We start from the raw sequence: 142,195 nt of genomic DNA, 5'->3' as shown, positions 1-142,195 counted from the left end.
CTTGCTCTTTGTTTCTGTTTCTCTGTGCATCTTCCAACACTACTGAATCAGCTAGCCCCTGTTCTTTCTTCCTAATTACACTCTGCTTGCTGTTGAGGTCCATCATGTGACTTGAACCTACATACTCTGAGTATACTGTTTTGGAGCCCTGTAAAGATTTTTGAACATCATTCTAGAAGATTTGGAAGAATTCTCATTTTCCCTACATGTCTCACAAACCAGAATAAAAGGGACTAGTGGTTTCTAATTACTGTGAAAGTCTCTATCCAACCAATCAAGCTGGAAGTAACATTGGCCCATACAAGAGGCAAGAAACAATGACTAAGGTAAGACACACTCCACTCTATTCTTTAGTAACTTAAAGGTTTACAGCACTACTTCCAGCATCAACACTGATAAAGCCCAACCTCTGAAGTTCCCAAACAGTTTTTTTTTCCAACTACCAACACTCTTGCATTTTCCCCACAATCTACAGCATACATTGATGACTCCAGAGCATGCTGAATTGAAAATTCTCTTCTGCTGATAAGTTTTGGGGCCACGATTTTTGGGCATTGGTTTAGATTTTTAATTATAAGTTAGAAATGACATTGAGAATAGTATAAGCAAGAGACAGCCTTTCAATCTGGAGTGTTAATTTCTTGATACATATAGCATATGTGTCTTACATCTCTCAGTACTACCTAGTGATACAAGATCTGAAATACTAAAAAGCCTTGATTAATAATACTGATTACAGGATAATAATGGCCATAAAAAGTTCTGATGTTCATTTTCTCTTTCTTATTTTTGTACTTGCCCTCTTTTTCTTTGTCTCAGTAACTATTAGAATCTAATAATCTCTCTTTTTTCAACCACGTTAACCATCTTCTGAGATTTTCTTGAGTTTCTTTCCATCTCTCACTCCTTAATTTTTTACCCTTTCATCTCTTCCCTCGTGTACACTCCACTTACCTGGTCACATCTCTTGAGCTTCTTTCCATAGCAGAGATTTAAACAGTTCCCAAGAAGGGGACTATATAGAGTCTCATAGAGTCACCAGGTAACAGTAATCTTGATTATTGAAGTACACTAAATAAAACAAGAGTGATGAGATCAATATGAAATGTTTCCCCAAAGCAGCTCAGACTCAATACAATGCTTTTAGGCTCAAACAAGCTCCATCTATCAAAGCCGGGAGTGAAGGTCTGGCCTGGAGGCTGCTGTAATAGTTGTCTACAAAAACAACCTGCCTGTGTCAGATAACTACATCCATTTCTCTTCACCCAGCCTTGGGCAACAGATTCTTAGCCAAATCAGCTCCCTTAAATTAATTAGGACAGAATAGAAAAAAATAATTCTTCTCTATTACTATGGCAATGTATCTTTTGTCTGATAGGTTCTAGTACTCACTAAAAATCCCCTGTTATACAGGAACTCTTTCTGAGAGCCCATACTAGTTGAGTCATGCATGCTTTTAATGTAGCTCCTAAATATAAACATTTTAAAATAAGTTAAGTACAGAAACTATGCTATACCTTTAAAATATATTGTTATATCCACCATAATCAACCTGGTGAATTGAGGGGTAGTCTCCATTTTTTTTACACAGCTGAGGGAATTAACAGCTGAAGGAGGTTTTGAGTAACTGTCTAAAATCTAACACATTATAGAGTTGGAATTTAAATGCATGCCTTATGGCAACGTTCTGGAATTCACTCAATCTGCTACAACACACTTTCCAATAAACTGTTTTATCCACATTATTGGTAAATATGATTTCAATCTTTTATTCTCAGTTAGCCATTGTGTAGATCTGATTCCAACATATTTTGACTAGAATTCATCTTTCTGTAGCTGGTACTAAAACAATAATCTTTACAACAGATAATTTTCCCTGGATTTTGCCTCTTTTAAATTTTTCATACTCATATTTTTATAATCTTTGTGTAATGAGTACACAATAAAAGGGTTTATCACAGTACATAGAGATTAATACTTTCATATATTACAAATTAAGAAATGTTTCTATTTGTATGCAAATGCATTTCTCAGGGATAGTAAAGTTTCAAATGAGACTTATAATGTTACTTGAGTTCAGAAAAGAAAGAAAACATTTTTTTTAAAAAAAGTGTCTTAATAAAGTAGTAGCTTTCCTATATACAAACTACTAAGAGACTGAAGGAAATCAGTGAAACAACACCTTTCATACTATCCTCAATAATACATAAAGATCTTGGGTAATTCTACCCAAGTAAGTGAAAGACTTGTATGATAAAGCCTTTAGACATTAAAGAAAGAAACTAAAGACCATATAAGAGCATGGGACGATCTCCCATCCTCATGGATCAGTAAGATTAACATAGTAAAAATACCCATATTACCTACCTAAAGCAATCTATGGATTCCATGCAGATCCCATCAAAATTTCAACACAATTCTTTACAGATCTTGACAGGACAATTCTCACCTTCATACAGAAATGCAGAAAACTGATGATAGCAAAACAATCCTAAATAATGAAAGAATTCCTGGAGGTATAACTATGCTCGACTTAAAATTGCACTATGGAGCTCTATAGTAAGGACAACAGCATGGTATTGTCACAAAACAGTCACATTGATCAACTGAATAGAATTGAAGACCCAGACATAAAGGCACACACAACTATGAACATCTGATTTCTGATAAAGAAAACATAATACATACAAGAAAAAAAAAGTATCTTCAACAAATGCTGCTGAACATCCTGTATGTCTGCATATCTAACAATCCAAGTAGCTGAGCCTTGCTCAGCTGTCATCAGAGAAGCTTCTTTTTGCATCAGATGGGAACAAATACAAAGACTCAGAGCCAAACAGAGAATTCTGAGAATGAGAGACCTTTGGACACTCAATCCTAAAGAGGATGTCTCCATCAAATCCCTCTCCTCAGGACTCAAAGAACCCTGCAGAAGAAGAGGCAGACAGAGTTGAGAGTCAGAGGGAATGGACAACACTAAGAAAACAAGGTCTTCTTGATCAACAGGATCAATACACATATGAACTCAGAGACAGAGGTATCATACACAGAGACTACAGAGATCTTCAATAGACAAGATACTAGAGCTGAAAGGATATGTTTCCTCATACATAACCCAGAAACTTTCTCCAGATAATAACTACTTACAAATGAAAGTTTAGTTTTACCAAGAGGATTTCACCGGGGAAAACAAATTACTCTTAAGTGTCAGCTTCAAGCCCAGAACTAGATGATCAACAAAAAGTGAACTCAACAGCAGCATTGGGGATTCCTTGTTTCATAATGTTGTATTGGATTTTAAAAAAATTTTAACTTATTTTTCTTCATTATTTTTTATTATATCATATTTTATTTATATTTTTTCTTTTTCACCCTATAGGTTCTTTTCATGCATATTATGGTATTTTTGAGTATGGGAAATGAGTGTATCTCTGCATCTGTAACTGTTTCTTATGCTTTTTCTTGGGCTCTTTTCCTTTTGTTTGCATTATCCTATTCCAATTTACTAATTTTGGTTACATCATGTTATATTATACTTTATTATTATTCCTTAGAAACTTATTTGTTTTCTAATAAGTGAATACATGAGGAGGATATGGATTAAAGTGAAAGTGGAAAGGCACTGGGAGGGGTACAGGAAGGAGAACTGTAATGAAGACATATTTTATGAGGAAAAAAAGGCTATTTTCAAAAAAGTTAGAAAAGTAGAGTTATCGTTGGTTATTAAATTAAATTTCAAAAGATGTAATAGGTTTATCCCATAGACACTAAGGTACACTAAGCACTTGAAGTACACTGAGCTAGAAAAGCTTTGGTTATTGTGTAGTTTATAGGATAGTTAAAAAAAAAAAAAAGAACACACACTGCATACTGTTAGGTCAGCATAGTTCATTGCAAGTTTCCAACATAATAAAATGAAGATAACAGAGCACCATTGGACATAAAGTTGAAATTGAGATCCAATTCAACTGTGTAGAAGAAATGTGTATTCTTCTAGCTTAATGCATGTGCCATTCTTTGCACATGCAATTTCTTTTTGAACATTTTGTCTCTTGTTTATAACTCTTTACATACCACTTTATAGTGTCTATGGAAACAGATAAATACAGATGACACAGGAAAACATATAGCCATATTAAACACTGAATGCAGCATGGGTATAATAGAGCAATGCTAATTTAAATGTGAAGTAGGTATAACTACAAGCAAGAAAAGGCAAGGAGGTGGAAAACTACATTTTAATGTTTCATAGCACAGCAACTTGAAATAACATTTTGTCTGTTTTGTGAAAATCTAGAAGAAAGGTGCTCAAAGCCTTTGAGGATGCTACTTAGAGCCCTCATCTGATCAACATATGCTATGGCATGTATTGAAATATCATATTAAGCTTCATTATTGTACCAATGAATACATATTAAGCAGAGTTTGAAAACTCTTATAAAGAAAGAATAGCTGAAAAGGAGATATTAATATGTTATTTTGACTTGCTTCATGAGAGTGTGTGAAGCCTCCTGGGAACATCTAATTTCCATTCTTAGTTTACTATCCCAAGGGTACTTAGTGGCACTGTTATTTGTGCTTTGAGTTCCTTATAGATAAGCTGGTCCATGAGCTGTGTACACACATACTTAGATGAACAGTGAATGGACAGAGAATCTCCACTTCTGGTAAGAGCCAGGTAGGATGCTAGAACCAGGTAGAGCAAGCACATTAAACAGAGATGATTGACAGCTGAGATGGAAAGAACAGAACAGAGCAGGAAACAGAGAAAGAAGTATATGACTGGTACCTGCAGGTAAAGGACTGAAAATCAAAGAGCAGAAATATTGAGAAGATAAGTTTGGAATATGATACACAAACTGAGGATTGTGGAAACTGAATGAGAAATGTGCAAGAAACTTGCAAGTATCACTTTTTTTCCAGATGAAAACATCAAAGCCAGTTATGAACTATACATGGGGTAGAATACCTAATGTAGGCAACAATATGACAGGTGGACTTTATTTCCTTACACAGATTTTAATTTTAGCTGATATCTGAACTTCTCTGAGTTTTTAATAGACTTTTCAAGCTTTTATTATCACCGTAGCTCTACCTTTTTATAGCGTTTCCATGTTCTGAACTTCCCACTCTCTCACTACTCTTGTATTGCAACATATAAAATTAATCATAATATATAGCCATCACAGAAACAACCTTAAATAGGTAGAACAGAGATATTTTTCTTAATTATGAGGTTAACAAGATGTGTTACCATAGACAGAAATGAGTGACCATGTTCTTACAGCTACCCTGTTATCATGCTGGGCTCTATTTTCTTAGTTATGAGGTTAACAGGTGATGTTACCATAGACAGAAATGAGTAACCAGGTTACTAAAGCTACCCTGCTATCATGTCAGGCTTTATTTTCTTCTGTTTTCTTCAATCATCTATTTTCTTCATGACCAAAACTTCCAAGCACAGAAATCTATATTCAGTATTGTTTCTCCCTGTTTCTAATTCTTTCAATATCAAGAAAACCACAACACATTACCAAAAGAAAAAGAAGTATCAATGTAGATTAACCAGAGGCATGAGCACTGTCCCTAAATGATTAGATTGTTTGACATGTCAGGGGAGATTTAGCTTTTCTACTTTAATAGCTGCCCTTATGTAGATGTCATTCACAAACACTAATTCAGAATACTAATTATATGCTTTTAAAACCAAAGATTATGATTGCTATACATCTAGTTCATTAATAGCCTATGTAATGTCCTCTGTATTTTCTTGCTTTCTTACTTCTGATTTTGATTTTTTTTTTCATTAACCATTTACTGTAGTGTATGGATTTTTTATAGATATTTTATACAGAAGTTTTAAGTTACGTGTATGTTTTATTTACTATTGTAGTATTATTAAAAGATTTATTTGCCTCCAATATGTCAGCCCAGATGTAAAGCTATATGATCCACTCATCCTATGTTTTCCTTCAAAAAAGAACAGGCCTTTAAAAACTGTCAGTGAGGCTCAGATATAGGTCAGTAGTATAACATGTACGTATGATGCACAATGCCTTACATTTGATGGCCAGGTGAAGGAAATGGAGAAGGAAGGAAACAAAAAAATGAAGGTAAGTAGGTAGGTTGGAAGAAAGGAAGGCAGGAAGACAGGAAGGCAGGAAGGCAGGAAGGCAGGAAGGCAGGAAGGCAGGAAGGCAGGAAGGCAGGAAGGCAGGAAGGCAGGCAGGCAGGCAGGCAGGCAGGCAGGCAGGCAGGAAGGAAGGAAGGAAGGAAGGAAGGAAGGAAGGAAGAAAAACAAGAAGATAGGGAGAGAAGAATGTAAAAGTAAGTCAATTGATATACATTCATTTGTTATAGATAGGTTCCGTTTTCAACTGATATACTACTAGTATAAGACATTATTTTTTCTCTGTATTTTGAAATCTCTCATGTCTGGCAATATATATTTTTATACATTGTCAATATTATGCTTTGTTAATTGAGATAAATTTATACTGCAAAGTGAAACAGCAGAGTAGAGAGATTTGAGTTCTCTAATGTGTAAACATGGAATGTTTAGTGTAATTTTTATTTTTCAGGTGAACAAATAAATAAAAAAAAACCCACTACATATGAACTGCTGGGTAAAGATAAGGACAACATAATATAAAAGACGTGCAGAAATTTGGTTTTAAACTTATTTTTCCTATGTTGTTTTATTTTGCAATTATAAAGCCATTTACTTCTCTCGTATGAGACTATATTTCAATTTGCGAGTTTTGAACTACTGAAAAGTAAACTTACTTAGTGGAGAGAACACCATGATAAACTTGAATGGATCACATACCAGTCACCCAGTTTTTAGTCTAACAGGCATCCCAGGGATGCCAGACAAGAACCCATGGATGGCCTTTCCTCTGGGATTTCTCTACACACTAACCCTCCTGGGAAATGGCACCATCCTAGCAGTTGTCAAGGTAGAGCAGAGCCTCCATGAGCCTATGTACTACTTCCTCTGCATCTTGGCTCTAACTGATGTTTCTCTCTCCATGTCACTTTGCCCTCTATGCTCAGTATCTTTTGGTTCAATGTTCCTGAAATTCCCTTCGATGCATGTGTGACACAGATGTTCTTCATCCATGTGTTTGGGTTAGTAGATTCTGAAGTCTTATTATCCATGGCCTTTGACAGATTTGTGGCTATCCGGAATCCACTGCATTATGCTTCCATCCTCACTCATGGTGTTATTGGAAAGATTGGACTAGTTGTCTTTGCTTGGGCACTCTGTGTGGTCTTCCAAGTACCCTTTCTTATAAAGCAGCTGCCCTTCTGTCATCCCAATATCTTATCTCATTCATACTGTCTTCACCAAGATATGATGCGCCTAGCCTGTGCCAGCACCCACATCAACAGCCTCTATGGCCTCATTGTTGTCATCCTCACATTAGGACTTGATGCTCTCATCATTCTCTTCTCTTACATACTCATCCTGAAGACAGTGCTGGGCATTGCCTCCAGAGCGGAGAGGCTGAAAGCCCTCAACACCTGCCTCTCACACATCTGCGCTGTGCTTCTCTTTTACATTCCTTTCATTGGTGCCACCATGATCCACAGATTTGGAAAACATCTATCACCAGTTGTGCACATGCTCATGGCCAACATCTACCTTCTCCTCCCCCCTGTGTTAAACCCTATTGTCTACAGTGTAAAGAACAAACAAATAAGAGGTCGAGTCATGCGAATGTTCCAGGGGAGAAAGAGCAGAGCCTAGTCAAAGGAAATTCACATGTAAAATAAAAATCAAGTTGATAATGGAGTGATCCATATTTCCATTTTCAACAGCTATGACACAATCAAATTTTGAAATCTGATTTAAATGCAGTGTATGAGTCAGCAAGGAAATGAGCAAAGATAAACCATATCATTTGTTATGTTTGTATTTAATTTTTAAAAGCATGTATTTTGACATATCCTATCATAAATCACTTTTAATTTGATGATGTTCTACTTTTTGTCTACAAAATAGGCATGAGCACTAGTAATAATGTGTTATGTTTACAGACAAGATAATCCTTATGAGCATTTCTTTATCCTTTCTATTAGTTTTTTGAGAATTTATTCTCATAATGTTAAGTAATATTTGATGTGTCGGTTAAGCAGTGGTTACATCAAGAATGATTCAATAAGTCCCACAATGCCGCTGATTATGGCTGTAAAAATATTATATTTAAACACAAATATATTGTATATATCATATATAAATATATTTAAATATAAACATAATAAATTTTAAATAGAGAAAAAGAATTGCTATATGTAAGCCTCTTTCATTCACCAGATGTAATTGTTGTCTCAGAGGCTTAAACTCACCATTTCTACCTTTTTGAACTCTGGCTGGCTGGTTCAACTCAGCTGTTATGGCCCAAACTCCTCTCCAAGCTAACTGATGAAAATTGTCTTCTCCCTGCTTCTGACTGAATTATTCTGCTTGAAAAATTGCCTCTGAACTCCATAAACTGATCTGCACCAACTGCATGAACTAAATGGACCTAAACTCTACTGCATGCCTGAAGTCAACTGACTGTGCTCACTGAACTGCCCTTCACTTGAATGCCATTGCTTGGGATTAAAGGTGTGTACCAAATTTGTGTCTGTATTCCAGCTGGATAACACAGACCTAAAAGGTCTTTCAGTGTGATGCCTTGCTAGAGCAGTCATGTTGTTGGATTAAAATTTTTCTATAGTTATAATACAATATAACAATTAGTTACCTTTCTGTCTAGGTATATATGTATTTAAAGAATTCTGTTATAAAATATATTATTTATGTTCTTTCTAATACATATCTTTAAAAATGATATAACTTTAGTTTTCCTTCACACATTTAATACAATAATGCAGAATTATTTTGACTTAGAAAAATAGTTTCCAATTTTAATGTATATTAGAAGTTTTGATAAAAGTTGACATAATAAAGCCACTTCCAAGGTTTGTGTAAGCTGAGTAGAAATTCTGAGTATAAGTGAAAGATTTGAAATGCAATGTACACATGTTAGATGAATATGTTATATGTTCATACTATTTATACTAATATCTGTTTTAATAATTATGTTAACTATCAGACAATTAATTTGTTAGGTCATTTATCCCTCAATTTATATATATTTAATAATAAGAAATCCCAGTAATTATATTAGACCACATGGATACAAAGAAACATGTAGTATTTTCTGTTCAATCCTGCAATGTTTCTCTGTAAATAAGCACACTCAGATGATTACAATGTAGGCAAGACAATATTAGATTTCTGCATTTAATGTGTAGGGGCTAAGTAATAGCACTAGATCATTTACCTGTTATTTCACTGAATTCTTCAACAATCTTTGAAATAGGTATGATAAGCTTTTTCATACAGAAGAAAAATGAGATGCAGACTAGTAACTTGCCAAAGGTAATACTACTTCTAAGTGGCATAGCTGGATTCAAACTGTAAGCTACTTATCTTAAACCTGTGGACTGAGACTTGGCTCAGGCCTCAGGGGTCCCAAAACTCAAAAGCCAATTGCATAGAGAAAAAGGACCTTTTAGCCCTATGATAGATGATGGACAAACAAGAGCAATCAATACTGTTAAAACTCTAAATAAGAACTTGAACTTGACAAGCCATTTTAAGAAATCTTAGTCATTTTAAGAAATGAACTAGTCAGAGTCATTTTAAGAAATCCTGATGCTTCAACCCTATCTAGAAGGGGAATTCAAAATAATCACAGGAGGTAGAGGGAGGGAAGGAAATAGAAGGGAGAGGGAAAAAAGAGGGTGGGAACAGGTATTGGAAGGAAAAGGAGAGAAGTGCAGAGGGTCATGAATAGAAAGATGTGGCAGAGGGGATGGAGAACTGGGGATAGCCACTAGAAAGAGCCAGGCTTCAGGGAAGCAAGAGGTTCCCAGGACCCAATGGAGATGACTTTGGATGAAATCTCCAACAAAGGGGAGATACAACCTGTAGAGACCACCTCCAGTAAATAGGCATAGCCCCCCAGTTGTGGGATATAGCCACATCTCAAAATTTTTAATCTTGAAATGTTCCTGTACAAAGGAAAGATTGGGAAAAAACTAGAACAGAGATTGAATGAAAGGCCAGCCAGAGACCACCCCACCTAGGAATCCATCCCATCTGCAGACACCAAACTCCCACACTATTGGTGATGCCAAGAAGTGCTTGCTGGCAGTAGCCTGTTATGGCTGTGTCCTGAGAGGTTCTACAAGCACCTGACCAATACAGATGCAGATACTCACAGCCAACTATCGGACTGAGCCCAAAGAGCCCAGTGCAAGAGCTAGGGGAAGGACTGAAGGAGCTAAAGTTGATTTTCTTTGATATTAGAATGGCTACTCCAGCTTGTTTCTTGGGACCATTTGCTTGGAAGATTGTTTTTCATCCTTTTACTCTGAGGTAGTGTCTGTCTTTTTCACTGAGGTGTGTTTCCTGTATGCAACAAAATTCTAGATCCTGTTTATGTATCCAGTCTGATAGTCTACATCTTTTTATTAGGAAGTTGAGTCCATTGATGCTCAGAGATTATTAAGGAAAAATGATTGTTGCTTCCTGTTATTTTTGTTATTAGAGGTGGAATTATGTTTGTGTAGCTATCTTCTTTTGGGGTTGTTTGAAGATTACTTTCTTACTTTTTCTAGGTTGTGGTTTCCCTCCTTGTGTTGGAGTTTTTCATCAATTATCCTTTGAAGTGCTGGATTTCTGGGAAGAGATATTGTGTAAATTTGGTTTCTCCATCTATGATAATTGAGATTTTTGCTGGGTATAGTAGTCTGGACTGGCATTTGTGTTCTCTTAGGATCTGTATGCTATCTGCCTAGGATCTTCTGGCTTTTAAGGTCTCTGGTGAGAAGTCTGGTATAATTCTTATAGGTCTGCCTTTATATGTTACTTTATCTTTTTTCCCTTACTGCTTTTAGTATTTTTCTTTGTTTTGTACATTTGATGGTTTGATTATTATGTTACAGGAAGAATTTCTTTTCTGGTCTAGTCTTTTGGGGTTCTGTAGGCTTCTTGTATATTCATGGACATCTCTTTTTTTTAGGTTAGGGAAGTTTTCCTCTATAATTTTGTTGAAGATGTTTACTGGCCCTTTAAGTTGGGAATCTTCACTCTCATGTATACCTATTATCCTTAGGTTTGGTCTTCTCATTGTGTCTTGTATTTCTTGGATGTTTTGGGTTAGGAGCTTTTTTCATTTTGCATTTTCTTTGACAGTTGTGTCAATGTTTTTCATTGTATGTTCTGCACATGAGATTCTCTCTTCTATCTCTTGTATTCTGTTGGTGATGCTTACATCTATGACTCCTGATTTCTTTCCTAGGTTTTCTATTTCCAGGGTAGTCTCCCTTTGAGATTTCTTTATTTTTTCTACTTCCATTTTTAGATCCTGGATGGTTTTGTTTAATCCCTTCACCAGTTTGGTTGTGTTTTCTTGCAGTTCTTTAAGGGATTTTTGTGTTTCCTCTTTAAGGGCTTCTACCTGTTTACCTGTGTTCTCCTGTACTTCTTTAAGGGAGTAATTTATGTCCTTCTTAAAGTCCTCTATCATCATCATGAGAAGTGATTTTAATTTTGAATCCTGCTTTTCCGGGGTGATGGGGTGTCCAGGGCTTGCTCTGATGGGAGAACTGGGCTCTGATGATGCCAAGTAACCTTAGTTTCTGTTGCTTATGTTCTTGTGCTTGCCTTTTGCCATCTGGTTAACTCTAGCTACCTGCACTCACTGTCTCTGACTAGAGCCTGTCTTTCCAGTTACCTTGCTTGTGTCAGAAGTCCTCAGAGTCCAGATGTCTCTGTGATCCTGTGATCCTGTGATCCTGTGATCCTGTGATCCTGTGATCCTGTGATCCTGTGATCCTGTGATCCTGAGCTTATGGGTGGAAGAACTGCTGTGACTCAGGCCGCCTCTGGGATCCAGAAATCCTGCTGCTCTGAGTGCAGTGGTTCCTTCTCTGCTCTGAGTGCACTGGTTCCTATAGAATGGCTCAGGATATGGTGTCGTCACAGTAGCAGACCAGGCGGGTCTCTGCCCCAGCCAAAAGGACCAAGCGAGGGACTGAAGGGGAGTGGTATTTCAGAGTGATGAGGTTTGGGTGGCTGATGGGTCCTGAGCACCCCTGGCTCCTAGTTGTAGCACTGGGGCATAAGGTAGTGGGAGAGGGTTCTTACCTTCTGCTCTGAGTACAGTGGTTTCTCTAGGATGGCTCAGGATATGGTGTCTTCAAAGGAGCAGACCAGCTAGGTGTCTGACCCAGTCACAAGCTTCTTTAGTCTTCTTACAAAGAAAAATGACATTTTGTTTCAGAATCTTGAAGGTGGCTGAAACACAAAGAGAAAGTTTTCTTAGCAAATAGAAAGCTGGGAAAGCCAAGAAACAAGGGTCAAAATACATTTAATTATAATTTTAAAAAGATATCTTAAAGAAAACTAATCTTGAGTTTATCATCAGACTTATTTGTTAATAAAATAGATACTTCAAATGAAAGAAACTAGGAAAGGACCATAGAGGGATTTCAAGTAAAGGCAGATAGACAGTAAGTGATGTAAATAGAAAAAGGGATAATAATGGAATAGGCAAGGTTTGATTGAATAGAAGATAGAGGACAGAGTTAGAGGGAGTCTTGGTGAGAATAACTAACACTAAGGACCTTTGAAAAAGTCATATAAAATTCAACTACTGTAAAAATTTACACACACACATACACACATATACATACACACACATATATACATATAAACATACATATATACATATACATATACATATAAACATACAAACATACATACACAAGGGTTTAAATAGACTTAATCTGGTATAATGCTTTCCTTAGACACTATAGGGTATCAACTCAAATAAAAATCTCAGTGCCAGGTAAGAGTTACATGTGGAATCCCATAAACCTTGTAATATTACACACTTTTTACATTTCTTTTGGCATCTCTCCAGAACTTGACAGTAAGTAGCACACACATAAGTCATAGGATATGGAGCAACCGATTTGTTACTTATCTGTAAACTTCATTCATTTTGACTAGCTTTGTATGCACACTACTAAGCAAGAAAAATAATCAACAATCATTTTCAGTTGTGAACTCTATGAGCTACTAAAATGACTAGGCTGACAAGATGTGTCTACTAGGACCACAGTAGCATGAATGTTATGAGAGTAACCTATTTTGTTGGATTTAAAGTCTATTCCACAAGCCAGAACTTCTACTGGTACTAAAAGCCCAAGGCTGTTTGGCCATAGACTCTAGGAAAGAGCTTGGTAATATTATTCTACTAAATGGTCATAGTACTAAAGTGTGACCTAATTTCTTGTCTTTATACCATAGGTTAGTTACCCAACCCTCACCAAAGAAACGTCTTTGTGATAATTAATATAGGTTCCTGACTCTAAAAAGACAAACAAGCTAACTGTAGATCTTCACTTCTCTCTCAGCTTCTCCAAATCCAGTCCCCTAGTCTTATCCCCAGTTCTGCAGAAGACAACCAATTACAGCCACCTTCTCTCCCTTCCCCTATCTCCAGTGGATACCACAGAGCTCTCCTATTTCCTTTATTCCAGCTTCCATCTCTAGCTGGTATTCCCTGTGATCCCACAGGCTACTCCAGACTAGGAAACATGTAGGCAAACAGAAGATTTTCACCTCTCCCTCCATTCCTGTAATTTCAATCTCTCAGTATCTTTGTAGAAGATATTATAGAAGATAGTCTTCTGTAGCCTCCCCTTTCTCTTTGTCCCAGTACCATGGCAATATTTAGATCCTGGTGGAACACCCTGCTTTGCTTCCTCCTGTGGACACACTCAACAACCTACCAGTCCAACCCCAATCCTAATTTCAGCTCCTAATACCCAGAATTTTTTTTTTTACCAGAAATCTCTAGTGGCCACACCAATCAAGACCTCAGAAGAATTTCCTACCAGTAGCACACAGCCACAACACTGTTAAGAACCAGAAAGAAAACAGAAACCAAGGAATGAAATACCCACGCAATATAGACACAATAAAGACAAGACTATATATCAGCACCTAGAACCTTTTCAACCCAGATGCTTAGACAATTACATAAAACCACAGCTGGGACAATATGCACAGCAACCTTATCACAGCAAGCCCTGAGTAGTCCAGCATAACTAAATTATAAACAAAAAGAAAACCCAGACTGTGGGAAATCTGGAAATGAAAGTTTTGGAACCACAAAAGCAAGTCTCATCAACAGAATAATAGAAGCAGAAGAAGAACTTGAGACATAGAAAACACAATAGAAAAAATAGACACATTAGTCAAAGTAAATATTAAATCTAAAAACTTCCTGGCACAAAACATTCAAGAAATGTATGACACTACACAAACAAGCAAACAAACAAAAAACAAATACAAATACAAGAATAACAGTAATAAAATACGGAGAAAAAAGCAAGGTCAAGGGACAGAACATTTATTTATTTATTTGTTTATTCATTCATTCATTCATTCATTTATTCATTTAATTTTAGGTCTTTTTGAGACAGTGTTTCTCGATATAGCCTTAGATGTCCTGGAACTTGCTCTGTAGATGATATTTGAACTTAGTTATCCACCTGCCTCTGCCTCCTGAGTGCTGGAATTAAAAACATGTGCCACCATCACACAACTGAAATTAAAGACATGTGCCACCATCACTAAACAAGAAACAATTTTCAATGACTCATAAACTAAAATTTTCCTAAACTAAAAAAAGAGATCCCTATTAAAGTACAAGAAGCATACAGAACACCAAATATATTGAACCAGAAATGAAAGCCTTCTCACCATATAATAACAAAAACACGTAATACACAGAACAAAGAAAAATGTTAAAAAGATACAAGGAAAATAGCTAAACAACATATAACGGGAGACCTATTAGAATTACTCCTGACTTTTCGATGGAGACTCTGAAAGCTGAAGGGCCTAGACAAATAGGCTGCAAACTTTGAGACCAAAGATGCCAATCCAGAATACTATACTCAACAAAATCAAAATAGATGGAGAACATAAGACCCTCCATGATAAAATCAAATTTAAGCAATATCTATCTACAAATTTACCCCTACAGAAGATATTAGAAAGAAAACTCCAACCAATTGGAGATTAACACCTCTCAATTAGAGATTAACTAATCCAAGACCAGCAAATCAAAACAGAGAAATATCTCTCTCTCTCTCTCTCTCTCTCTCTCTCTCTCTCTCTCTCTCTCTCTCACACACACACACACACACACACACACACACTCACACACACACAAACACACACATTAACCAAATAACAAGAATCAACAACTATTATTCATTGATATTTCTCTATATCAATCAACTCAATTCCCCAATAAAAAGACACAGACTAACAGAACGGATTCAAGATCTATCCTTCTGCTGAAAATAAAAAACATACCTTAATATCAATGATAGACATCATCTCAGGGTAAAAGGATGGAAAAATATTCCAAGAAAATGGAACTGAGAAGCATGCTCTGATAACCACTTTAATAGCTATCAAAATAGACTTCAAACAAAAACTAATCACAAAAAATAAAGATACTACATATTTATCAAAGAAAAAATATACCAGGAAGACATTTCAATTCATAGTGTCTATGTCCAAAACACAAGGGTAAAAATGTCTGGAATAAACACTACTACAGCTTTTGCCATATATTGAAACTTATAGTGATATATTCTACTCTTAAATACCCCATTCTTGCCAATAGACAGATCATCTAGACAAAAATCTACCGGAGAAATTTTGTCACTAACTGATGTTATAAACCAAATGGACCTACCAAACAGATACTTGCAAAGCATTTCACCCAAGCACAAAAGAATATACCTTCTCTGCACCTCATGGAACTTTCTCCAATACTGATGATATACTCCCACACAACTTCATAGTACTAAATGCCTATATAAAAAAAATTAGGGTAATCTGATACTAACAACATAAAAACACACCTCAAAGTTAAGAAGACTAAATAATACCCAAAAGGAATACATGGTAAGAAATAATCAAGCCCAAAGCTGAAAACAATAAAATAGAAACAAAAATATTGCAAAGTCAATGAAACAAAAAGTTAGTTCTTTAAGAAAATCAATAATATTGACAAACCCTTATTTAAGTTAACAGAAAGGCAATGAGAATATCTAATGAACAAAATTAAAAATTGAAAAGGGGTATATAAAAACAGACAAGTTGAGGAAATCCAGAGAATCATAAGGACATACTTTTAAAATCTGTATTGTAACATATTGAAAAATCTAAAAAGAAATGGATAATTTTCTTGATACGTACCACTTATCAAAGTTAAATTAAGATTAGAAAATCAATTAAAACAAGCCTAAGTCTATCAAACAAACAAAAACTTCCCAGGGCTAGATGGTTTTAGTACAGAATTCTAGCAGACTTCTAAAGAGAGTTAATGTCAATATTAACCAAATTAGTCTAAAAAAATAGAAACTGAAGGAACATTGCCCAATTCTTTTTATGAGACTATCTTTACCCTGATACCAAAACCACATAAAAACACAACAAAGAAAAATTATTACAGTTGATTTTCCTTATGAACATAGATATAAAAATTCTAAATGTAATACTTGCAAACCAAATCCAAGAACATATCAAATGGATCATCCACCATGGTCAAATAAGCTTTATCCCAGAAATACAGAGATGGTTCAACATATAAAAATCAATAAATGTAATCTAACATATAAACAAACTAAAAGACAAAAAGTACATCATAATTTCATTAGATGGAAAAAAACTATGACAAAATAACCTTCATGATAAAAGTCTTTGGGAGACTAAAAACACAAAGAACATACCTCAACATTATAAAGGCAGTTTATAGCAAGTCTACTACAAATTAAATAAAGAGAACCTCAAAGCAATTCCACTGAAATCATGAACAAAGTAAGGTTGTCCACTTTCTCCTTACCTATTAAATGCAGTACTTGAAGTCTTAGCTAGATCAATAAGACAACTGAAGGATATCAGGAGCATATAAATAGAAAAGAAAGAAGTCGGTGTATCTTTATTTCCAGGTGACATGACAATATATATGAGTGACCCTAAAAATTCCACTAGGGAACTCCTACAGCTGATAAACACTTTCGTAAAGTAGCCAGATTTAAAAGAAGAAGAAGAAGAAGAAGAAGAAGAAGAAGAAGAAGAAGAAGAAGAAGAAGAAGAAGAAGAATTATTCACAAAATTAGCCCTCTATATACAAAAGACAAAGGGACCAAGTATGAAGCCAAGGAAACAGCACTTTTTATAGTAGCCTCAAATAATATAAACATCTTGAGGTAACTCCAACCAATAAAGTAAAAGACTTGTATAATAAAAATTTGAAGACATTGAAGAAATTGAAGAAGATATCAGAAGATGAAAAGATCTTCCATTCTCATGAACCAGTAGAATTAATTTAGTTAAAATATCCATCTTACCTAAAGCAATCTTCAGATTCAATGTAATCCCCATCAAAAATTGAACACTATTCTTCACAGATCTTGAAAGATTAATTATCAGCTTCATAAGGAAAAGAACAAACCTAGATGGCCAAAACAATCTTGAATAGTAAAAGAACTGCTGGGGGTCTCACTCTTCCTGATTTCAAGTTATACCACAAGGCAATAATAATAAAAGCAGCATGGTATTGGCACAAAAAACAGACACTTTGATCAATGAAATTGAATGAAAGACAAAGACACAAATGAAAATTCACACAATGTGAACACCTAATTTTTTATAAAGAAGCCAGAAATACATATGCTACCCTTCTGAAGCACCAACCAAAGAACATACACAGGCTAGACATAGGCCTCTCTGTTCATAGGTAGTAGATGCACAGCTTGACATTCATGTCAGTCCTGAACAGCTGGAAAGGGGGATATCTCAAAAAGCTGTTACCTATATGGAGGATATGTTCTACTAGCTGGGCTGCCTTGTCTGGCCTCAATGGGAGAAGTGTCTAGAGACTTGAAGTGCCAGGGTTGGAGGATACCTGGGGTCCCACACCCACTCAGAAGAGAAGAGGATGGGGTTAGGGGAAGGATTGTGAAAGGGCTGGCTGGGAGGGGGCAATGAGAAGGATGTAAAATGAATAAGTAAAAACATTAATTAATTTTTAAAAAAGAAAATTTGGCACAGATAAAATGAAGTATCTATTTTTCAAAAAGAAAAATATGTCTTTTTACAATTCAACTCACACAGAAAACTTAAAAAATAAATATTTTTTTTTTATTTTCATAGTCACAGTTAAGTGTTTACAGAACCGTTTCTTGCTCTCTCAAAACAAGTTTTAACCCTCTATAGAAATCTTGGATCTAATAAATATCTGGACAATCTTCTTTCGTATTTCCTTGGTCTTCACAGTATAAACAATGGGGTTTAGCACAGGGGGAACAAGAAGATAGGCATTCGCCATGAGGGCATGAGTCAGTGGTGACAGGTGCTTTCCAAAGCGATGAATGACTGACACCCCAATCAATGGTACATAGAAGATAAGTACAGCACAGATGTGTGAAACACAGGTATTAAGAGCCTTCAGCCGGCCCTCCCCAGAGGCAATAGCCGTCACCGTGCGAAGTATGAACACATAAGAGAAGAGAATAGAAAGGGAATCAGAACCCTTGGTAAAGATGACAGCTATTAGGCCATAGAGACTGTTGACACGGGTACTGGCACAGGCAAGGCGCATGACATCTTGATGGAGGCAGAAGGAGTGGGAAAGGATGTTGGAGCGATAAAAAGGGAGCCTCTTGATGAGGAAAGGCACAGGGAAGACCACACAGACTGCTCTCGACAAGATGAGCATCCCTATTTTACAGACCACACCATTGGTTAAAATGGTGCCATATCTAAGTGGATTCCAGATTGCTATAACTCGATCAATAGCCATTGCAACTAGCACTCCTGACTCAATGGCTGAGAAGGTGTGAATGAAGTACATCTGAACAAGACAACCATCAAAAGTAATGAATTTGTAGTTAAACCAGAATATGCCTAGCATAGAGGGCAGAGTACAAAGGGTGAGCCCCATATCTGCAAATGCTAACATACACAGAAAGTAGTACATAGGAATATGCAGAGAAGATTCAGACTTGATTGTAGAGATGATGATACCATTTCCAAAGAGAGCAATGACATATATAGCACCCAATGGGAATGCCATCCAATAATACTTCTGCTCAAGTCCAGGGATTCCAGTTAAGACAAAATACAGGTGCTGGAATTGAGAATGGTTATGATCTGCCATGAAGCCAATATGATACAGGCATGAAGAGGAGTCTTTGTAAATCCTGATAAGTGTCTTCCTGAAAAGACAATGGCAGCGTTTATTGCTATGTTACAATCTGACCTCTCTGGGAGTGAAGCCATTTTATTCATTCATACTCATTTCTCATGAGTATGTGCTGAAATTACCATTCTAAAGAAGATCTTGTTGAAGAAGTGCCTAAATGTTCCAGGGGAAAATGACACACTCAGATACACATCAGCCACAGTTAGCTTAAAGAACACAGTATAGTACCAATATAAAATACAGAATAAAGAAAAAACTTCCCCTTTCTATTCGTTCTTCCTCATTAAAGTCCTATATGATTAATCAGCAGCTGAGTGCGCAGAACATCTTCCTTGAAAGTCAACCTTCAGACACAGTTTTCTTTATTATTTGATTGGATTCAAATTTACTAAGCTGAGAAACACACATCTGACATTCAGATCCCAGCTCTCCCTTGTACAACCTCTATATGAGTCATACCTAAGGTGAAACAGTGCCAGTGACTGACTGAGGATAAACTACACAGTACAATTTCAATAATAATAATATAAAATATAAATTTCTTGTTTGCTATAATGATTATCTCTCCCTCCAATTTCACTCCTTGGGCTCAGGGCTCTTAAATGCCTAGTTCACGTTTGTATACTTCTACTCAAAGCATAACCTTTCTTCATCCATTAAGGCTGGATGCAATCTCAGATTTGACCTGAATCCAAATACTGCAGCCACATCAATCATTAAAACGAAAGTATTTGTCTCTTCTAAATTGATGAGATATTAGCAGAAGGCAGAATAAAGAATGCTTGTGTAAGCAACAGTTAAAATCTTTTCCAGAGTAAGCTACTTATTTTGTTAATTTAGGATATACTGGAACTCACCTAAAGATCATATCATGTTGCACATTTATCATGTCACAACCCTGATTAAGGAAAAGGCATGGTAACCTTAATGGAAATCTGTAGTATATGCTAATATTACCAGAACCAGTATTTATGATTTTTCCAAAGACCTCCTTGAGAAGCCATCACATGATTCACAACCAGAAGTAGAGCATACTCTTTGAAAACCTCTCAGCATTAACACATGCAGTTGTTTCATTTATCATTTGATTGGAATCAAGTTTCTTGTCAGTCAATGAAATATTAATAATATGTACTCTATATCTACATATTATAAATTCAAATCACAGTTCTCCATTCAGCCAGGTAAAATATGGGACAATGACAGTATTTACCCAAAAGGTTCACTGTGAAGAAAAATGATAATATGAGCTGGGATCACAATAATTTAGAATAAACATTTTTAATATTGATATATTTTCTGTGCTTCTTAATTTTGTTGCTGTTGTTTCTGTGGGTTTTATTTACTTTCTGAGGTGAAGCAGAGCTCTTTTCAGACAGTGGAAGTTGAAGCTGATAGATTTTCACACAACATAAAGAATCATACTTAATTAATATCCTTTGTAATTAAAAACATTTTCACCCTCTGCTCTGCCATTGTTAAGCAGCTCAGCCTGTACTTGTCCATCCATTCCTGGCTGATGCTCTGACATGATGAAAAAATATATACTAATTGCTTGTAATTGTGTTTTAACTCTTCCAGAAGTAACTCTCTAAAGATTTCTCACCAAGAATTCCAGGTGAGACAGTTACTAATTCAGTGCAATACTCCTTTCTTTCCTTTGGGCTTATGAAATACAGTTAACTATTCATTAAATGATTTCATCTTTTATATTAGGAGCTAATATTTTCTCTCTCACCAATAAAGTATTATATCACATATGTATGTCTTAGTGCTTTTTGAGAATGAAACCTCTTAAACAAAATGCCTGTAATACAGATTTTACATTTTAAAAGATGAGCAAATAAAAGAGGGGTAAAGTAGGGTGGAAGGAAAAAAAGAGGGGAGAAAACAGAAATCCAGAAGCAGTAGAGACAAAAAGTTGATGCATTTAATAATTTATTAACAAAACCCTGAAGCCTAGATAATAGGATTACCATTATTTGCTATTATTCTTTCATTCATTCACTTTAGGAGCAAAATTTCTGACATTAAGAGACGAAGAGCTACATAGCATTAAGAATTAAAACTAAGTGCCAAGGGAATTGTAGGCTCAAATATAAAAGGCAAAGTCACTGCAGTTCTTGACAGACACCCCTTTTCACATGAATCCTTACGTCTTCAATCTATGTAAAATGCCTAAGATCTAGAAAACAGATAGAATTCAACTCTATCTTCTGAAGAGTGTAGCCTTGGACCCAAAGCTCTGCCATTTGTGGTTTGATGGAGTTCGAGCCTTCTGCATCCTGCACTGTATCCCTCATGTTGATACATGAGGCCATATCTGCACCTTAGGTTCCTAGTGTCGTAGCTTCAACTGTACATCTTAGATTGAAGAAGCAGATGGAATTCTTTATTCCACCAAGAAACAAAAACAGATTTATATTTTCTGTAAAGCAATAAGTAACTTCTGGGATTATAGAGATCCCTAGGTATTGGTAGAAAATGAACTATGACCAGGATTGGAATTAAAGGAGAAATTTACTCTTCATTATTTCCGTATGTACAAAGGGCAGACAGGACTAAAGAAATAAGTATAAAATAAAAACTCTCCCAGCATAGACTAATTGTAGCCATCATTACTTAGTAAAACTATGAATGTCCACCACAAGAAAAGAAATTTACAAACTTGCTCAATATAGAAATAAGCACACTATAATCCATAGGTGACATGTATCTTCTGCCACATTAACTCCACGGCTGAAATCCATTGCTTTAAAGTCAATGTGTTCACTCTGGAACATGATCTCTATCCCTGTCCTACAGCTTAGATTGCAGAAGTTTACTGATTCATACCTTTCAGTAAATTATATCTAAGAAAAAATAGAACAACACACAAGCCACAGGCTGTTTATATTGAGAAACCAAACAAAATAAAAGCCAAAGACAGAAACCAATCAAAGCCAAGAGTCAGAAATAAAGGAGGCATCAAGGATGTTTTTGTAGTGTTATCCTCAAATCTCCTTTCCCATGGCCAGCTTGATCTTCTTATTTTTCTCTCACACTTACCTGACTGTAGAGAGAACATATATGTTGTATATCTAAGGAAAGATATAAAACATCCTAGCCAGAGGTTCATCTGGCAAAACCGTTGCTGTGATACACTTAGGGCTTTTTTGTACTGATTAGGGCTTCTATTTCCTACTCTAAGAATCTCCCCTTTATTGTGCCATGGAGACTTTTGCAGATCCCTAGGGCTTCCAAAACAGAGATCTCTCCAGGGCAACTAAATGACCCCTAACCATTCAGGCTTTTGAAATGAGATAATGCTGAGAGCACTAACTCCTAAGACACTATGTAGGGGGAATTCCAGAAACTGGTTAGTACCTATAATACCTTCTCATGGCCAGTGTATGCATCTCACTGTTTCCATGCACTGAACAAATGATATTTATTTTTATTTATCTCAAAATGCATCCACATTTTTAAAAAATCAGAGAAAAGTACCTTCATTATTTTCCCATTTAAAACCATTCCAAATTGCAATGATTTTCTCATGACTTTTCTTATATTTTAATCTTAATTTTTCAGTCATCAATACCCATCTAGTAAATCTAATCATAAGTTATTACCTTTATAAAAGGCAAGTAAGAGGAAATTTGGAGAGTCATTAGTCAATGCCTCCATCAATGAAGGGAGAATGACTTCTACAATATCTAGTTATCACTTCAGTTAAAAAATAAAAGAATAATATATAACAACAATCATAATAAATAATATCTCCTATAATATTTTCTATTGCATTTACTCATAGTTTTTCATACACATGGTTCTTTATAAATATGTAGGTATATTGATCTCTTGTTCAGAAAAGACCATCTTAAGAATTGTCCCATACTCAGTAAGTTTGTAGAAATTAAATAGCAGAAATAACACAAGATAAAATAACAGAAATAACTCTGTCCTAATTGTGTTCTTGTGTTCTGAAATCTTCAAGGTGAAGTTGAAATGATGACAAGGAATGAAATTCATGTACTGATCTGCCCTAAGTGTGCTCCTGAGTTGTGGAATCTTAAAGGGGAGGACAAAGTGATGACAAAGAATGAAATTCCTGTACTAATCCCTGTTTCACATCTGTTGTTCATTTCCCTGCATGTTAGCCCGAGATCTGTTCAGCATTGGTGCAGACATTCTCATGTTCTCAGAGTCCCTCAAAATGTTATGTTTCCAGCTCAAGACTCATCTTTAAATCATATAACCACATTTTGGTATGATTAGCAAATTAATAACATGACGATTGTCTCTGCTTTCCTAACCTCTGTATTCCAGTGTTCATAGTAAATATGTCATCTTGCAGTATATCATGCTGCTATTCAGTTTTTCTCACTTCAAACACATAATTGTTTCTGCCATTGAATAATCATAATTTTAATTTAAATACCTAACAAATATTACTTTATTACTTATCTGAGTCAATCAAGTGTATATATCTCTATGAAATCTAATTTCTGTTGTTTTTCTGTCATACCATATCAGTTCAACTATAAATCTTTAACAAATGTTACCACAACATTTTTTATTTTAATACGATGATTGATGAAGAACACAACTTTCCAACTACCAATAACTTACTAAGCATTTCTTCAACTTTATAACTTTGTTGAAACTAAAATCTGTTATTGATAACACAATCTACTTTTAAATTTTTTCGTATTTATTCTTCTTTCATGTGCTGCATCCTGACTGGCTTCTCCTCCTTCTTCTCCTCCAAGTTTCTCTTCTCTGGCACCTCCCCTCTCCATTTAATCCACCCCATCTCCTCAGTTTCACCTCAGAAAAGTCCAGGCCTTCAGGGCATATCAACCAAATATGGCATGTTAAGTTGCAATAAGACTAGGCACATCCCCCCATAATAAGGCTGGACAAGGCAACCCAGTAGGAAGAAAAGGGTCCCAAAAGCAAGTAAAAGAGTCAGAGACAGTCCCCACTCCACTGTTTGATGTCCTTCAACAAAAGAATAGATAAAGGAAAAGTGGTACATTTGTCCAATGTAGTATTACTCAGCTGTTTAAAAACAGTCACAAAATTTATAGACAATTGGATGGAATTTAAAAAACAAATCAACCTGAGTGAGATGACCTAGATTCAGAAAAATAAACATGGTATGTAGTTATTTATAAGTAGATATTAGCTATAAAATAAAAGATAATTATGCTATAATCCATAGATCCAGAGAAGCTAAGTAACAAGAAGGGCTCAAGGGGGTATACATGATCTACTTTTATGAGGTATGTTGTCCACAAACCTAATCTTCTCTCTCTCTCTTTTTCTCAGAACCCAGTCCTTCAGTGTTGTCCTAAATGCTGTAATAGAGCTGCAAGCTTCAGCATCCATTCCCCTGTTCACATACCCTGTGGATCATACTGATCATTCTTTCCTAACCACTCTCACCCAACTCATTCCTGTATCCCAGCCCCACAACACCAAGAGGCATTCCCTGTGAACTCAACAATTGAGCAGGCTAGTAAAACAAGTAACACACAGCCATCTCACTCTCCAAAAATCCAGAAAGAAAACAGAAACCAAACAACAAAACATTAACCCAACAAAAACAAATTCAAAAATTAGTACCTAGACCTATAATCATCCCAAACCCAGGTGCCTAGATGCCATTGTAAAAACACAGTCAAGAGCCAGGGTAATGTGTTTCCACAAGATCCTAGCTATCCTACCATAGTAGTCCTTGAATATTCCAACACAACTGAAGCACAAGAAAAGAAAAAGAAAACCATAAACCTAACTCTATTGAAATGATAGAGTTCCTAAAGGAGAAAATGAATAAATACCTTAATAATTCAGGAAAACACAAATTTAAAAATGGAGGAAATTAACAAATTCCTTAAAGAGAGAAAAAAAAAAAACCAAAGAGTTGATGGAAATAACTCTCTTGATGGAATTGGTTTATGACGCCAAAAGGGAAATAAAACAATAAAGAAAACACAAACTAAGAAAGTTGTAAAAATGAAAAATTTAGGAATGCAAACAGAGGCAAGTTTCACCAATGGAATACAAGAGGTGGAAGAAAGAATCTCAGGCATTGAAGATATGATGTGAGAAATAAATGCATCAAAGAAAATATTAAATTTTGAAAAATTACCAACACAAAATATGCAAAAATCTGGGGCACTATATGAAAAGACCAAACCTAATAATAATAAAAGTTAAAGAAAGAAAAATCCCAGCTTAAGGAACCAGAAAATATTTTCAACAAAATTCATAGAGGAAAATTTTTCTAATATAAAAAGGAGATTACTTTAGAAGTACAAGAAGTATATAGAACACAAAATAGATTTAACCAGAAAAAACTCACCTTGCCACATACTAATCAAAACAATAAACATACAAAAAGAAAGAATATTAAAAGCTGTAAGAGATAAAGACCAAGTGAAATATAAATTCATATCTATTAAAATTACACCTGACTTCTCAAAAAGCCAGAAAGGCCTGGACAGATGTGCTGCAAACTCTAAGAGACCACAGATGCCAGTTCAGACTATACCCAGCAAAACTTTTAAACTTCTCAGATGGAGAAAACAAGATATTCAATAATAAAGTCAAATTTTAATAATATCTATTTACAAACCCAACCCCACAGAAATGCTAGAAGAAAAATTCCAGCCTATAAAGGTTAATTACAATTATGTAAACACAGAAATAAATAATCTCACATCAGCAAAATCAAAAGACGAAAAACACATAAATACCACCACCACCATCAGCAACAAGAAAACAACAGGAAATCAACAATCATTGGTCATTGGTATCCCTCAATATCAATGGTATTAATTTCCCCTCCCAAAGACACAGACTCAAAGAACATACACAAAACCAGCATCCCTCCTTCTACTGCATCCAAGAAATATACCTCAATATCAAAGATAAACATTAACTAAAGATAAAGGTTTGGAAAAAGATATACCAAACAAATGGACCTATGAAACAAACTTGTGCTTAATATCTAACAAAATAGACTTCAGACCAAAACTAAATGTCCCAAAGATTCAAAGACATTGGATAAGACCAAACACAGTTGTTCTAAAGGAGGAGGAAGCAGCAGCAGCAGCAGCAGCAGGAGGAGGAGGAGGAGGAGGAGGAGGAGGAGGAGGAGGAGGAGGAGGAGGAGGAGCAGAAAGGAAGGGTAGGAGAAAGAGGAGGAAAAGGAGGAAGAGGAGGAAGACAAGGAGGAGGAAGAAATAGGAGAAGAAAGAAATAGGAGAAGGAAGAAGAAATAGGAAGAGGAAGACAGACAGACAGACAGACAGACAGACAGACAGACCGACAGACAGGCAGACAGACAGACAGGCAGAGATGAAATGATTCCTAATGATATTCTTCTATACTCATAGATCACTACACTATCCAGTCATCAGAGAAATTTCCTTCAGCAGCCCACAGGAACAGATGCAAAGACCTATAGCCAGACATTATGTAGAAAGAGAGTCTAAATTTGGGATCTCCATCAAATCCCTCCCCTCAGAGCTCAGGGAATCCTGTGGAAAAGTGAGTGGAAAGATTATAAGAACCAGGGTATGGAGGACATCCAGGGAACATAGTCTTCTGAATCAACTAAGCATTGTGCACGTGAGCTCATAGACACTGAAGCAGCAAGCACAGAGACCACAGGGGTCTACACTAGCTCCTCTGTGTATATATTAAAGCTGTTAGCTGGGAGGAGGGACAGGAAGAGGGGACAGCAATTAGAATGTAAAATGGACTTTAAAAATCAGTCAAAACCCCACATTTTTGGGTTGGTTTGATTTGGTTTATTTTTATTTTTATGGGACTCCTGACTATGAGAATGGGTGGGTCTCTGACTCTATTGCCTGCTCTTGAGACTCTTAACCTCTTTGTTGGTTGTCTATATCCAACTTCAATATGAAAGTCTTTGTTTCATTTTATTATATTTAATTTGTCATATTTGGTTGTTATCCCATAGAGGTCTGGTTTTTTTTTTCTGAAAGAATGTGATTGGATCCAGTGGGTAGTGGATGTGGGAAGAACTGGGAGGGGTAGAGGGAGGGAAACTATAATCAGGATACATTATATGAGAAAATAATCTATTTTCAATTAAATAAAAAATTAACAATTAATGACACACTTTGATAATGTACTTCTTAAATGTTTCTAATATCTTCTCTTTCTAAGAATGCAAGTCTATTTTATGTCTTCTATATGAACTTGTTCAACACCTTTTTTTGTTTCAAAAGAATTTCTTTGCTTATTCCGTTTTCCCAATTCTTTATTTCTTTTAGTTTTAAGTGAGAAATGAAGTGTTTTCATATTATATGCTTATGAGGCTTTTTTGAAGTATTGCACCCTCGTGGAGGCAGTGGGAGGGGGGAACAGAATGGGGAGGAGATTTCAGAGGGAAAACCAAGAAGGAGGATAACATTTGAAATGTAAATAAGCAGGAAAAAAACAATAAAAAATTAATCTAAATTTTTTAAATGAAAAAAAAAAACAAATAACACTTGTCACTGATTAAAGTGATTAGATGGGGTTTTATTACAGGTAATTAAACAATTTCACCACTACATAAGTTAAACTTATGTGGAGCTCTTATGAAAAGGTATAGACAGAGCTAGTTTATACTGCAATAATTATTTACGAGTAATTTGTAGACCTATTTAATACTTCTATTTACACTTAAGTGATTTTTCATAATACCCATGGAAACCTGTCTTTTCCCGCAAAGACACTTTTTATTGAGACAGTAGCCCATGCTGGCCCCAATTTTGCTATATAGTTGTAGCTGACCTTAATCCTTTTTCATCCTGTCTCCACCTCCCTTCCAGCTTCTAGAATTACAAGAATGCACCACCACACCAACCTTTGCACCCAGCTATTTGTTTTATTATTGTTTTATTTTCTGAAATTATAATACAATTACATAATTTCCTCTTCTCCTTTCCTTTCCTCCCTCCAAACCCTCCCATGCACCCTCTTTGTTTTCTTCCAGATTCATGGTCTCTTTTTTTCAGCAAGTGTTGTTGCATGCACATAACATTATCCCTAAACAAATAAATACTCATTCAGTCTGTATAATGTTACAATTATGATTGTTTTCAGGGCTCACTTGAGATAATAATAAATTGATGTGCTCTTTCTTTCCCCCAAGGAAAACAAGTTCTACCCTTGGCATTCCTCAGCTGCCGGTAGTTGTGTGTATTTTAGCCCTCACGACTATCCCCCTTCTATGTTAGCTGTCTATTGGTGCCATCTCTGTTCAGCTCATGTTTAGGCAGTCATATTGGCGAGATCTTAAGGGTGTATCTTCTGACATCCTAGGAGACACAGTCTCACAACAAACTCCCTGATCCTCCGGCTCCTACAGTTTTCCCACTCCCTCTCCCAAAACATTCCTTGAGCCTTAGGTGGAGATGTGGTGTTGTAAATGCATCAGTGTGGACTAGGCTTCATAACTGCATTTTGATTGCTTGAGGTTTTCTGTAATTATGTTGTTATGTTACAGAGAAAGTTTCCTCTTCGCCCGGCCAGATGCTGCATGGCTTCTCCAGGATCTAGCAGTGTCCAGCTATTCTTAACCCTTTTGTTTCAAAAGGAGTTAGTAGAGCTTACCAGATTCAAGTGCTGGACTTCATAATCCCAAATCAATAAATATTGTATAATCATGGTCACCAAGAGAAATATGAAAAGGGAAAATGTAAGAGATGGATAGCTTCTGAGTACAAATTTTAGCATGAATATGATGTTTAATTTTGTCAACTTGATTGAATTAGTATCTAGGGCATTTATGAAGCACAGCTTTGGCATAACTGTGTAAGAGTTTGATAGAGGATTAACTGAGGAGGTGATCACTGCTGAGAATGGAGCAATCCCAAGGGATGAGTTCACACACATAATTTAAAAGAAGAGTAAGAGAAAGCCAGTTGAATGCCAGAATTTGTTTCGCTTCCTAATCCCTCCAGAGGAGAGCAATCAGTTTCATCCTCTCTTCCCTACATACAGAAATCATTCTCACCATGACAACTCTCCTGATGGACTATACCCACTAAATCCTGTGTGAAAATGACGCTTTTCCTTAAGTCATTATACCAGGTATCTTGTCACAGCAATAAGAAAAACAACCAATACATTGAAGCTGTCAAAAGTCCTTGTGAAAATGTCAACTTCATTGCTTTTCATATTTACATACATTGAAATTCACAATTTTTGCCATTTCATAAGTTTTAAGAAATGTATAGAGTCTTGTAAACTTCAACCTAATCATGATACAGAAGCATTCCATCATTCTAAACCATTCACAGAAGTTACTCCTTTGTAGCCAGCTCTTCCCTCTACCTGTTTGACACGAAGTAATCCATATCCATTCTTTAACTGTAATCTTTGTTCACTTAAATTATCAAATAAAGCAAATGATCCACTCATTAGCCCCTGTGATTATTTCCTCTTAACTATACCTTATCTTTCCATTTTTTAACTATGTCTGTCTTTCATTTTAACATTTTTTTTTCTGAGACGGAGTTTCTCTGTGTAACCCTGGCCATCCTAGAACTTGCTCTGTAGACCAGACTAGTCTTGAACTCAGAGATTTGCCTGCTTTTGACTCCTGAGTGCTGAAAATAAAGACTGTGTCACCACCACCTGGATTGTTTTTTAACAATTTTTAAATATTTTAGACATAACTTATGAAATCATATATATATGATTTTAGTTAAGAATGTTTGCACAATAAAATATATTATTTTTCTATAGTCTTCTCATCTAGATGTTTTACACTGTTAGGTTTCACATTTTAGTTTATAACCCTTTTAAGTCACTTTTTGTATAACTATTTTATATAAAATTATTACAGGATAATTTGCTGAAGAAGCTATGCTTCCTGCATTACTTTGCTGTTTTTCTCTTGTCAAAATATATTTTGTGGAATCTTCTGGATTCTCTGTATTGCATACTGATCTGTTTATTTCTTTCATGCACCCCTAATTACTATGCACTTACAGAATAGTAGGGGCCAATAGTTCAGTTCTTTCCAATTTTACTCAGTTTTCCAATTTTACTCACTTTTACCTACTTTTGTTCCATTGTTTTTTCTTATATGCTCTAGGTGCAACTATTGACATCTATAAAATATTGGGTATAGTTGACCCTAATTTCATTAAATTATAACAAATATTACAGAGAATTCATTTTTAACTATGTTAAGATTTATAAGATCTGAACTAATGCTGCTTTAAGCTTTTGTCAGAGAAGTTTCTTTATGTAGACTGTTCCGGTTAGTGCAAACACTCATAACAGCTAAAACGGCTAAGAACATATGACTGTGAACTGGTCAACCCCAGACAAAGTCCTGCAAAGCCTGGAGAACATCACAGAGAGAGAGCAAAAAGATTGTAAGAAGAAGGGCTATGAAGTAATATCTACTGAGTGTGACATGGTCATTACCATCAGAGACAATCAGCAGCTGTGGCTACATGTAGAAGACCTTCATCACACACATATATTACAAGTCCTGTACACCCACATGAACACATATGCATATACTACATGCATAGAAAATAACAGTATGAAGTTCAACATTTCCATGATCTCTCTAATCTCTAGTGTAAAGTTTAGCCTGCCTTTCCATGTGATCTATTGATGGTTTGTGTACAGAATGACTTATAGCAGGGCTTGGAGGTGGCTAAAATGAAAAGGTCCGCACTACCAGCATTGTAACTGTGGTACCACAAACGAACAGCAGGGGGCACATGAGACTGGTAAAAGGGTTGAGAGAGTCTAAGAAGCTCTAGACTGATGATTGATTGGTTACAAACAGCACTGAAGGGAACAGCCCAGGAGAAGGCCAACATGCAAACCCAGAAGAAAGAAGGCCATATATTATCAAAAAATATACAAGGGGTACAAAAAAGCATACAATATAAAATAAAAGTTTTTAAAACTCTATAAAAGGATCAACATAAAACTCCAGAAACCTTAAACACGAACATGATGCTGGAGGAGCCAAAAGAGAACAAACATAAAATCAGGATCATGATGCATCAAGTAAAAGAGAATATTAGAAGATCTGGGTGTAAATAATACAAAAACTGAATCTTCACTACAGGAGCCCAGGTGCACATAGATAAGACAGAGCAAACAGTTCTAAGACTTGAAAGTCTAGACATTAGGAGAGTTACAAAATTGGAAAGAAGTAAGTAAATAATTAAACAGATTCATAGACTACTACCAAATAAATAAATAAAATACACACAGTATTATAACTACAGAAGGAGAGAGAATGGGGAAAATATATAATCTGAATATAATCTTAGGGGGAAAGTAGACATATAAATTGAAGAGGTTCTAATACTTGAGTTAAGATGAACCAAAGAGAACCATGCTGGTCCCACTTATGATGAAACTGTCTAATTCAAGGAGAGAGCAGAACTGTGAAGATGCCTAGAAACAGCTGAATTCATTCAAGGGTGATTTCACATGAGCTACGGATCTGAGGATGTATTTTCAGAAGAAATCTTGCTTTCAATCAGTGTTGTAGATGCTGAACAGGAAAGGTCCAGAAAGAGCAAGCTAACCACAATGCTCCTGTGGACCAAGAGTAACGCACTCAGCAGCCATGTCTTCCAAAGTATGTGAGGTGGGATATTCTTAGAAAACAAAAACGGAAAACTTGCTTTGTAGAAAACCCCCAAAAGGAGTCCTTGAAGTTAAAATAAAAGACACCACAGAGCTAAACAAAAGTAGGCATTTTTGCAATAAGACAGATTTGGACAAATACAGTAAGCTGCATTACTGTAATTCTGCATATACAATTAAAACAATAAAAACATTTAAAAATTTAAAAAAATAAAAAGCATTTAAAACATTAAAAAATTAAATTAAAACAATAGAAACATTTAAAAACGCAAATCCAGACCAATGACTATATAATATATAAAAGGATCATTGGTGACATCAATCTCATAAAATGAGAATGTGTTGCATAATTGTTTATGCAATTAAAGATAGCTTACAATACAAAATGCTAAAACATTCATTATTTTGTATTTACATTATTAACCAAAATTAAAGATCTATAGATAACATAGACCTGAATATGAAACTTTTGCCAGTTTGAGAAACTAAGGCCAATTAATTAATTTGCCAAATATTTAAAGTGTAATTGGCAAATCTGAGAGAGCAGCTTCCAGGGCCTAAGGGTCACACCATTTAGAGTGTTAGATAAAGAGGAACTCTGATATGCTAAGATTTGGTTACTTGAGCCTGTAGAAAAAATTACTGGGTCAAAGGCACCCCTGGAAGGTCTGAGGAAGAAGAGCAGGGAGGGCACTGCACACAACAGGTGCCCGAGTTATTTAGAGGGATATAAACTGATTGTGTTAAGGGTGCAATGAGAAAGCCACACCTTGGGGTGGGAATGGGCATGCCTGGTGATATGCTACCACCTATTAAGAACTGGGAAGGAATCTATTGAGAAGAAGAAGGGCAATACTAGTGTGAAAAGTACAGAGAAGAGAAAGGAAAAAGAATTTAGCCACTGGCTCACAAGAGTCAGTGAATCTAGCTAATCTTGAGGTATATACACTTTAGGTAAACATGATTATAAACATACAATTACACGTATGTAGAATCGGAGAGCAAATCACAATGGAGATTAATAGCATGCTGTAGCACATTTGGGTTGATTCTGATGTAAGCTTGAAGAAGCAAAGCAAAGTGAATAAGCGTCCCTGAGGAGACTGGACCTGTGACCTGGGTCCTATTAGTACCATGTGGTGCCACACTGTGCTAATGGCAATTAGTCAAAACCAGAAGCAACAAAACCAAAAGGGGTCCCCAAGGATAACTCAGAGACACTCTCTGGGGCTCATTATCCACTGTCTGAAAACAAACGGCTAGGTAAATATTGTGATAATGGTCAAAGGCCAGACAGGTCAGGGGAAGGTGGGGCACCTAGACCTACTGGGTCTATGAATATCAGAGTAGTGTGGAGTGGAAAGAGGCCTGCGCCTCCCATTTTGAAATCAGGACTGAGTACTAGTGATGAGGAAATCCTTCGGTTCCTGCTGCTATTTAAAGGTCATCATGGTCTTTCTGCTGGGACAAACAGGTTCTTAACTAACCACAGTGTTTCCACTGAGGCTTCCCCATGGGGCTCAGGCAAAGACAGGCCTGGACACCTGTGTTCACCTTTCCTTCACCTCACAGCCTCCCCATTCCCCCAGACTCGGTGCGGCTGACAGACATAACATAAAGAATACAGCAGAGGCAGTCCACTAACGCACTAGAGTGTGTGAGGGTCGCTGAGAAGCCAGGTATGGTGAGTAAACGATTAAAGACAAAAGCAGATGTGGGAAAAAAATGACAAACGTCAGGCATGTGGATGACAGTGTAAAAGGGGAGAAGGAAGAAAGAACAGGAATGTGAAGTAAGAGAGACACGGGAGGAAGGGGGTGGGCCTGAAACTTTCCATTTCTGAGCCTGAAAGCTCAGGAAGGAGATCTGGAAAACACCCTAATTAGAATATTACTCCGATTCTTTTTAATATTAAAAGTGGGCTAAGGCTGTGAAGTTAAAATTGGTCAGGTAGGGGGATAAGAAAAGCACAATGCTCTCAGGGAGGATGCAGAGACATGGTGCCAGGAATCTGGGCAATGAAATATTTTTTGTACAAGCAAGTGCTTCAAAATGCAAGCTTATGAAGTTCAGCAGGCTGCGTCTGGCGCAATGGAGAGATGTTACAGAAATGGGAACCAGAAAAGATAAGCTTCGTGTTTAAATCAATCACAGAATAAAAGAAGTGATGGAAGGGGCTTGTAAAAGTGTGCTGGCTGCATGCAGGCAAGGACGTTGTGTGGGGATCACACATAGAGATAATATTTGAAGTGATGTCTGTGAAGGAGCACTGTATTCTCACAATGCCTGAAGGATCTGAGACCTCTAAGTCATAGGAAACTTAAACCGGTTCCTATGATGTACACTACTGAGGAGACAGATGCAGCTGTATGTACAAGGATGTGGAGCACATGGTATCAAACAGGGTGGGGGATGTTGGACAACTGAGGATAAAATGCTCTAAATTTGAATACCATTTATTTACATCAGACTTTGTTGACCAAACTTATCATTGATACATATCTTTAAAATGTGTAGTGTGGTTTAGTCAGATTACTGATAGCCAGACACCCTGGATGGTAAATTTAAGGAACTGATAATTGAATCTGGGCTGCTCTTCCAACTTCCTGCCCCCAGTGACATCTGCTAGGGTTGTGTTCTCCCAGTCCTTCAGGGAAAAACTGAATCCCACAGACAGCGTTAATGAAGAGACAGGATAAGAAAAATTGTAAAATAGTGTGACACAGACTGCTCTCTGAATTCATCCACCCACAGAGATTGGGCTAAAAATGTTGAGGGTTATTTACACCACAGGTTTAAAACCTGACTATATACTTAGCATCCCTTGGTTGGTCTCTTGCTTAACAATGGCTCGGCCCTCAGTTTTCATCTTGCTGTTTATATTCATGTGGGTATTTTCTCACATCCATACTTCAAATGTTACCTGATTTAATAACTTATTTTGTCTCTCTATGATATATACCACACATCTTCCAACAGTGCTCAGTACTGAGGAATCCTTTACTATATTATGAGTTAATTCTGAGACACATGGAAGTCTCTCAAGACAGGGAGTGTAATCACTACACTGAAAAGAAATCCACACTTTTAGCCATGCTTTCTAGCCTGGCATATTCTAGATTACACAATCCCCTGGATAGACCATGCTATAAATTCTATCATATTGTCCACACACTAAAGCCATTCTAAAATTTACAGATTTGAGAAAGAAGGGATCAATGTCTGCACTGCAGGAAAAGACACTGTCTAATCCAATGTTTGGTAAATGTCAAGAAAAAGTTTCCTGAAGCATTTAAATGTCAAGGCTAGGCCTGCCAAACAAATTGCTGTAAATTTTTCAGACTGTCTTTCACGTCAATGTGTCTGCAAGTTGTCTTCATTATACCAGTATCAATTCTCCAATATAACTAAATATCCTGTTCTAATCACTGAGTCATCTCGGTCATCTGAATCTCAGTAACAGGAAACTAATTTCATAAAGTACAAAGACTTTGTCTTCTAGAAAATCTTGTGTGGTATTTACAAATGTCTTTCAGCAATGATGTCCTTCCTTTCTATGTAGGCTAGTTAAAATTAAACTCTCAGAATTCAAGATTTCATGTGGCGATTCACTTGTATTTGTAGCAGTTTATTATATATGAAAACAAAATAAGAGTAACTCAATGGTTTGTGTGATATGAAAGACTCTCGTAAAAAATTGTTTATGAGAACATGCACCCATATGTTTAAACATATATATGAATAGGCATGTGTGTGCATACATGTATACACTCATGCTGCATGTGTGAGTTCTAAAAGATCGATGTTTATGAAGCTCCGGAAGTTATCAACTATTTGCATTAATGTGATTCATAGAGTCTTTGTGTTTTCCTGGCTGTGTGAAATGTTAAGAGATTAGTGGTCAGCAATTAATATTGAATGTTTAATTCCATGAGCACATGTGGCAACAATAAATATCTATGACCATTGCTTTTGTTTCCACATGATTTTTCCATATCAGTGCATGTTTAGACATCAATGTATTTTTGGAATTATTTGTCTAAGAGAATGAGCACATATTTGTTATTTCATTCTTTGAATGTGATATGTATAGGAACACACAAATTTGTTTTCATTTGCTCTACAGATACTTTAGTAACTTTTGCTAAAATATAAACTTATTTGTGTAAATGTGTGAGTGTACATGTTTCTAAGTATAAATATATGTGTGTGAAATGTGTGATGTTTGTGAGTATTGTGCATATCTGTTACATGTGGATATGCACACTACCTTCTGACTGTCAGTACATATTGGTGTGTGAATGGACATGCTACATGTGAACAGTGGCTGTAGAGGAAGACTTTTAATAAGATGAGACTGATTTATTTCTCAAGTCTAAATGGTATGTCGACTTAAATTGATTCACAAAATTCTTACAGGTTTTCACTGCGAGTACCAGTCTCTATCACCCACCCCCACCCCTTTGTTTTTTGTTCTACTAAGCACACACAGGATTTGACTCATTCTGAAAGCTTAGAAATGTTCTCTAAGGTGCATGCAGACCTCCTGGGTACAAGCCCATCCATTCAGAAGCACTTTCTAGAGTTTGTGTCATACAGAGACACCTCAACATCCACAAGAAGATAGTGGTAACTAGAAATTCATTGTGAAGAAAGGACTACAGTAACAGTAAGACTAATATTGTAAGGAAACAGCTGTGGGGTATGGGGGTGTGTGAAGTGGATGGGGATGCTTTAAGAAAGAAATGAGATGAAAACATTTCAGAGAAAAAAAACAGAACCCAGAAGAAATTTTAGGAGAAACGTGGTCTGGAAAATGCAACACAGCTGTGTAAAGGGTTTAGAAAATATTTTACTTGAAGTTGAATATATGGAAGGAATAATATTTATAACAATAAATAATAAACCTCTCAATAAGGTAAAATTCTAATTATATGAAAGATAAAAAATTAAGAAAATGAATAATGGAGATAGCAGAGACTAAAAATCACACTCTGTACCTACACAAGCATGATGTGAAGAAAGATGCCACAGAAAGTTGGAGAACAAGAGGACCAATGTCTACACAGAAATGCCATGACGCATTTAAGGTTGATGGTGCAGAGAAGAGCATTCTTTTATAAAGTGTAATATTTAAAGAGTATAAAAAGCAACAACACATCTTTATAGCTATGTTGGAAGGTTCCAATGCCTAAGTTGAAATATAGCAGAAGTGATTTTAAAAAGTACTTGTCTGAATCCTTACTGTGAAGGGGTTGATAACAGACAGAACAGTCTAGCAGTCATATATAACAACAAAGACCTGCAATAATCCCAGGTACTTAGAAAGCTGAGGTAGGAGGATTGCAGGAGCTCATTAGTCTGAGATCACCTGGGCAGCATAAGGGAACTATCTCAAAGAAGGACCAAGGATGTGGCTTTTTTTTAAGCCATACATAAACAAAGGGCTTCAGGCAAGAAGATAAAGCTATAGTGTCAGATTGCATGTGAGAAATAGGAAAATATATGAAAAGGGGACAGAAAGGCAGATAAAGTGACAGCAAAGCCCAGGGTGTGGCAGTAGGAGTCCCAGCAAAGAGCACTTTGTGGTCAGTGAGTAGAGAGGGTAGGATGTAGGAGCAGCAATGTGGCTTTCCCAGTGACTGGCATGAAAGTATGCCTCATACAGATGAAATGAAGCATTAGAACTGAGGCCACAGTCTTAGAATTCTAGACCGATCCTGGGTATTATTTTCTTGCTCTAAGTCATTTAATCACATCAGAATAAATCCTGGGCTACCCATGAAAGGTTTCTCTCTAGCATTTATGCACAATTGTAGCTGTGTGGAAGATACTGGTTACTTTTTGAGGTTTTAAAAACATGCATGGCACAATATTTCATAAATATTTTTAAAGTTTTTCTAAATTCTACAGTAATGGTTCAAACTTTCAGTTGAAGCATTGACACTATTAAGGTCCCTTGTTCATTATTTTCACCTTCATGAAAACTTCTACTTGTTTGCTCTAGAAAGTACAGTACTGTATGCCTCTTTATGTCTTAAGAGTCTTACCCTCAGATACTTAAACTTAACTGCAGACACTAATAATGACTTTATTATATCAGGGCCTGCCCAGTCGCTCCCAGTGGAACTATACAACTTCATAATAAAAAAAAATTCAATCTAAGGTAGTTTCTGACAACTGTTCCAGTAGAAATTTTTGTTCTTTAAAATAATATTTTTAATCTTATAGAATGTGTAAAAGAATGCTTTGTCTTTTAAAATATTTATTTTAAATATTTAAATACTGTATTCTGTCAGTGATATTGAAATTAATATTTCATGTGTTTACTTTCTACTTATATATATTTTATGATAATCATTAACAATGCACAGCCATCTTTTACATTATCTTTTCCACCTATTTATTGGTTACTTATAGTTCTTCAGAACTTTTCTCAGCAATGTAGGCTGAAATCTTTTTCCTGTGAATTAAATTATTGTCCCATTTACCTACACATATTGTATGCAGTTAATGTTACCCTTGCTTTATTTCATTTGGTTTTGTTTGGCTTGATTTCATCAAGATGGGGTATTTCTGAGTTGTTCAGTTGCTCATAAATTCACAATTTTCCATTCCATCTCCCAAGTACTGAAATCACATTTATGTAACATCACATACAGCCTAATTATTTAATTTAGCATTATTATGTTTGTTGATATTTTAATTTATGTGTTAAATATACTCTCATTACTGTCAGATAAGAGCTTTTATTATATTATAGTTTCATTGTGGTTTTAATCTAAATTTTAAGGTAATATCTTACAAATTGCAACAAAAAGATCTGCTGGTCTTTTAGTAATTTTCTGACCATTTATTCTGATATGATTAAATTAAATTTTTCTACTGAGTTTCTCAATCTATAAATCAGAAATATATCTGCATTCCTTTGGAGCTTTTCATTTCTTAACCTTTTTTTGTAAGTTTCAGAATATAAGGTTGATTTATTATATGCTTTTAAATGGAGTTATGAATACATTTACTTTCCTAATTTGATATCCAGTTTGTTCAGTGATGCCATATGAAAACATGATCAGTGTTTGCTAGTAAACTTCATATTCTGTGGCTTTGTTAAACTCATTATTTTAACCAGTATACTTTAGTTACCTCCTAGAATTTCTACATATGAGTGCATGACAGGTATGGATAAAGATTATTGCAATGACTCCTAGCCAAACAAAAACTGAAATGTTTCTCTTCAATGTGCAACTAAGACCCTAGAGCATAATTTTCAATGCAAGAAGGGTATATCTTTTCTTAAATCTATTTTTGTTTTTTAATTAATTTATTTATATCTAGAACCCAGCTTGCCATCCCTCCTCTCCACCCAGTCTCTTCCTCTCACCTCACCTCTCTCCATCCCCCTCCCTTTCTCCTCAGAGAAGGGGAGGCCTCCCACTGATACCAACTTTCCTTGGAATATCAAGTTGCAGTAGGACTAGGTGCATTTTCTCCTATTGACAAGATAGCCCATTTAAGGAAAAGAAGAGGGGATCATGAATCCAAGGCTAACTGAGAAATAAATGATTTAAGAAAATCTCTAATGTATCAATATGTCATTAAAAGTCATTTTTATCAGTTTTCTCCAGTGAAATGTCAATGGGTTTATCAACTACTCTCCAGGTCAGACCCCATGTATAGGAGTAGTTGGCCAACATACAATGAACTCAACAGTATTTTTTCTGGGCTTTTTGTATCATATTAGTTTATTATTATTATTTTCATCATCATCATCATTGGTTTTTTGTTTGTTCTCATTTTCATATTTTGTTTGTTTTGTTATTTGTTTTATTTTATGATACAGAAACAAATTTGTGTGGGTAAGGAGGTAAGAGGATCCGGGAAGAGTTGGGAGAGGGTAAAGAGTAAGATCAAAATATATTCTATGAAAAAATTCAACACAATATGAACAAGAACAACAAAACAATCTAGCTTATAAACAAAATAGTAATTGGTGCCTTTACTGAGAATTGGTAATGAAGACCAAATGCGATTGTTAAGGAGCACAGAAGACAGGCAGCTTCTAGTTAAGAAGAGAAGATAATCATGTTAACATAGATCTTCTCCTGTGTATCAAATAATGAAGAACATTAAATTAGAAATAAGTAGAGACCAAAACAGGGTAAAGGAATATACATAAGCCCGAAGAAGAGCTATGCAAAGCAAGCTACAGATAGGAGGGGATGTAGGGGTGGCGGTGGGGGTTCTATGTATTTATTTGAATAAGTCTGTGCCTGGAGGAGAGAGGCAGGTTGTGGTAGAAGTTATCTTCCAAAAAGAAATCAGGTCATGATCAAATAAACATAATTACTTTTCAGGTTTCAGAGTGATTCTGAACTATGTCACCATTGTCCACCCAAGAAATCTCAAACAGCAGCACATCAATGGCCCCCACTTTCCTGTTAGTGGGCCTGCCTGGCCTGGAAACAGCACCATCCTGGTGGTCAGTTCCTCTCATCACTATCTACCTTCTCTCTGCCCTGGGCAATGGTACAATCCTCTGGATCATTGCTCTGGAGCCTACACTGCATCGACCAATGTACTTCTTCCTCTTCTTGCTTAGTGTATCTGATGTTGGCTTGGCCACGGTGCTAATGCCCACCCTGCTAGGCCTGGCCTTTGCTGATGCTCACACTGTCCCTGCCTCAGCCTGTCTTCTGCAGATGTTCTTCGTCCATGTCTTTTCTGTTATGGAGTCCTCTGTCTTGCTCGCCATGGCCTTCGATCGGGCAGTAGCCATCTGCCGCCCTCTCCACTACCCAGTGCTCCTCACCAATGATGTCATCAGCAAGATTGCCGTAGCCATTGCTTTCCGATGCTTGAGTCTCCATCTGCCCCTGCCATTCCTGCTGGCTCGCATGCCATATTGCCGTCCACAGATCCTGACACATTCTTACTGCTTACACCCAGATATGGCTCGCCTAGCTTGCCCAGGAGCATGCGGTGCAGTCTACAGCCTGGTTGTGGTACTGTCAGTGATGGCACTAGATCCTCTGCTTATTTTCTTCTCATATGGCCTGATTGGCAGAGCATTGCAAGGTGTGGGGTCTGCTGAGGATCGCTGGAAAGCTGGCCAGACGTGTGCTGCTCACCTTTCTGCTGTGCTCCTCTTCTACATACCCATGATTCTCTTGGCACTCATTGACAGATTCAAGCTGTCACTCTCTCCGCCTGCCCATACTCTCCTCTCCTATGTCCACTTCCTGCTCCCTCCACTGATAAACCCAGTTCTCTACAGTGTCAAGATGAAGGAGATTAGAGAAAAAATTCTAAAGAGGTTACTACCCACAAAGGTGGGTTGTGCTTAGTGAAGAAAGAGTATCCTCCATGCTTGTGGTAAAGAGCTCCCAATGCAAAGGCTTCCATGACTGAAAACTTACTTCACCGTAGATGACGGCATTTTGGTCCATACTTATCTATACACAAAGTTACTCTTTTCTACAACTGTATATGAGCATTTTGAAGAAAACATAAAAGTCTCAGAGAATTGAAGTGAGCCACTTACTGTGGCACTACCAATGACATTAGACAGAGCTGGATTCTGTATCATACCACAGTCATCCTAGGAAGGACATGCTTGTTAATTCCATGGCTGTAAACCATGTATCTGAGAAGAGTGGAGAATTTAAGGCTATGTGAAAGAAAAGAGATAAGATAAGCCTCCTGCCCAGCTGGATGGAGGAGAGTTTTCACCTGAGTTGCCACTCATATGTAGTATTCTTAGTGATCATCAGAGGAACAAGATTCTCTTCTTCATTCTTTCACACCAAGAAATGGGCCTAGGGAGAAAAATAATTGTGTATTTTTCATTACTCATTTTTCAATTGTTTAATCAGAATTTTGATACATGTATATTTATGGTTAAAATCCCCTGCACTTGAGAAAAATAACAAGAAAAGATGGATTTACATCACTCAAAGTTAACCATAGTTGGGCTTTTAATTCATGTTAATAAATATAATGTCCTGAGCAGTGAATGATAATATACACCTCTAATTATTTAAGAGACTGAAATAGCAGGATTGTGAATTCTAGGCCAGCATGATCTATATAACAAAACTATATGAAATAAGTGTGTATGTGTGTTTGTGCATGCACATGTGCAAATATACACAATTTACACACTGTTCATGGGATGTCTTCATTCTCAGTTCTTTACTTCTTAACAAGACTATTATGTATCCTCACCCACACCAGCTATTTCCACTGTGACTTTGAGACTGGACACCTCATTTCCTTTGTCCTATGTATTTCTCTGCTTGCTAAATGGGGTGCTAATGAATGTGATGAGGAAAGGCATCTTCAACAAGATTCCACTCACTATGCTATGGAAAGTGCTTTTCAGGTAGTCTCTGCTCCTTCTACCTGGCCTCTAGAATGAGACACAGTCCAGACCTGAGAAAAACCTGTACCCTGAGGCAAATGACTGCCACTTGCACACCTGAGGCAAGCCACAAAGTTATAGTAGTCTAGATCAAGAGGATATTTGTCCATCTAGAGACTACAACATGTGCCATAACTACAAATGAAGCTTTATGGATGGTGCTCAACAAAAATGAACTAACACAATATAATCTCTGTTCCATTCTATAAGCATAGAATATTTTCTTAATTTTTCTTTATGTATCATGACTATTAATATGAGGAGTTTGCATTGTTTATAACATAATGATTTTAAAATATTCTACATGTATTTTAGGGGGTACAGAACTAATATTTTAATTTTATTTCCTTAGAGAACATACTAGGTAACAAACATACAAAAATGATGATTTCAGGTATGCATGGAATACTTGTGGAAGCTCTAAACTGAGCCTTGTTTTCTTTTTTTTTTAATTAAAGAAGATATTTTGCATGTAATATATTATGATCATTTTTCTTCCCTTTAATCTGCTTTTTTTTTCCTGATGGCTGAAATCCCTCCAAGATAATTAGTACAGACTTCATTGATTCAGATGACTATATAACATTTGATGGCATGAATGGATTATTGTTTAGTCAACTGCTTCCTATTAATGAGCATTAAGTATTAAAGATATCTTCAGGGAGCTCCATAGAGGCAGAGCAGGGGCAATCAAGAGCCCGCCCACCACTGGGCAATTCTGTGCCTTCTGGAGGAAAATCAACTAAAAATGAGCAAAGAAGATCCTAAGGATCCAAGAAACAAAATGTCCTCACATGCATTCCTTGTGCAAACCTGCTAAGAGGAGCACATGAAGAAACACCCAGATGCTTCTGTCAACTTCTCAGAGTTCTCCAAGAAGTGCTCAGAGATGTGGAAGACCATGTCTGTTAAAGAAAAGGAGGAAATTTGAAGACATGACAAAGGATGACAATGCTCATTATGAAAGAGAAATGAAAACCTACATCCCCACAAAGGAGAGACCAAAAAGAAGTTCAAGGACCCCAATGCACCCAAGAGGCCTTGCTAGGCCTTCTTGCTGTTCTGTTTATTACCCAAAACTCAAAGGCAAACATCCTGGCTTATCCATCAGTGATGTTGCAAAGAAATTAGAAGAGATGTGTAACAATACCTCTGCAGTGACAAGCAGCCCTGTTACAAGAAGGCTGTCAAGCTGAAGGAGAAATTTAAAATAGATATTGCTGCCTACTGAGCTAAAGAAAAAAGCTGATGCAGCAGAAAAGGGGGTAGTTAAGGATGAAAAGAGCAAGAAAACAAAATAATAGAAAGATGAGGAAGATGAAATGATGAGGAAGAAGAAAATGATCATGATGATGATGACTAAGTTGGTTCTAGTGCAGTTTTTCTTGTCTATAAAGCATTTAAGCCCCCCTACCCAACTCACTCCTTTTAAAGAAAAAATTGAAATGTAAGGCTGTGTAAATTTTTAATCTGTACAGTGTCTTTTTTGTATATTAACATACTACTGAATGTATCTTTAGATAGTCCTGTCTTGTGGTATTTTCAATACCCACTAACCTTACCTGCTACAGTCTGAGGCTGTGAAACTTGCATAGAAATTTAAAGCAGGTTCTTATTGGTGCATAGCGCAAATTAGTTATATATGGGGATGGCAGTTTGATTTTGTTTTTTGGGTGTTTTTTTTTTATCTTCAGTTGTTTCTGATGCAGCTTATATGAAGATAATTGTTCTGTTAACTGAATAAAATTTTGTAATTGCAAAAGAAAAGTGTAGCTGTTTTGTTGGCATTCTGAATGCTTCTAAGAAAATACATATTTTATTTTTTAAAAACAATGACCTCAAGATCTTTCATTCTTCCCATCTCTCTATTTCTCACTATCCCCTAAACCTTGGTGTAGAAGAGGAAGTACAACTATTTTATTTAAGGCTGAGCCTTCAGCTTTCACTTATTCTTAGCATATTCATTGTCCTTGGGTTTGTGAATTCATTGTCATTCACTGCAAAGAGAAGATTCTTTCCTTAAGTCTGGAAGTAGCTTTTTTCTACAGATATACACCGAAATTTGGAATGCAATTTGATGCTGTGTCAATTTATTTAAACAACAGTGATTTATTTCCCTCCTTTTACCTATACCCCCATAGTATGGATTATTGACCAGATTTATAATAACAACTATGTCTCTCCCTTTGTGGTATGAGCCTTAAATGCAACCAGAATGTGTTTGGTTACTCCCATGATGATTGTGCCACTATTGCACTAATGGACACATCTTGCCTGGTTGTGTAGTTTGTAGGATTCACAACTGAGTAAAACCATTTGTCATTTCTTCCTTAGATGCCTCTGTAGTACCTTTTGGAACATTAATACCCCACAGGGAGGAGGTTTCCAACTCTATATCTACTTGTTTATATCTTGCAACCCAGGTATGTTACATCTTCAACAATAGGGTCTTATAACCTAGTTTTGATGGGAAAAAAAAAAAAAAAAAAAAAAAAAAAAAAAAAAAAAAACACTGGCAAGATCTTGTATTGTTTGGGGGAGCCTATGGGATCTTCCTGTCCAATAACTCCTACAGAACTCCATTCCCTATATGGCAGTGAAGATTTTCTGTACTAACCATTGCTTCTGGGAACATCAGTATCTACCCATGCAATGAACCTCCCTTCAATGTATCTTTTATGCATTTTAATTGGATTCCAAGATAGTAAGTTTTTATATGGCTTTTTCATACACCCTTCTCCTTGGTTAACATTCCTACACTCACTCCTCATCCCCTCAGTCTCCCATACCCTACCGCATCAGAATATTCCCTTACGATATTTTTCCACTTTACTTTTAGTCCACCTATCTTCTACCAGCTCCTTCCCAAAAAATACTTCATCAATGTCACCTTCATCTTCCAGACTCCATGGATATTTCAAGTTAAACAAGCAAAAGAATCAGTCAGTGCCAGCATTCACATACAGAAAAGAACATGTGTCATTTGTCCTTTGGGTCCTGGGTTGGATTGACTCCCTCATAACTTTTTCCAGTTTCATCCATATTCAAAAAAATTTCATCATTTTCGTTTTCTTTACAATGGAATAGATTTAATGGAGGAATCCCTGTGTCCCACAAAATTCCCTATATTCCTACAGTATTAGTTTCTTCTACTGATATGTAGAGAGGAGAGAACCTTTACAGAGTCAAGGTAATGACACTGGCTTACTTCAGCAGAACAAAAGGAACATTGGCCTGGGTTTCATTACCTACCAAATACACTTTGCTAATCTGATTCAAGATTTTTCTTATCACAGAAACTTCATGATTTGACATTTGTTTTGTTTTGTTTTGTTAGTTCTTAATATCAAGTTTAAAGAATTTGGATTCACCAAGGAAGAAGAAACTTCAGATGGAGAATTGTCATGATCAGCTTGCCTGTGGCCATGTCTGTGAGAGATTGTCCTGATTGGTGATTGATGTGAGATGACCCAACTCACTGTAGGCAGTCTGGACTGTAGGAGATAGATAGCTGAGCTCAAGCCACTGAGTACACCAGAAAGCATCACTCTTCCATTGCTTCTGCTTCAGGCTCTTGCCTTGTGTTTCTGATCCTACCTCCCTCAGAGACAGAGTGTGACTTGGAAGTATAAGCTGAATAAATGCTTACTTCCCCCAAGTTACTCTTGTCAGGATATTATATCACAACAAAAGAAATCAAACTAGAGAGGCTTCCTGATTGTATTTCCCTTTGTGCTACATTTTCTTTTTACCAACATTCCTTCATTTACTTTCAAATTTCAGTGCAAATTGATACACATCCACAAAGCATATATTACAGAAAAGTTATATTACTGAAAGAGTTAAAAGTGAATAATCTATAGCTCTTTTCTGTGTGGGAATTTATCAAACATTTGCTATAAGAAACATATATATGTATAACTTGGTGTTGTAAAGTATCCTCCAACTCCTGCGATACATTTCTCTGTCCCCTAACTTTTACCATGATGCTAACAAATGCCAAGGCCCTTTTATAATTTATCCCTCTAGAGTTGATTTCACCATAAATCAGGATGGACAAACGATGGTTTGTACAGTTTCCTCTTTCATATCATCCTAGAAAGTATTGCTCAATCAGTAATTGGAATGTAAATTACCCAGGATGTCAGTAATATGAGTAATGACTCACAAGCTTGCAGCAGTGCTGATTCTGCAGTTTCACAGTGTCATAGTGTCAGTAACTCTCAGGGTGACACCTGTAATTACAACACTGAACAACAAAGAACAGATTAAGAGAAACTCAAGCATGAAGTAAAGGGTTTATTGCAACATAGAGGAGATCAAAATAAGAGACAAATACAAAGATGTTAAACAGTTCCAGAGTCTTTCAGGCTTCTCCCAGATACATCTCCTAGATTTTCTTCAGAAGATTATATAAATTCTTATTCTTCAATTTTGTCCCCAAGGATAGATGTCTTCAACCAAATAACAATGAAAGGACTCACAGAGGTTTTGTAAAATATGAAGTTTCTCCATCATTCAAAACAGAAAAGTGACAGTACTAATTAATTGAAACAAAGTATAGGACTATGCAATAAATGGAACAATCTTTTTGAGGATGAAAAAGTCATCTCTCTAAAGCAGCTTATTGTACAAAAAATGCAACTTCTAGGAACATCATTACTTAGAATGCAGACCTAGTTTCTCTAAAACTTTTACTCTAATCTGCCTAGTTTTAACACAATACACAATGGGATTCATCAAGGGTGGTACCAGCAAGAAAGCATCTGCTATCAGAATCATAACTAATGGGGATTTATGCTTTGCAAAGCGATGCATAGTAGCTAAGGTAATGATAGGGACATAGAAAATGAGCACAGCACAGATATGGGATACACAAGTATTGAGAGCTTTGAGCCGCTCCCCATGAGATGCGATACCCAACACTGTCTTCAAGATGAATACATAGGACACAGCAATGAACACACTGTCTGACATCATGCAGAGTGCAACAAAAAGCCCATAGTAAAAGTTAACCCTGTTGTCAGAGCAGGCTAGCTTCATGACATCCTGATGGAGACAATAAGAATGTGACAATAAGCGTTTATTGCAATATCTGAGTCTCTTTAAAGTAAATGGAAGGGGAAGCACCAGGAGAATGCTTTTAACAGCAAATGCTAGCCCAATTTGCACAACTCTGGAGCTTGTGAGGATGGCACTGTATCTCAGGGGGTGCCGGATGGCTACAAAGCGATCAAAGGACATAATGAGGAGCACTGAAGATTCCATATCTGTGAATCCATGGATGAAGAATTCCTGGGCAATACAGGCATCAGCAGAAATTCCCATGGCATTGAACAAGAATATTCTTAGCATAGTGGGGATGGAGGAGAAAGACAGGCCCAGATCAGAGAAGGCCAACATGGAGAGAAAATAGTACATGGGCTCATGCAGAGAAGGCTCTGTTCTGATGACACAGAGGATGGTGCAGTTTCCCAGGATAGCTGTAAGGTACATGAGGCAGATAGGGATGGAGACCCAAATGTGCATGTGTTCCAGGCCTGGGATCCCAATCAGTCGAAATGAAGAGATTTCAACCTCGGAAGTATTGAGAGTCATCACAAATATATGTCTTGGTCAGCTGCTGTAGGACCTACACTGCCATCAACAATCAAAAATATTATCTTTTAGTTGTAATTATAAAGAAACATGAGTTATTGTAGTCAAATTAGGAGATAAAAATATGTAACTTTTCTCTTTTCTTCTCCTCCTCTTCTTTCTCCTCCTCCTCTTCCTTTATCACCCCTTCATCCTTTTTTCTTTTCCATTCTCCCCCAGTAAAACTCACCCATGGAATATATATATATATGTATATATATATATATATATATATATATATATATATATATATATATATATATTTATATAGTTTTATATAGTTTTATATAGTTTTATATAGTTTTATATAGTTTTATATAGTTATATAGTTATATAGTTAGTTATATAGTTATATAGTTATATAGTTATATAGTTATATAGTTATATAGTTATATAGTTATATAGTTATATAGTTATATAGTTATATAGTTAGTTATATAGTTATATAGTTAGTTATATAGTTATATAGTTAGTTATATAGTTATATAGTTATAACTTTTTAAAAATATGTAATGGATTTAAACAGTTTCTTCATAGTATTTAAGACTTTTACAATGTTTAAATATAGATATTTATTTTATTTTTATATATTTCTAAGTAACTGTAAAACTAGAAAGTACAAATGTGTTTGATACCTTTATTAACAACAAAAACCTACATCTTTCTGTATGCATATGTATTTGTACACACGTGCATGCCTGCATGCGTGGGTGGGGAGCTCAGGTTCCCATACATCTGTGCATGCATATAGAGACCAGAAGTCAACATCAGATGTATTCCATTATCTCTTTCATCTTACCTTTACAGATAAAATTTCCCACTGTTTCTGGAGCTCTCTACTTCAGCTAGACTAGCTGACAAGTGGACCTCAGAAGTCTTCTTTTCTTCCTCCTCAGTGCTGGGATTCTAGACACATGCCTCCATGCCAAGCTTTGTATACATGCTGACTACAGAATTGAATCGAGATCCTCACATTTTCACAGAAAACACATTAGCGACAGAACCTTCTTTCTAGCACCTCAAACTACATGTTTTAAGATACAGATTAAGTAAATTAAATATAAGAGCTCGCAACATGGAGGAGCTCCCTGAAGTGTTCATATATTGTCATTATGGCACAGGTTATATGACTGTTAAGGGGTTTACCCCAAAGGTTTGAAAGCAAACTCAGCTCTTTGACTGTTGTACACATTAGGAGCCTTTGATATTTATAAAGAAAGAAAGGGAAGCAAGAAGTGAAGAATTGGGACAGAATCCATAAGGTTATATTTACCTAGAAATTATAAATCAATTAAATTCTGATCTTTTGTAGAAATATTTGATGACCCTTAGGATATAAAACTTTGCATTTTAACAATATATACTCACAGGTATGACATTGTAAATCAACACAGTGAGGGTGAAAATTGATCCAAAGGGAATTTAATATTCAAGAGTGAGATTCTTTTTCTTTCTTTCAAATGAACAAAATAAAAACCACATGGACCAAATATGCAAATCTTTACAATTATCCACCTGAATCATGAACATAAAGATGCTATGTACTATATACTTACACTCTTAAGGTTCTTACAGAGCATCTTACAGATCCATAGACTTACAACATCAAAGAAAACTCAAGACCCAAAACCATCTGCCAGAGCTTTACAGTTGTCACCATATAAGGACAGCCCTTCAAGCTGCAATAGAGGAAGGACACCTCTGATACTAGCTATAACTATCAGGAAGCTGTAGAAGAGATGGCTTGCATTAGTATATGTGCCTTCACGGGGACTCTGAGCATCTTACAGGAGGCAAGAGAAATAGAAGCTTGAATCCATACAAGAGTTAGCTGGTAAAGGTTAGAAATATAGGCCTGTGAAGAAGAAATGAAGGGAAAGGGAGGCATCTTTTATCACTAATGACTTTTTTGAAGACATTTTCCTCAAGATAACTTGAATTAGGAAGGTTAGTAGAATGTATGAATATCCCACATGCAGAACAGTAGTACAAACCTTGCTTAGGAGAGTCTACTATCTATTCAGTGTTGGCTGTTCATTTTATCTCATTGTCTCAAATTATGACAATGTGGTTAATGCCGTTGACAATTTCAGTGTACTACAGCTGCCACTGGAAGGTCACTTACAACCTTTCCAGAAAATTGTAAGTGACCTTCCTCAGAATGCTCACAACTCTGGTTCTTTTCTACCTAATTTTGGATTCTTTGCCTGGTGCTATTGAATTCTGCATCTCTCCCTGGGGAATTCAGCATACTTCTGAATGTATCAGTGAGTTTATCTCCAAAGACGATTAATGAAAACTCTCACATAATTGATGGATTAATCTCTGGATGTATTCATAATATTATTGTGTTATTTTCTCAGCTTCTTGTTCATTAATAAGATCTTCCACCACACATTCACACTGCCATGATAACTTGCCTCTCAACAGGCCCAGAAACAGAGCCAAATGATGATGTATCACCAATTGTGCCATAAACCAAAATAAGTTTTTCTTCCACTTATGTTAGCTTTGTTAGATATTTGAGTATAAGGATGTGAAAAAGAAAAAACTACTCAGCATATTAGTGTTGAGTGTAGGTTCTTGTCTACAGTATTTTAAACTGACTTGAGCTCTAGCATCCCTGGTACCTGGGAGAGATATTTGGGAAAGATTGGAGGGAGAAAAGAGAAGGGGGAATTGTTGTAATTACACTATGATCTCAAAAAGAAAAAAAGAAGAATTTTAAATTTTACACCAAAGGAATCAGGTAGACAAGCTGTCTGTCTGTCGGTCCTTGGGATTATAGGATTCATACAAAGGAAAAACTGGCTACACATGCCTTGTTCTCTCACCTCACAATGGGCTTAGCTTCATGTCTAAGGTCACACTTGCTAAACTCCCAAGTTGACTCATATAACTGAAGAGATGAATTGCCATTGACAAACATTGTTTTTGTTTTTGCTTTTTTTGAACTATATTCATCATGTAACTACAAAGGTGTACTCTAGCTTATATGAGGTCCATAATATTTTCAGGTATAAACCCTTCCTCAAACTTACAGAAACATAGCTCTTCCTTAGATTATATAATCTCTGGAGTATTTTTACCCTTATTCATCTAGAATGCATGATATTTATTTATATAAATGAGCTTCTACAAGAAAGCACAATACTACACTGGGGATACTTGATGTAACAATGTTATGACTCTAGGAGACCTACAGGTTTCATTGGCTTTATTCTAAATCAAGGGTGGGAAGTCTTCATATTATGTAGCTTTTATATCTTGTGTTTTAATACCCAATGGGTACTCACAACTTAGTTACATTCAAGTTCTCCATAGCATCATATAATCCATTGAGAACAATGGCCTTGCTTTCTTTCTCACACTCTAGCAGTAAGGGGATATTGGGAAGCAATGAACACAGTAGGCTATCATCACATCATAGAATCCAGTTCAGAGGAAGAACTTAAGCAGCCCATACAACCTACTAAAGGATGGTTTATCATGCAGCCTTATTCTTTCCACACTGTTAATCTACTTGTTTCATGAATGAGACCAAAAGAGAAGAGAGATAAGCAACAGTCAAAATGATGAACTCTCTGTCAACAAGTTTATCTTGATCAAAGATTTGGAAACAGCACTTCCATAATTCCTTAAATATTAGCAAGAGAAAAACTAGGTATACTTCTCATTTTTAAAATGATCCAGCAAGCAGCAGCATGATTTTTTCTCCCAAGGTTTCTTTGGTAATACCTGAAGTCCCCTTTGATTGTCATAACATAAGAGGAATTGCGAGAGGGATCTAGAAAGTAGAAGCCCAGGATGCTACTATACACACTAAGATGTGCACAGTCTTCCTTCAAAGCAAAGAATTCCCACTCAGTTGTTTATAGAGACAAATCTGAGACATCCCAGTCTAGAGGAAACTAAAAGATGTAAAGGTATGGCTCTGGTTATTCATGAAAACCCCAAACATCATAAATAACACGTGAGTGAATAATGGGAAACATTTTAAAAAGTTTCATTTTGTGCTACAGATTTTGACCAAATAATTAAAAATCATATTAATAAATATATTTATGCAAACACACACTAAAACATAAAACAAACAAATAAACATTAATCAATCAATCAATCTTTTTCTGGTATGTGGAGGCTAGATCACAGGAGAGAAAATGTCAGGAGACCCTACATAAGTCTCAATCTCAGGTCCTACATATGTTGTGTTTCCAGCACTAGTATCTACCCTCAGTCATTGAGAGGCAACTAAGGCCTACAAGGTCTATTTTGTTTGAGGAGTAACATGTACTACCCTAACCAATTACTCAAAGGATGTACTGGTACTGGGGTTTTGATAGTCTATGGTTCTTGTTGGGAATGTTGTCAGCCCAAGTTCACCAAGCACTAATTTATTGGATTTTCCTTTAAAAGAAAGAAAGAAAAGAAACTATATAATTGTAGACTAGAATAGTACTTATGACTCTCCCTTCACAATATGGTCATTTCTTTGCATATCTTTTATCATTTGTGTAGCTTCAGACTTGTGCCTAATTGGAAGCATGAACCTCTGCCATATCAAATAAATCCTAAGACTTAGGAATGGTGTCCATCCATCTACATACAACCTAGCTCTCAACAGAAAAGGTACCTTCTTAATGCTGCCCAGATAAAGTATTAGAGTGTTCTTTGGAAATTTATTTGAACATCACAGTATTAAAAATAGAAAGCAATAATATTAAATATACATTTCAGTGTCTGGAAATGTGGACATTGAAACTTAGGGTGGTTTGTAGCAAAACACAAAACACAATTCCTGGTGCTGAGGAAGGTGGTATATACTTGTAATGTCAGCACTTCCTCAAGATGCTGAGGAGAAGGATTATAAGTTACACACCAACCTAAATTATGAAATATTGTCTGAAAATGCACATAACATGCATGCATGAGTGCACACACACACACACATACACACACACACACACACACACACCTTTAACTCCCCATCTACTTAAGGATCTTGGTTACTCATTTCTTCATAAGATCTCATCAGATGTAAAACCAGGACTTCAAAATGTATCTGATATGTCTATTTCCAGTTATTTCAATGATGGTCAAATATAAAAAAACTTATTTTGATGTGTTCCTAAATATGATGAGAGCTAAAAGAAATCATGTGATGAGGATCTTGTAAAAAGTATATCTAGAAGCTTATTTCTAAGAAACACAGGGGTTCAGATTCAGCCCAACCTAAATGCCATGCAAGAAATAAATGAAGCATATGCTATCACATTTGGAGTCTCTGTGAGGTATAGAAATTATATCCCAGATATGAGCATAACTGGCTTTGACATTTTCTTCTGGAAACAAATATTTTCTTGCAAATTTCAAATAAAATCTGCCACTTAACACAGACTGGTTTCTGTCACTTGCTTCTGCTCTTTGCCTCTAATTTGTCATCTTTTGTCTCTAAGCAGCAGCTGCTCTACCAGTGCATTTTACCTAACACCTCAACAAACTCTGTCTTGTATGCTTGGTCCTTGTATCTTACCTGGCTTTCAGTACAAGGGGAGGTACCTGCTCCATTTGCTGTCAAGCCAACTATGTGTTAGGTGACTCATGGTCTTGACCCTTTATAAGGAACCTGTTGTTCCTTTGGCTGCTGCCAAAGCTCTTGTGAATCTACAGCAGAAATCAACTAGAAATTCCCAGGAGATCACACATTAGCCTGAAATTATGTTAACATCTTCCTCTTAATTATCTAATTAACTTTATAATAGGTGTCAAGTATCAGCATGTGCTAATATGCACAATAGTATTGCTTGGTATGATATTTTAATATGCATATAGCTTATACTGATCAAGGAAGGTAATCTGTATTTTTTCTGTTTACTCTCTGTTTAGAACCTTCAATCTTCTCTATTACAAATTTTCAGATAATGCATGAAAAATTATTATGCATTATATTCATTGTTCTATAGTGTGGAATTCCAAAATCTAATCTTATATCTAATTGTATTTTGTTACCTGTTATCTAACACTCTACCTTTCATTTACCCACCCCTCCCCTCCATGATTCCCACTTTCTTGTAACCAGTATCCTACAGCCAACATGGTATCTTTTGATGTCTATGAGAAGAAACTAAAATATTTGTCTTTCTGTGTCTCTTATTTCACTCAATGGAAATTGTAGTTCATCCATTTCAGAGCCAATGATGGGATATGACTCTTTGTGACCTTATAATATCACATTATTCATGTAGACCATATTTTCTTCACTCCTTCATCTATAGATAGACACCTTAGCTAATTCCATGTTTTATATGTTTGTTAGAAATAGTCCTGCCAAAAATATAAGAATTCAAGACTCTGTACTATAGTGATGTCATTTACTTTGAATATGCAGCATTGTGTGGTTATGTTTTATGATAGATCTATGTTTACTCTTTGGGACATCCTCCACAGCACTTTAAATATGATTATATTAATATATACACCACTTCCCAGTGTAAAGGACTCTTTCTGCACACATCCATCAATGTTGACTGGTAGGAAGATGGGTCTGATTTGTATTTCCCTGATGGCTATTAATACCAAACATCACTTTTTCTTCTTTTAGATTCATGTTCTACTTACTCCTATGCAGAGTCTAGCATGCTCAAATACTTGTGTGGTTCCCTTCTTCCTCTTTTCCCATTCAGTCAAATACAATATAACATTTCCTTGAAGAAGATATATCAACTGATATACAATCTTACAACTATGCTTTTTATATTTGATTTTACTTAGGTTATTCCATATTTTAAAAGCAAATAAATTATAACTGAGGTGAAGCTAGACATTTAAACACAGAATATATGTTGTGGTTGGAGAAAAGGAGGTCACACCATCCTGTATCACAAAATCACTGGAAGGTGTCACTGGGACAGCAAAATAAAACTAATCCTTTCCTTTTATACTGATTCAAATGTTCATAGCTGTACCAAACTTCTGTTTACTTTTGTTCACAGCTTTCTGGGATGCTATTTATGTATTCTCTAGAATTTAAATTTTGTTTCCCTTGTCTGCTCACAGCTTTCTTCAGTATCTCACTAACAAATGTGAGCATCTACTCATAAAAATAATCAAATATTTGATATATCTTAGTACCATAAAATGTATCTTCTTTGAAAGAACATTTGGATTCACTGGCTCTAGGCCACAGACTGAATTCTGAGTTTTGATGGTACTGCTGCTCTGGGACCACATTTAATATAGATTCTAAGATGATTCATGAGTTTTACTAATTCTTGGCATTACCCAAAATCCTTAAGTACAGTTAACTTATATGTGATAATAAGTAATTAAAATTTGTATACTTACAAATCATGACTCCATGTTTTATTTTGCTTTTTTGTTGTTGTTTTTAAGAGAGTATGTGAATATGGAAGTGAGAGAGACTCTGGGGGAGAAGGGATGGAAAGAGAGATGAATGTGACCAAAGTATGACGTATAAAGCTCTCAAGGAATAAGTAAGCATATTTAAAGCATGATAATTTTATAAATAGCTAGCCTTACTAATAAATTAGGGATTTCCTGATACCAATAAAAAGATCCTACCTCCAAAATGTATATGAGCAATGGAGGCACAGAACTAGTAGGAATAGTCAACCAATGACTTGTCTAATTTGAGGTCAATGCCACAAAAGGGAGTCCATGCCTGACACTGGATAACCAAGAACAAGAGTCCAGACAGCCCAGAAATCCAGGATAGAGGGAAAAATTAATAAAAACAATTCCTAATGATAATCTGCTATACTCATAGATCACTGTCTAACTTATTCATCAACAGAGAGATTTCTTCCTGTAGTTGATGGAAGCAGATGCAAAGACCCACAGCCAAACTTAAGGCACAGAGTCAGCCCACACCAGAGATTTCCATCAGTCCCATTTCTAGGATCTTGGAGAACCCTGAGGAAGAAGAGGAATGAGAATTGTATGTAGAGGCCAGAGAGATGGAGAACACCAGAAAAAAATATGGCCTACAGGATCAACTAAGCAGGGCTCATCGGGGCTCACAGAGACTGAAATGTTAATTACAGAACCTAGACAGCTCTGTGCTAGGTTCTCTACAAACACGTTGTGGTTGTTTAGCTTGAGCATTTCTAACAGAGGTTTTGGGGGTATCTCTGACTTTTCTGCCTGCCCTTGGGACATTTTTCCTCCTACTGGGTTGCCTTCCTCAACCTTGATATGAAGGTTTGTGCCTTTTCTTACTGTAACATGTTATACTGTGTTTGGTTTATATCCCTGAGAGGACCATTCTTTTCTGAAGGGAAACAGAGAAGAGTAAATCTGTGGGAGAGGGAGACAGAGAAAGGGAGACTGGGAAAGTGGAAGGAGGAGAAACTGTGCTTGGGATATATTTTATAAGAAAAGAACAATAAAATAAAAGTGTATGCATATATTTTTATTTATAATTTTTACATTAATTTTACAATTTTATATTATAAATTATAAATACATTTTATACTCATTATATATATGTGTGTATATATATTACATATATATGTAATATGTATTACATATATATGTATGTGTGTATATATATGTAATATATATACACAATATACACACACAAGCACACATATTCAGCAAGATGCTAGTAAAGCTCAGGAGAAAGGGACCTTGCACAGGTTTGGATGTCCATGTTGAGTAAGGAGGGCTTTGCAGCCTTAGAAAGGCTTGGGAATGACTGGCAGAGTCTCTCCTGAAATTCTTTTTCTTGTCTGGATCATCAGCCCCTCATCCGAGAGAGACCTTGGAATCACAGCTAACACAGTGTATACCGAAACACTGAGATATTACTGCCATGCACAGTACACACACACACACACACACACACACACACACACACACACATTTATGTTCACAAACACCCCATATCACACTATCAACTAGGACTATCCATTCACAAAATACATGTATTCTAAAACTATTAAGTCAAAAATGATGTTATCACACTAGTTGTGTATCACAAAAGTAAATACTCACTTGTATACTTGCACATAAGATTTCTATATATTTAAATTGAGTTGCTTATGTACATATTTATTAATAAACCTCACATAAACATATCAAAATACATTAAATACCAACGAACTTTCAAATTGTACACATAACTGTAAGTATACAACCTCAGGATAATTAAATAATGCATTATACAACTGCTCACACTCGTGCAGTTAGATCAGCCCTTTTGCACAGGCATTCAAATCTTCAGCCTTTGTATTCACTTGCATAGAGGAAAAAGGAAGGTTAAGAGTTAACTGAAGTCTCTAGCTTCAGAATTCAGTCTCAGAGGAAGCCAATATGAGACTGACACAATGACCCTTAAGAGGAAGAAAGAGCAAGGTAGATTCCTTCAAATAGACACTAATTTAAGGTCTCTGCCAAAAGCTGAATCCCAGAGGTCAGGCTCAGCTTAATAAAAAAGAAGTCTTCAGGGTAAGAGAGTTTCTACTCCACAGGTACATCTGCCACTTCCCGAGCAGCAGGACTCACAGAGCCTCCATGAAGCTAGAAGGCAAAGCTATGAACTGCGCATCCCTAAAATCTTGAGCTCCAGAGGTCTGTGGACAAGAACAACACGCTGTGATGGAAAAACAAGAATAATGATTCCCACTGTGCCCTCCAATGAGACCTAGAAAGGTAGGAATACTATTCCAGCACAGCCTTCCAGAAAGAGGTTACATATGGGCCTAATATTCTCAGTTATTAAAACTTTATACTGTAAATTAGATGCTTTAAAGTGAGAGAACAAAGTTCAGTTTTCCTGAAGCTATTTGGTAACAAGATCTTGTACAATTTTTTTCTATTACCTAGTAACTAACTCCAGCAGCATTTTTAACTGCTGAGCACAAGTATTTCCCTGCACAGGTAGAGTAAAGGATATCTAACAGAAGCAGCGGGTACCTTGGATTCAAACTCATTCTCAATGATAAAAGCTAATCTAACCTTTACTCAACTTGAGGCCATAGCCTTTGTAATTAAATTTCTCCAACCAAATTCTACACATTTTATATTAGATCTTACATGGAGAATTTTTTTTTTTATAAAAACTGAGTCCTAATCCCTAAGTGTGATCATCATAGTTGTAATGCCCCCAAAGTATATGACTCGATTTCATCAGTACACATAGTACACATATGAAGGGAAAAATTCTAGCACATTTGAAAAATAAAAGAACATATTTAATAACTTAGATAAAGAAACAGTATCATTAATGGGGAATTATATTGTTCCTTTTTATATAAGCCTTAAAAATGCATACTTTGATCCTCAAATTAATATTAACTTAGTAAACCGTGTTTTCATATTGAAAGTCTCACACTGACTTTAATCAGCTGGATATTGGTCAATTTCCTGTTTACTATCCATGGCATGCCTTTGATTTTTGTCTGTGGTTCTTAAGTCTATGCGAGGAAAACAGGTAAAGAAATTCACAATAGTGAAGGCACTGGATTCTGTAATATACAGAGGATACAGCATGGGAAAGAAATAGAGATACTTAACAATGACCCACACTTCCACTCTACACTCGAATCCTAATTTGACTTTGTTTTTCCTTAATATCCATGGGGAAAAAGTCTGATTCTGAGCTAGCAAAATAAAGCAGTAAGCATGTCCTTTCTGTGATGGTCTATTGCTAGGGTGATGTGTAAGCAAAAGAGAAGAGACAGATAAAATTAATTTTCTGAGAAATTGTTTATTGGTAACTGAAAGTGGATGAGGAGGGAGTTACCAGACTGCAGAAAGGTACAAACAAATGAGTGACTCCTGAATTAAACCTCAAGACAGAGTCAGATGTTAAGAAGAAATGACATCTCCAAGAAGCCTATAACACAAGCTAGAGCTTAGTCCATGGACTCAATCTAGTGAAGTAGCATGGGCCATGGCAGAAATGTACATGTCTCCAATTCAGTAAACTATTGTATAAATCCCTCTCCTACCACCCTTTGTTAACCTGAGGCGACAGTCTCTACTTGACTTAACCAGGATGGGAATCCCAATAACTCACTATTAATGAAAGCAACAGCAAGTGTTTCTGGAAGCCCTGATTATATGAGGCATTTCCCTTGCACAGATTTCCTATGTGGTACTTAGTAAATTATTTAATGATTCTGACATTTTTCCCCATGGTAAAATTAAGATGAAGGGGTTTGAATAAGTTAGAAATAATTCATTTTATGATTTGAAATGCACATTGACAATAAGCAACAATGATTTCACAGTTGATTAGAGATGCCCTTGCACAGTGGAGAGTGGTACTTATAGCCAATACCTCTTTCACTGTCTTCAACAAAACAAGGAAGCTCTCATCCCAGGAAGGTTCTCTGAATGGCTAAAAGACTTGGTGGCTAGATCCCAATGAGCTAATTGTGAAACAGAATCCAGAAACTGGTAAGGACTAAGCCTGGATCAAACAGAACTTTTAAGATGTGAGAAGTTGAGACCTGAAAAAAGAAAATAAAGTACAAACCCTGAGCTCAATGATGATGATGTGTGTGTGTGAATTCTCACCACATATTAAAGCAAGATTTGATTTAAGCAAACCTGTAGCTATAAAGTATGCAAGGTAGTAAAATTTCGAACTTATAGCATGCATTATAAATTCTGAACCCCATTTCTGTCAAACCACAATAAATCTAGGGAAAATTAGAAGAATACTAAGCACATCTGTGATTCTGGGGTGAAAACTCAATAGGCAATAAACTGGAAAATTGAAATATCTGTTAGTTCCTACAGATGATTTGATAACAGAGATGGGTTCATCTAGGGGGATGCATATAGAGAAGGTAGTGTGTTTGGTTAGAGGTGTATACTCAGTTAATTCTGATCTACTCAAAAAACTTCTTTAGGCTATACTTGGGGTTAATGTTAAATGATTATCTCTAAATAGATAAAGTCCTTTAAGCAGTATTGCCTTTCATCAGAGGGATGAGGACATATGGACAAGACTGAATGATCCCTTGTTTGTTATAAATAATAAAAAAATGGGTCTGACTGTAGCATTACTGGTCAAGATATATTTCCATTATTGTAATTTACTATCCTGAAAGATACTGGTTGTGAGAGCATAATTACATTTGCAGGTCATATGTTCAAAATCTCTTAGGATCAACATGTGAATAAAAGTTGTGACATACATGATTTTATGTTGCAAAGTGGCTTGTAGTAAAACAGTTAACTCTTAATATAAAGGTCCAATGAAATAAGTAAAATTATTTGTAATCAATAACATTCATTCCATTGTCACCATCTAGGAAAATAGATACCTACGCTCCTGAGAACATAGTAAGCATTCTCTCATGGTGGCTTCAAGTAACAGCTCTTCCCATCCCCTGTTCTTTATCTTGCTTGGAATCCCAGGATTGGAGAACTATCAATTTTGGATTGCCTTTCCATTCTGTGTTATGTATATTGTGGCACTGACTGGAAATATCACCATTCTACACATAATCCGAATTGACCACAGCCTGCATGAGCCCATGTACCTCTTTCTGGCCATGCTGGCTATCACTGACCTGGTCCTATCCTCCTCCACACAACCTAAAATGCTGGCAATACTCTGGCTTCATGATCATGAGATTGAATATCATGTCTGCCTCATCCAGGTGTTCTTCATACATGCCTTTTCTTCTGTGGAGTCCGGGGTGCTCATGGCCATGGCCTTGGACCGCTATGTGGCTATCTGCTTCCCACTCCGACATTCCAGCATCCTGACCACATCCGTAGTCATCAAACTGGGGGCAGCTGTGATGGTGAGAGGGCTGCTGTGGGTGAGCCCCTTCTGCTTCATGATCTCCAAGATGCCCTTCTGCCCCAACAAGGTCATTCCCCAGTCCTACTGTGAGCACATGGCTGTGCTCAAGTTGGTATGTGCTGATACCAGAACCAATCGTGGATATGGACTCTTTGTGGCTTTCTCTGTGGTTGGCTTTGACATAATTGTCATCAGTGTATCTTATGTGATGATTCTTAGAGCTGTGCTGAGGTTGCCTTCAGGTGAAGCTCGCCTCAAAGCTTTTGGTACATGTGCTTCCCATGTCTGTGTTATCTTGGCTTTCTATATCCCAGCCCTTTTCACATTCCTCACCCACCGCTTTGGCCACCATGTGCCCCGAGTTGTGCATATCATGTTTGCTAATTTCTATCTGCTGGTTCCTCCCATGCTCAACCCTATTGTCTATGGAGTTAGAACCAAACAGATCAGGGACAGGGTAATCCAAGGATTCAGGAGAAAAAACCCTTGAAGCAGGAATCACACTAGCTCCAGGTCGCTGACCAAAGAACATATTCAACAACTTTGGCAAATCAACACCTATTTAAAAGGTATCTCACAGCCCTCCAGAAGAAGTGGAATAGCTTTCAAGTTATCCGGAATGAGAGATTTGGGACCTTTTATGGATAATACACATTTACTTAACTTGTTCCTATCATCATAAGAAAACCAAAGAAGCTTTTTCCTATATATAATCACTGAATTATTTAAAAGAATGCTATTGTCCATAAATTATTAACTTGAAAACATTATTCTTAAATCTTAATAGATATATAATTTAACATTTATTTTGAACAGAGATTAAAATATGTCTTAAACAAGTAACAATTTGTACATTTTCCCCATCTTGGAATCTCTTTATAGAAGTAGACTTTTCAAAATTAAAATATGTCTAAAAACTTATGGAAATTCATTATTTATTTCAATAAATAGGACAAAGGTAAAAACAAGCCTTAAAATAGGAAACAGATAAAACAAGCAGCAGGTGACTGCTGTGTGCCACTTTACTGTTCCTTAACTATTCTCACTTAACTAAACCATCACAATTACACAAAGGTGGGGAACTAGTCAATATATAACAATAACAACAACAATAACACAAAAACTACCTGTAAGTCTTGAAGGTTTTTCAGAAACCAAGAATATATGTATAGGAAAAGCTTTGTCCAATGCAATGGAATGTTATTGATGGCCATGAGGGGTATGCACCGTAGTAGGTTTTTAAGTTTGTTCTTTTAAAATTACCATGTTTTATTTTGTTTTATTGCAATGTTTCATTTTACAGACTAACACAACACTTCAACACAATTTTTTTTAATAATTATTCTTAATTGATAGAACAGAATGTTAGTGTGAGAGAAAAGTAATTAAAATATCAACAAAAACTTACAAAAAAAGGTTGGTGCTAAAGACTACGAAAAAGGATGTAATGGTTCTTGAGAACAAGTCATGAGATACTAGATTAAGATGTACAGCAGTTTACAAACTTTCAGACAACATTATTACCAAATCTCAACTTCTTTAGACTACTAACAATGAATGTTAAGTGAACTGATTCAGCCTCTCATAGCTAATAGCTATTGAATCTGTGAGAAAAAAAAATGCATTTCCGAATGAAGGCCAGATTCATTATAAAATGAAGAATAATAATTATTTTATAAAGAAAATGCATTCTAAGGTTTAAGTTCAAGGGGAAAGTGTTTGAAATTCTGACCACACAATTAAATGTTAATTTCCTTCAGAACTATCACCTTGAAGAATTTTAAAGTATGCTTTCTGTTGGGTCACTGCACTAACATAGTTCAACTCTCTTTACTACCAAAGCTAAGGGAAATAATTTCTCAGAACACCATTGGAGGTTGGTAGCATGCTTTTTAGTAAACTGTTTTGTCAAATGGATAATGGGCAGGAGGTAGATAGAGCTATATATGCAAGGCAAGGGCTATGAACAAGGAGGCACTGTTTAGATCTGGTAAAAAAAATTCAGGAAACTATATAGGGAAGACTATTGAACTGAAAATTATGTCTTTGAACTAGGAGACTATTTGCATCAGATTATGATAGCAAACATTACTGAGGGTAGAATGTCTAAGGACTATAAATTGTAGTTCTCAACTTCCTCATGACCAAAAATTGTAGATGGAATTTAGAGACACTCAGAAATGGGAGCCATTTGTCTCACCTCCTCTCCCAGCAATAATGTCCTGAGAGCTTAATATTCAAGTCTTTCAGATAAAGCTGAATCCTATGATGTCTCTACTTCAAGACAACTAATGAGAATCTATGGAGATTCAGAATTGATTTACGTCATGAATTCTAACCACTCATAAAGACTGAAGACCAAGCATAGAGAAGTTCAAATCAACATTTAAGATCTATGGCTCATTTAATCATTTATGATCCCTTGGTTATATTATGTCTTAGCCTTAGATGTTATTTTTATTTTGGCTTCTATTGCTTTTAAACATTTGCCATAGCACAGACTTTTAATCATACCCGCATTTCATAATATGTTCAAATTATTATAGTGCTTATTTTATTTGTCTCCACTGCTCATCATTGAAGATGGTTCTGTTAGTATGTTCAGCATTAACGTAGAGATAGTAGAACTCTCTCCAGAAACAGAGTGAAAGCCACTCTCTGGGAATTGAGCTCCCTGTCTCACCCATTGCTTCCCACCTCTAGTGATTAAGTGTGACACTCTCGCCATCTTTCTGTTACCTAAGGCTCTGTATCATGTTTCAGTAAAATAGTATCTGGATCGAAGGGAAATATTTATGTATATAATGTGTCATCCTATAATTTCAGAGAATACTTTGTTGTTGACATTGTTGAGATGGCATACATATTGCAAACAAAAGCCAAGAAAATGGATGAACCCTAGATGAAGAATTGTTATTAGTGAACTGAGCCCTCATAAAACAAATACATCTAGATTCTAATTCCTAACACTCATAAATGTGATCTTTCTCAGAGAAGTGTCATCGCATATTAACTTAAGTTACAGAAAAGAAATACTGAATCAATCTACAGTGACCCACTCCTCCAATGTAACAAGAGACCTTGTATAGATGGAGAATTTAACACAGATATACACACAGTATTAATACTATTCAGACAAGGAGAGCAAGTTGATACATCTAAAATCAGAGATTTCCTTCAAGGCATCAAAGCCAGAAGCAAAGCAAGGAACAAATTCTATTTTCAAGGCCAGAAAAGAAATAAATTATCTTGACACTGTGATCTTGGACTTCACATTCCAGAATTGTGGCACAATGAAAAATCTATTATTCAAGCTGCTCTGTATACTTTGTTGTAGAAGTGTTGTCATAATAATATAATAATAAATGTTTTATTTATCATGATAAGTCTGCATCTATAAATTACTATATTCCATCTAGCTTGATAGGATTTTAAACAGGGTTATAATTAATTATTTATACAAACAAATTCTTCAAAATATTTGTCAAGTATTTCACTAAGTTGACCTTGGATTCACATAAAAACAATCAATTTATTACAAAAATTGATTAAGAAATGAACAGTAGTTCCAAGTATGCAATTAACTATTAATAGAAGAATCAATGTGAATCAATGACAACTTTTCTGAGGAAAAAATAAAATCTGTATGAAAACAACAAATGGATTCTCAACTTCTAACTTAATGTTAAACATATCTAAATGTGAGATGAACATATAATTTAAAATATTAAAGTAAAGGTAAAACTGTAAAGTTTGAAAACCACACATATTCAAAGGTAGTACTTTGCCTTTCCCCTGGCAACCCTCTCACTCTCCCTTTCCATATGTGTGTGCATTTGTATGTATGCAAATGTACCTCTCTGTCAAGTGTATGCACGTGTGTGGGCATGTGTGTGGATGCCACAGAAGAATGATGACTATCATTATTTGAGACACTGTTCTCCATTCTGACAGGGTTGTTCAGTGACCTGAAATCTTTATATAGCCAAGGCTGGCTATCCTAGGAACCACTTGTCTCGAAAACCCTGGGTTTTGAAGTACAAAAGCATGCTGCCATGCCTAGCTTTTGTTTCTTTTCATATTCGTTAATTTTATGTGTATGAGTATTTTGCCTTAGTGTATGTCTGGGCACCACATGCTTAGAAGAGGACATAGGTTCCCCAGGACTAGAGTGCTAAATTAAGCCAGTTAAAGTTCCAGCATGAACAAGGGAAGAAACTCATAAGGTCCCACGCCCTGAGAAGCTAGTGGCAATTGATGCCTGCTAGGGGAGAAAAATTATTTTTCTTAAGGGATGCAGGCCTGAAAGATGCCCCAGTAAATGTTTCTATAGTCACTCAATAGTAGTAGCACTAAATTGACTCAGCAGGCTCAAGAGAAAAAAATAAGAACACATAAAGTTGAGAAGGAACATAGTAAGGAAAGTAGGAGAGGAATTGGAGGGGAGAAAATGAGTGTATTTTATATATATATATAAAAACTATGTATTGTGAAATTCTCAAACAAGAAAAATATTTTAAATTAACAATATCAAAAACAACAAAAAGACCATGCATGGATTCCCATGAGAGTGGGAATAATGACTCAGATGTCTCATGGTGATCTGAGCAGATCTGTGACCCTACATGCTTTGAGTTTACTTCCTTATTTCGAGAGTATCAATAGCAAATAGTTTTATATTATGTCCCAATCACTGTGGCAGCACCCAGAGCTCTATGGTTAATTTCAACTGATAATGTGATTACATTAAAATTTACAATACTCCTGAGTGATATAACTTTGAGTGTGTCTGTGACATTGTTTCCATAATTGAGGGGGAAGTCCAGCCCTAAATCTGGGCACTCAAATCTTATGAATTGGGATTCTGGAGTCAATAAAGGGAAAGGAGCTTGTTCTGTGACAGCCTTTATCTATTTTTGATTCCTAGCTGTGGATAAGATGCAACCAAATTGTCTCATGCTTTTACCACAGTGCCTTCTCTATTTGATGGATACTATCACCAGAAATATAAGTCAAAATAGATCTTCACAGAAGCAGGAGAAGGGGGATGAGACAAGGGGTTCCTGGGTGGGGAGAAATGTGGTAAGGGGATAACATCTGAAATGTAAATAAAATATCCAATAGAAAAAAATAGATCTTCAAGTTGAACTCTTCAGGTACTTGGTCAAGCAACAGTAAAAGTAACCAATACACATCCAGTCATCAGCTGGATAAGAACAGTGGCACTGGAAAACTCATAATGTACAAGCACCATATGCCTGTTGAGTTCTTCCTAGCTTACACTGAGTGCATGAGACCTTCAGTGTTACTGCTTATTACTCATTCATGTATAATCCAGATGTGTGAAGGAAATTAGGAAGCTGTGAGGTCAACTTTGACCAAGGAGAAATAAGGTCTGACAGGTAATTCACGCTCTCCTTTAATTTCCTGGATAGACCATCATCAAGGATATTTGATAAACATACAGACACAGTTATACAAGATTAGTCAATATCCATTCATAATAATGCCTGGCTCATTTTGATTTGCTCACTCTGTTTCACCTTTCTTTTGTCTTCTATGATAATGGTGTGGACACATTAGCTTTTTTTTTTTTTTTTATTTTATTTTACCATCTGGTAAAGTGCTAATTCTTGTCAGTTGATGGTACTGAAGGAAGACAGGAAGAAGGAGAATTTTACTAACTGGTTTCTTTATAATGTTAAAAGTGTTAAAAGATAAAACTTTGTTCCATTTTATGGTCCTTCATAAAGGAGAGTGATTCCCAGCTGTTCACAACTCTCTTCCACACTGGCACACCAAGGTTGTTCTCCACTTGTCCTCTGTGACAATCAGAAGACCCACACATAACAAACAGAACGCTGTCTGAGGTAGCCTTTCCTATATGTACTCTGCCCTGAGAATGTGCATGTGCCTGAAAGGTTCCACATGAATAATCTGAAAAGCTGCACATACAATCTCATGCTGAGAAAATCACCTGTCACTGACTCTCACTGAGATACAGATGAACATGAATACAGAAAGCCTCTACAACTATCGGGCATAGCAGTTACACTCTTCTCCTTCAGCATCATCTTCATATGAAAGGGCTTTCTGGTGATGGGGAGGGCAGATTTTTTTTCAAGTGTCAAAAATAATACACTTCCATAACTTTTTATGTATAGAAGAAAGAAACGAGAGCTGCTTGGTGGCTCCATCACATTGTTCTTTTTCCTTGTATCCATTCTACTAGAGTACATATAATTCTGTAAGCTCTTCTTAGTCAATTTCCTCACTACCTTGCTTCCATGCTAATGATGATTTATATTAAATTATACATTTTCTAAGTATTGTCTGGTCTCTGTCTTCATTCTGGACCCTGACATGGCGTCTAACATTCCATCCTGTCCTTGATTTGACATTAGTCTTCTCCCACTCAAACCCTACCATCACACTATCATTACCATAAGTAATTTGTAATAAAGACGTTATCATCCATGCTCAGAAACCTGGATATAATCTTTGAAATGAAATGACAGACTAAATTAGGAAGACTCTTCCTTGTTACTGACCTGACAGATTTCAATTAAAAGACAAGAAGCATGTTATATGTCAACTGTGGCTCTTGTGTGTTTTCTTCCAATTTTACCTGCAAATACTAACTCTACAAAGTATAGAATACATGAAATTTTTATCAGAAAACTTTAAATAAAAGAAATTGTTAATTGGGCTTTTCAATTTAAAATCCAATTAAAGGGCTTTATTTAATAAAAAATTAATTATACATGTAGATCATACCATGCAAAACCTCAGATGATTTAATGAAAAAGGAGACATATCTACTTGATAAATGGCTAAATGCTCTCTTTAGGAAAATTTGATAAATTAGGAATACTTAAAAGGAGTAAAATAATGAAAAAGTTACTTGTTTCACTCATGAAATAGTTATTAAACTGTTGAGTTTTGATTATACAAGTCTCAATTTTTTTTTAAATCTTCCAATGTCTTGTGGCAGCAAGTAGCATCCTTTTTATTTTCCATCAGAACTATTTGTTCCTGTTTAGGAACATGCAAAAATCAAACCTGAACATTGTATCTTATATATGATATCATTCCTACAGGAGAAATGCCCAAGTGTTGCCATTACACCCAAGGCAATCACCATTTAGGTCTCATCAAACTTTATTAACATCTCAGGAGAAAATAAACTATCTACTGAAAGTATCAAAAAAAAAAAAAAAAACATGCCTGTTTGCATTGACTGGAACCAAATGAGTCTCTGTCACCGAAATGGCTAATTGCAGTTCTTGACACATTTACACAGAATACATTCACTGACCATGAGTCCTGATCTCTGTGATATAAATTGCAATGTGAATGCCAGTGTAAGATAAAAATTATCTAATATTTTACATGTTCAAATATACATGTTCATATATAAATGCAGTTAAATCTTGGACAGATTAACATCTGGACCCTTTGATGACAATTGCACATAGATGTAATTTCTCATGATAATAAGCACCTAAATAAATCATCTTTTGCTATAAAATTGTTGAAATAAGGTGATTAATAGAGTTCTATTTGTTTGATATTTATTAATGATGAGGAGCCTAGTGACTTTTCAGATCTACTGTGGTTATTCATTAGCCGTTTAAGCATACAACTTGGATTAATACAATTATCAACTGCGAAAACTCAATTTTATCTTTATCTGTATTTTCTTTAGCAGATAATAAAAGACAAGACAGATTGACTGATACAAGTCTTGAAGTCAAATTGCTGGTATGTATTTTAGTAGTTAACCAATAATCTAACAATTTAGGAAGTAGTCAGAGAATGAAAAGGTTTTGGGTAAAACACTTACAACTGATTAAAATATTTTTCTGTTTCATTAAAAATAGAACAGCTGACTCATCTATGATTTCTCATATTAAATTCAAACTTTTTAAATTGAATAGAGTCTGAATAATTACTTTCTGCAGATTAATAACACCAGCTAGAACTATGAATAATTAATTATTCATTTAAGCAGCTCATATTGTATTGAAAATGAAGTAATAATTTAAATGTCATTATGACATATGAACTTACTGACAGAGAAACTTAAAAAGCAAGTATCATACAACCTAGAAGTTCCATAACTTGACATCTTAAAAGTTTGTTTGATGTTTTAAAATTACGCCATTCTATAAAATCATTTATTTATTAATGTATATTTCTACAGAAATCATTATTAAAGTTGGTTCTGCTTCTGATTTAAAACCTTGATAATAGCCTTTCGAATCTGCTTTGTCTTTACACTGTAGATTATAGGGTTGAGCACAGGAGGGATGAGCAGGAAGACGTTGGCCATAATGGTATGGACAAAGGCGGGTGCTGAATGGCCATAGCGGTGTACAAGAGACAAGCTGATGAGAGGAATGTAGAAGATGGCAACAGCACTGATGTGGGATATGCATGTATTGAAGGCTTTCTGCCGCTCATCAGAGGAAGCAATGCTGAGGACAGATCGGATGATCAGTACATAGGACAGCAAGATGCAAGGGCAGTCAAACCCTGTAGTAGAGAATAGTGCAAACAGACCAAGAATGCTATTGATTCTGTTGTCTGTACATGAGAGCTGGATGAGATCTACATGGTAGCAGTATGAATGTGAAAGAACCAGAGACCTGCAGAAGGACAACCTCTTGACAAAGAGCACAACTGGCAACATGACAGCAACATTTCTGATCAGCACAATTATGCCAATTTGGGCAATCCTGGCATTGGTAAGAATAGTGGTATATCTCAGTGGATCACAGATGGCCACAAAACGATCAAAGGCCATGGCCAGAAGAACTCCAGACTCCATGAAAGTAAATCCATGGAGAAAGAACATCTGGGCGATGCATGCATTTAAGTTGATCTCTCGGGCTTCAAACCAGAGGACACCAAGGGTAGTGGAAAGTGTGCAGAGAGACAAGCTCAGGTCTGTGACTGAAAGCATAGAGAGGAAATAGTACATAGGCTCATGGAGGCTCTGCTCACGAAGGATCACCAGCAGGATCATGCTGTTCCCAGAGAGAGCAATTACATAAAGGAGACAAAAGGGAATGGAGATCCAGACCTGAGCTGCTCTCAAGCCTGGGATACCAGTGAGAAGGAAGGTCGGAAGCTGGGAACTGGTATTATTGAGGATGAGCATAGTGAAGTCTGGGAAAAGAAGGGCAATTAAATAATTGAATATAACAATGTATATATAGCTTATTTAATAAACATCTGTCTAGCACTTAATCAATACTGATAATTCTTAATTTTTAAAAATATTTGTTGATATACTAGAAATGTAGGCTTCTCTTCTAGCTTCTTAGTGTTCCACATATTTTTGAGAAAACAAATTTACCAGATAGTTCCAAAACAAGTTTTTAAAATATTTCAAGCCAGTCTTCTCTTGATTTGTGACAAAAAGTGACAAGAAAAAATATTCTTATCTATAATATAACTTCCCAGTAAATACCAAAATGATATAGTGGAAAATCCAATTTCCAGTAGTTTTTAAAATAAGCTCTTGAGTCTAGAACATGACACTGAGCAAACTAACTCTCTTTTTTAAAGTGTGACCATTAGACAGGCTTGGTAAATATTCAGAAGAATGTCAGAGTGTCTCTGGGACATACAAATCTGCCTATGTGACTGCAGAATAGTTCAAAAATTGATGTCAAGTCCATTTTTTTACAGTTCTCTGTGTTCTTCATATGTTATATGTTATATGTGTATAATTTTATCCATGCCTCAATTCTAGGGTTTAGATAGTAGCACATGAAGTGTGCATATGGAGCAATTATATCTCAATATTTTAATCATTAAAGTAATTGTCCTATTACCTTGAAAACTCACTGTTTGACTCTTGAGAGAAAACATCAATTTGAAAAAAGAATGAAAGAAAGAAAGAAAGAAAGAAAGAAAGAAAGAAAGAAAGAAAGGAAGGAAGGGAGAGAGAAGAATAAAGGAAGGAAGGAAGGAAGGAAGGAAGAAAGGAAGGAAGGAAGAAAGAAAATAAAGCAAGAATGTAAAGAGAGAAGAAAAAAGAACAAGAGAAATGGGGAAGGAAGGGAGGGAAGGGATGAAGAGAGAAAGAAAAAGAAGAAAGAAATCCTTGTCCTTATTTTTAACCCAATAAATTAAAGTCTGTCTTATAACAAATAATGGCGTGGGATGTTACTGAAATCCAGATAAGAGTTATACTCAGAACATACACAGTGTGATAAATGCTGTTGTTCACTTATCTGTATCCATCCAATTATCATAACTGTTCAAGGAAGTAAAATCTCTCCTCCTTTCTTTCTCTTATACATATACAGGTGGGACTAAGTACTTATCCTAAAAGTATACAGTTAGGCAACAGAATATCTGAACTTTATATATCTGATCCTAATGCCTACCACTCTATAGAAGTCAGAAATGCATGGGAGGAGTCTGTCTGCCATCCAGGATTCAGTTTCTGAAGAACATCTTTCAAATCTGTACTTTTCCAGAGATACACTATAATCAATATGGTTCCTTAGGTGTAGAAGGCTATGTGTCAAATATCATTCTAGGTTAGTTGTGTACATGTGCCACTCTTTAGTTTTTCTGGGAAGTGACCTTAGTATTAATGCTCCCTTGTGTGCCAAGATATCCAGGCTACACTTTCTACAGCAGATCATAAATCCAGTGGCTCATTTTAGTGACCATCGAATACTTAGTGTATGTTGCTGATGATTATTCCAAGAAAATTTCCATCCCCATCCTCTTGGGAAACTAGTCTCTATTAGGTATCTCCAGATAGTAGAATCCTTTCTTCCTGTAAACATATTCTGCAGCTTTACCTTTCTAATATCAATCCTCTGCCTACTGTCAAGTCATTTCTGAAAAGGGCCCTGCCTACCTTCATGACTTCTGTTTCTTCTACAGAATGACAATTTTCAAGTAAATATTGGAATTCCAATTCTGGTTGCCTGAATCTAAACATGAAAATAAAAGTTATTTGAGTAAAATGTGTGTGGCTTCTTGTAGGTAGAAGAAATACTAATATGTGATGGACTCCATCAGTCTGTCATACTCCATAACTTCCCTCTGTTACTTTCATCACCACATAAATATAATACACACAATATAATCATATATTATTGTTTTCACAGAAATTTTACTGTTGTATCTTATTCATTTAACTGACACTATTTCCAATCAATTATCAAAATGACTTTATTCAAACTTTAATATTTCTTTCTAGATCTATCTCAGCCTTCCCTAAATACAATGTCTTCTATTCATACAATCTAACATGAAATATTAAACTGTCTTACAAATAATTACAATTTATTGTTTTCTCAGGATAATGCTCACATATTAGTATAAGATAGAATGCCTCCAAATCAACAACAACTACTATTATTAATTAGTATTTTATACTTACCAGAAAAAGTAAGTGATTTAGGAAAATGGTAGCTTAAAGTGAATAAGAGTAAGAAAATTACATATCAGCATTTAAGTGCAAATTATAGCCTAAGCACTATACATTTATTAGAAAAGAAATATTAATTATTCAAATTGTCAGGAACTTATTAAATAAAAATTATTACATAGAAAATAGGAAAATATCACATACAAATCAAAATAAACAATAAGTAAAAAGTTAAAATAAATTTATCAGCAATAAAGTCAATATAAGTGAACTTTAAAAGAACTCATCCAAAAAACTAAAGTAAAAGGCAATAAAAACAATATATATAGTCAAATAATATACATATTACATATGAGGTAGCAATATTGATAAGTATTATTATCAAACTGTTACAAAAATAAAATAACAGATAATAATGAAAGAAAATATGAAACCAGATCTCAGTCTCAGTCAGCATCAAAAAATTCAATCTGTGGGGAAGATAGCCCACTGATTTGTGATAAAGTGAATTATATCTAATTGAGGGTAAAGGAATTAGACTCATAAAGCCATAGCATCAAATACATGTATCTATCTTTTCTCAAGACTAGAGCTGATGTCAAGCCAAATGTGCTGGAGAGCTTATTTCCTGACAACGAGAGGAGAGGTACACAATGACCCTAATTTCAAAGCTAAATGAAAAGTGAGGAAAAAATAAAATCCATGATGAGTGTCACTTTTAGAACTTCATTGAATCAAAATAATTCTATCTACTCTCCCTGGCTTTGATGTTGTCTCCTGGAAAGAAACATGTCTACCATCTTTCTGTTGAGGCACCCATGATCTCCTGTCTTTCTGCTCTAAGCAATCCCTCTCTAACGCGCACCCCCGAGCCCTTTACCATCCGTGGGAGATAAAACACGAGACGCAGAGATCGGGTAGTTACTGCAGACGAGGCTTTAATCTGTAATCCACACGTGGAAAACGCGGAAGGGCTGAGCTGTGGAAGGGGCCTGGCTTAAATACAATCTAGAGTGACGTATTCACTTCTGATTGGCTGTTCGCTCACCACCCAACATTCAGTGACTTTTGGCGGGCTCTCTGCCTTTGCATCTGCGCAGATAATTGTTTACTTCTGGGAAAACACAAGGCTAGCACCAACTTGGGGTAGCAGATTATATTGCGGCTTCCTGCATCCCTCCCCACTTTCCTTTTCATGTTTAGATTCAGAAAACATCTTTCTTTTGCTTTATCCCACCCCCTAGTTAGACCTCAGCAGTCTATTCCATGAACTTTGTCATAAGAGTCATATTATCTTACCTGGTCCTAGTGTTTTACCAACGAAAGGACTAGTGCATTTTCACTTTCTGCCAGGTCAAATTCATGTGTGTGATGGTAGCTCTGGTAGTTCATGGACCTGACTTTCTAATAAGTATCCAGGCATGTACTTAAAACCTGCTGCCAAAAGGCCCATGGGACACAAGTAGGTATAATGAGGAAAATTAGCTAGGTGCCTGCTCACACTGTATTAAGCATGTCAAAATTCCTATTTACCTCTGTCATTCATTTTATTATCTCCATATTTGGTTTAAATATAGATGGTCTTTAATTTTCCATGATCTTTAGATTATAGTTTTTTATAGAGTTTAGAGAATAAACCATCATGAACTTCCCTCTTTCCCTTTTTCTCTTAACTCAAATGAACTACCAAACCAAAATGATTTTTTCAACAATACATATAAACTAATACACATACTAATAACTCTATCTTATGTTTCTGTTTAAGTTATTCAAGTGTGAAAAGCAATTAACTTCTGACTGGAATACAATTAAACTTCAGTTGACACTAAAGTTCAGCAAGTTGTGTCCAGCTGGAACCCCAGCCACTTGGGAGACAAAGTCAGGAGAACTGGGAGTCTGAATCCATCCTTGGTTGCATACTCAATCCAAGGACTGCCTGGGTTAGAAAAGACCATTTAAAAAAACAAAAACAATTTTTAAAATATAAATAATAACTAAAACAGAATTAGTCATGTGAAAAAAAAGCTGACCCAAGCCATCCAGAAGTGAGAAGAAAGCTAAAATTCATGCAGTGACTCAGTTGCTCATTTGATATGTAAATTTTATTTAAAATTTATTTTGGACCATGTTCTGAAATTAACTTTTTTCTTAGAAATTCAAATTGTAGATACAAAAAAGGTATGAGCTTCCTTCAGTACCTCACTAACGATCTATGACTATTTGCTAATAAAGAAAATTAAATTTTTGAAAATCACAATTCTCATATCAGTATCTTCTTAATATAAAAACCATGATTCAAGACTGGAACTGGAGCCAAGGGCCTGAATTTCTGACCTCTCTTCAGCTTTGAGGTCCTACTGTGTGCAGGATTCTAACACCCTGAAGATTACAGGCCATGTCAATTTCAGGACTGTGGTTACACTGGGAGGTTTCTGAGTTCCTGTCACTCAAACTTGCTTATCATGGACTCAAGATATTGGATACTTAGTTATTCATTGCAGCACCTGCCCCAGATTTTAATTTGGTTCAGAGAAAAAATAATTGACTAGAAAAGATAAACTCACTTCATTGTTGCTTGAACAAACCCTCTATTACTTTTTCTGTTACATTTATATTTATTTTGAAAATATAAAGATCTATGGATCAAATTATCTTATTTGAGCATTTTCTAGGTTTAGGTTAATGTAGTGGACATGACTACTGGCTCTCTTGCTAACTACAGCTTGAGTCCTCTTACCCACTAAATTAGATGAAGCCATACATATTTTCATACAAATTATTTAAAATGTTACAGAATACTATTTCTAGGTCCATTCTACTCTTGGTACAATGTGTCTGTTCTCTTGAGAAAATTTTAAAAAGACAATCTGCGATTGACAGATTGTTTATGTACATTGACAGTTCTCCATTGACTTCTTATTGTGATTTGTTTTCATTTTTCTAAAGAAGAATGGTGTTGTGCACATTTTCATATCTGAATTAGCCATTCACATACCTCTCTTTGTGAAAATTCTACCTAAGCAAGTTACTTATGCCTCCAATAAGTTGTCTTTTTCCCATGAATGGGTCATGGGTCTTTCTCTGTCAGACAGTTTTATTGTAATTCTTTGTTTTGAATTTTCAGTTTTACAATTGAACTTTTGTCTTCTAATGAAGTCTATTCATGATTCTATAGTTTCCTCTTGTAGTTAATGCCTTTTTATATTCTTATGTTCTTTCAGAAAGGATTCTTCTGGCAGATGACCTACAGCAAAACATTAGGCAGAGATCCCAAATTGCAGATCTCCATTGAGTGCACACCCTCCCCCAACCCTGAGCTGAGGGAGCTTCACAGAAAAGGTGGAGGAAAACTTATAAGAGCCAGAGAAGTTAAGGACACCAGAAGAATATGCTCCACAAAATAAACTAAACAGGGCTCATAGGGGCTCACAGAGACTGAATCAGGAACCATGGAGACTGCATGGGTACGTGCTGGTTCCTTGGCAAATCTTATGGTTGTTAGCTTGATAGTTTTGTTTTGCATGCACACATGTGCACACATGCATGCATGCACACACACACAAACATACATACATATGATTTGTATTTAGATAAGAATTTTGGTCACATTGGATTAGAAATTAATCATACTCTACTCGGGTCTTATCTAACCACAATTATCATTTTTGCCCTATTTCAAAATAATGCCACATACTTAATTCATATATATATATATATATATATATATACATTTTGCACTATAAGATGTGTAAACAAGCATGTACTTTCACACAGTCTGTGCATTTGGTAACCCTGAACTCATAGAATGAGAGTGTTATACTAATTATACATCCTTAAAACAAATAGTTGTCAGCACTTGTGCATATATGCTCACATACAAGTCAATGTTTTTTATGTAAAGTATCAATGGCTATTCATGTTGCACACAATATGCCTAAAATGGATGTTAAAAATAATTTAACAGAAAATGTAAGTATAAGTGTAAGCTTTATGTAAATGTAAAAACACACCTTCACATGCATTCAATTAAACCTGTCTTTGTGCTGCTGTAAACAGACAAGAGAGGAAAGTTAGGAGTTAACTCTTCTATCTTTAGCCTCCGGTCTCACAGGGAGTCAGTGGAGTCATTGTGAATGTGAGGCAGTTTGGATATAGAAAGAGGAAAAGAACCAGAGCTTGGGGGAACAGACAGACCACACAGTTCTTTAAATAGATCCTGACATGAGATCTCTAAACAAGGCTTAATCCCATGGGCTTGTAAGAAATTCTTTAGTCATAGCCAGCTTGTTCAGAGACACAGCAGTTATCCGGGTGAGTTACTCCTTTTGCCTCATGCATCCTTTTTCTTCAAGAATAAAAAGGGCAAAACGATGCATTATATAAAAGTCCTGGCTTGATGGAGCACCCTGTCTAGAAATCCAAGTCTACTGTACTACACTCTGAGATTAGAAGTATCTTGGCCTCCTCTGTGTCAGACCTAAAAATGTAAGAAGGTGCCCTCCAGCAACAGACAGATTGTGACCTCCCATGCTCTGCACTTAGGTTCCAATATTCCACGATGAGATTCAAAAGTTCATCAACCTTCACTAATGTTTTACAAGCATATAACTTTATTTCATCTCCTATTGTGTGGTATTATTATACAGTATGCTAATACTGATTGTATCTTGTAGAAATAAGAAAAATGTATATTATAAATGAATAGAGGAATGATGAGTATGGGTCAAGAAGAAAATTATATGCTTTTTTTCCTCCTGTCTAAGAAATGCACAGCTCCATGTCTCAAACCAAAACAAGATGATAAACTGTTCTTTTCATAATGCAATTCTTTCACATGCAACAAAAATGACAAAGGATCAGCAAACACCTGTCCATTAAGCATAGCTTACACTCATAACTCTCGATGTGTTCAAGTCCTAAAAATGAAAGAGAAACAGAAAGGAATTTCTAAAAGTGAGGATGATAGACTATAGAACATGAAGAAAGAGTTGAAAGAAAACTGACACCTATTGAGGATCACATCTCCCAGACCAAATATAGCTTTTATGTTGTTTCTATTGTTCTATTGTTTCTCTAATAAATGAGCACTGAGAGGATAAAGTCAGGACAAACAGAATAGATTAAAAAACACTAAGGCATGTCTCTTAACATGGGTGTTCTGTATCTGAAAAAATTCAGATAAAGGGGAAAGAGAGAAACTGGATGTCCAGTTAAGCTGAACAACATAAAGCTGTGTAAAGTAATGATCCTTCTACTAAGATTAATGGGAAGCCAATAAAAATGTAATCTCAAGTCAATGGTTGTACATCCCTAAAATCCCAGTGTTCTGGTGTATGAGGCCAAATAAGTTATATAACATAAATCCAGATCCTATTGAGGTAGTAGGGGGAGAGAGGAGAGAAAGAAGAGAATAAAAGGAGGGAATGAAGGGAGGGAAGGAAGGAGAGAGGGAGGGAGGGAGACAAAGAGAGAGAGAAGGAGAGAGAAAGGAAGGAACAAAGGAAGGAAGGAACAAAGGAAGGAAGGGAAGAAGGGAGAGAGGGAGAGAGGGAGAGAGGGAGAATTCAAGAGAAAACAATGTATTCCCAGAGACAGTAAAAGCCCAACCAAGAGCCTATTACAGAAGATTCAATCCAGGGAAATACTAAGAATACTGAGTCCAAATTCTCTGATTTAGTATATTGTTTAAACACCCTGAATTTCAGCCTTTGACGTATCAGTTCAACAATTTGCTTGACACAGCTGGGGCAGGATTCTCAACTATTTGTTGCCAACAAAGACAGTATTGTTAGTCCAAGAGTGATGTACTCTGACAATACTTTTATATATGATCACTGACAGATTATTTAATGACTCTGAAATTTTATTGTTTTTCATGGTAAATGACATAGAAGTTTTTCATAGGTTAAAAACAAACAACTTAAAGGGACTTTAGTGAAGGGTCTCAAAATCCAATAATCCTTCTCCAACAGTTACTCAGCTATAACTAGGCATGCTGGGAAGTTGTATCTTTAGCCAACAAATATCTAGTCAACTGTGGGAGTGGGGGTGGGGCAAAATGAATATGATCTAAGTATGCTTGTTTAAATCATTCTTAATCTTGGTGGCTGTTCCAACAAACTGAGAGTGACATACAATGGCCAGGAGGAGGTAAGTATGCCCATTCTTGTTTAATCAGAAAATATGGTACTGTTTGAGGAGATTGAATCTGGTAAACAGAAGCAAAGCAGAGGCCCTGACCTGGAGATGATGTGCCATCTGAACTGCCACTGGGTGCTTCATAGGATTATTTGAGCAATCTCATGATGATTAACTAGGAAGGTAGATAAGCTTTGTGGTGTAGAGAAGACTTCTAAAATCTGAGCCCCACTGCACTCAGCTATTATAAATGAAGGGGACTAGGAAAAATGAGGCCTATTTCATCTTGAAGAAGCCCTTTTAGGATTCTTGAGGCCTATAAAATGAAACATTTGTTAGACTGCAAACAAAGAGACAGTAAGGATACTGTTTTCACCTGAAGGTTTCTGTTATGAGTGAGGTAAAAAGTGAGACTCTCAAAAGACTAAGAAAAAAGATGTTGGGTAAGAACTAAGTCACATGTCACCTATGCTTTAACGTTTTTTGTGACAAGTTGCATTTCTTGAAGAACATGGAGAATGGAAATATGAAACCTCCGGGATGGGAGACAGGGTACCTTCTAGAATGTACCAGAGACCTGGGAGGTGAGAGACTCTCAGGACTCAAAAGGAGTGACCTTAAATAAAATACCAAACAGTGGGGAGAGGGACACATAAGGTCTACCCCCAGCAGAAAGATAGGGTCCCAAGTGAAGAAATTGGGCTGCCATCCCATAGTCAAAACCTTGACCCAGAATTGTTCCTGTCTAAAAGAACTGCAGGAACAAAAATGGAAAAGAGACTTGGGGAAAGGAGGTTCAGTGACCAGCCCAAATTGGGATCCATCTCAAGGGGAGGCTCCAAGGCCTGACACTTACAGACAGGAGCCTAGCATGACTGTCCTCCAAGAAGCCCAACAAGCAGCTGGCTGACCTAGACAGATAAAGATACTTACACCCAACTAATGGGCTGAAGATGGGGACTCCTGAGGTTGAAGTAGAAAAAAGCTGGAAGAAGCTGAGGAGGGTGACCCCATAGGAAGACCAGCAGTCTCAACTAACCCAAACCCCAGGGAGCTCCCAGAGACTGAGCCACCAACCAGAAGCATACAGTAGCTGATATGAGGTCCACAGCACATATACAGCAGAGGACTGCCTAGTCTGGACTCAGTAAGAGAAGATGCTCTTAACCCTCAAGAGACTTGAGGCCCCAGGGAGTGGGGAGGTTTGGCAGGTGGGGACATCCTCTTGGAGACAGTGGGGAGGAGAGATGGGATGTTTAACTGTGGGATGACAAACCAGTGGGTGAGTAACAACTGGGTTGTAAAAAAAAAGTAATAAAAAAATAAAAGAATAAAATAAAAGGGGTAAGAGAAAACTATTTTTTATATTAGAAGGCTAGCTGATAAATTATGAAACTAACAAATCAACTATCAGAACAAATAAATAAAAAATAAAAAAGAATGGATTACTCACAAAACATAAGATATTCATGTTCTAAGATTTTCATAAAATACACTATGTATAATTATAAATACACAGAGGGTTCCTCTTTTTCCTTAGGCTAGAATCAAGATGAAAACTGCTAAATAACCAAAGATAATATGAGAATAAATCACTATAATTCCTTATTTCATGCCTCTTTCCTACCATGAGCTACCACTGCCCAAATGACTCATCACAGAGATAAAGGAAGACCAAGTAATTTGTCAAAGAGAAAATGACAAATTTGACTATAACTAATTTGTCATACTTGACTTTACTTAGCAGATTCTACTTCCAGGAAAATAGTTTGTCTTTAGAAAATAATTGCCCTTGATTCTGACATGTTCTAATATTTTAAATGTTATGTACTAAAAAGTATTAAGTAGCATCATTTTTGTTACAAAACATTATTTATTATAAAAATAATTTTACTACAATTTACTATTGAATAAAGTTGTGATATTACACAAGTGGATATAATCATCTATGTCTTAGCTGTTATAATCCTCAAGAGCAAAGTAACTTCACCACAGAGAAAATATGACACATTCTCTTATTTTGGCTTCAAGGAATAGCTCTTTCCACTATACATTTTTCATCTTGCTTGGAATCTCAAGACTAGAGAATTATCAATTCTGGGTTTCCTTCCCATTATGTGTCATGTAGGTTGTGACAGTGACTGGAAATATTACCATCCTATATATAATATGAATTGACCACAACCTGCATGGGCCTATGTACTTCTCCTGGCCATGCTGGCTATCACTGACCTGGTCCTATCCTCCTCCACACAACCTAAAATGCTGATCATACTCTAGCTTCATGATCATGAGATTGAATATCATGTCTGCCTCATCCAGGTGTTCTTCATACATGCCTTTTCTTCTGTGGAGTCTGGAGTGCTCATGGCCATGGCCTTGGACCGCTATGTGGCTATCTGCTTCCCACTCCGACATTTCAGCATCCTGACCACATCTGTAGTCATCAAACTGGGGGCAGCTGTGATGGTGAGAGGGCTGCTGTGGGTGAGCCCCTTCTGCTTCATGAGCTCCAGGATGCCCTTCTGCCCCAACAAGGTCATTCCCCAGTCCTACTGTGAGCACATGGCTGTGCTCAAGTTGGTATGTGCTGATACCAGAACCAATCGTGGATATGGACTCTTTGTGGCTTTCTCTGTGGTTGGCTTTGACAAAATTGTCATCAGTGTATCTTATGTGATGATTCTTAGAGCTGTGCTGAGGTTGCCCTCAGGTGAAGCTCACCTCAAATCTTTTGGTACATGTGCTTCTCATATTGGTGTCATCTTAACCTTATATATCCCAGCCCTTTTCACACTCCTCACCCACCACTTTGGCCACCATGTGCCCTGAGTTGTGCACATCATGTTTGTCTATCTTCCAGTTCCTCCCATGCTCAATCCCAGCATATACAGAGTTAGCACCAGACAGATCAGGGACAGGATTACACCAAGGTTTGTAGAAAATGTCCTTGAACCATGGATCACAGCATCTCATACCATCATAAGAACAGATGACAAACTGTTCTCATGTTCTTTCCTACCACCACAAAGCCATCCCTATTAGAACAAATAGCCTTCAACTGAAAACCTTCCAGACCAAATAAGAATGAATTTTATGCTAGCCACAGCCAGGGAACTGAGAGATGTGATGTATAATACATACTTAGTTGACATATATCCCTCATGAAAGGATTTACTTGTCATCCATTAAATCAGTAAATATTTTACCAGATCACCATGGTTTAAATTAGATGGTCAGACAGTCTGAAAAGAATATAGACATCACATCAAGCAGCTAAAACTGTACATATTTCTTCCATCTGAGAATCTCTTTATTGAAATTAAATACGCATGGTTCCACTCATGCAGTGACTCCATTAAAAATGAATAAACTGTATAACTGAGACCAATAAATATTATTTTTTAAAAAAGAAATGGTGCCTATTCTGGTCTTATAAATGGTAGTTATTTATCAGATATATACAAGTGAGAAAGGTATGAAATAGAGTGCTTGGCAGTCACAGACATGAGTCATGAGAGTTCTTTTTTTTTTCTTTTTTTTATTGGATATTTTATTACATTTCAGATGCCATCCCACCCCCCAGAAAACCCCTACCCCCTACCCCCTGCCCCCTTTTTCTTTTTGCATTTATACACTTTTTAAAAATGTTAATCAAAGGCTTTATAAGTTTGGTAATGCTCAATCAGAAGTGTAACCTAATACCCAGCCCAGATATAGGCGCACGGCTTGGGCGCCCGCTGCAAGAGGGCTGCAGTGCCCTTCTCTTCGAGTTCGAATCCCGCTGTCTCTCCCTCTTCCCGTGTGACTCTCTCGCTGAGTCTCATGGGGAAAAAAAAACGTCATGAGAGTCCTAAAAGGAATAGGAAAAATTATTTCAGACAATGATCCAGCAGAGCCTAATACACTAACTATGTTTTGAGGAGCTTGGGTTAGCTTACAGAATATAGAGAGATCACTCACTGTTTCCACCAAGAAATTCCAAGTGAGACCAGAAGAGACATACTGATGTAATTCTGAAACCTTGGGTTCCAGGAGAGGGAAAAAAGAACATGAGATGGAACTGACCCCAGATCAAGGATTCTGAGAAAGCATCCTGTCTCTCTGTCTCTGTCTCTCTTTCTCTGTCTTTATCTCTCCTCTTTATGTTGTTTCTTCCTCTTTCTCCTCCCTCTGATCTCTCTCCTCTCTTCCTCATCATTATCTCCTTTCCATTCTAGTTTATTGATTTTCTGTTATGTGCCTGTGTGTGTGTGTGTGTGTGTGTGTGTGTGTGTGTGTGTGTGTGTGTGTGTGTGTGTGTGTGGGAGGTATATTCAAGCCTTTTCAAAAGTATAGTGAAAAACGAATTTCTTACTCTGGGTATAATTGCCTATTGGGTTGCAAAATTTAACCATGGTTTATGCAGCATTTACTCTAACAGATTTCCACCTAAAAGTGCCACATTTGAAGTGGCTTATTCTTTATTTAATACATCTAGATTTGCAGATTATGAATATTTATACTAGACTAAACTAGGTATAGCCAAACTTCATTATGATCAATTTATAAAACTGTTGGTTTATAGACATATGATTAGTAGTTTCCTGTTCTTATATTTTCATACTCACTTGACAGTCACAATTTTGTGACTGTCTGTGACCTACGTCAAAATAATATGTTTACTGCTTGGTTAGTTTGTGCAAAGGAAAGTTCCCCCCTCAGATTCTAGTATCACAATCATCTTCTGATACCACTATTGTGAATAATCACCCTCACTATGTACCACATACATCTGCATCTGTGTTTTTCCAGTGTAGGAAGTATCCCAACTCTGGGTCTATTTATCTACTTATCACTTTTATTAGTTTACCCAGGAACAAGTTTCCACATGACATTTTCTTACATAGTTACTTATGATGACTTTCCACACACACCTTTCCCCCTCTCTCTTTATGCATAAAATAAAATAAATCTTAAAAAACATTAGGCATTACACAGGTAGTGCTGTTGTTGGAGAAACTCTACCTAGTATTTAGTACAGATTCTTGCTCCTATACCAACTTGCTCTGCTCAAATCTTTTTCCTCCTATTGCTTTAGTTTTGTACTCTCAAAGTCATTCCCGTCATTCTGCTCAGTCTCAACCACCTGGTTCTTCCCACCATTGAACCACTGCTGGGGGCCAGATAGGGCTCAAGGTCCTTTGGAGTCCTGTGGATGAAACAAGGAGTGATAATCATCTGTTTCCTATTAGAATCATGCTTAGTAATGGACTGGCACGAGGGTTCCAAGGGTCCCTAAAATCAGAGCCAGGCGCCTGACAGATTCACCATAGAGCTGTGTACCCAGAAGTTCCAGACATTCAGATGCAAAATGCTTTGCTTACTATACCTGCATGCACCTTATGAAAGAGGATACTGGTGTGGTTTTGAGCTACCTACTCTGAGGGGTGTGCAAGCCAGAAGCTGTGATACTAATAAATTCCCTAGCTTGTGTCATCGGCACTTGCAGCCCTCCTAACACCACCTTTTTTAAAACATGTTTTTCTAATTCTCTCATATACTACTATAATTTCCCTTCCCTCATCTCCTCTCAGCCACTCCTCCCACCTCCAATTTTCTCCACATCTGTTCTTCTCAGTTTCCCTCCAAAAATTGGTAAACCTCCCAGGGATATCAATTAAACATATATCAAGATGCAATAAGACTAGGTACCTCCCCTCATATTAAGGCTGGACAAGGCAACCCAGTAGAAGAAAAAGAGTCCCATAAGTAGGCGAAGCATCAGAAACAGCCCCTGCTTCTTCTGTTAGGAGTTCTACAAGAAGACAAAGCTACACAAATTTCATATAAAACTACTTCTGCAAGATTGCCTAGTAAGGGCTCACCATGCTCTTTCAGACAAAGCCTCAGGAATCTTTGACATGAAAGGGTATCAGGTTGAGAACTGTGCTTTAATGCATTAACTTTATCATGATTTTACTAGAAATAAAACTTTTTCCTTAGAACAATGCATATAAGAATTTACAGTCTAGATTTTCCAAGGAATACATTAACACATTTATTTTCATTGAAGAGGAAGAAATCTAAAACTACACTGCTAAGCATTACTTTGAGTCAGAATATAAAAGCTAGAAATTACTAGTCTATATGAAAAACACAAACAGTGGAAAATTTGTCTTGCTTCTGCATTTCACAGCAATGTTTACATCTGTGTGTTAGATACAACATAATTTTGATTAATTCTAAAGGTTAAGTAAGAAGATCTCAATTCAGTACCCATACCTACAGTGTACAACATTATAGCTATATTCAACTGTGATTTCAAAATTAAACAAATAATTTATGTAAAAGTAGGAATACAAATAGTCCTACCCTGCATACTATCTACCCCCTGCAATACACACACACACACACGCACACACACACACACGCACACGCACACACACACACACACACACACACGCACACACACACACACCAGCCAGTGGAAATGTCTTAATCATTAGGAAGACTGATAATTTAAATCCGGCTCTGATTCATTTTGGAGACTTATTCGTTTCTTCTATTCTATCATTTCTACTAATGTTAAGATAAGACAGTAGACTAATTTTATAGTATTAGAATGAAACAAACTACCATTCAGTTGACCCATAGCAATAAGCAAGCAAATCTGTACACAATAACAACAAGGATAATCTCCACACTAATGGATTTCTGTGGGTGTCAAACTAAAAACCTGTAGTCCCAGCTCAGTCATTAAAGATCGCCCCTTCCAGATTTAGTTTGAATATGAATTGCTTTACAGGCTCAAGTGTCCAAGGCCTATTCTCCAGGTAGTAGTAATAATTTACATATAAAACATGGCTGTCTAAGTCAGTCACTGGGATCCTGTCCTTGTAGCTAGTGTCCTTCCTTGGTCCCTTCCTGTCTTTCCCTTTCTACTTCCTGTTCACCAGTTGGTAAGATGCTATTCTCCACCAAATGCTTCTGCCATATTTCGGCCTCACTCAAGGTCCTCAACAATGGGACCTGCTGAGTAAGAACCAAGTAAACCTTTCCTCTCTTAAAGTATTTTTTTATTTATTTATAAATTTGTCACTGTGATGGAACAGTAATGAGCACACAGATGCCTAAAAGTTTAACCTCCACTTTTAAAATATATTTTCTAATGTTCTATTGATAGCTAACCCATTCTTATTTTCTTATCATAGCCACTTGTGACTACAAAGAATAAGAGAATAAGAATTCTTTCTCATTCTTCCCTTAGGGTAACAGATAAAATGAATGACTCAATCAAGTCCTATCTTCATCCCAAGATCAATTGGATTAGCCAGCAGGGCACTGAGCAACCAATTTGCCCAGGAAACAGAACTGAGGAAATGTTTATAAAATAGTTTTTCTTAATTATATGGCTAAATATTAGTGAAGGCCGAAGGCTGAACAGCAGGGCACTGTTGTAGCAGGGCCCGTTATGACTTTACCTTTCTAAGAGAAAAACTGTCCTTTAAGGACATATTTCCATGATTGTTTTTATTTATTATCTATATTTTCTTTATAATTTGTATGCCTTTGTGAACTGCGTGCTTTTGTATGTAAGTGTATATACAGTTTAAAAACATAAACATATGAATGAATTGATGGTCATGATTTACTCTCAGAGTCAGTGACTCTTCTATTTTATTCTTATTCTTTAATCAAAAACACAAAACATCAAAATAAATAGATTTACACAAAGTGACAAATGTCTGAGGTGTGTGAAGTATACACAAGGCCTCAATCTCACACCACGTATACATGCATTAAAGTATCACACTGTGCTTCACAGTTTTTTACACTCATCATTTATCACACTCTATTGCTGAAGACACCACATATCTGACTTGTGAAACAGAGAAATCTATAAGTTGTGATCTTAAACTTTCATTCCTCTTGACTAGCTTTCATTTATCTAGAAGATGCTAGGCACAATCTACTCTTCTGTGTACTCTATCAGCAACGACAATGACTACCTTGACAAGCTATGCTCACTGGTACAATAGTGGTTCAATGCTATCGGCGTAACTGACTGCTTTCTGTTCATATATAAGGTCTTCTCCAATAGAGAGAACACAGGCCTAGCAGCATTACTGGGACCAAAAACCTGTGGCTAGGTATGTTATAGGTCCTATGGGAGAACCCAAAATTATTCTGCTAGTGGACATAGTATTAAAATGACTCCTAACTATTATTGCTATACTCATAGGTTAGAGCATCCATCAACTCTCCTCAGAAATGTTTATACTTACATTATACTGAAATTAAAAGAAATTTTAATTTGTCAAAGTTTGTCAGCATTCAAAGAATAAGATTACAGAGTACTGAGTCATAAATAGGATATCTCAATAACATCCTTCCCCACAAGACTCTGAGATTATCACAGATGTATGGAAATATTGTTGAGCCAGTGGTGATGATGGATAACTACAGGGAAACAGATTTTTTTTCGTAGACACAGCAATGCTCATAAGAACTCACAGTGAGTGTGTGTGACAGAATGCACAGGAATCAGCACATCTCTATGGAGAGCACACTGTGTATGAATTCTTTGGTTTCCTTTTTTATCATTCAGAACTCTGGGGAACCACTGTTTATTTGAGTTATTAGCATAAAACCTTTTGGGATTCAATGGTGATACCTTACATTTTTAAATATGTAGCTTGTTCTTTGTCAATTTCCCCAGAGAAATTCACATCTTGCACATAATTCCACGGTTGAGTTCAAACTTACTAAAATATCCATAGGTCCCAGCATGATAGTCTGTTCTGTCTCTGCTAGCAAAGACACAGAAAGTTCCTGTTTCCACAAAGCCCTGGTAAGATAGATAACAATGCTGGCTGTGTTTTCTTTGTATATGTTTCTAACCTACACATAACAATTCAAATAGGTTTATAAAAAATTCAGGTAATCATTTATTTTACCCTATCTTGGCATTCATATAATAACAGTTTGTAGCTATATATTGCAATAATTCCTCTCAGACAGAGTTGAAACTCATAAAATTTTAGATTTAATAAAAGATAGATGAAAATAACATGAAATGGTTAATTAAAACATATTAGAAGATATTTATTAGCATAAAGGAAATTTTTGATAAAATTGTCGGAAAACCTTAACAGAGAAAGGAATATTGCTACTATTTAATTTTTAACCTAGTGTCGATAATAATGTTTAACCTGTTTCTGGGATCTAGTTACTCTCCTGTACTGAGCTCAATCATCTAATGCTTTCAAACTTTTATATCAACTAAATCCTCTCATTCATTCTCTAAAACCCATGACTCTTACTGTATCTCTAATCACAGCTTATAAATTTGTATATTTATCTAAATTCTCCGGCTTTCAAAATACCCCCACACCTCTTACAGCCTACTTTAGTCACACTCTATCTCTGTCTTTGCCTTAAGCACTAAGTTTCTGAAAATGGAACAAACTACAGCACCACCACAATTTCTCCATCCGTTCCCTAACCCACCCCAAATGATTGTGAGTTGCGGTGAGGTTTATAATTTCACGTTAAAACTGTCTTTCTCAAAGTCAACAACTACTCTGAACTCCCTTTGAATGTTTCAATGCTGACTAGAGTTGGCTGCTCAAGCAGTTCCCACTGTTATACGCAGGAGGATATCAGGATCTCATTCTTACGCTTCTCAGAACCACTCAGACTCTCCTAATCTTCCACAATACTCTGTCTGCATCATTTTCTTTTAATAATACTTGGCTGTTCACCCATTCTGTGAAATTAAAAATATTATTCTTAGAAATCTATGTCTAGAGAGTCATACCTGAAGGTCCATTCCAAACACATGGACATCTTTAAGTAGGCTTATCTTTTTCACTTTAAACTTGACATATTAAAAATAAATTTGTGCTTGTTTTCCTGTATTCTAGTGACTTTCCACATTGAAACATTCCTATTTTTGCATTCCTAGAAATGACTATTTATTCACATAATCTGGTGAAACTTAAAATCTATGAATATAAAAATAAATATATAAATGAGCATTTATGTGAATATATTTACTTGGTTTAACAGTAAAAAAAATTCTATTCTAAATGTCTCTAATTATAATTGCTAGAGTAATTAATTTTAGTTATCTAGGCAACAGAATTTATTTCCTAGAGTCTTTTTTTCTAATCAGAAAATTGTCTAATTGCTTTTTTATAACAATACAATGTGCTACTTCTTAGGATGTGAGCACTGTAAAGGCAAACACTACAAATGCAAGACAACAGGGAATTCCAAAGCAACTTCACATCGAAATTACCAACCTTCTTGTTGACTGGCATTCCTGGCTTAGAGTCTGCTCATGGCTGGATCTCCATCCCCTTCTGTTGTCTTTATGCCACCGCCCTCTCTGGCAACAGCATGATCCTCTTTATCATTGTGACCCAGCATACTCTGCATGAACCTATGTACTATTTCCTCTCCATGCTCTCTGCCACTGACCTGGGTTTGACTATTTCTACAATGTCAACCACCTTGAGAATCCTGTGGTTTCATGCAAATGAAATCAGTCTAGATTTATGCATTGTTCAGATGTTTTTTCTCCATGGATTCACATTTATAGAGTCTGGGGTGCTGGTAGCTATGGCTTTTGATCGTTATGTAGCTATCTGCAACCCTCTTAGATATACCATGATTCTTACTAATTCTAGAATCGTTCAGATGGGTTTCCTAGTGATAATGCGCACTCTATTATTAATAGTTCCACTACTTTTGCTCCTTAAGCCTGTCTCTTTCTGTAAAAGGAATACCCTCTCCCATTCCTACTGTTACCATCCAGATGTGATTAAGTTAGCATGTTCAGACACTCGAGCCAATAGCATCTGTGGACTAGTTGATCTCATTCTGACCACAGGGGTAGATACTCCATGCATTGTCTTGTCTTATATACTGATCATTCGCTCTGTCCTCACTATTGCCTCCTCTGAAGAACGACATAAGGCTTTCAGCACGTGTGTGTCCCACGTTGGAGCAGTTGCTGTTTTCTACATCCCAATGTTTAGCCTGTCTCTGGTGCATCGCTATGGTCGGTCAGCGCCCAAAGTAGTCCATGCAATGATGGCCAATGTTTACCTTCTATTACCCCCTGTGCTCAACCCCATCATCTATAGTGTGAAAACAAAACAAATCAGAAAGGCTATTCTTAGTTTGCTCTTTGGAAAATGAACACAGAGTACTCTTAACATTTGAAAATACTGGTGTGATTTTCATGCTCCAAAAGCAAATATGGTTGGAGATTCCCCATTCAATGTTGGGGTTTTCAAGATTTTAAGTTATTTAGCAAGGTTTAATGAATATTTAGATATTTTCTGTTTAAAATATACTGTGCTATGCTTTTCAAGAGTTTTACAGTCTAATCAGGGAAGTTTAAGTAGTAATGATAAAGAAATAAAATTATTGCTAAAAAGTAACTGACATTTCCTGATTATTTTGCGCAAGGTTTTCTCAAATGACTCATAAGGCATATTTCACCTTTCCTTCAAAACAGTACAACAAAATGTGTACCTATTTATAATACAATTAAAATATGCACTGATGATTGCATGAAGGTATAGAGATGTTCAGGTCATACATCTAACATGGATCAGAGGTAATAGTTTGATGTGTGATTCCCACATCCTAGACACCATGGTCTGTGGTGCATTCTCTGCAAATGTTCCCATGAGAGATACTCCATCGCAAGAAGTAAATGTGCATCACCATTAATCCACGCCTCAGCTTTTATATATTTCATAGCTTTTTCAAACCTATTTAGCTTATTATATTCATAGAAAAGATACAATATAAATGATAAGAATAAATGGTTTATACAAGTAATAGTCAAAAGAAAGCTTTGAGAATTAGGGATATTTATTTCTGTATTTGATAAATGAAGTACAACTCTGGGTCTAGAAGAAACCATCCAGTAAAATGCAAGGAATCTTAGAGTAGAGGTTCTTGCTTTGTTACTTAATGGTTCATTAAAGTTTTATAATAGTTTATATAATGAACAATGGTTCATTAAGCATTTAATATAATACATACATATTATTGTCGTCAAATTGAAGCAAAATCAACATATTCATATTACTATGTTTTTTCCTTTGCATGGAGTAATAGAAATTAAAGGATTAATAAACATACATTCTTCTGTTCAATAAACATAAACATGGTCAATAATTACAATAATGCATCTAATGGTATTATGTCTGATAACAGTGGTACTCTATCCAGTTTTCCTTGCAATCTGAAATTTAAAGATTTCCAAAGACACATCAAGAAGGTATATTGGACACAATTTTATAGAAGACTATAACTGTTATGTGTACAATATTCATGAGGAAATATAAATTTTAAAATCACAAGCCTTATCTGAAATAGTTCTTGAGATAAAGAAAACAGAGAATTTTTTCTGAAATTAGTGGATTTAAACTGTTTTTCTTTAATAATTTTATTTATTTACATTCTAGTCATCCTCCCTCCCACAGTTCTTCATCCATTCCTCCTCCCCACTTGTCTCTGAGGGGGTGCTACCTCCCACCAGACCTCCCCCTTCCCTGGGGCCTCAAGTCTTTCTAGGATTAGGCTCATCTTCTCCAACTGAGGCCAGGCCAGGTGGTCCTCTGCTACATATGTTCTGGGACCTTGGACCAGCCCTTGTATGCTCTCTGGTTGATGGTTCAGTCTCTGAGAACTCCCTGGGGTCCAGGTTAGTTGAGACTGCTGGTCTTCCTATGGAGTCATCCTCTTCTTCAGCTTCTTCAATCCTTCCCCTAACCATAGGAGTCCCCAACTTCAATTCAATGGTTGGGTGTAAGTATCTGCATGTTTCTCAGTCAGCTGCTGGTAGGGCCTCTCAGGGAACAGCCATGTTAGACTCCTGTCTGTAAGCACATCATAGCATTAGTGATAGTGTCAGGCCTTGGTACCCCTTGCATGAGATGGATCCCAAGTTGAGCCAGTCATTGAACTGCCTTTCCTTCAGTCTCTTCTCCATTTTGTCCCTCTAGTTCTTTTAGACAAGAACAATTCTGGGTCAGAAATTTTGTCTATGGGTTGGTAACCCCACCAATCCAGGGACAAAGGTAAGTCTCTGCCCAAATACTCACACCAGCTGGGACACCAACAGAGCTCAGCTGACTTGGGACCTGCCTGCCTCCCGAGCTCTGTCAACTGTTTTTATGTTAAATGCCCACTATTATTCTTTTATGCATACACTATTCTAAAATTGTAGCTAAACAAAAAGTAGAAAGCTTTACTCTTATGAAACCCACAGAAGACAAGTGAAAAATCTTAGAGGAGGAGCTGGTAAATGCAACAGAGCAGAAACTGGCTGTTATCTTAGGGCATCCACATAGAACAATGAAAATAAATCCACTGTTTTTTAAAAACAAATAAACTCAAAATTGATAAAAAAAATATAAAATCTGAAGGGTTGAAACTAATAGAGGAAAATACAGAAAAAAAATACATCAAGATAGAGGCATAAACTGTTCTGGAAAAGACAGCACTGGTGTGGGATGTATTCCTAAATATTAACAAACATGATCACATGAAGTTAAAGAGCTCCTGCACAGCAAGCTAAATAATTGCTAGAGTGTTGAGACAGTAAAAATATTACAAACTACACACCACACAGGGACTGATAAGCAGAATATAGGAATATTATTCCTATATTAAAATATTAAACAAATATTTGCAAATATAGAGCAAATATTAAACATTCCTCTAAAATTATAATTACCTAATGAGGTAAACAGGCATCTCTCAAAATAAACACAAATGTCACATTAATGTCAGCCAGTGTTCTGTATCCTTAGCCATCAGAGAAACACAAATGAAAACTGGCATCAGACTCCTCTTCTGCCAGTCAGATGGTGACCAATAAAAGAAGCAAATATTAGTTAGTATCTCAACTTAAGGTCCATGCCACAAGAGGGGACCCATACCTGACATTGTCTGGATAGCCAGGAACCAGAGGAAGGACAGCCCTGAAATGCAGGATAGAACATGACTGGCAAAGAAAAAAAAACTCAATAATATGCGGCCATACGCAAGGATTGTTACTTAGCCTAATTGTCATCAGAGAGACATCATGCAGGAAGTGATGGGAACAGATCCAGAAACCCACAGCAAACATTAGGCTGATGCAGGGGAACCACAAAAAAAAGGGTGCAGGAGGATTGTAGGACACAGAGGGACTGAGGACACTGGAAAACATGACCCACCAAATCAACTAAACAAGACTCATAGGGACTTACAGAGACTGAAGTGACAAACATGGACCCTATGTTGCTCTGAGCTAGGTCCTCTGCATATACATCATAGTTGTGTACTTTGATGTTCTTCTGAGACTCCTAACAGCAGAAGTGGATGGTGTCTCATGCTTTTGCCTGCTCGTGGGGCTTTTTATCTCTTACTAGGGTGCCACTTGCCAGCTCTAGCCTTGATATGAGGGTTTGTGACTAGTCTTATTGCAACTTGTTAAGCCGTGTTTGGTTGATATCCTTGGAGGTCTTTTTTTTTTTAATTGAGGAAGTAGATCTATGAAAGAGAGCGGAGGGACATTGGGAGGAAAGGGCTGAGGGAAAACTAGGGCCCAGATGTAATGTATGAGAAAAAAAATTTAAAGGAATATTGGGAAGGGAACCTTTATGCAACACTAGGACAACTGCAACATACTATAAACATGTTTACAAGGCTGTGTTTATTGCTGCATTATTCACTGTATCTAAAATTTGGAACAAGCTTAGATGTCCATCAACTAATTAACTGATAAAACAATGTATATAGTCATAGAATTTTATTCTGCTACAAAGAAAAATGGAGCTCTGACATTTGCAGGAAAATCAAAGGCTTAGAGATCATTATTTTAAGTAAGTCAGATTCAGAAACATAAATAACGTGTTTTCTCTCATAGGCAGAACCTAGATTTAAATTCGTATATGGGGAAGGATCATGAAAATAGAAAGATGACCATGAGAGAAGAGAACAAGAACTTCATGGGCTGAAGAAGGCTAGAAGTATAAGGCAATTATTACTCAAGCCTAGGGGTTCAAAAATAACAGGGTACTAACTCCAAGTAACAACAGAAGAATAGGGAGGAGTCCATAGGGCATAGGAACTAGAGCATCTTGTGTCACTGCAGCACATGGCTTACATATAAGCTTCCCAGTAGGACTTATATGCCACAGCAATATATATGCATATGCAAAATAAAGAGAAATGGATTCCAATTCTCCAGGCTTTACTTAATTTCCAGTGTATATTCAATGTATATTCCAATGTATATTCATAGACACACATTCTATGTATCTTTGAAGGTTTGTCTTCTTTCTTTAAACAATCAGAGCCTCGGCTGACATGTATTCAAAATGATGGGAAAGATGCTTAGTACTCCTGTTTGTGTTCAACATATTGCTTCTGAATCAGTTATCCCAAGAGTGACAATGACTTTTCAAGCTGCAGTGTATTTGTGAGCTTTTCCTGGTGTTTAAGCTTTCTGTTGTTTTCTACTACTTGAATAAAAAGCTTAAGGTTTCCACAGGAAAGTTGTCTGTCTGGTCTATGTCTGACCCCATTTTGCTCATCCTTGCTTTCTAGAATTCAGTCATATGAACTATATTTTAGATTTTGCCTTTTACACACACACCCCTCTGCCATTCTCTCACCCTATTTTTATGTCCTATTTATGCCTCAGATCCATACACAAACTAAGATTAAATGAAGTTAATGTGAGTGTTTTCTTCACTATATACCAAGTGCTAAAAAATGGGAGTGCTTAGGAAACATTTGATATGTTTACTAAATTAAAATAAATGCTTTCATTAAAAACAAAAAGTGAATTAAGGCCAGAAATATGACAGATGCTCAGAAAGGCAATTATAATTATCTCAAAAAGTACTGAGCAAATATTAAGGATTCAGATTTTCTTGTTTTGGTTCTTCCTGTTTCTTTCTGAGTTCTTAAAGGGAATGAGAAAATGATGTAATTAGTTTCAATTTTAAAGAAATAAATTACATTTAAAATATGCAAGATTTTGTATGAATATTCACTTCTTTCTGTTTGCTCTAACAAGTTTTCTAATACAAAGAAATGAATGAGATCACAAATGAAGAGTATTGATGTAAAGTGCACAAATGCCCCATGTGTCAGGTTGAGCTAAATCTTCACTGTACCAACTTTTTCCTCACTTTTGTGACATTTCCAAAGCAAGAAAGTGCTGTGTAAAATATGTGCTGTGATATCCTTTTAATGAGCTGACACCCAGCTCTATCAGGCTTGTGATGAGTTATAGAGATACCTGGGAATTCATCTGGAAAGAGCCATTTATGTGGTACCTTGAGCTTGCCAAAAGAGCTGATGCTTGAGATTTTTCTCCCCATCAAGTATCTCAGAAAGCAAGTGCAGCTACTTGAATATTTGTATTACATCTCTAAGTTTTTGTGTGTCTGCTTCTCTTATTGCTGATAGTTTATGTGAAGACAAGTCACCTCTCTCAGTGATATCCAGTAAAAGAGTAGGCAGGCATAGGAGAGATGTAGGGAAAAGAAACAAGACCATAGGAGATTGTAGGAAGTTGAAAAGGGACAAATTCTATCTTTTTCTGCGCTTTGGGGAATAGAGGAAAGGTAAATGGAATGAGTTTGTAAATATCAAACCGCAAAGCAGCTTTCTAAGAATTTTAAACTAGAACTGAACATTAAGTTATCCCCCTATAATCTAGCCAGAAAAATTAATTTTGTTCATGCAGGCATGATGGAGCACAGTAAGAATAGTAACCAGAGAGAGAGAGAAAGAGGGAGAGAGAGAGAGACAGAGAGAGGGAGAGAGAGAGAGAGAGGGGGGGGGGGAGGGGGGGAAGGGGGAGGGGGGGGAGGGGGGAGGGGGAGGGAGAGGGGGAGGGGGAGGGGGAGGGGGAGGGGGAGGGGGAGGGAGAGGGGAGAGGGAGAGGGAGAGGGAGAGGGAGAGGGAGAGGGAGAGGGAGAGGGAGAGGGAGAGGGAGAGGGAGAGGGAGAGGGAGAGGGAGAGGGAGAGGGAGAGGGAGAGGGAGAGGGAGAGGGAGAGGGAGAGGGAGAGGGAGAGGGAGAGGGAGAGGGAGAGGGAGAGGGAGAGGGAGAGAGAATGAAAGAATGAAAGAAAGAAAGAAAGAAAGAAAGAAAGAAAGAAAGAAAGAAAGAAAGAAAGAAAGAAAGATTATAGGATTATAAAAGGGAATTAAAGCTCACCTCATACACAAAATTTCTAAAAACACATACTTCAGTATCATGATAACTACTATTATAATAAGCATTCAAAGCTTTTCTTTTTATTTCATAGTTAATGAAATGTTACAATTTCAAGCTATAATAGAGATTCAGGCAAAAGAAAACATGTATGCTTCTAGCCTCAAGGAAACAAAAACATCAATAACATTTGAATTTTGATTCTTTGTTAATCTATTTTTAACTAATAGAATTAATATATGTGACTGATGTTTTCTCTTCACTGACTCATGATTTAAAAGACCCAAAAGTTGTTCCACCATGCCTCCAGATCATGTGTTCCATTATGCTCATAGCAGCCTTATTTGTAATAGCCAGAAGTTGTAAACAACCCAGATGCCCCTCAACAGAAGAATGGATACAGAAAACGTTGTTCATTTACACAATGGAATACTAACCTTACAGAGGCTTGATGCTCCAGGGAAGGGGAATGCTGGGGGGTGATGTGGGGATAGGTGGGTGGATGGGCTGGAGTTCATGGGTAGCTAGAGGAGCACCCTCTCAGAAGCAAAGGGAAGTGGAATGGAATGGAAAGGGAGAGGGAACTGGGAAGGGCACAACCTTTGGAATGTAAATAAACAAAATAATTTACGTTTTAAAAAGGCAAGTAGTATGTACTCACTAATAAGTCGCTATTAGCCAAAACAGTACAGTTCTTCATGATAGTGTGAAATGTATCAATCGTCACAATAGTATAGTACATAGTCAGTTTGATAGAAATAGGGTCTTAAACTGTGTAGCTCTAAACAGTTAGTCAAGGTCATTCGCTGTCTTCAAGTCAAAGCCACACATGAAAGGAGTCTTCTGCTGTCCCAGAATGGGCTTCATTTACTTTCCAAACCGTCACCATTTTCTAGAGGCAGTTCATGAAAAAGAGGTCACCTTGGCATATGATGATGATCTGGGACTATTAGTATCCATAACCTCATAGGTGAGGGAAACGTTTAAGTGTCAAGTGTATCAAATCAAGAGGAACATAAAGAGGTGAAACAAAAAAGGGCCAAACAACTAAACCTTCAGACAAAGAAACAGAAAATCTATGGGCTGCTCAAGAGAAGTTCAGTGATGTGCCATTTTTCTTGGTATTTATTACTAATAATTACATTCATTTATATCTCAAATGATATTCCACTTCCTGCTAACCCCTCCACAAACCCCCCATTCCATATGTGCTCTCTCCCCACTCCCCTTTGCCTCTATGAGGGTACTCCCCAACCCACCCATCCTCTCCCATCCCATAACTCTATCACCCCCCTACATTAGGCCATCATACCTCCACAGGACCAAGCGCCTCCCCTCCCACTGATGTCAGGCAAGGCCATCCTCTGCTACATATGTATCTGGAGCCATGGATCCCTCCCTGCACACTCCTTGGTTAGCCATCTAGTCCCTGGGAGCACTAGTTGTTTTAGCCAGCCAACATTGTTCTTCCTATGGGGTTGCAATCCCCCTCCGCTCCTCCAGGCCTTCTTCTAGAGCCCCCACTGGGGTCCCTGAGCTCAGTCTGATTCATGTGCCTCCCTTAATATTTCAAATTCTCAGGATGTGGTGCATGAAAACAGGTCTATGACTTCAGTAACCTTCCCACAGCTTTTCTAATACTTTGAAAGCTTTTGAAACGTGTTCAAAAAAGAGGAAATATTTTGCCAAGGTAGTGCCCAATGCCACTTATAAGTATTCATCATACATCAAAGCACTATTAAAGACATGTAATAAATGTCTTTAAGGCCATGATGAAAATTATAGGAATTAAGTAGACTAAACTGAATATAGAAGTTTACTAAAGGCCAAAACCACCAGGATTATAAAATCACTGATGATAGAAGTAATGAAACAATTTCATAAAAGTAGAGTATGTGCCTTTGTCATGTCATTTGCTCTTTCCTAATGGCCAGCAGAGGCAGAAACAGACACTTTAATAAAACAATTAAAAAATAATCAAGATTAAAAATTTATGTCACTAGGCTAGGAAACAGCAGAATCCTTTATATATAATTTAGATTCTTCATAAAATTCTCATGCTTGTTATATGAAAGAGTTGCTTACTCTGACAATTATTGTTTTAGGAATATCATTTAATATTAAAACTTGGCTAATGACAGAAGATGATATAAACAGTTAGATTTTAAGAACTCCATAATTCTTAATCTGTGACAATTTGCAAGAATTAAAATATACAGAATTAATCACAAAAAGACTCAATAGTAACTTAAAACTGTTTTTGTACTCATTGTCCTAGGATTTGGTAGAAATCAATTATTCAAAATTAATTCCACAAAATTATGTACTTAATGTCCATTATTCATTCACTGAATATTTCTCGGTACCTGCTCCATATAAAAGTTAAAATGCATTTTTCTAATCACCCCTTTCTACACAAACCACATGCAAACCTCATCAGTCCTTCAAATTCAAAGAATGAAGCCAAGTCAATATAATCTGCCTTCCTTGCTTCATGCTGCCAGTTGTCAGTAAGGCACTTCACTATCAGAAGAGTGACTGAACATTGTGCAGACCTTTCTCCTGTCTCTGTTTAAACTTCTTTTTGATTAAAATAATATGTCTTATTTCCCTTTTGGTATGCCATCCTATTTAGCGAACTAAGCCAGATTTATTAGTGTCTCCTTTGACTCATCCCTTCAATCCCTGCAACACAATTCAAACTGATTCTGCCTTACAGAAATAGAACATGTTTGTTTCCACGCTTCACTCATTTTTACCATTTTGGCTTCATTTTTCCATCTCTGCAGACTCTTCTGTTATAAACCCATTTTATCAGAAGCCCATAACTTAATCTATTACTCATTCAGTTTTTATCCATGCAAATACTGAATTGATCTTAAACTGAAATCACACGTTGCAAAAGAAAAATCAACTTCCCAAGGTTTCCTCTGCTCTCTATATCACAAAATACACTTGTGTGGGCAAGGTGTCTGGAAACGCAGGGAGTTTCTCCAGGAGGAAAGTTAGGCACAGCAGCTGTGGCTACAGCGGCTCATTAAAAGCCTTCTCCACGGTTCCTCACGGTGAGGCCTCTATGACACAAGAAAATCCTTGGATTTCAAAATTGGCTTTATTGGCATGATAGATGATGGTTGAATCTAGATGTGCACCCACCCCCTCACCCATCCTCCCACTCCCCACCCCCATCCCCACCCACCTCATATCCCATCCCCCTTCCCCTGATTCTGTAAGGGTGTTTCCCTACTCACCCACCCACTCCTGCCTCCCCACCCTTGAATTCCCCTATTCTGGGGCATCAAGCCTTCACAGGACCAAGGGCTTTCGCTCCCATTGGCTCCCGACAAGGCCATCCTCTGCTACATATGCAGATGAAGCTATGGCTCCCTCCATGTGTACTCCTTGGTTGGTGTTTTAGTCCCTGGGAGCTGAGGGGTTCTAGTTGGTTGATATTACTGTTCTTCCTATGGGGTGATAAACCCCTTCAGCTCCTTTAGTCCTTTCTCTAATTCTTCCATTGTGGACATTGGGGACCCCATGTTCAGTCCAATGATTGGTTGCAAGCATCTGCCTCTGTGTTTGTCAGGCTCTGGCAGAGACTCTCAGGAGACAGCTATTTATTTATTTACATTCCAGCCATTGCCCTGCCACAGTTCTTCTCCCAGTGAAGCAACACCAGGCAATCTTCCACTATATATGTGCTGGGGGCCTTGAACAAGTCCCCGTATGCTGACTGGTTGGTGGCTCAGTCTCTGGGAGCTCCCTAGGGTCTAGGATAATTGAGACTGCTGGTCTTCCTATGGGGTTGTCCTACTCTTCAGCTTCTTCGATCCTTCCCCTAATTCTACCATAGGGATTCCCAACTTTAGTCTGATGGTTGGGTGTAGGTATCTGCCTCTGTCTCAGTCAGTTGCTAGTAGGCCCTCTCGGAGAACAGCCATGCTAGGCTCCTGTCTGTAAGCACATCACAGTGTAGTAGTATCAGGCCTTAGAGCCTCCCCATGAGATGGATTCCAAGTTGGACTGGTCATGGACTGCCTTTCCTTCAGTCTCTTTTCCAATTTGGCCCCTCCAGTTCTTTTGGACACGAACAGTTCTGGGTCAGAAATTTTGACTGTGGGCTAGTAACCTAGTCCCTTCACTTGAGGACCTGTCTATCTGCTGGAGGTGGACTCTTCAAGTTCTTTCTCCCCATTGTTGGGCATTTTGTCTAAGGTCTCCCCCATTGAGTCCTGAAAGTCTTTCATCTCCCAGGTCTCTGGCACATTCTAGAGGGTCCCCCTACCTTCCACCCCCTAAGGCTACATATTTCTATTCATTCTCTTGACCCTCTGGGCTTCTCTTTTGCCCCCCCCCCATACCTGATCCTGTTCCTCTTTTCCCTTCCCTCTCCCCTCTCCCACCCAGATCCCTCCTCTCTCCCTCTGCCTCCTATATTTTCTCCCCCACCCCTCTTCTAAGTGGGATTGAAGCATCCTCACTTCAGTCTTTCTGCTTGTTATATATTTTACTGTCTGTGGTTTGTACCCTGGGTATTCTGTACTTTTTGGCTAATATCCATTTTTTTTTTACATTTTTTGTTTTAATTAATTGTGGGGCGCTGAGCTATGAGAAACAGTCAGGCGCCTGGTCTAACGAGCTTTTGAACCCCAGAGATCCCCTGGGATGGAAGGTGTTCAGCTATGTTCCTGGGCCCCTGGATCTCTCAGCTTCCGCCCTTAACAACCCCTCCCACAGAGAGAGGTCTATGGCCATCGGGTCTCATAGGAATAGTGCCCCAGGCTCTCCCCACCTGCATATGAGGCATCCCCAAAATCTCAGACCAAGCCAATAGAGATTACCTGCTGCTAAAACCTTAACCCACCCCAAACTGTATATATTGAGCTTAATTGAGAAGTAAAGGCTCGCAAGAATCATCCTGTTGTCCGAGAGCTTCTGTCGTGGATCCTCCCCTCTTCGTGGATCCTCCCCTCTTCTACAGTCATAGAGAGCTGTTAACACTAGGCGAGAGCCAGGCAGTGGTGGCACACACCTTTAATCCCAGCACTTGGGAGGCAGAGGCAGGCAGACTTGTGAGTTCGAGGCCAGCCTGGTCTACAGAGTGAGTTCCAGGACAGCCAGGGCTACACAGAAAAACCCTGTCTCAAAAAACCAAAAACCAAAACAAAACAAACAAACAAACAAACAAACAAACAAAAAAAAAACACTAGGCAAGAGATCTACTCTCTTCTTCCCCCCCTCCCAACCTCCACAGACAGCACCTCCCGGCTTAGCAAAGCTGTAACACTTCAGAAGACTCTCCCGAAGTTTATTTTATATGCTAACCACAGTTTCCCCTCCCTCCTCTCTGTCCAGCCCTCCCCCTACCTCCTCTCCCATCCCCCATCCACTCCTCCTCCCTTTCTACTTCAGAAAAGGGCAGGCCTTCCAAGGATATCAACTAGTCTTGAACTATCAAGTTGCATTAAGACTGGGTACATCTCCTACTTAGGCTAGATAAAGCAGCCTAGTCATGGGAAAGGGTACCAAAGGCAGGTAACAGAATCAGAGATAGCTCCTGCTCACACTGTCAGGAGACTCACATGAAGACCAATCTACACGACTGTAACATAAATGCAGAAAGACTAGGTCAGTCTTAAGCATGTTCCCTGGCTGGTGAATCAGTCTCTGTGAACCCAAATGGCCCAAGGTTAGTTGATAATGTAGGTTTTCTTGTGATGTCCTTGACCCATCTGGCTCCTCCCTCTCTTCAGCAAGATTCCCCAACCTCTACTTAATGTTTGCCTATGGGTATCTATATGTGTTTCCACTAGCTGCTGAGTGAAGCCTCTTTGATGACAATTTTGCTAGGCTCCTGTTTGCAAGTATTGCAGAATATAATTACCAGTGTTAAGGGTGGAATTCCTCTCATGGCATGGTTCTCAAGCTGGACCAGTCATTGGTTGGTCATTTCTGCTCCATCTTTACCCATGCATATCGCATAGGCAGTACATATTATTGGTTAAAGACTTTGTGGCTGTGTTGGTGCCTCAGTCTCTCCACTGGAAGTCTTGTCTGGTTACAGGAGATGGCTGGCTCAGGCTCCATATCCCCCTTTGCTAGGAGTCTTTGCTATGGTGTCTTCCTCGTAAGTTACTGGGAGTTTCCATCGCCCTATGTTTCTAACTCATGCCCTTCCTATTCCAGCTGTCTCTCCAAGTACTGTCTGTCTCAGTCCTCTCTCCTCACCAAACCTGAACCCTCCTGTTTTCATCCCCAACCCACCCCCATCCAAGCTGCTCCCCTCTTGTCCGTCAGGTTCAGAAGTCCTCCCTGAGCCCTTCTTGTTATTTAGCTTGAGTCTGTGAATTGTAGCATGATTATTTATTACTTTACTGCTAATATCCATCTATAAGTTACTATGTACCCGCCTGTCTTTCTGGATGTGGGTTACCTCACTCAGGATGACCTTTTCTAGTTCTATCCATTTGCCTGAAAGTTTCATGATCATAGTTTTTAATAGCTGAGCAATACTCCATTATGTAAACAAACTACATTTTCTTTATCTATTCTTTGATTGAAGGACATCTAGGTTGTTTCTAGTTTCTGACTATTGCAAACAATGTTACTATGAACTTAATAGAGCAAATGACCTTGTAATATAGTAGAGTATGCTTGTTTTTAAAAAGAGAAAAAAAAAAGGATGAGGAATTGAGTGTGTGGAGAGGTGGGGAAGATCTGGGAGGAATCAGAGGAGGGGGAAATGTGATCAGAGTATATTTTGTTAAAAATTTTTTCAATAAGAAAAGGAGGTTCAAAAAGAGTGAGGATAAGTTTAATTGAATAGACACTATGGGTGGTATATAACCTGTCAAACACCATGTTCATTAGGCATGAATAGTGAATTAAAACCTAATCCTTAGCTTGGACTGAACAATAAAGATGAAATAGAATAACCTAACACTACCTTGAAAACCTTAACCATCCACTGCATGGAATTTCATTAGTATAAAATGCTTGAATAAAAGTAATTTCTTCTGGAAATCTCTTTCACTCGAATACCCAAGGCAACAAATCTTTCCTCTAGAGGAAGTAACTCTCAGGGGAACCCTTGACTTTGTCTACTATACTGCCTGCTTCTGAATCTGGGAGATTTAGCTATTCAATTTTTTTTTCCTGAATGTAATGAGAATATCATGGGGTTTCTGTTCTTCAGTTTGTTTATGTAATGAATTACATTTATTGATTTATGTATGTTGAACTGTCTCTGCATGTCTGGGATAAATCTTACTTAATCATGGTGGATGTTCTTTTTGATGTACTCTTGGATTTGGTTTGCAAGTATTTTTTTATTATTACTTTTTTAAAGTCCACTCCTTTTCCCCCTCCCAGTCTGCCCTCTGACAGTTCCTCATCCCATTCCTCTTCCTCTCTTTCTCCAAGAGGATGTCCCCACCCTACCCTCACCAGACATCCCCACTCCCTGGGGCCTCAATCTCTCCAGGGTTAGTCAGCTTTTCTCTAACTAAGGCCAGACCAAGCAGTCCTCTATTGTATATGTATCTGGGATTCAGATCACCTAGTGTATGCTACCTGGTTGGTGGCTCAATGTCTGAGAGATCTCAGGGGTCCAGGTTAGTTGAGACTGCTGGTCTTCCTATGGGGTTGCCCCCCTTCATAACTTCTTCCAGCCTTTCCAAAATCCAACCACAGGGGTTCATAGCTTCAGTCCATTGCTTGGGTGTAAACATCTGCATCTGTCTCAGTTAGCTGCTTGTTAGGCCTCTCAGTGGACAGCCGTGCTAGGCTCCTGTCTATAAGCACACCATAGCATCAGTAATTGTGTCAGGCTGTGGAGCCTCCCCTCGAGATGGATCCCAATTTGGGTTGGTCACTGGACTTCCTTTACCTCAGTCTCTTCTTTGTTTTTGTCTTTGCAGTTCTTTTCTTTTAGACAGGAACAATTCTTGGTCAGAGTTTTTGACTATGGGATGGCAACCTCATCCCTCCACTTGCTGCCCTGTCTTTCTATTGGAGGTGGACTCTAAAAATTCTCTCTCCCCACCATTGAGCATTTCATCTAAGGTTCCTCCCTTTGAGTCCTGAGTCTCTCATCTCCCAGCTCTCAAGTATATTCTAGAGACCCCCCCCCCACCTTCCACCCCCCCAAGTTTGCATATTTTCATTCATTCTGCTGACTCTCAGGACTTCTTTTCTGTTCCCCTCCCTCAATACCTGATTATGGTCCCCTTTCCCCTTCCTCTTCCTCCTCTCCTTTCCCACTTCTGCCCCTCCATGATTGTCTTCTTCTCCCTCCCAAGTGGGATTGAAGCATCCTCACTTGGGCTCTTCATCTTGTTAACTTTCTTGAGTGCTATGGATTATATCCTGGGTATTCTGTACTTTTTTGGCTATTATTTATACTCATTAGTGAGTACATACCATGGATATCATTTTTGGGCCTGAGTTACCTCACTCGGGATGTATTTTCTAGTTCCATCCATTTGCAGGCAAAACTCATGAAGTCCTTGTCCTTAATAGCTCACTAGTATTACATTGTGTAAATGAACCACATTTTCTGTATCTGTTCTTCTGTTGTGGGACATCTGGATTGTTTCTAGCTTCTGGCTATCACAAATAAGGCCACAATAAATATAATGAAGCACGTGCTCCTGTGGCATGGTGGGGCATCTTTTGAGTATATGCCCAAGAGTGGTATAGCTGGGTCTTCAAGTAGATTTATTTCCAATTTTCTGAGGAACCTCCAGATTGAATTCTGGAGTGATTATACCAGTCTGCAATCCCACCAGCAATGGAGGAGTGTTCCTCTTTCTTCATATCCTAGCCAGCATCTGCTATCACCTGAGTGTTTTATGTTAGGCATTCTGATTGGTGGTAGATTCTCAGGGTTGTTTTGATTTGCATGTCCCTGATTACTAAGGACTTTAAACATTTCCTTAAGTGCTTCTCAGCCATTTGAGATTTCTCTGTTGTGAATGCTCTGTTAGTTCTATACCCCATTTTTTAAATTGGGTTGTTTGGTTTTTTTGGTGGTTAGCTTCTTGAGTTCTTTTGGATATTAGCCCTCTATTGGATGTGGGATTAGTGAAGGATTTTTCCCAATCTGTAGGTTGCCAGTTGGAATTCAAGGCTCATACCTAAACATAATAAAAGCAATATATAGCAAAATATCAAATTAAATGGAGATATACTTGAAACAATCACACTAAAATCAGGAATAAGACAAGGATGCTCACTCGATTCAATATAGTACTCGAAGTCCTAGCAAGAACAATAAGACAACAAAAAGGAGATCCAAAGGATACAAATTGGCAAAGAACAAGTCAAGGTATCATGATATGATAGTATTCATAAGCGCTCCAAAAAATTCTACCAGAGAACTTCTCCAGCTGATATACAACTTCAGCAAAGTGACTGGATACAAAATTAACTCAAATGAATCAGTAGCCTTCCTAAATGACAAACAGGCTGAGAAAGAAAATAAGGAAAAATACTCTTCACAATAGCCACAAATAATATAAAATATCTTGGGGTAACTCTAACCAAACAAGTGAAAGATCTGTATGACAGAAACTTCAAGTCTCTCAAGAAAAAAATTGAAGACCTCAGAAAATGAAATCTACAGATGCAACACAATCCCCATAAAAATCCCAATACAAATTTTCAAAGACACAGAAAGAGCTATTCTTAATTTCATATGGAAAAGCAAAAAACCCAGGATAGCAAAAACAATTCTTAACAATAAAAGAACTTCTTGGAGAATCACCATCTGTGACCTCAAGCTGTAAAACAGAGAAATAGTGATAAAAACTGCATGGAATTGATACAGAGATAGACAGGTTGATCAATGGAATAGAATTGAAGACCCAGAGATAAAATCACATACTTATGGACACTTGATTTTTGACAAAGAAGCCAAAAATATACAATGGTCAAAAGAAAGCATCTTCAATAAATCATTCTGGTCTAACTGGCAGTTTGTATGTAGAAAAATAAAAATAGATCCATATTTGTCACCTTGCACAAAGCTCAAGTCCAAGTGGATCCAGAACCTCAACCTAAAACCAGAATCACTGAATGTAGTAGAAGAAAAAGTAGAAAACAGCCCCAAACTCGTGGGCTCAGAGGATTGTGCGGTGGGGGTTCCCTAAACAGAACTCCAATGGCTCAGGCTCTAAGATCAAGAATTGATAAATGAGACCTCATGAAACTAATCTCTTCATTTTAAGAGATATTTAATGAATACACACTATGTACCTGCTACTAACTATAATCTTTTTAAAGTTCTGTTGTTCCAATTATTCACATAACAGGATCACTGACAAGAAGCACACAGAATGTTTAAGGAGAAATTTTCAACTCTGTATCCATCACCAGGGTAATATTTCCTTTTTTAAACTAAGGTACATACACATAGGATTTCTATGTTTATATTTTTTTCTTCATGTGGATCTTTCCCATCTGTCTAAGCCTCCATGTGCCCAGATGTCAGTTAAGCATCCCAGGGGACAGAGCTCTGAGTCATCCAGCATGGCACAGAAATCCCACATGCTAGCATTTACTCCAGCTGAAGCAGTGACTCCTTATAAAGATTCTCCATTCATAGAAACGTGTGGGTAACCTTCACATAACCCACGATAGAAGAATAAGAAAAACTCCCTGTCTAAAGGTCCAGACAACCAGCTACATCCTGGTAGGAAACCATACTTTTTTTGTCTGTAATATGTTTGTCTGATCATTTTAAGCTCAATGTAACTCATGTCAAAAGACACGTGGAAATTTCAGTGGAAGTGAGTATAAAGACCCATACAAAGTTTCTGATGTTTTTCCTTCAACACACCCACCTGGAAGGTCTCTACTTCTCTACATTGGTAAAGGCAAGGCCCTTCTTCACTTGGCCCATGACATTCAACTCCTCGGAACTCCTCACTCTACTTACACCTCTCTGTTCTGTTCATGTCCAAGGAACTGCCTGTTCAGAAACTCCAAATTCCATGCAGAGGTTTCATTTATGTATGTTTTAGTAGTCATAGTAAATGTATGTCCAATTGTGAAAATGGCCAATGAAACCCAACATTTTGTAAGACATATATTCTGTATTTAACTTACAGTGAATTGATGACACATATATTAATGAAACTCCCAAGTACAGACATGGGCACACCCTCATTAATACTGATTTATGTTTCATTTATCAAAGATTTATATTTTTATAGCACATTTATTCCAACCAGGGTCCTGGAAAACATCAGGTAAGTTTACACTTTTAGTTTAATTCTCAACACAGATACCAAGGACTAGCCTCAGCTTGGAGAAGGGTTCCTAAGAGAAGGGCTGTTTGGGAACAGCCTAAAGAAAGAACTGGAATCAAACATGGCTCCAAGCTGACAGCCTCAGTTCTGCTGAAATGAAATGGCTTTCCTGACTGCGTGTTCTCTTTCTCTCTCTCCCTGTCTCTCTCTCTCTGTGTCTCTGTCTCTGTCTCTGTCTCTGTCTCTGTCTCTGTCTCTCTCTCTCTCTCTCTCTCTCTCTCTCTCTCTCTCTCTCTCTCTGTGTGTGTGTGTGTGTATATGTGTTCTGCTCAACTCTAGACAGCTTTTTCTTGCTATTCTAAAGGTTCTCTGGTTGAGACAGCTCTCTCTGCTAGTAAAAACTGTAAAAGCTATTTTGATAACTCATGGTTTTTTTTTTTTTTTTACCACAGTCAGAAAAGATGATATAAAATAAACAATTATTGGATCTTCTGACCAAGTTAGAAATCCTATTAGAAAAAAAAATATCAAAGATCTGTTTTCACTATCCAGGCATCTCCAGACAGCTCAGCTTTCTCTAGAAAATTCTAAAAATTCTAAAATTCTAAAGAACTATTATCTAGTTCTGTTAGCTCACCCATTGCAGACAAAAACAAAACAACAACCAAAAAAAAAAAAAACAAAAACAGGTTTTTTATTTACATATTAATTAATTCATTTATTTCAGGTTTCCTTTTGATTATCTTATGAATCAGCATCCTGTGACCACAGCCCTTTGATTCTTAGTAGACAGCAGGCATGAATGTTTTCTTAACATTGCAAATGAATTCACAGATCTGTTGCCTTTATTAAGCAGAGGACAAGCTAATTGGGTGGGACCCTGCCCTGAAATTACCATTTCCATCATGCCCAGGCCTAACTTTGCTCTGTCCTAGGCTGACTCTGAACTGAAGAATCTATCTGCCTTTGTAAGTATAAACAAAAAAAACTATGTTAACATGGAGGACATTCCTCAGAAGTAAAGAGTCCTCCACTGCTAGTACTGGTTCCAGAAAATATGTCCATTATTACATAAGCAAGCCTTATGCCCACAGCAGTCATCAACACACATCCCAGGGGCAGGAACCATATCACTCTGTCCCCACCAAGCCCATGCCAGGCTTGATGCAGAGAGACAATGCAGCATAGTAATGACTTCATTGAAAAGACCTGGATTCACACACTGAGTCCATTACATCCATCAGAGGAACTCTCAATAAACTCTTCACTCTGAAGCAGCATTGTTGTTCTTTTTACTGTGAGTGATGTCAAATCATCCTGATTAACTAGTAGTCATTTGACGAATTTCATTTTTTTTCCTGAACCAATGAGTATTATTGGGGTTAGTTACAGGAGAGAGGTTACTTACAGTTATAGTTACAGTTACAGTTATATAGATATATAGTTATAGTTGTAGTTATAGTTATAGTTATAGTTACAATGAGAAGTTACTTACAGGAGCAGATATGAGTTCTCATGTTCCCTTCTTTCTGCAGTGAGAACATTATCTAACTGAATATCGTATATGTTTCAAGTGGGAGATGTTTTGCTGTAAAAAAGAATTCTTCATATTTTACCAAAATAAAAACCCCATGCTTTACCCCCTTAGCTTTAACTTTGTTATTAGAAGTTCTGTTTCTTCTTTGCAATTATATTAATATTTCCCTGGATTTTGTTCTAAAATGTCTGTGTTTATTGATATTTACTTATTTAACTATCAGGAAATTATTTCAATATAGATTTTGATGATATGCTTTATTTGTGTTTTATTCAAGTCAGTTTGTCAAACTCCTATTATCCACTACTTCTGTCTATAACTACTGGATTTAAAGGCTAGCTTATCTGTCCTTCTTCCTGCACTTTAATTCTATCCCAGGATTCTATTTGGTCCCAAATAGAAACTAAATCCTCTTATCTATGTCAGTATATAATACAATAGTGCAGAAATCACAACGAACCTTTCTATGTTGATAAAGAGCTGTAAATCATTTTAGATAAAAATATTTCTTGACTATTTTTATTCCAGTCTCCAAAAAACATCACAGCTTATATGAAGCTGTATTTTCTGAACTTTTGTTTATTGCTTACCTTTTATAAAGAAACCAAGACTGGACATGAGATTTTTGCCAAAAACTCTGTTGATCTTGTTCACCAAATACTTTCTATGCTCAGTATTTCCTAGAGGAGTTTCAAATCGAGATTTATATTTAAAAGTCTTCAATATAGCATATGTGTTACAAAAAAAGTATGCATTCCAAAAATTAGTGCATTTGTAATGGAAACCATCACCACTACCCTATTTTAGAACATTTTCCATCACCCAAAATAGTGCCCTGGTTGCTGTCCAATTCCCACCCCTAGAGAGACACAAATACTAACCTGTTTTCTGTCTTCAAAACAAATTTCAAGACTAGGGTCATACCTCAGTAGGTAAGAGGGTTTGTTACTCAAGTGTAAGGATCCAAATTTCAATCCTAAATGCCTACGTAAAAGGTCAGGCATGGCCATCATACTGTAACCCTAGCCCTGGGGAGGCGGATCTTAAACAGTTGGGTCAATGAGGCTTACTGGCCACCAGCCCAGTTGCAGCTTCAGTGAAAGACCCTACCTCATAGGATTAAAGTGAAAAATGACAGAGCAGGACACATGATGACGTCCTCTGGTTTCTGAGCATGTACAAGCATATAAACCTGCACACACAGTACACACACAGCTCAGACACAAAAATTTTTCTTTTCTATGTATTTGATTAAGATTGGTCACACTGTGTGTAATTTTCTAACTACATAATTTTTCATACCGTATAATTTGAGTGCATTCACGTGGCAGTAATATCAGTTTTACTTTTCTTTGTTGTCTAAACACGATTCCATCATAAAGATCCTTCACTATTTGATCATCTGAAAACAGCAGATAAGATTTGTATTGTTCCCAATTTGGGGCTATAGTAACTAATGTTGTCATGAACATTAGTGCATAAGTGTCTATACATATGCTTTCATTTGTCTTTGGAAAGTTTCTAGAAGTAGAGTTTTTGAGTCCTATGGTGAGTTTATGGTTGAATGTTTAGAAAACTGCCAATTCATTTTTAATAGAGAATGTACTATTACATGCTACCAGCCCTGGAAGGTGTTTCCAGTATCTCCATATATCCTCAGAACTTAGCTTTTTCTTGTTTGCTTTCTCCTCAGCTCTAGACATTTGATTATATAGTTTCATCTCATTGCATTTAGAGAATCATGTATTGAAAGTTTAATAGAAGAAGAGCTGAGAAAGGCTTTCTTTTGAACTGTGCTAGTAATAAAGTTACTCTGAAATAGAAATTTTGGAAAACAGAGAGTGATATGAACTAGACACAACTGCAGCAAACAGGAAGTGATGGTTAACACTGAAAGAAAAAGAGGTTATGAATTTGAGAGAGTGGAGGGTGAGGTTACATGGTGGGAGTTAAAGGAAAAATGATGTAACTTTATTTTAACTTCAAAAATGTATGCAAAAAACCAGACAAGGTGAGAATATGCAGATTTATGAGTTTGGGAGCATACATCATGGAAATTGCATGAGTCTGCAGATATGTATGTACAACTATCATATAACCAATAGAGAACTAATAACTAAAATGAGAAAGAAAAAAAAAGGCTATGTAAAATACACAGTCTTTTCCATGGAGAAGACTGGATTCTGATGCAGTCATATTGTGTTTGAGATTACCTTGGAAGTGTGGAGTGAAGAAATTAAAAAATCTAGATGGATCTACTATTCATAATATTAGTCTTAGAACAGTAATGCTTTAAAATTTAAAAAGCATGAAAAAGGAAAAGGTGTTGTCCTTGTCATGCCTGAGGATTTTAAATTTGTAACAAACAATACAAATAGGCAAACTCATCACCTATGTTCATAAATGAGCAGTATAATTAGACACTAGAAATGTTTAAAAGTAGGCATAACTCATCAAAATGACCATGGAAGTCTTCTATTACAGAATCAATAGAAATCTGGAAGCAATCTTAAAAACAATTTGATGACTATTTTGGCTTTTACAGTAAGTATGTAATTTTCAAAATGCACTACTTTGTGTACTCACATTTTGCCAAATAATCTCTTACTTGTTAAAAGTTACTCCCACCAATTTAAATGCAGGCCACAAAACAGGTGCACACTCTTAATACATGTTTTCAGTCTGAACAGCAGACATTTTAAGTAATTTTACACCAACAAAGATATGTATCTCACATTTGCTCCATTTATTAGTAGAAAATAATATTATTAATTGAATCAAGATTGTATCATAACTACCACCGTTATCACCATCATCAGACAATGTGGTTTAGTTTGTAATAACACAGATTCTGAAGTATTTTATTCTCTAACTCCTAGTGTCATCTATTTTTACAAACTTGAAGAGTTTACCCAAACTTTTAAGACTTATCTATCTAGAAGACAAACACATATCTCACATTCATCAGAAGGCTCAAAACAAATTTACACAAATATTTAGAGAAATGTGTGAGACAGTCTTAGAATTGACACATTGGTGTATATTGCTAGAATCAATTTCAGATTAAGAGCCAGGCCATATGCGCTTATAATTTGACTCAGTGACCACCACCACAAAAACAGTTTCCATAATCGTGAACAAAGCAGCGTTTCAGTGCTACAAAACAAGAATTTCCAGTTTCAGATTCATAAGAGCAGAAGCATCTCCTAAAGAATCAAAGTTTTAGTTAAAAGTAAATGATTGGTGACTATATAAAATATAAAATGTGAAATAAAGTTAGCTGAATAAGTTTAAATTAGTTCAAACCTAATTAAATAGCTGAGGTTTCTGACAGAGGTACATATGATTTTGAGTAAAAAAACTCCCAACAAAAACTTCCAACTGTCTCCGTCAGTCAAAGATAGTTGATATATCTAGGTTGGGTATTAGGTTACACTTCTGATTGTATGGGCATCTTGTTATTGAGCATTACCAAACTTATATAGCCTTTGATTAACATTTAAAAGATTGTATAAAAGCAAAAAGTAGAAGGGGGATGGAATAGGGGTTTTCTAGGGAGGGGAAATGGGGAAAGGGGATGGCATCTAAAATATAAATAAAATATCCAATAAAAAATAAATAAATAAATAAATAAAATAGTATCATTTGCACTGTTCTATTTATATCAAGCTCAAAACTAATAATTGATAATTATGTCAACAAAAGATAAAAGAAAGATGACAGCTAAAGTGGACAATCGATCAGGTGGGGCATTAGAAAGCCGTCTGGTAATGTCCTCCTAATTGGTGTCAAAAGTAGTTACTGGGTACATGTAGATGTTAAACTTACTTGAGCCATATAAGTTTCATGCACTTTATTGAATGCCTATCTGACTTCAACTAAAATAATTTCAAAATTCTAGATTTAAGAAGTCAAGATTCTGATTGGACAGACCAGAATGCCAATCTTCTATAACTCCACCTCTCCTACTTTTCTCTTGACTGGTGTCCCTGGATTGGAGTGGGCTCATCCCTGGATCTCCATTCCCTTCTGCTGCCTCTACTTAACTGCACTATCTGGAAATTCTTTGATCCTGTTCGTAGTCCTTACTGAACCAACTCTCCAAGAGCCCATGTACTATTTCCTCTCTATGCTGTCCACCACTGACATTGATCTCTGCATCTCTACAATCGTGACAGTGCTGGGAATATTCTGGCTCAATGTCCGGGAGATCAGCTTCAGTGCCTGCTTGTCACAGATGTTCTTCATTCATCTCTTCACATTCATGGAGTCATCAGTGCTTCTGGCTATGGCCTTTGATCGTTTTGTAGCCATCTCAGACCCCTTGAGATATGCTGCCATTCTAACTCATGCAAGGATTGCACAAATTGGCCTGGCAGTCATTACTAGAGGGACTGTCATTTTGACCCCACTAGTCCTGCTCCTTAAGCGCCTATCATTTTGCCGTAGTCGTGTGCTCCATCACTCCTATTGCTTCCACCCTGATGTGATGAAGCTCTCATGCTCGGACACAAAGATCAACAGTGCATTTGGACTAACTGCAATTATCTCTACTGCTGGAGTGGACTCCATCTTTATCCTGCTCTCCTATGCCCTAATCATTCGCTCAGTTCTCAGCATCGCATCCCCTGGGGAAAGGAAGAAGGCTTTTAGCACCTGCATTTCTCATATCACTGCCGTGGCCATCTTCTACATCCCCTTGATCAGTCTGTCCTTTGTCCACAGGTTTGGAAAACATGCCCCACCCTATGTACCCACTCTCATTGCAAATGTGTACTTGCTCATCCCCCCTGTGATGAACCCCATCATCTATAGTGTGAAAACAAAGCAGATCCAGAGAGCTATTCTCAGACTTGTACATTGTAAAGGACCTCATGTTTAACAATCAATAATCACCTAAAGACTTATTTCAAGATGAAATATCAATGCATTTAATACAATTGGAATACAATTATCATACATTAAAGGCTAAAGTTATATGGATCTAGGTATAATCCAATCAAATACATTTAAAACAATATTTCCTAATGTGTTTTTTTTACCACTAGAACACTTATACAGATTTTCATTATCTCTTATTATTTTGCATTTTATTATTTTAACTTTTATTTTTTTCTAATTTAAATTTTTCATGCAACATATTTCAATCATTTCCCCTTCCCCAAATCCTCTCAGATAGCCCACCTCCCTGTGGGCTCTGTATCTTCTGCATCTATTTCCATCAGTTGCTGAGTGAAGTCTCTCTGATGACAATTAATTAAGCTAGGCATCAATTTGTGAATACAGGAGAATATCATTAGGAATCATTAGTTGACATTTATTTATTTATTTATTTATTTATTTAGGCTCTCCAACCTGTGGGTCCTTGCCAACCAGGCAGTGTCAGGGTTAGACTCCCACTCACGGCAAGGATCTCAAGTTGGACTAGTCATTTGCCATTCCCACAATTTCTACACCACTTTTACCCTAGCATATTGTATAGGAAACACAAACTGTAGGTCAAGGTTTTTGCGGCTGGGGTAGTGTCCCAATCTCTCTGCTGCCAGTCTTGCTCTGGTAAAGATGGCCAGTTCAGGCTTCTTATCCCCATTGCTAAGAGGCTTAGAGCTAGGGTCACCCTCATAGGTCCTGGGAATTTCCATTGCACTAGGTTTCTAGCTCATCTCAGGGATGCCACACACACAACCACAATTCCAGTTGTCTCTGGGTCCAATCTTCTACAAGTCTTGTGAAGATAACCAGCGTAGCAATAAGTTCATTATTGCAACAAGAATAGCAAATTGAGACGATATCATGATTTGTTGCACATATCCCCATCTTGGCTTTTTTTTTTTGCTCTGCCTTCTCTTCCGCAATATTTCCTGTCCATGGGCAGAGTCTTACAGCTGTCACAACTGCATTCAAGCACACCACCACAAGTTCTCAATACTTTGGCCAGTTATGTGTTTAGCTGTTTACTACTGCAGTAAAAAATGTCTAGGTGAAGGCTGCAGTGAATGCTAACCTTTGGACATAAAGAATTTAGAAGGAAGTTTCACATGTTCTTGTCTATTTAGCAACACAATAGTAGTAGGCTTCCCCCTTAGAGCCAATGATTCTCAACCAGCAGCCAATAACTTTTAAACAAATTTACAAGACCATGCAGGAGATCCCTCTTGTGGAGTAGACAGATTGCAAATCCAATAAGAAAGCGGCTGGTTAACCCCATAATAGCTGTGCCATTATAAGACTAGTGGTCACCTCTTGCCAATTAGGTCATGGTCATTCGTTATTATACCTCCCACAGTTCAGTCCCAATCAGAACTGAATAATAGCATTAATGCCGTTCTCCCCAAGCGACTGGAATAGTACATTCTGGGACTGTGAAGGATAGCTGATGTGGAGGAATTTTCCAGCTCAGTACATGCATGTTTTCTCCATGACCTGTGACCAGATGGTGTGGTGTGATCAGCAATAGGAGCTCTCATGAACAATAAGCATTAATGGAAGGAACCCATACTGTTTGGGAGGTTTTGGAAAACTCCCTGACCATGGGAGGCTCCCACACTAGCATTGATATTTATTCTATAATTTATGGCAGAAGAAGACAAAAACCTCATTCCTAACCCAGAAGCTATCTCCTATTGATAACCACTTGCAAATGAAAAATTAGTTTTCTCCAACAAAGTCTTACTGGGAATACAAATTACTTTCTTTTAGAGTGTTAGATATATATTTAAATTTTTATTTTTTTAATTTATTCTGTTATACAAAACATCCCAACTGCACCAATCCCTGGCATTATTAATTATACTCTGTTATGCTTACAGACAAGAGCCTAGCATAAAGGTCCTCTGAGAGGCTCTACCCAGCATATGACTGAAACAGTTACAGGTACCCATAACCAAACATAGACAAAGGACAGGGACCCTTATGGAAAAGTTGAGGGAAAGATGAAAGGCACTGAAGGGGATGGGAATCTCATAGGAAGACTAAAAAAGTCAACTAACATGGACCCCTGGGATCTCTCAGAGACAATGAACAAACCAAGGAACATACACAGGCTGAAACAAGGCCCCTGGAACATATGTAGAAGATGTGCATCTCAGTCTCCATGTGGATCCCCCAACTACTTGAGTGGGGGCTCTCCCTAAAGCTGTAGCTTGATTGGTATCTGTTCCCCAACAGGGCTGCCTTGTCTGGCCTCAGTGTGAGAGGATGTTTTTAATCTGGCAGACTTGATGCTCCAGGTAAGACAATACCCAGAGTGGGGTCCACCCTCTCAGGGAAGAAGGAAAAGATGGATGAGGGAGGGAGTCTGTGAAGGGGTAACTAAGAGGAGGGCAACATTTGAAATATAAATAAATATAAATTCTTCTCAAAAAATATTAACAGAATAATACTGAGTAAATGAGAAATAACAACATCGTGGTTATGAATGGCTATGAAGTGTGGCAAAATAGCCAACAAAAAGTACACTCGGTGTAAGATATCTTCATAATTCTCTGCTTTACAATAAACCCAATTTCTACATAAATATATATACATTTCTTGTAGTGAGGGTGTAGGCATTATGATAAATGAACCATTTAAATACTGTGTATTGCAATCATAGTAATTAAATTGAAATAATTTTTATAGAATAGTGAGAGTATCATTGTAGAGTAATCCTTTCTTATTTGGGTAAGAGGTATAAAATCCAAAGAAATAACTGGAATTTTATCTATTTTTAGAACACAATTGTGTTTTTTAAGACACATTCAACTGAAAACCCATTTGAATCTTGTAAAGATATTTAAAAATAAAGAAAATAAACTCATAACTTTTATTATGTAAAAAATTTCACTCAGCATCAAAATAAATTCAGTTTGTGTGCTTTGAAAACCTGAAAACTTTGAGGAATCTGTTTCGTATTTTCTTGGTCCTCACACCATAAATAATGGGGTTCACCATGGGTGGCACAAGAAGATAGATGTTGGCTACAAATATATGCACTTGAGGAGCCACTTTGTGCCCAAACCTGTGGGTGAGGAAGGAGAAGAAGGCTGGGGTGTAGGACACTAAGATGACACAGACATGTGAGCCACAGGTACCCAGAGTCTTGAGTCTGACATCCTTGGAAGGAAGGTGGAAGACTGTGTTGAGTATGAGGACATAAGAGCAAATGATCAATATGAAGTCCACCCCACCAGTGAGGAAGGCAACAATGAGGCTGTAAGCTCTGCGGATACTTGTCTCAGCACAGGCAATCTTGATGAGGGCCATGAATTCACAGTAGGTGTGGGAAATTATATTTGTCTTGCAATAGGGAAGCCAACGTAACAAGAAAGGGTGAGGACTGAGAAGGGCTATTCCCCGAAGGACAACAGCTAGACCTATCCCCCCAGTTAGAGTGTGTGTCAAAATAGCTGAGTGTCTTAATGGGTTACAAATCGCTACATAACGGTCAAAGGCCATGGCCAAGAAAAATCCAGACTCCATGGTTGAGCAAGAGTGAATTAGGAAGATCTGAGTGAGGCAAGCTTCAAAGCGAATCTCTCCATCATGAAACCAGAAGAGACTGAGAAGTTTGGGAACAGCTGTAGTGCACACCACTAGGTTGGCCACTGCCAACATGCAGAGGAAGAGGTACATGGGCTCATGGAGGCTGGCATCTGTCTTGATGATGAACAGAAGTGAGCTGTTTCCCACCAATGCTAAAACGTAGACCATGCAAAAGGGAATAGAGATCCATATGTGTGCTGCTTCCAACCCAGGGATGCCAATGAGGATGAAGGTTGAAGGATGGACATCAGATTTATTGTAGACAGACATAACAACTGTCAAATGTCTTAGATTACTTCCCATGCATGGTTCCTACAAAAGAATCAAAAATAATTTCTACATTTAAAATTTCTTTATGCTGGATAAATAATTAAACCTTTAAATATATAGCATATAGATTTTTTGCCACATAAAAGAATCAGCTTTAATTACAAAATTACACTGCCTTTGAAAAGTCACCACTCAGATTAAAAAATAGTTGATATCTGTAATGAGTTCTGGAGAGTTTTCATTCTAATGGGATGCGCTGAACTCTGTTTTCCTCATCCTCGCGGACAACTTTCATAGTTTATATTTATGTATTACCATTGCTTTTCTTCATTGCTTTATGGATTTCTGTTTTATAATATGATTGAAGTATAGATGCAAATGAGGAAGACATGTAAATACAAAAACACAGCTTTACACAATTGAAAACTCTATTGTCTTCCATTGAAAGGAATGTGAAACTTACTGAAAATTCAAGAATGAATAAGGCTTATGGTGTAAGAGAGTAAACATTTTTAATATAGAAAGCATTCTATGAGGGACTAGATAGAGGATTTGTTTTTCTTCTTTTCTTTACTTTTCTTTCTTTTAAAAAATAAATATTATCATTCATAGTGTCAGGGATTGGTGCTTGCCCATGAGATGGGTCTCAAGTTGAGCCTGTCATTGGTTGGCAATTCCCTCATTCTCTTATCTATCCCCCATTCCTGTATTTCTTGTGGAAGAAATAAATTTTGGGTTGAAAGTTTTGTGAGTGAGTTGGTGTCTCACTGGAATTCCTTCCTGGCTACAGGATGTTCTTCTAGTTAGTCTGCCTTGTCTAGCCTTGGGAAAGGATATACCTAGCCTCACAGAGATCTGATATACCAGGGATAGCCCCCACACTAGCTCAGAGAAGGGGGAGGGGCTTGGAGGAAGGATTGTGCGACTGGGAGGGGCAGTAAGTAAGATGTAAAGTGAGTATGTTAAATAAATATATTAATTATTTCATTAATTAATTCATTAATTAATTTTGACTACAAGACTTACAAAAAATTCCAAATGACCATGTATACATACCTATGACATAGGAATGCCAGTATGTGGGATCATCAGTCAATAGTAGTGGCTGAATGACCATGTAGACAATTATTCACTTCTACATGAGAACCATTGGACTTAAAAGTACTAATGGTCAGAAAAATATATATTAGGAAATAAACAAGACAAGGTGTCATCCATGATATTTCACTGACTTAAGTACTTTTATTTTTGATCTTGCTAGGCAAGTTTTGCAATAAGTTCATTAGAACATTATTTTCGTTACTGAAACATCTTTTCATTTATCTGTGATTTAAGTTGATACCATAGGCATTCTTCTATATCAAACTTTCAGTTCACAAATCTATTTTTGCCTCCTGTGTTTCTGCATTGCTTAGTTTTCATGCCCATACTCCTGCTATAATTTGATGGGTCTACTTGTCTAATTTCAAATATTATTAGAACATAACTTTGAAAGTTGTATCAGTCTCATAATAAATTAATTATTTTTGATCTCTTAAAACACAACTGATGCTATTCCTAAAATATTTACTATTATTGATAGCCTTGCATTTATGGGCTTTTTATGTCAATAAAAATTAACAGTGTCCAAAAGAATCAGGTTTATAATATGATTACAGACTTGGTGTCAATATCAAATTGGAAAGATATAAAACATTTTGCATTCCTTTTTTTATTTTAAATTTTACATACAAATTATGTGCTCACTTCCATTACGTGACTTTCAGAGAGCTTTGAAATGGGTGTTCTTTTTTTGATTATAGAAATAGCTGGATACCCAAGTCAACAAACTTTGTAATTTTTAAGCAATAACATTTCTAGATGATGACATATAGAAATTTGAACCAGAATATTAAAAACTAAAACCAGATACTTGCATAGTTACTTAATTGTATGTTATCCTATTTTTAAACCTATCAGTGATTGACAATAAGGTGGTTGTTTTACTGAGAACATTGCATGTATGAACTCATAAATTTGTTCTACTTTCTTCTTGAGTAGAGTCATGGTAACTTTATAAATTTAAAAAGGTAGTAATGAAATACCCTACAGTGGGGAGAGAAAACTTGCTGAGTCCACCTCCAGTAGAAAGACAAGGCACCAAATGGAGGGATGTGGTTGCCACCCCACAGGCAAAAACTCTGACCCAGAATTGTTCTTGCCTAAAAGAACTTTACGGACAAAAATGGAGAAGAGCCTGGGGAAAAGGAGGTCCAGTGACAGGCCAAATTGGGATCCAGCTCAAGGGGAGGTATCAAGGCCAGACATTCTGATGTTATGATGTGCTTACAAACAGGGGCCGATAATGACTGCCCTACAGAAGGCTCAACAAGAAGCTAAAAGAGTCAGATGCAGATATTTACACCCAACCAATGGACAGAAGCTGTGGCCCTCTGTAGTTGAATTAGGGAAAAACTGGAAGAAGCTGAGGAGGAGAGCAACCCTATAGAAAGACCAGCAGTCTCAACTAACCTGGACTCCTGGCATCCCTCAGACACTGAGTCACCAACCAGGTAGCATACACCAGCTGATATGAGCCCCCAACACATATACAGCAGAGGACTGCTGGGTCTGGACTCAATCAGAGAAGATGTACCTAATCCTTGAAAGAGTTGGGGCCCTGGGGAGTAGGTAGGTCTGGCAGGATGGGGTCGGGGGATGGGACATCCTCTGGGAGACAGGGGTAAGATGTATGGGATGTAGAAGGTGGTCCAGGAAGGAAATAAAGTCTGGGCTGTAAAATAATATTAAAGAATAATAATGTTCTTTAAATATTTGTGTTTATTGTCTTGCTTGTTCCTTGACTATTTTCATCTATTGTATTGCTAGTTCCTCAACCTATAACTGACCTTAATATTTGCATGTAATTAAAATGGTATAAAAGCACAAAGGAGGAGGGGGATGGGATAGGGAGTTTCTGAGGGGGGAATCGAGAAAGGGGATAACATCTGAAATGTAAATAAATAAAATATCCAATAAAAAGAAAATAATAATAATAAGGTAGTAAGTGATAAACCTGGATTATATATCACATACGAACTTCAGGACATTTGTGCTAAATTACACTGTTTAATTACTTTTGTAGTTTATTTAATAATTAATATTATTTAATTATATTGGTATAAATAGAAATGATGGGTATTTTGTATATGTAATATTAAAACATGCTTTGCTGTTAATTTGGTAAGTAATGTTTACAGTTCAATTGTTTAAAATTACAAGAAGAAGCTCCTTTAAATAAATTTTTTTTCTTTTTGAAACTAGACCATCACAAATATTCTGAACACTTAACCTGAGGAAAAAAAATGAACTAACCATGCTCTCTCAGTCTTCTTCATCTCTACAATTATGATTATGTATATACCTGTTGCTTATAAGATAGATATATTCTACACAGTTAGCACAAAACCAAGTGGGATCAGTTGTCCCAAGAAATCTTTCAGAAGCTCATGTACTTGACAGGATGCTCTGAGTAGAACCCAGGAATCTTCTATTTGAACCATATACACTTACCTGATCACATAATGAGAGTTATTGTGTATTCATCACCTCAGGACCTGCAAGCATCAGAGTAAACATCTGGTAGGCTTGAGTAAGTTGTGGTTTCTCCCTTAGCTTAATATGTTATGATTGAATGCCATTTTGGACCACTTGCAGGTGCCTCAGGCTCCCATGGCCAAGGAGTAGGTGTGGCTTCCTTGTGGAATCAAGAAAAATCAGAACAAAGGGTTGAAATTTGAAGATTTGAGTCAGAGACAACTTTTAGATTTTTAGACTCACATCTCACTTACAGGAGAATGAAGAAAGAGTAGGCAGGGAGATTTCCTACTCTGTCTCTGCAGCCTCCCTCTCAGCAGCATTTTAAAACTGTTTGAATCTCCATATGAATTTTAAATAAACATGAAATGAAAAGATAGAGATTCAGTCGTTTTTAATAAAAGCAGGGTTCTTGTTTCACTTCTGTTGCAGTGATAAGATATCCTGACCCCTGCAAATAAAAACCAAAAAAGTAAAAAGCAAAAAAAATAATGAAAAAAAAAAACAAACAAAATACAATTTAGGGGAGATGGCATTAATATCAGTTTACAACCCATTAGTGTGGTTTACAATCCATTAGTGTGAGGAAGACAAGAAATAAGTTTAAACAATTAATCCCATCACATCCACACTTAAAAGCAGAGGGAGAACAGATGCATGCATACCTCCTTGCTTGATTGTTTGTTCTTAGCCAGATTTCTCTACTTTATATAGTTCATGGCCCTTTTTTAGGGAATGTTGCAATGCACAGTGGGCTGGGCCTTCCCACATCAATTACCTTAATTAAGATAATAGACTACACACATACCCACAGCCAGCCTGAGTTGGATAACATCTTTTCAGGTTATTCTAGCTTCTTTCAAATTGACAAATAATCCTTACCATAATAAAGGTCAACCTTGCCAGTTTTGATAGATGTAAAACTTGGAATCATATAAATTTATTATTGTACTATATTATTTTCTTCATATATAATAAATATCTATATATCTATATAGATATAGATATAATGATTCAAATTTTCCATTTTATAATTTAAAATCCAAATGAATATAGGCAGCTCATTCAAAGTAGTAAGAATATATAAAAATCTGCCAAAATTTTGTCTGTCCCCATATACATAGTCTCAGAAGAAGGAGGGCAAAGTAACATTCTTAAATTCTGGTTTCACTGCCTTTAAAGCTCATAATATACACAAAATCCATTGTACACTGTTATTCAGCCTTCTTCTCCCTCATCCTACCTTTCCTTGTAAAATAGTCCGTTAATATAGTGCTGAGATGATGTAAAGTGTTCCCAAGAGCCAGAATTTTGTCACATGCTTGGTAAAAAGTAACTTCATTAGACAAGCTTCATACCTAATGATTTATAGTTTTTTGTGATATGAGTTAGGAGTTAAAGCATCAATACATGTTCCCAAATAAAAAGAAGTTTCCTTATGTGTACATGATGTGTGTCTTTAAATCTTTATATCTATCTAGAGTCTGATGAATGCCTGAACAGAAAGTTCTCCATAACATTTACAAGATGACCCTCTAAGACAGGATGGGGTGACTCGTAGTATATGCCCTCTGATTAAATTGCAACTTCGAAGAGAAAATCCTCTAATGGGTCAGGCTTAAGTTACCAAACAAAACTTAAAGTGTTTCTTTTTGGATCATTTCTTGGAGGATTCCAGATATTTAAAAATAAAATAAAATAAGCTAGTGTCATTGCTTCTGTTCTTTGGTCATAGAATGTGGAGAAATGAAGCAGGTACTGACTTAACAACTTCCTCTCTCCTGGCTAGCTTATACTGTGGCAGAAGGTAGTGTACAGCCCTATTTTGGAAGGGAGATCATGAGTATTTTTTACCCAGCTATGATCCCTGCTAATTCATATTTGCAAACCCGACCAAGAAACCATGGCAGTGGTGCTCATACATTCTAGAGGAGAGTCTATTACTGCTGTTTTACTGAATAAAAATAGTGTCAAATTTCTTTTTAAATATTATCATTATATCTATAATTAGTGTGGTTATCATTGATCATTTTAGAAGCTTTCTATTGCAGCAGAAGAGTCAAGATGAATTGTGGGCCTAGTAAAAATCTAAATACCACTTTTCTGCTAAAGGAGTACAACAGTAAAATGACACATAATAATATCCTGCTACACCCACACATCAGTTCCTCACTCAGTCATAATCAGAGAGACTTCTTTCTGTCGATGGGAACTAACACACAAAGCCATAACTTGACAATGTGTGCAGAGTGAGAGATTTTGGAACATTCAGTACTATAATGGGATGTTTTCATCAAACCTTTCCCTTCAGGGCTTAGGAAGCTATGAGAAAGAGAAGGCAGAAAGATTTGTAAAAGTCAGAAATGATGGCTGCCATCAAAGAAATGGTGCCTTCCAGGCACAGCAGGACTGATGCACATATGAACTCACTAGACTGAAGGAGCAGAAAGGGTTTGTGACCCCATGAGGAGAGCAACAATAGCAACCAGCCAGAGCTCCCCAGGGTCTAAACCACCAGCCTGGGAGCACATAAGGAGGGACCCAAGACTCTAGCTGTATATGTAGAGGAGGATGGCCTTGTCAGGCATAGGTGGGAGAGGAGATTCTTGACCCCATGAAGGAGGAACACTGAGTGTGGGGGGGGAATGTGAAGGTGGAGAGGTGAGAGTAGGGGGGTAGGTGGGGGCACAGCCTCATAGAAGCATAAGGAGGGGGGATGGGATAGGAGGTGTCTGAGTGGTGGTGGGAAGTGGAGTAAGGGGATAAAATCTGAAATGTAAATATATAATGTAAATATAAATGTAAATAATATAAATGTAAATATAATACCCAATTTTTTAAAAATTAAGATTCTGGCAAAAAAAATTTAAAAAAAAAGTTTTCAATTAGCAATAATCGCACCTCAGATAAACCTCATTGGCTACAATACGGCCACTGCACAAAACTATATGAACTCACTGAAACATGGCCTGCACAAGTTCAAGCCAGACAGCCTCCCAGCACTGAGAAGAGGAAGCAGACATGAGCTCCCATCCCTAACTAAGTAGCTGCCAGTTGGCATCTGCTCACAAAGGAAAATGTATTTTTTTCCAGTGGATTCCCACTGAATATTAACCACACTTAAGGGTATGCTCTAGGCCTGCAGAAGATAGACATCAAAATCAGTAGCATATTTTCCCTAGATTTTTACTCATATTGGTTTGTTTGGGCAGAAAATGTTGCCAGCTATGCAGCCAATAGATGTTTGTGGCCAGAGGATGCAAAATGTTTCATAAATAGAAACACAAAGAAAGCAAACTGGTTGCAGATGTAGTGACAGCCATTATTTTGGAAAAATATGATTGCAAGGCAAACATTTTATCAAAATATTCTTTATTAAAAAGATAAACAAAAAAATTACACCATCTAATGTAGGGAGAACAGAAGCCAGGTGTGGGGAGAGCAAGAGTGGTAGTGAGATAAAGTCTCACAGATTTGTGATTCACTATTTGGAATACATTAAAAATTTTTGTTTATCACAGTCTTCTTGAGCAAATTGCTTTATCTCTCAAGAATTTACTTCAACTCACTGAGAATATTTAAATGCTAACTATTCTGTTATCTCTTCTCTTAAAGTATTACTATTTGTTAACACTTTAAATAATGTTATAAATTATTTAGCTATATGAAATAATTCTGTTTTACCAGGTATCACATCCCTTAGCTTTTGAAGCCATTACCATATACTTCAGAATCATTATTGTTGCTTTGAAGCCATTTGTTGCTACCCAAATTGTTATTAATCTCTGGGTAAGTTGCTTTGATGTCTAACAGCTAATGAAACTTGAGTTTGTCCTTGGTAGTCAGATGATTCTCATGGGTTAACCCCAGCAGCAATATGTTAAATGATGGAAGCCAGACATAGAAACTCACCTATACAATGTGTTGTTCAAATGGTCTTTTAGAGAAGATACACTTACTTTGGAGTGATGTTCTGATGCCCATCTTTTTATTCTGCAACATTCTGAACCATACAGGTAAAAAATAAAATTGTACTGCACTATATTATAAGTGGGGGTTAACTGTGGTACAAGAGCAAAGGGAAAGAGTTAAGATGAAAAGGGAGTAAACACACCAAGAAAGATTATCTGACCAACCTGTTCACATGTGATACACAAGGGAACCCAGAGGACTATAAAGCCTGTGATTTACTAAGAGCTAACAAGAAGATATTAATACCATGAGTAACTAACTATTCACTTATTAAAGAAACTGAATGGGAATAAAGTAGCTTGAGAGTAAACTTGTAACCCCAAAGCTACCCTGGTGAGTCTACCAAATGTTCAACCAATTCAGCACACATTTGTCAAAATACAAAATTAGAGTGAACATTTTAACCCATTTAAAATGCAACTAGGATACTTAGACATAAGCTATTTCAGGAGTAGAAAAAATATTAAAGGATGATTTCAGTCCATAGTGAATCCACAAGAGTCACTTTTGTGACAGATTCTGCAAAATTCTCTATTAAATTTAATGTTCAAGGAGCCGCAATAAATAATACATTCTTTCTCTCTTTTTTATAAAAAAAAATAGACAGTTTATTCTACTTCACTTCTACTCTTTGGAATTAGAGTACCCAGGATTGTCTAAAACGAGTATAATAAAGTCAATCTCATTCCAACCTTCAACTGTGAAATGCAACAAAATATTTGTATACTTCATCACACATGTTTAATTAAATTGAGTATTTGATTTAATAAGCATTAATCAAGTTTTACAGCATATACTTCAAAAATTCTATGCTAAGACTGACTGCAAGGAAAGAACCAGGGAAAGTTTCTTTTTCATGAACCTTAAGACTGGGGTTCAATTTTGTACCAGTAGCTACAACAGGTAACAAAGTCAGTGATCTTGATTAATGAGATATGAATGATATTTAAAAAAAAAACTTCTAATCTGTTAAATGTAAAATGAGTCTTTGAGAAAACTTTAAGCTTAACTTACTGAAGAATACTTTAAGTGTAGTAATTAACTTTATGGATGCATCATACTTTACACTAAATCAAGGTCATTATAATTCTTCTAATTATAGAAGATAATTATGGGTGATGCTTCTAAGTTATCCAAATGCAATGTAGCTTTCATGTAAACCATAAGACAACAAAATGTATGCTCTTCAGTAAATGTTGGATGTGAGTGAGTAGACAGCCTCCTGGATAAGCTCCTAAAGCATTTACAACCCACAGATATTTCTTTTATTCTTTATTCCTTCTTTTGTTTTGTTTTTCTTTTAATTTTAGCCTCCTTGTTTTCTAAAAAAAAAAAGAAAGAAAGAAAATGAAAGAAAAAGAAAAGAAAAAAAGAAAAACAGCTATTCTTTTGAAGCCCAAGGTGATCAAAAAATCACTATGAAATCAAAGTAAGCCCCAGTATTATAATCTATTATATCAGCCTCCACAGTCTGGCTCCATAGTTAACTTCTGCTCTCTATTTCTGTTCTACTTCTTCTTTGTAGTTATGCCAGAGAGACAACTACTTGAGATTTTATTCATAAATCCATATATATATTTGGATCTATGCTTTTAATGTGGAGGGCTTAAATTCTTTTTCATTACTGACTTAATAAGAGGCATTACCACTTTTTTATTGAAAATATTTTTTCATGCAGTGTTTTCTGATTACAATTTTCCCTTATCCAAATCCTCTAGGAACCTCCCCATAACCCTCCCACCTGAATCCACATGGTTTTTGGTTTTTGGTTTTTTTTTTTTTTTTTTGTCTCTCCTTAGAGACAAAACAAACAAGTATCTAAATAATCATAATAAAATAATATAAAATAAAAACAAATGAATTGGAATATAACAAAACAAATAAACAGGAAAAAAGAGTCAATGAATAAGCACAGAAAATAAATACAGATGTAGAGGTAAGAGGCACATGTTCTCACACATGTGAAACCCATTAAAAAAAACCCACAAAATTGGACACTATAAAACATGCACAAAAGACCTCTAAAACTAAAATAATAATAGTAACTACAATGATAATAAAACATAAAGAAAGAAAAAGTAAAATAGAAAATGAATAAATAAATAAATATTCTGACTAAACATTATGAAAAAAAACAAAAACAACCACCAAAACCCTCCAAAGATGACATTGACTTCGTCTTGTGTTGCCCATCTACTGCTGGGAATCGGGCCTGCTCTTAAGAGTAAGTTGTTTTGGGATCCTTTTTCTCCTACCAGACTGCCCCATTCAGTCTTGATATGAGTGAGGGTTTGTGCCTAATCTTATCATAACTTGTTATGCCATGTTCAGTTGATATCCCTGGGTAGCCTGCTCTTTTCTGAAGGAAAACAGAAAAATGGATCTAGGGGGGAAGAGAGATGAGGGGGAACTGGGAGGAGTAGAAGGAGGAGAAACTGTTGTTGGGATGTATTACTGTATGACAGAAGAATAAATAAAAAAGGAAAGAAAAATAGGAATATATATCTGACACTTTAAAAGAAAGTACTTTGTATTCCCCCTAAGACTCTGTTGGAGAAAACTAATTTTTCAATTGCAAGTGGTTATTAATTAGAGATAGTTTCTGGATTTGGTATGGGGTTTTTTGCCTACTTCTTCCATTAGTAATAGGACTCCATCTGTTTCAGACCCATGCCTTGTGCATGCTACCACAGTGTCTGTGAGTTTATATTGTGTTGGTCCTGCTTTTTGGAAGGGTTATTTCTTGTTTCCCTCCCATTCAGCTCTTACAGTATTTCTACTTCCTCTGGCTCAAAGTTTCATGAGCCCAGAAGGGTAGGGGATGGGGGTGTGTGTGTGATACAATAGAAACATCTGATTTAGGACTTAGTGTTCCAAGGTCTCTCAACTCTTCTAGCATTATCTGGCTGTTAGTCTCAATACTTGTATCCATCTACTGAAAAAGGAAGTGTTTCTAACGATGTCTGAGCAAGGGACTAATCTATAAAGGTGTCATTTTATTAATTAATTCCTTTAGTAGAACACTAGTATTTTGTTTTCCCCTGTGTCCCTGGTCAATTCAGTATCAAATTCTTAGCCATACAAGCAGCATAAAAGGATGGATTCAATCTCAAGGAGTGGGCTTCAAATCCAATCAGATGATGGTTGGTTACTCCCACAGATTTTATGACATCATTACACTAGCACATCTTGCAAACAGGTCATCAGTGTAGATCAATGGGTTTGTAGCTGAGTTGGGGCTTACCCTTCTCCTATTGTAGTATGCAGAGTGCCTTCCAGTGCCATGAACACTAGTCCATAGGGTAAAGACTCTAGGCAGTCACCAGATCAACATCTCTGTATTCAATAATTTGTGTAAATATTGTCTTCAGCAAAAAAGGCTTGACATCAATTTGTGGGGAACAACCAATTTAAATGATTTAAAGTAACTTCTAATATTGTTATACTGCTATGTGAAACATAGTGTTCATTTGGGACCATTTATCCAATATTAAAAATTTTAATACATTGATATATACAGATACCATGAATATCAGATAACATGAAGAGAAGGGATATTGAAAAATGCGTAATTAGAGAGCTTCCACATCAGTGAAGAGTAGCAATACTCAAGATGAGTGTCAAAGGTGTCAAACAATAGAGGACTTACACAAGGATCGCTGTATAAGACTATAAAATAAAATGACCACCTGTTTCTCAAATGCATAAACATTATGCCAATATATCCTTACAGCCAAGACTCTATCCCACAATCAGAAGTTATTCTTTCTTCCTCTACTAAGGCATTCATTTTTCTTTTCTTTGTACTCATATACTCAAGAGAAAGATTTAAATTCTAAAGGACAGCAAAGTTTAAAAAAATCTCTGTTTGCATTTTTCTAAATTCCATTTGCTTAGTGGAGTAGTGCTTGGTATTTCAACTCCAACCCACAAAACAAGTCTTTAGAAGTACCTGGTTATAATGAAAATTAAAAACAAAAAAGGCCAGAAAAGTATTAATCTTTCCTTATTAAGTATTTCTCATTAAATTATTAACAGACAGTAATAATCTGTGATCTGAAATTGGCCTAGACACACAAGGTTAAAACTGTCTTGTTTCCATCAGAGGAACTGTTTAACCTTATACATTTTTAACCTCTTTTTTTTATAATAGGGAAATTTATTCTGAGTTCTTTGGCCTGAAATCCTCAAAGGTGATGGGTTGTCTACATACCCATAACATTCATGTCAGCAACAGTGTCAAATTGAGTTTATCACACCACAACATATCATTGATTTCCTGAATTCCAACATTACAAAATTATGTGGTTCACCATAATGTCCAGATTATGACTCAGGTTTTAATATTGCCCCAACAAAAGTAAACTCACAGAACCTTTTATTGCATTGAGCCATGCAATTGAACTTGTTCATTGATTTTTCAATCAGTAATTGAAATAAAATAAGAACCTAAGAGATGCATATTATTATTGTTGTTGTTGTTTACCAACTATTAATGTTAAACCATGTATATATTTCACTAGTCTCAATTTTAAAACTTCCTTGCAGAGTTTCATTGAGCTTACAGAGGAAAATACCTAAAATTAGTGGATATAAGGTGATGCTACAGACATGAGTATTCATGTTTCCATCTTGGAGGGCTTGCCCATGAAACATAAGAATGTGACACACTCATCCTTCAGGATAAATGGCTCTTATGATCCATAAACCAAGAGCAACATGAAGGGACATTGCAGCTCAGTGCTCTGAGTGTAAAGGCTTTATCTCAGAACATCACAAATCTTTCCTTTCTTCTTCCTTCACCCAACTTGCTATTCTGTTAATTTTGAGAGAACAGGCAGGTGTGTCTGATTTCTATTGGTAGAATACAATTAACCAAAATTTTAATGACTTAAATGAATACAAATATAGTGTTTCTTGTTCTGTTGATTAAAAAGGTGATATGTTTCAAGGTGCCCTCAGGTGTTCAGGAAGAACACATTTTGTTGTTTTTCATTCTTCTATAGGCTGCCCATAGTCTTAGCTCAAGATAAGATTCAGTAGTATGACTCATCCTACTATGACATGACTGTAGCCATCTTTTGTCATTACATCTCCTCTCAATCTTATCTTTCTCTTTTCCGCTCTTAATGATCCATGTGATTACATTAGGTCCCCTAGATAATCAGAAGAATTTTTTCTTACCTTGGAGTTAAGTGATTGACAATTGTCATATTGTCTCTGACCTTAGTCCTCTTTGCAACAAAATTTAATGTGTTTAATTATTTGGTAGGTCCCAAGTGAGCTTCCTACTTTCTTACTTCCACCTCAGAACATTCATTTTTAAAATTCTACTTTTAAAGTGCTTAGTCAGGATGGTTTGAGAGTTCAGCAGAAAATCAAAAGGGCAAAGAAAAACCACACTTTCAGAGGTCATTCACAGCTTTGAAAATGTTAATAATATGACAAGAAAGTGCGTGAAATATTAGATATCTTCAGTATTTTAAAGATGTGCAGTTAGAATCCTTAAAAAGTGTGTGTGTGTGTGTCTGTGTGTGTCTGTGTGTGTGTGTGTGTAAGCCATAAAATTATAATCATGAGTCATCACAAAAATTTAGTATCTGAAAACATTTATACTAAGAAAGAAAGAAAAGATAAAATAATAAAGACAAAACATGCAATTCTTAAAGATGAAAGTGAAAATTCATGAACAAAAGAATACAACTTTTAGTTTTTAATATTGACAGGAATGTAACTAAAGTATAGGCTTTAATAAACATATAAGCAAACCATAAAAAGTTCTTATAATGGTAAATAAACAGAATTTCGTACAATAAAAATTTACTGAATACTGAACATGAATATATACATACACATACATACATGCACACACAAGGTGTGTGTGTGTGTGTGTGTGTGTGTGTGTGTGTGTGTGTGTGTGTGTCTAAGACAGGCCCTCAAGTCAGTCACTGATAGATACATAAGGGTCAACAGAGGAAACACCCAACGTAAATTTGTCTTCTGACATCTAGATGTCTGCCCTGATCCCCCACCCCACATAACCAGTAATTATAAGTAAAGTACACAACTAGTCAAAATATACATGTATATATAATCAATATATTGGAAAGTATTACAACATCAAAAATAAGTATGTCACCTAAAGAACAGGGAAAATGGTTTTAAAGAACTGAATTTGTATTTGTATAAATGAATTTCCTGAACAATATTATTTAATGGGAAAATTAAAACAAGAAAACATAGACTAGAATAATCAAAATTTAATAAACTTCTATTTTATGATTCACAGACAAAGACAATGAGGCTAATATGAACATAAAGACAAATTTTAAAAACTAGCAAGCCTGAGGAAAACTGCTCAGCTACAGTGAAAGGATTTGGAATATGTGGTATAGCCCATTGAAACTTGTGAATCCCAGAGAAAGGAGGTAATTATGACCTTTTTTTGTAAAAATAAGTTGCTAAAAATATGTCTCAAGAAATAAAAGTCTTCAGTTATAGTTTTTCTTCAATCTGAAATTATAATTTCAGATTATAACACGAGGTAAACAGATGCTCAAGAAAAACTTGTAAAGATTAAAAAAAACAAAATAACACATAGGATTGTTTTGTTTCACAGAGAAAAGTTACAAATTGGTTTTTAACACAAAGTAAAAAATGAAGTCTGAAACTTTTAATAATAGCCAGCAAAACAAGAGCTATAAGTTTTACAATTTCCAAGACTTAATCAAGAAAGCAGTTTAAATAAAGACAGAAATTGAATAATTCAAATTTATGATAAAATAAAATTATTGAAAAATATAATTTTTTAAAAAATACTGATTCAAAAGGAAAGATTAACAAAATGTAGGACATTCTCTCTGCTGATATCCCTGTCACCTAATAATTCTATTTAAGAACAAATGCAGAATTAATTACACTTACATAAAAACATACTGCAAAGATATGTAACATATTTTATGATTAAAATAAGACAAATAAGCAGATGAATACTTAAATGGAATTAATATTGTAAATACACTGAAAACTTTAACCTATTATTAAAGTCTATCACTTCCTTGCTTAAATTTATTCTAAGATTTAATTTTTAGGCTCATTAAATGGGATAATTTTTCTCTTGGTATGGTTATTGGTAGTGTATAGATGGCTGCTGACCTGTGTGTTAATTTAATATCTTACTGCTGATTGTATCTATCAGTGTAGCAGATATCTGGTGGAATCTTTAAGAGCTTTATGGATAGAATCATATCAGCTGCGAATCAGGGTATCTTGCCTTCACCCTTTTCTACCTGTATCCTTTTATCTCTTTACTTATCTTATTGCTCTAGCTAAGACTTTGACGGGCTTTAAAAACAAAATGCAAGAGATGCTAGTGGGTGGATGGGCACTGGCAGCATGACCGTGCTTCTGTCTGAGTAAGCCCTCTCGGAAGTAAGTGAACTGTAGGTTGATCACTTTTGCTCATAGCTGCAGCCATTCCTTATGTTTTTCACTTCACTTCCATTTTTTAATTTCAAAAATATAGATGTGTGAAAACGTAAACTGATTTGTTTAACCACACAAATGTCATTGCTAGGCTTCTATTTTGTTTTTGGTAAGTTACTCTTCTATGCTCATGTGTAAAGTGGTTTTTCTCCTCTCACATGGCCCTTTTTCTTTTTAAAGGAAATGAGAGTTATGCCACAGATTAGTAAAAAGACATCTGGGATGTTTTTTAAAAAGAGCATTTTAAAATCAAAATGTATATTAAAAAGGCAAAGCTAGCTACAGTGCCAGGCCACTGCAAACACGTCAATAGGTGCAATTACTCCTTGGAGCTGGGTTCTGTTAGGCTATGGAGTAAATGCAGGAAAGTCAATGACATGTTGCAGGTGGCTCTGTGGAAAGTGTTCTGGAAAATGGGAGCTTTGACTATTACTCCACTGAGTCTCATATATTTGACATAACATTCAAGGTTAAACCACTAATTTCGCAAAGGTTGTTCTAAACTCAGGATTGCGGCTTTAGAGGAGTATACAGGAACACAATGTTTACAGAGCCAAATAGTTTGAGTGTATTTGGCTCTTGGTTTGTCTTCCAAAATTAGAATGTTTCAAGATATATATATCAGACTCAATACTAATGCAAATCAAACAAACCAATGCACACATGCACAAGTGGTAGAAAACAGAAAAGAAAAGTAGAGACCTTTGTGAGGACATGTAAGAAATTTCCACATGACCTTCTCCCAGAGTAGCCTTTTCAGACTAGTCTAACAGTCCTTCAATTCTGAAATATGATGAAGTGTCTAAATAACTGTTTCATTAATCCACAGTCTGAGACAAACTAACTAGACTTGCAAATGGTGCCCCACAGGTTAGGATAAGAACTATCCACTAAGACAAGAACACGAGTCTTCCTAGGTGAATCAAAGAATATGACAACCTCTTACCTTTTAGTGAATATGTGGAGAACACGTTCTCTTATCTGCTTTGTCCTTACACCATAAATAATGGGATTGAGGGAGGGAGGAATGACCAAATAGAGGTTTGCAACAAGAATGTGAATGTAGTGTGGAATGTTGTGTCCAAATCGATGAGTGAGGAAAGAGAAGACTGAGGGGATGTAGAAAACACAGAGAACAGCAACGTGGGAACCACATGTGCTGAGGGCTTTTAACCGTGCATCCTGAGATGGGAGGCGGAACACAGCACAAAGAATGTACCCATATGAGATGCCAATAAATACCAAGTTCAAAAGAAAGAGAGAGACCACAAAAAGGCCATACACAGCATTGATATGAATGTCTCCACAGGACAATTTTGCAATGCCCATGTGTTCACAATAGGAATGTGCTATTACATGAGCTTGACAAAAGGGTAAGCGGTAAATGAGATAGATCATTGGGCATATAAACAAGGCTGGACGAATTACAACACATATACTGATGCCCATCAGGACACGAGACGTCAAGATGGTTGTGTAGTGGAGTGGAGCACAGATGGCTACATAACGGTCAAAAGCCATAGCCACTAGGACTTCAGCCTCCATGCCAGTGAAAGCATGGATCAAAAACATCTGAGCCACACAGGCATCAAAGTTTATTTCATGGGCATCAAACCAGAATATACCAAGCATACGGGGCACAGAGGTTGTAGAAAGCGCCAAATCAACTGAAGAAAGAATGGACAGAAAGTAGAACATGGGCTCTCGGAGAGAACGCTCTGTCTTGATAACTACCAGAATCGTGGTATTTCCCATTAGGGCCACAAGATAAATACAGCAGAAAGGTAGAGAGATCCAGGCATGGATTTCCTCCAGACCTGGGATCCCAATGAGGAAAAATGTGGCTGGGTGAAAAACGCTCCTGTTATTGTGGATTGTCATCCTGCACTGGTCAGAAGAGATGAAGTTCTTCCTCCTGTTGGGAAAAATGAGACAAACACACACACACACACACACACACACACACACACAAGAGAAGGGGAAGAAAGACAAAAGATAGAGACAGATGAGAGACACAAAGGAAGAGAGAGAGCGAGAGAGGGAGGGAGGGAGAGGAGGATAGAGGAAAGAGGAAAGAAGAGAGTGGAGGTGAGGAGAGAGAGAGAGAGAGAGAGAGAGAGAGAGAGAGAGAGAGAGAGAACACAAGATGATGAGGCAGTAGGGGATGAAGGGGCTAGTGTATGAGACATTAACAACATGAACAGAGTTGAACTCACTTTACCATGAAACACAGCCTGTTGCAGTAGATTGTATGCTCACTCATTTGCTTAGCCATTTGAATAATTCTGACCACCTTCATATTTCAATTTTTTCTTTACTTCTGAGCATAGGTATTGCAGTAAATTCAATGCAGATGTATAATAACTAGACCTCTCTTCTTCCTTAGGAAAAAATACAGAATGTGATTTGATTCTGGGAATCTACTCTGTTGTAGGATTCAGCATAGGAAAAGAGGAATACACTATAGAGGAGGTGCAAATACTGTAAGCAATTTAGTGAAAATGAATTATGAATCCAAGTTTATAGAAAGGTTCAAATTCAGAATATAAATTCTGACTTGTCAATTGAGCATTATAGAGACACAAGTAGGAAAATGGCTCTTAGCTTGTACTTCCCATATATGTCTCCAAGTACTACTATCTTAGTAACTCACCAGAAATCAGCAGATCCACTGACTCTTCTGCAGAACCTTGAATAGCACAGTACTTAAACTCCTGTCTGAGGAGTATACAAAAGTCATATTTATATTGTGTTTCAAGTACTGTAAGGACTTTTCTAATCATATTTTACCCTCAGAGTTATACTTAGCTCTGGGACTAAATCCCCAGAGACTGCTTATATAGTCCTAGATCCTGCTAGGGAAGCAAAAGCACAACATTAAAAACAACAACAAAAAAAAAAAAAACAACCCACAGCCCAAGAATTATTGAGGTTTATTTTCTTATCTGTATCATAGGTAGGATTGCCTACCATAAAATGGTAAGGATAAAAAATAACACTAGCTATGAAGTTAAAATGCTAACTAATAGGTATGAAACTCATATTGTTAGTGAATTGTGTGTGTGTGTGTGTGTGTGTGTGTGTGTGTGTGTACACCAGTGCATATATTTATAGAGACATGGCTATGAAGTTGAGAATTTACCAGATAATGTTATTAAATATTACTATTTTACTCCAGAAGAATATAAAAGTTCCAGGGACTTTGATATCTCAGTGACTCCATATGACTACAGTAAAAATTCCATGGCATTCGGCTCCATAAAAATACTGTCTCTGCACTGGCTTTTATTATTTGACATCTCATTCACACAAAACATTCCTAGCCCTCTATATACATGCACATGCCACAACTTTCAAGATCTAGACTAGTTCTCATATCCAGTGCTGTGGACTAGTGGAGAGAGGGGAAACTGAGGTCAGGATATATTGTATTAGAAAAGAATGAATAGAAATAGAAATAACTAATGCTAAAATGTTCTATCTATCAAAAAGTCACTGCAAGTGCGAGTGCAAGGAAGTCGAAGAAATAAACAGCCAATCATCACACTTTTAACTGGTTAAAATATTATTTCAAAAGAAATACAATCAAACACAAACAAAAAAGACAGACACTACTTCAGAGTAAAAGGATGGAAAACAATCTTCCAAGCAAATGGCCCCAAGAAACAAGCTGGACTAGCAATTCTAGCATCAAATAAAATTGACTTTCAATGAAAAGTAATCAAAAAATATAAGGAAGGACACTTCATACTCATGAAAGGATAAATCTACCAAGATGAACTCTCAATTCTGAACATCTATGCCCCAAATGTAAGGGCACCCACATACATAAAAGAAACTTTACTAAAGCTCAAAGCACACATTGCACCTCACACAATAATAGTGGGGGATTTCAACACCCTACTCTCAGCAATGGATAGATCATGGAAACAGAAACTAAACAGAGACACAATGAAACTAACAGAAGTTATGAATCAAATGGATTTAACTGATATCTATAGAACATTTCATCCTAAAACAAAAGAATATACCTTTTTCTCAGTACCTCATGGTACCTTCTCCAAAATAGACCATATAATTGGTCACAAAACAGGCCACAACAGACACAAAATGATTGAAATAATCCCTTGCACCCTATCAGATCATCATGGACTAAGACTCATCTTTATTATGGACAAAAACAATGGAAAGCTCACATACACATGAAAACTGAACAATGCTCTACTCAATGATGACTTGGTCAAGGAAGAAATAAAGAAAGAAATTAAAGACTTTTTAGAATTTAATGAAAATGAGGATACATCATACCAAAACTTGTGGGACTCTATGAAAGCAGTACTAAGAGGAAAACTCATAGCTCTAAGTGCCCACAAAAAGAAAATGGAAAGAGCATACACTAACAACTTGACAGAACACCTAAAAGATCTAGAACAAAAAGAAGCTAATATACTCAAAAGGAGTAGACGGCAGGAAATAATCAAACTCAGGGCAGAAATCAACCAAGTAGAAACAAAAAGAACTATACAACAAATCAACAAAACGAGGAGCTGGTTCTTTGAGAAAATCAACAAGATAGATAAACCCTTAGCCAGTCTAAACAAAGGACACAGAGACAGTATCCAAATTAATAAAATCAGAACTGAAAAGGGAGACATAACAGAAATTGAGGAAATTAAAAAAAAATCATCAGATCCTACTACAAAGGCTTATACTCTTTTTGTAGGTTTAAAACTTATTTTTTAAATCTTTTTTTTTTCAGTCCACTCGTTATCCCCCTCCCATGAATTTCCTCTTTATCTTTGTATTTGGTCCCAGGTCCCTCAAGAAAATCATGGCTTTCTCTATAAGTCTCCAACTTTGTCACTTTTCTTCTGTTTATTATAAAATAATCATAAAAAATCATTTAAGAGCCTTTTAGATAAACTTTAATTACAGAAGATATGATAAATATGCTGTCATTAATGAACTATAATACAAAATAAGGATAAGTCCTCCCTTACAACAGAATATTGTTGATTCTTTTCCTTCCTTCTACACTGAGTTTATACACATGGATATGCAAAATATATTGGGAAGAGTAACCATTAAAGCAAAATTTTATCATAAATAAATTGTAAAGTTAATAAAACTCCTAGAAATACCATATCTACATTTGCAATATCAGTTTTTATAGATTTGGGCTGAGAATGATTTTTCACATAGAACTAGAAGCACATGGATGTCTATTGGTAAGAATGTCTTCCCAGATTCCATTGGCATCAACTCTTGGTTCCCAAATACCCTAGTACAATTATTCTAAAACACTGGCAGATTAACACCTTAGAATTTGACAGCAAAATCTAAGTCAGAACCTTGGGATTCTCATGGAGGAACTGACTCTAGCAAGTTATCCTCTAACAACCCCCAAAAGCAAACATTGTGTACACGCACAAACACACATACACAACTAAATAAAAATTAGTTCTATACTCCTCCCCCCTAAAAAATGGATGTGCCAGTCTGATTTACCCTATTGTACTTTACCCACTAAAAATTCTATGATAATAAGAAAATAGCACAGCTGGGCAGTGGTGGCGCACGCCTTTAATCCCAGCCCTTGGGAGGCAGAGGCATGTGGATTTCTGAGTTCGAGGCCAGCATGGTCTAGAGTGAGTTCCAGGACAGCCAAGGCTATACAGAGAAACCCTGTCTTGAAAAACCAAAAGAAAGAAAGAAAGAAAGAAAGAAAGAAAGAAAGAAAGAAAGAAAGAAAGAAAGAAAGAGGGAGGGAGGGAGGGAGGGAGGGAGGGAGGGAGGGAGGGAGGGAGGGAGGGAGAGAGAAAGAAAGAAAGAAAGAAAGAAAGAAAGAAAGAAAGAAAGAAAGAAAGAAAGAAAAAGAAAAAGCACATTTTACCATAGAACTATCCATCTCTTGTGACCTTAGGGATAGAACACCTAAGACCTTACTGCTCTTAAGACAGTATAACATATTTCGTATCTATGTAAACTAGATTTGGATGATACTGAGAAGATAAACATAAACCTAATATTCATAGTAAGTAATATAGCTGATAAGATAGTATTTCATTAAAGTGTTTCTTATAATGAATCTACTTTCATGAAAGCATAATAATGAGAACAAATACTGTATAAATCAAGTTAAAAAAAAAAAAGTAACTCTACACAGTCCTACAACCAGGGCATGACATAATAATCTAACTGACATTTAAATAAACATAAAGAACAAAAACAAAAATAATGGAAGCCACATAAGGCAAAGTTCAATAATATTCATGTAACTATTATTACAAATACTAATGATATTCAAAGGGAACATACATTTACAAAGTAAAAATTTGACTGACATTTAACATTGGTGAAGGCAACTTTTCCCTGTGAAATGTTAGAATGGATGTAGAATAATCATGGTACAAGGATGAACACTGTAATTGATGCAGGGTCTTATTAAAAAAAAAAAAAACCAACAATTCTAAGCACAGACATACCATGGACTATATTTTAGCACTAAAATCAACTATCAAACTATGAAAAGACATTAAAGAAATTGTATTATCTATTACTAAGTGAAGGATGGCAATATGAAAAAGCTCTATACTACTATATAAACTATATAATTAAAACTATTTGCCACTCCATAAGAGAAAAATCATTATGAAATGGTCACCAGGAGCATGGCGGGAGAGAGATGAGTAAGTGTAGTGTAAGGCATGATTTTAACATGGGGAAACTACTTTGCCTGTTACTCCCACAGAGACACTCATCATTATTCATTTATTAAAGCCATAGACCAAGCAATACCATCAGTGAACTTTACTATAAACTGCAAATTTCTGAAGACTTTTATGTGTCAATACTGAACAATCAATTGTAACAAAAATAGCACTTTAGTGGATGATGTTGATGATGGAAGGATGTGGTAGATGTTATGCATGGACTAGGGTGGGGTGGGAGACTCTGTTTTGTACTTCATACAACTGTTTGTCAGTATAAAACCTCAGCTCTCACCTCAAAGGAAACAAGAGATAGACTATTCTGGAGCCAAATGTGAGTGACTGTGACCTGGAAACACAGACAGCTTTGTTTTCCAACACAGTAACATAAACGTTTCGGAAGATTTATATGTATATAATTCATATATATACATGAAGGTCATAAATCAAAACATATATTCAAATACATCAGTAAGTACCTCAGGTATCTGTGTTACAGCAAATTAGGAGAACCTTTAGTATAGACCTCAAATGTTATCTGATTACATTCTTAGCTCTTATGTTGTAACTATGCAACTGTTTATACAGTCCAAAAGAAATTATCTTACAGCAACAGGATGCTATGTCACACACAACATGGTTATTTAAAGGTTAAGATAACCAAGGAACTGCCTGATATTTAGGTGGACCGATGTAGGCGATGTAGGCAGCGATGGGCACTTTGGCAGTTCCAGTGGCAAAAGATGTGATTGCTCAGGCAAAAGTAGCTAACGTTTGGTAAATGTTTTTCTTTCTTTAACTCCTTGCTATTTTTTAAGGCCTAAAGCCATTGGGTTCAGTATATAAACTCTTGCTGGTAACAGTGGGGGATTAAGAAGAAAAGGGGCTTGATTGCTAGAGTTCTTTTCTTTTTTAAATTTTTTATTCGATATTTTATTTACACTTCAGATGCCATCCCCTTTCCCCATTCCCCCCTTAGAAAACCTCTATCCCATGAGCCCTTTTCGTTTTTGCACTTATGCATTTTTTAAAAAATTTTAATCAAAGGCTTTATAAGTTTGGTATTGCTCAATCAGAGGTGTAACCCACTACCCAACCTAGATATATCAACTATCTTTGACTGGTGCAGATACATGAACATCTGCCTCCCTGTCTCCCCCCTCTTTCTCTCTCTCATCACCTAGCTTCTCCTCTCCTTCTTCTCCTCCTCTCCTTACTCCTTCTCTTCCTCTCAGTACTCTTCCCACTTAGCTCCTCCTACATATCACCCTTCCTGTTAAAATAAAACTTTTCTCTCAAAATACAATTAGAACATAATTATGCCTATTTGTACCAGTGAGGTACAAGATAGTCCTAATACCCAGTCCATCATTTTGTTGACTAACCAGAACCTCTGTCATCTATCCTAACTAAAACACTTAGGTCTGAACCTGACTTTTTCATTGGCTTTAGAATGAATGTCAGCTGAAAACCATCCACTCAAATCTTTTCTCTCAAGGTAAATAGCCAGGATTGGCTATGAGGCTATAAGTTTTCAACCCCGTCAGAAATCCAGAATGACTGAGTTAACTATAATTGTGGGAAGCACAAAGCATAGCTTCTAAAACTTAGCCAATTTATAGAGACTTCTGAACACCTGGACACTCCCTCTACTATAAGACGTTGGAGTATCTGTTCTTCTGTCTTCTGGCCCAGGATCATCTGACAGACCTTAGTGCTGCAGAATTACTCTGTCTAGGCAGATATAATCAGTCAACTATTCTGTAAGTGTGTCCTTTTCTGGACAGTAATTTGTCTGTAGACAAAATGGAAAGAGGCAATTCTTGTCTAGTGGCTGCCTCACCACAACTGGAGTAACTCCAAAAATGCTCAATTTCTTCTTAGAATTCAATACAGGAAGCTGTCAGGAGCAGACAGGTCTCTAATCAAAATGAACATTAATATAGAAATGTTTGTCACGTCAATTCTGTGGACTTCTGACGTTTGAAAACCAACTATCCATGTAAGGTAATCTGGACTGTTGTCTGTTAACTCCACTCAGCTATTTCTAAATAAAACATAGAAAACACCCTAACAATAAACTCCAAGCCATGAATTTGCTATAGTCCCTTAACTCAAAGGCTAACCATCTCAAATCAGTTACAAAAGTTGAAGAACTACTGGGTCTAGGCCTTGTATTCCTAAATGTGTTATACAGGCACAATGCCCATGAGAGTATCAATATTCATCTATCTCCCTTTTATATCAATAAGAAGTTCGTACCAATGAAACCTGTGAGGAGGGGGTACATTCTATTCTTGATTCTAACTTTATTACATCTTTCTGGCAAAAAAACTAAACCATCTCCCTAAATCTTCTTCTTAAAATTATTTGAATCAAATCAGGAATTCAATAAACTAATCAATTCATCTAAACAGCACTAATTCATGAAAGTTCATCTTCATGTTGATCTACAGGGAGTTTGCCCAATAGGGAAGAATGACACTCAGGAATCATTAGGCTATGTAATAGTAACAGGAAAGGCATGTCAGCTGGAAGAGACAATCCTGAGATAAAGTCCTTAAGGACCTTGCGTCTCAGAGCATACCTATGACAGCCATGCAAAACACTAAGCCATCTCCAGAAACTCACTTGCATGCCTTCAGTCTTTCCTAGATGCCTTCTGAGATAAGATAATACAAGGTAACTTAATTCTAGACCTTTCACCATTAGAAGCTCTACATAGTCATTGAAGTCAAATTAACTAATCTACATTTGTAGAATGGTCAATGTAGGTGTGACTTCTTTCCAGAAACTTTAGTTCTAGTTATTTCTTACCTCCTGTCTAAAATAAAATATATTTCTTTTGATATCACTCTCTCTCTTTCTCTCTCTTTCTCTCTTTCTCTTTCTCTCTCTTTCACACACACACACACACACACACACACACACACACACACACACACACACATACACACACAAGCACATACTCATGATGGAGGTGAAATAACTCTGCCTAAAGTCCCAGAATATAGGATGATTTTTATGGTCTGCTTCCAAAGTAAGTAGGGAAATTACCTCCCTATACTTTGTAGATTTGTTCAACACTGACATTTTCCCTGACAAACATCAATCACACATTTAAAAATAAGTACCTCATCCACTGTTTGTGAAGCTACTGGATGCATAAGCTGTGAAGATCTAATGTTCAGCATACAGACAATAAATAATGCTATGTTGTAAGCTTAAAGTTGGCTGTGAAAGTTAATTGTGAAAC

At 36.7% G+C, this 142,195-nt stretch overlaps 9 protein-coding genes and 3 pseudogenes across 10 annotated transcripts; 6 read left to right on the top strand and 6 right to left on the bottom strand.

The window, feature by feature from the left end:
- The first annotated feature begins 6,750 nt into the window (after positions 1-6,750).
- LOC117696518 (olfactory receptor 51H1-like) lies at positions 6,751-8,056 on the top strand (annotated as a pseudogene).
- Positions 8,057-18,336: 10,280 nt separating this feature from the next.
- On the bottom strand, positions 18,337-22,526 carry LOC117698524 (olfactory receptor 51H1-like). The gene is made up of 2 exons (XM_034490074.2): positions 22,410-22,526; positions 18,337-19,374 (listed from the first exon to the last, which is right to left on the bottom strand). The coding sequence occupies exon 2, from the start codon at positions 19,314-19,316 to the stop codon at positions 18,360-18,362; it is 957 nt and encodes a 318-aa protein (XP_034345965.1). The 5' UTR covers positions 19,317-19,374; positions 22,410-22,526; the 3' UTR covers positions 18,337-18,359.
- Positions 22,527-33,304: 10,778 nt separating this feature from the next.
- Or51s1 (olfactory receptor family 51 subfamily S member 1) lies at positions 33,305-44,087 on the top strand. The gene is made up of 2 exons (XM_076939496.1): positions 33,305-33,676; positions 40,355-44,087. Exon 2 carries the CDS (start codon positions 40,376-40,378, stop codon positions 41,342-41,344), a length of 969 nt encoding a protein of 322 aa, XP_076795611.1. The 5' UTR covers positions 33,305-33,676; positions 40,355-40,375; the 3' UTR covers positions 41,345-44,087.
- A 2,601-nt stretch (positions 44,088-46,688) lies between these two features.
- LOC117724212 (olfactory receptor 51A7-like) lies at positions 46,689-49,061 on the bottom strand. The gene is made up of 2 exons (XM_034523912.2): positions 48,857-49,061; positions 46,689-48,052 (listed from the first exon to the last, which is right to left on the bottom strand). The coding sequence occupies exon 2, from the start codon at positions 48,016-48,018 to the stop codon at positions 47,080-47,082; it is 939 nt and encodes a 312-aa protein (XP_034379803.1). The 5' UTR covers positions 48,019-48,052; positions 48,857-49,061; the 3' UTR covers positions 46,689-47,079.
- An 8,430-nt stretch (positions 49,062-57,491) lies between these two features.
- LOC117722607 (olfactory receptor 52R1-like) lies at positions 57,492-61,998 on the top strand. Its single transcript, XM_034521855.2, has 2 exons — positions 57,492-57,729; positions 60,345-61,998. The coding sequence occupies exon 2, from the start codon at positions 60,390-60,392 to the stop codon at positions 61,332-61,334; it is 945 nt and encodes a 314-aa protein (XP_034377746.1). The 5' UTR covers positions 57,492-57,729; positions 60,345-60,389; the 3' UTR covers positions 61,335-61,998.
- Positions 61,999-66,262: 4,264 nt separating this feature from the next.
- On the bottom strand, positions 66,263-73,641 carry LOC117693449 (olfactory receptor 51F2). Of its 2 annotated transcripts, XM_076939488.1 has the most exons (4): positions 73,548-73,641; positions 72,261-72,292; positions 71,733-71,808; positions 66,263-70,018 (listed from the first exon to the last, which is right to left on the bottom strand). In XM_076939488.1, exon 4 carries the CDS (start codon positions 70,008-70,010, stop codon positions 69,060-69,062), a length of 951 nt encoding a protein of 316 aa, XP_076795603.1. In that variant the 5' UTR covers positions 70,011-70,018; positions 71,733-71,808; positions 72,261-72,292; positions 73,548-73,641; the 3' UTR covers positions 66,263-69,059. The 2 variants fall into 2 exon arrangements, with proteins under 2 accessions (XP_076795603.1, XP_076795598.1); XM_076939483.1 differs by lacking the exon at positions 71,733-71,808.
- A 6,918-nt stretch (positions 73,642-80,559) lies between these two features.
- LOC117713137 (olfactory receptor 52R1-like) lies at positions 80,560-81,431 on the top strand (annotated as a pseudogene).
- Positions 81,432-87,106: 5,675 nt separating this feature from the next.
- On the top strand, positions 87,107-93,870 carry Or51f1 (olfactory receptor family 51 subfamily F member 1). Its single transcript, XM_034524157.2, has 2 exons — positions 87,107-87,219; positions 88,595-93,870. Exon 2 carries the CDS (start codon positions 88,626-88,628, stop codon positions 89,574-89,576), a length of 951 nt encoding a protein of 316 aa, XP_034380048.1. The 5' UTR covers positions 87,107-87,219; positions 88,595-88,625; the 3' UTR covers positions 89,577-93,870.
- An 18,470-nt stretch (positions 93,871-112,340) lies between these two features.
- On the top strand, positions 112,341-113,285 carry LOC117722232 (olfactory receptor OR51C1-like). Its single transcript, XM_034521204.1, has one exon. The coding sequence runs from the start codon at positions 112,341-112,343 to the stop codon at positions 113,283-113,285; it is 945 nt and encodes a 314-aa protein (XP_034377095.1).
- Positions 113,286-116,179: 2,894 nt separating this feature from the next.
- Positions 116,180-117,229, bottom strand: LOC117697206 (olfactory receptor 52D1-like). Its single transcript, XM_034488174.2, has one exon. It carries the CDS (start codon positions 117,227-117,229, stop codon positions 116,246-116,248), a length of 984 nt encoding a protein of 327 aa, XP_034344065.1. The 3' UTR covers positions 116,180-116,245.
- A 6,365-nt stretch (positions 117,230-123,594) lies between these two features.
- On the bottom strand, positions 123,595-123,718 carry LOC117701589 (U4 spliceosomal RNA; annotated as a pseudogene).
- Positions 123,719-127,632: 3,914 nt separating this feature from the next.
- Positions 127,633-134,969, bottom strand: LOC117722196 (olfactory receptor 52J3-like). The gene is made up of 2 exons (XM_076939469.1): positions 134,883-134,969; positions 127,633-134,610 (listed from the first exon to the last, which is right to left on the bottom strand). The coding sequence occupies exon 2, from the start codon at positions 134,108-134,110 to the stop codon at positions 133,172-133,174; it is 939 nt and encodes a 312-aa protein (XP_076795584.1). The 5' UTR covers positions 134,111-134,610; positions 134,883-134,969; the 3' UTR covers positions 127,633-133,171.
- Positions 134,970-142,195: the final 7,226 nt, after the last annotated feature.

This window comes from Arvicanthis niloticus, chromosome 1, assembly GCF_011762505.2.
Source record: "Arvicanthis niloticus isolate mArvNil1 chromosome 1, mArvNil1.pat.X, whole genome shotgun sequence".
Taxonomy (NCBI): domain Eukaryota; kingdom Metazoa; phylum Chordata; class Mammalia; order Rodentia; family Muridae; genus Arvicanthis; species Arvicanthis niloticus.
This window is presented reverse-complemented; position numbering and strand designations above follow the sequence as displayed.

Bases quoted from the DNA above. Each gene is read 5' to 3' on its own strand.
- LOC117698524 (XM_034490074.2), bottom strand. From the start codon at position 19,316: ATGGCAGATCATAACCATTCTCAATTCCAGCACCTGTATTTTGTCTTA.
- Or51s1 (XM_076939496.1), top strand. From the start codon at position 40,376: ATGTCACCATTGTCCACCCAAGAAATCTCAAACAGCAGCACATCAATG.
- LOC117724212 (XM_034523912.2), bottom strand. From the start codon at position 48,018: ATGACTCTCAATACTTCCGAGGTTGAAATCTCTTCATTTCGACTGATT.
- LOC117722607 (XM_034521855.2), top strand. From the start codon at position 60,390: ATGGTGGCTTCAAGTAACAGCTCTTCCCATCCCCTGTTCTTTATCTTG.
- LOC117693449 (XM_076939488.1), bottom strand. From the start codon at position 70,010: ATGCTCATCCTCAATAATACCAGTTCCCAGCTTCCGACCTTCCTTCTC.
- Or51f1 (XM_034524157.2), top strand. From the start codon at position 88,626: ATGCAAGACAACAGGGAATTCCAAAGCAACTTCACATCGAAATTACCA.
- LOC117722232 (XM_034521204.1), top strand. From the start codon at position 112,341: ATGCCAATCTTCTATAACTCCACCTCTCCTACTTTTCTCTTGACTGGT.
- LOC117697206 (XM_034488174.2), bottom strand. From the start codon at position 117,229: ATGGGAAGTAATCTAAGACATTTGACAGTTGTTATGTCTGTCTACAAT.
- LOC117722196 (XM_076939469.1), bottom strand. From the start codon at position 134,110: ATGACAATCCACAATAACAGGAGCGTTTTTCACCCAGCCACATTTTTC.